This window comes from Malaclemys terrapin, chromosome 3 (genome assembly GCF_027887155.1).
Source record: "Malaclemys terrapin pileata isolate rMalTer1 chromosome 3, rMalTer1.hap1, whole genome shotgun sequence".
NCBI classification, from domain to species: domain Eukaryota; kingdom Metazoa; phylum Chordata; order Testudines; family Emydidae; genus Malaclemys; species Malaclemys terrapin.
Window position 1 is genome coordinate 68,552,526 of NC_071507.1, and position 121,896 is coordinate 68,674,421.

The 121,896-nt window shown below is 45.8% G+C and overlaps 1 protein-coding gene across 3 annotated transcripts; it reads left to right on the forward strand.

The window, feature by feature from the left end:
• Window positions 1-45,078: 45,078 nt before the first annotated feature.
• Window positions 45,079-110,492, forward strand: SRD5A2 (steroid 5 alpha-reductase 2). Of its 3 annotated transcripts, none has more exons than XM_054024181.1 (5): window positions 45,079-45,684; window positions 88,223-88,386; window positions 103,207-103,308; window positions 106,901-107,106; window positions 108,281-110,492. In XM_054024181.1, exons 1-5 carry the CDS (start codon window positions 45,401-45,403, stop codon window positions 108,326-108,328), a joined length of 804 nt encoding a protein of 267 aa, XP_053880156.1. In that variant the 5' UTR covers window positions 45,079-45,400; the 3' UTR covers window positions 108,329-110,492. The 3 variants fall into 3 exon arrangements, with proteins under 3 accessions (XP_053880156.1, XP_053880157.1, XP_053880158.1); XM_054024183.1 differs by lacking the exon at window positions 106,901-107,106 and having other exon boundaries at window positions 45,086-45,684; window positions 108,281-108,431; window positions 109,470-110,492; XM_054024182.1 differs by lacking the exon at window positions 106,901-107,106 and having other exon boundaries at window positions 45,081-45,684.
• The last annotated feature ends 11,404 nt before the right edge of the window (window positions 110,493-121,896 follow it).

Sequence of the window (121,896 nt, forward strand, 5' to 3'; positions counted from 1 at the left end):
CACAAGGTCAAAGGTGGTTGGGCCTAAAACAAAGTCCGAAGTTCTCACAGGGGTGGTGAAGGAGTCCATGTTTCCTCTCAGCAGCTTTTCCACGCTTTCGAAAACACGTGTCCTTGGTAAGAGATGGCCGCCTCCTCTGTCTGGCGCTGGGATTTATAGGGTAATGGTGCTGCACTCTGATTGGCAGAGGGCCTTGGGAGGAGTTCTTAGTGGGGTCACACGACTCACTTCCGGAGGGGTCTCCCCAACCCAGAAGTCACCCTGATTGGTCAACATCTCCTCTCAGGGCGGTCCTGTCGGCACGAAACCCCTCTGATTGGTAGAGGGTGGTGGGGAGAGTTCTTAGAGGGGTCACACGACCCACTTCCGGGCGGTTCACCCCCGCCCCGGAAGTCACCCTGATTGGTCAAAATCTTCTCTCGGGGCGGTCCTATCGGGATGAAACCCCTCCTGATTGGTAGAGGGTGGGGGGGAGTTCTTAGAGGGGTCACATGACACACCTTGCTTCCGGTCAGGTGGCACCTTGATCCCGAAATTGTCTTCCAAAGGAAGTTAATAGAAAGTTTGTAATCTCTGGCCTTGCATGAAGCCTGAAATGCAGGGAAATCTGCCACTGCAGAAGAATGTTTGACAGAGCTGGAAAAAAAAGTATGGCCCTGTTTCCAGCAGTGATGAATTGTATGCACAATTCCTAGAGACCTTTCAAAAGTTGATGGAAAAACCCTCTGAGTATTTGGCAAGACTAAACAGCCGCTAAAGAAAGGTAATGGAGAAGAAGACATAGATGCCAGAAAACCCGAATATGCAGCCAATAAAGCAATTTATTCATGGATATTGGGCCGAGTCCCTGATTACACAGCTACATCTGAGACACAATTTGGAAACTATTGCTATTTTCAAGATAGCACTCTCAAATTGGCAGATTTTGTACAGCAGTTGAAAAGCAAGAAGTGAAAGAGCAACAAAGACTTAAGCAGTTAGGAAAATCTGTCTAGGAGCTCAAGCCATACCATAGAACCTGAAAGCAGCTTGAGTTCTGCTGCAGGAGAGTCAAGGAAGGTGGAAAACCATATTGTTTAACTTGAAGGAGCCACAGCTAAGTTAATGGAAGGACCTGCCACTCCGAAGAGGCAGCACCCACCACAGCAGGATAGCTGTCTGAAATTTCAGAAAACACTCTCAGCTGCTGTGGAATGTATTGCAAACAATCCATGGTTCTTTTGTTACAATTGTGGTAAGGCGGATCATTCTAGTACTACGTGCACTGAGCCATTCAATGCTGAGTTAGTACAAGAGAAGTTAGTTTCTAGAAGGAGGTGACCATTACTGAAAAAATCTTGGAAACCAGCTGGAAATTGTAAGATTGAAGCTAAGCTTTGAGGAGTCAACAACAAGACAACTAAATGGAAGAACATGCTAAGTGAACTAGTAGGAGAACCATGTGACACTTTGAGGAAGGTATGCAAATACTTAATTGATTTAAACAAAAACCTTATCATTAACCTAGGTAGCTGTAGGAGAGAATGCAGGCAGAAGCCCAGCAGCAGAGTGGGGGCTATCCTGTTTCTTGCACTCAGTGTAGCATGTATGATTACCTGCCTTGTGAGCGGGTTGCATATGTGTGCATTCGGTGCAAGGAGCTCCTGGCCCTGAGAGACCACGTATGGGATTTGGAGGCCAGGGTGGTGGAACTGGAGGAGCTAAGGGAGGCAGAGAGGTATGTTGATGAGGCTTTCTGGGACACTGTAGATTTGTCCCACCTCCAGTCAGACAGTGCACTTGCATCTGAAGAAGTGAGGTTCTTACCCACGAAAGCTTATGCTCCCTATACTTCTGTTAGTCTCAAAGGTGTCACAGGACCCTCTGTTGCTTTTTACAGATTCAGACTAACACGGCTACCCCTCTGATACTTGATTCCCATAAAAAAGAATCTGAGACATCAGAAAAGGGCAGACAAATAAACAGTGACAAGTTTTTAAAGTGCTTGTACACAAATGCTAGAAGTCTAAATAATAAGATGGGTGAACTAGAGTGCCTCGTGTTAAAGGAGGATATTGATATAATAGGCATTACAGAAACCTGGTGGAGTGAGGACAATCAATGGGACACAATCATTCTGGGGTACAAAATATATCGGAAGGACAGAACAGGCGGGGGGAGTGGCACTATATGTGAAAGAAAATGTAGAATCAAATGAAGTAAAAATCTTAAATGAATCCACATGTTCCATAGAATCTCTATGGACAGTAATTCCATGCTCTAATAAGAATGTAACAGTAGGGATCTATTATCGACCACTTGACCAGGACAGTTATAGTGATGATGAAATGCTAAAGGAGATTAGAGAGGCTATCAAAACAAAGAACTCAGTAATAGTGGGGGATTTCAATTATCCCCATATTGACTAGGTACATGTCACCTCAGGATGAAATGCAGAGATAAAATTTCTTGATACTTTAAATGACTGCTTCTTGGAGCAGCTGGTACAGGAACCCACAAGGGAAGAGGCAATTCTTGATTTAGGCCTGAGTGGAGTGCAGGATCTGGTCCAAGAGGTAACTATAACAGGACCGCTTGGAAATAGTGACCATAGTATAATAACATTTAACATTCCTGTGATGGGAAGAACACCTCAACAGCCCAACACTGTGGCATTTAATTTCAGAAAGGGGAATTATGCAAAAATAAGGAGGTTAGTTAAACAGAAATTAAAAGGTACAGTGACTAGAGTGAAATCCCTGCAAACTGCAAGGACACTTTTCAAAGACACCATAATAGAGGCCCAACTTAAATGTATACCCCAAATTAACAAAACACAGTAAAAGAACTGAAAAAGAGCCACTGTGGCTTAACAACCACGTAAAAGAAGCAGCGAGAGATAAAAAGGCATCTTTTAAAAAGTGGAGGTCAAATCCTAGTCAGGTAAATAGAAAGGAGCATAAACACTGCCAAATTAAGTGTAAAAATGTAATAAGAAAAGCTAAAAAGGAGTTTGAAGAAAACCAAAAGGTAATAACAAAATGTTTTTTAAGTACATCAGAAGCAGGAAGCCTGCTAAACAACCAGTGGGACCCCTGGATGATCGAGATACAAAAGGAGCACTTAAAGACGATTAAGTAATTACGGAGAAACTAAATGAATTCTTTGCTTTAGTCTTCACGGCTGAGGATGTTAGGAAGATTCCCAAACCTGAGCCATCCTTTGTAGGTGACAAATCTGAGGAATTGTCACAGATTGAAGTGTCACTAGAGGAGGTTTTGGAATTAATTGATAAACTTAACAGTAACAAGTCACCGGGACCAGATGGCATTCACCCAAGAGTTCTGAAAGAACTCAAATGTGAAATTGCGGAACTATTAACTATGGTTTGTAGTTAATAGTTCCGCAATAGTTTAAATCAGCTTCTGTACCCAATGACTGGAAGATAGCTAATGTAACGCCAATATTTAAAAAGGGCTCTAGAGGTGATCCCAGCAATTACAGACCGGTAAGTCTAACGTCAGTACCAGGCAAATTAGTTGAAACAATAGTAAAGAATAAAATTGTCAGACAGATAGAAGAACATAAATTGTTGGGCAAAAGTCAACATGGTTTCTCTAAAGGGAAATCACATCTTACTAATCTATTAGAGTTCTTTGAAGGGGTCAACAAACATGTGGACAAGGGGGATCCAGTGGACATAGTGTACTTAGATTTCCAAAAAGCCTTTGACAAGGTCCCTCACCAAAGGCTCTTACGTAAATTAAGCTGTCATGGGATAAGAGGGAAGATCCTTTCATGGATCGAGAACTGGTTAAAAGACAGGGTACAAAGGGTAGGAATAAATGGTACATTTTCAGAATGGAGAGGGGTAACTAGTGGTGTTCCCCAAGGGTCAGTCCTGGGAAGAATCCTATTCAACTTATCCATAAATGATCTAGAGAAAGGGGTAAACTGTGAGGTGGCAAAGTTTGCAGATGACACTAAACTGCTCAAGATAGTTAAGACCAAAGCAGACTGTGAAGAACTTCAAAAAGATCTCATAAAACTAAGTGATTGGGCCACAAAATGGCAAATGAAATGTAATGTGGATAAATGTAAAGTAATGCTCATTGGAAGACATAACCCCAACTATACATACAATATGATGGGGGCTAATTTAGCTACAACTAATCAGGAAAGAGATCTTGGAGTCATCGTGGATGGTTCTCTGAAGACATCCACACAGTGTGCAGTGGCAGTCAAAAAAGCAATCAGGATGTTAGGAATCATTAAAAAAGAGACAGAGGATAAGATGGAGAATATCTTATTACCCTTATATAAATCCATGATACACCCACAACAGATGTTGTCTCCTCATCTCAAAAAAGATATACTGGCATTAGAAAAGGTTCAGAGAAGGGCAACTAAAATGATTAGGGGTTTGGAACGGGTCCCAGATGAGGAGAGATTAAAGAGGCTAGGACTTTTCAGCTTGGAAAAGAGGAGACTAAGCAGGGGATATGATAGAGGTATATAAAATCATGAATGGTGTGGAGAAAGTGAATAAGGAAAAGTTATTTACTTGTTCCCATAATATAAGAATGAGGGGCCACCAAATGAAATTAATAGGCAGCAGGTTTAAAACAAATAAAAGGAAGTTCTACTTCACACAGCACACAGTCAACCTGTGGAACTCCTTGCCTGAGGAGGTTGTGAAGGCTAAGTCTATAAGAGGTTTTTAAAGAGAACTAGATAAATTCATGGAGGTTAAGTCCATTAATGGCTATTAGCCAGGATGGGTAAAGAATGGTGTCCCTAGCCTCTGTTTGTCAGAGAGTGGAGATGGATGGCAGGAGAGAGATCACTACCTGTTAGGTTCACTCCCTCTGGGGCACCTGGCATTGGCCACTGTCGGTAGACAGGATACTGGACTGGATGGACCCTTGGTCTGACCCAGTATTCTTATGTTCTTAAGGATGGTGGTGGATTACAGATAACGTAATAGTAGTGTAAGCAGAGTCAGGATGAGCTCTACCCTGACATCTGGTGGTGAATTATGGCGAGTGTGGAAAAGAACTCCAGGGGCTGATCTTGTTTGCATAGGCACACCCACTCGCCTGGCATGAAACAACAGCAACTCAAAGTGGTTACTTTGGCTGGTGTGGGATCCCCAGTTTCTCTGTTATTGGGGCAGGAAGAATAAAGTTTTGTTACCCTGATTCTGTGAATCAAGGCCAGTGGAACTGTTGTATGACAGAAGGACTGAGGGAGTCCTTCACCATTACCTAAGTAGCACTTGCTTGACAAGGGGCATGGGTTACAAAACCCAATGAATGGAGAGAGGATGGGGACAGGTATTTGTACCTGATGGGATGGGCCCCCTCTCTGATGGGTTGAAACACCAATTGCACTATCCCCTCTCTCCACTGTTGAATATCAGAGCTAAATTTGATTCCATTAGAAGTCTAGTTACCGACTGCTGAGCTGAATTTACTTTGGGCCAATGGTGCACTAGCACTGGGGCTCCCCTACTACTATGAGCTGAAATTGCTAAGAGTTGAAATCACAAAAGAGCTGAGATCACTGAGGCTGTGTTAGCTAGTGGGGGAGCCTGAAGCTATATTGCTAAGCGGCTGGCGGAGCAGCGAGCAGAGTGGAGCCTTGCGAGCGGAGCGGAGCGGAGCGGAGTGGCTGGAGAAGCGGAACCCCTAGATACAGAACCCGGCCCTTGTTGCTGCCAACTTAGATGGGCAGAAGGGTTACAGTAGTATGGCCAGGGAGGATATCTATCCTTTACCAATGATAGAGGAAGCTCTATCTTTGCTTTCTAGATTCAAGTGGGTCACTGTTCCTGGTTTGAAAAGCAGGTACTACCAAATTGAGGTAGAGAAGGAGGATAGACTGAAAACATGATTCACTTTGGCAATGGGAATTTGGCAATTTTGTATGATGTCACAAGAACTGACCAATGGCCCTGCCACATTCCAACAGATGATGGACTGTCATAGCATTCCTGGATGACTTGATAATATTCTCAGCGACCCTAGAGGAAATGAAGCAAGGCTAATGAAGGTTTTTCAACATTTGGTAGAACATGGGTTGAAGCAGTCAGTTTCCAAGTGCAAGTTTTTTCAGATGTCTCTTAAGTATTTGGGGGACACAATCTCACAGGAGGGTGTACAATCTGACTCTGACAAGCTGTCTGCTTTAAAGATTGGTCAAGGCCAAGGACTGTGAGAGAAGTAAGGAATTTCATGTGATTTTCAGGATACTATAGAAGATTTGTAGAGAAGTACTCAGCTATTGCTAAGCCTTTGATATTCCTTGTGGGCAGAGTTCAAGGAGGGATGAAAGGATATCATGGTATATAGGCAAAAGCTCATAAGAGCTAATGGATCAATGGACTAGCAGTTGTCAGGAAGGCTTTGAAACCATAAAAGATCTGTTAACAACTACACCCGTCTTGGGGTTGCCAACCGGAAGCTTCCATATATAAAACATACAGATGCCAGCTTGACAGAATTGGGAGCAGCACTGTATCAAGAACAAGAAGGAATAACTGCATATGCCAGTTGAGGATTGAGTGCAAGTGAATGGAACTATCCTGTGCATAAACTTGAGTCCTTAGCTCTCAAATGAGCTGTATCCAAAAAATTCCATGGCTATTTGTATGAAGTAAAATTTGAGGTTGTGACTGATAATCCTCTAAAATACATTCTTAAAACTGCGAAGTTGGATGCCACATCTCCTCAGTGGCTGCCAGCATTAGTAATTTATGACTTCACCATCAGATACAAATCAGGCAAACAGAATGGGGATGCAGATGGTTAATCACTTAGACTGCTTGACTCTGACGTTTGCATTAAAGCTTCAAGAGAGAGTTTCAGAAATAAGAACGAGGAGTACTTGTGGCACCTTAGAGACTAACAAATTTATTTGAGCATAAGCTTTCGTGGGCTAAAACCCACTTCATCGGATGCATGCAGTGGAAAATACAGTAGGAAGATATATATACACAGAGGACATGAAAAAATGGGTGTTGCCTTATTAATTATAACGAGAGTAATCAGTTAAGGTGAGCTATTATCAGCAGGAGAAAAAATTGTTTCAGAAATGTTATCCAGACCCAAACTTATGTCTGAAGACTGAGAACAACTGTCAGCAGCTACCTATATTGCTATGTGACAAAAACAAACAGTGCATATTATGGTGCAAACACGTGGAGAAGATACTCGCCTGGACTTCATGTTGGAGATTCGAGAAAGATACAGAAGAAGATAAGTGAGTGGCAAGAATAATTCAGCTGATGGAAGAACATAAAAGGCTTAGTAGGAGAGAGGAAGGACAGGAATCTCCTGAGGTTTGTTTGCTACTAAGAGAATGGAATCTACTCCACTTAGCTGAAGGGTAACTCTATCGAAGACTGATGTGGAGAGAAGAAGTCATTAATCAGTTAGTACTCCCATATTCTCATCAGTATTCCGCTACAAGGTATCCATGATGAAATTGGACATATGGGCACAGAGTGAACGTTAGAATTACCCACAGACCACTTCTGTTGGCCTAGAATGGCAAAAAGTGCAGAACATGTGAGAGGTGTATCAGAAATACAGCTCAAGCAGAGAAGACAGTGCCTTTAATTAATATTAAGGTTTATTCACCCTTGGAGCTAATATGCATAGATTTCTTAGTAATAGAACCTGATGTCTATGATACAAGAAACATTTTGGTGGTGGCTGATTATTTTACTGGATTGTACCCAAGCATATCCTACTAAAGACCAAACAGCCAAAAATGTTGCAAGTACGCTATGGGAAAATTTCCATTATCATGATGGTTTTCTAAAAAGGATACACAGTGATCAAGGAACAAACACTGAATTGCAGATGATAGCTGACCTATGCACCTTAGGAGGGGTGAAATCAAGAACTACTGTCTATGACCCATGAGGAAACCCCATTCAGCAATTCAACAGAATGCTGTTGAGCATGGGTAGGAACCTTAGAGGATTGAAAAAAACCTCATTGGATGAAGTATGTCAAACCATTGGTTCATGTTTGCAGTTGCACCAGAAATGACAGAACTGGAGAGTCCCTGTATTTCTTAATGTTTGGCAGATAGCCATTATTGCCAATTGACTTGTAAGCTTAATTCCAAAACACAAGGCAAATCTGAAATAACTCATCAACAGTATGTGAAGAATCTTAAGAGAAAACTGAAGCATGCTTATGAGTTGGCAAGAAAAGAATTGTAGAAAAGTCAGAATGCTAACAAGAGGAGGTGGGATGCAAAAGTTAGGCTTTCACACATATCTCAGGGTGACAGGATCCTAGTTCGCAATCTCAACTTAAGAGGGAAACACAAGTTTGCGTTCAGATGGGAACTCCAGATATATGTTATGGTCTGACAACTGCAGGATGACCCTCCTGTTTACATAGTGAAACCAGAAGATAGTATTACACCTGAAAGAACACTACATCTTGATTTATTGAGGCCATGTGTTTTATTTTGACTACAGAAAAAGATGAGCTTCAACATGATAACAGTTCTGAAAAAAACTTATTGGGAGTGAGCTGATTTGACTCGCAAGGAGATAATCTCTTTGGATCAGAGGAAGCTGAAACCACTTTTGAATTGAATCCTGAAGCATCAGAATTTATACGGGAAGATTCTGCTTTTTCATATGCAGTTGTTGATACATGGCAACCAGATGCTCAAAGCACAGTATTAATGAACTCAGATGACACTGTACCATATAAGAAAGAGGATAAATTGCCAAATGTATCAGTAGAGCTCCCTTTGTACAATCAAAATGCTACTCTTCCACATACACCTGATGAAGAGCCTGATGTTTCTATCAAATTTCAAGTAAAAGAAGCATATACAGAATAAGATGTAACACAGAACTCAGACATATCAACTAAGGAAGTTGTAGCTGAGAATTTGCTTCACAGGGAACAGAGATAAAGCCATTGAAATTCCAAGGCTATGTGCATAGCCACTCCGGCACCATACTTAGAATCATGGAAGATTAGGGTTGGAAGAGACCTCAGCAGGTCATCTAGTCCAACTCCCTGCTCAAAGCAGGACCAACCCCAACTAAATCATCCCAGCCAGGGCTTTCTTCAAGCCGGGCCTTAAAAACCTCTAAGAATGGAGATTCCACCACCACCCTAGGTATCCCATTCAAGTGCTTCACCACCCTCCTAGTGAAATAGTTTTCATAATATCGAACCTAGTCGTCCCCCACTGCAACTTGAGACCATTGCTCCTTGTTCTGTCATCTGCCACCACTGAGAACAGTCTAGCTCCATCCTCTTTGGAACCCCCCTTCAGGTAGCTGAAGGCTGTTATCAAACCCCCCTCACTCTTCTCTTATGCAGACTAAATAACCCCAGTTTCCTCAGCCTCTCCTCATGAGTCATGTGCCCCAGTCCCCTAATCATTTTTGTTGCCCTCCGCTGGACTCTCTCCAGTTTGTCCACATCCTTTCTGTAGTGGGGGCCCCAAAACTGGACGCAGTACTCCAGATATGGCCTCACCGGTGCCGAATAGAGGAAAATAATCACTTCCCTAGATCTGCTGGCAATGCTCTTACTAATGCAGCCCAATCTGCCGTTAGCCTTCTTGGCAACAAGGGCACACTGTTGACTCATATCCAGCTTCTCATCCACTGTAATCCCCAGGTCCTTTTCTGCAGAACTGCCACTTAGCCAGTCGGTCCCCAGCCTGTAGCGGTGCATGGGATTCTTCCTTCTTACGGGTAGGACTCTGCACTTATCCTTGTTGAACCTCATCAGATTTCTTTTGGCCCAATTGTCCAATTTGTCTAGGTCACTCTGGACCCTATCCCTACCCTCCAGTGTATCTACCTCTCCCCCCAGCTTAGTGTCATCCACGAACTTGCTGAGAGTGCAATCCATCCCATTATCCAGATCATTAATGAAGATGTTGAACAAAACCGGCCCAGTGATGAGCTGCCAAAATCTTAGGAACCGGTTCCCTACCGGGTCTTCGGCGGCACGGCGGTGGTAGGTCCTTCAGTGCTGGAGCGAGTGAAGGACCCGCCGCCAAAGTGCTGCCGAAGACCCGGTAGGGAACCGCCCAGTGAGTACAAGTCCCACCCACCTCCCAAAACAGCCTATCCCCCCCATCCATCTGATCCCCACCCATGTCCTGCCCCCAACTGCCCTCCTCAGAATCCGCAACCCATCAACCCCCCCCGCTCCTTGTCCCCTGACCACTCCTTCCCGAGACCCCCCCACCCTAACTGCCCCCCAGGATCTCACCCCCTACCCAACTCGCCCTGCTCCCTGTTCCCTGACTGCCCTGACCCCATCCACCACCACCCCAACAGACCCCCGGAACTCCCTCCTACCCAACCCCCCCACCATTCCCCGTCCCCTGACCGCCCCCTCAGAACCTCTGCCCCATCCAACTTTCCCTGTGCCTGGGATTCCCTGTCCCTTATCCAACCTCCCCAGCCCCTTACCATGCCGCTTACCCCGCCTCCCCCCTCTCCTGGAGCCTCAGCACGTGGCGTCCAGGAGCAGACTTGGACAGCGCTGCAGCGGCGTGATGGCTCCACCGGGGCCTGAGCTCCTGCTGCTCGGCCCAGAGCTTGCAGTCCCACCCTGGCCTTACCACGCGGCTCTGAGCCTTAGGCAGGTGTGGGAGGGAGGGCAGGACTTGGACCCATTGTGGGCACCACCAAAAATTATGCCAACCTGCTGCCCCTGTCTGGTATTTCTGTGCATGGAGATGGAAAAATAGCTGAATTCTTGCAGAAATCAAGGCCAGCCACGAAGCAGCAAAAACAGGCTAAGAAAAAGTTAGGGCCTGACAGCTTCTCAGGCAGTAATGTGAGATGACCGCAATGCAGAGAGCAAATCTCAAAACCAAACCTGTGCTGGATCAAAATGTCTGAAAAAAATCTAGAAACCCAGATTTAAAATGCCCCATCGGTATCTTGATCAGTGGAACTGGAGTCAGAGGTCCCATGTTCCTTGAAGGGACTGTTATTGAGAGGATGCCAATATGTGAGGAATTGGGCTGGAAATAAGGTAGCCACATGTACAGGGTTTGATAAAGTTCCAATTGTTCAAATTAACTTACATTCTATTTCATGCTTTGCTAATGAAAGATGATGGCAGCATCTGAGCCACGAGTTCTCTGCAGTGCAGCAGCTGGCAGTGTGAGCAATGAAACCCAGTATGGAGCTCCCTGGAGCCATGGATTTTGCAGACACAAATCTACCCCAGCTAGGGACTGGCTGGAAGGAGGAGTTTGAGCTTCACCCAGATCTGGCCATGCAGGAGGGCAACAACAGTAGGCAAGCAAAACTATTATTTTACCTTATCAGAGGAACAAGACAGAGAAGTCTGAAGCATTTTGAAGCTCACCACTGCCTCAAGCCTCACAGCAGTCGTAGGAACCCTGGAGATTTATTGCTTCCCAAAGTAGAAACTGTGGAGCGGCACAGGTTTCTCACTAGAGGCCAATCCAAAGTGGGAGGGGACAGACCCCTGTGTTACAGCCTTATGCACAGGTTTCAGAGTAGCTAGGGTTACCATACGTCCGGATTTTCCCGGACATGTCCGGCTTTTTGGGCTCCAAATCCCCGTCCGGGGGGAAATCCCAAAAAGCCGGACATGTCCGGGAAAATCGGACATGCGGTCGGCGGCTCGGGTGCCGGGCCGGGGGCTCGGCCGGCAGTGCTCGGGGGGGCCCGGTGCCGGGCCGGGGGCTCGGGGGGCCTGGCCGGCAGTGCCGGGCCGGGGGCTCGGCCAGCGGTGCTCGGGGAGGCCCGGGGCGGGGGCTCGGGGGGCCTGGCCGGCAGTGCCGGGCCGGGGGCTCGGCCGGCGGTGCTCGGGGGGGCCCGGGGCCGGGCCGGGGGCTCGGGGGGCCTGGCCAGCAGTGCCGGGCCGGGGGCTCGGCCAGCGGTGCTCGGGGGGGCCCGGGGCAGGGGCTCGGGGGGCCTGGCCGGCAGTGCCGGGCCGGGGGCTCGGCCGGCGGTGCTCGGGGGGGCCCGGGGCTGGGCCGGGCCACTCGGCCGGCGGCTCGGGTGCCGGGCCGGGTGCTGGGCCGGGGGCTCGGCCGGCGGTGCTCGGGGGGGCCCGGTGCGGGGCCGGGGGCTCGGGGGGCCTGGCTGGCAGTGCCGGGCTGGGGGCTTGGCCGGCGGTGCTCGGGGGGGCCTGGGGCCGGGCCGGGGGCTCGGGGGGGCCCGGTGCGGGGCCGGGGGCTCGGGGGGCCTGGCTGGCAGTGCCGGGCTGGGGGCTTGGCCGGCGGTGCTCGGGGGGGCCTGGGGCCGGGCCGGGGGCTCGGGGGGGCCCGGGGCCGGGCCAGGGGCTCGGGGGGCCTGGCCGGCAGTGCCGGGCCGGGCCGGGGGCTCGGCCGGCGGTGCTCGGGGGGGCCCGGGGCTGGGCCGGGGGGCTCGGCCGGCGGCTCGGGTGCCAGGCCGGGTGCTGGGCCGGGGGCTCGGCCGGCGGTGCTCGGGGGGGGCCGGGTGCCGGGCCGGGGGCTCGGGTGCCGGGCCGGACCGGGGGGCTCGGCCGGCGGGTCGGGTGCCGGCGGTGCTCGGGGTGGCCGGGTGCCGGGCCGGGGGCTCGGCCGGCGGTGCTCGGGGGGGCCCGGGGCAGGGGCTCGGGGGGCCTGGCCGGCAGTGCCGGGCCGGGGGCTCGGCCGGCGGTGCTCGGGGGGGCCCGGGGCCGGGCCGGGCCACTCGGCCGGCGGCTCGGGTGCCGGGCCGGGTGCTGGGCCGGGGGCTCGGCCGGCGGTGCTCGGGGGGGCCCGGTGCGGGGCCGGGGGCTCGGGGGGCCTGGCTGGCAGTGCCGGGCTGGGGGCTTGGCCGGCGGTGCTCGGGGGGGCCTGGGGCCGGGCCGGGGGCTCGGGGGGGCCCGGTGCGGGGCCGGGGGCTCGGGGGGCCTGGCTGGCAGTGCCGGGCTGGGGGCTTGGCCGGCGGTGCTCGGGGGGGCCCGGGGCCGGGCTGGGGGCTCGGGGGGGCCCGGGGCCGGGCCGGGGGCTCGGGGGGCCTGGCCGGCAGTGCCGGGCCGGGCCGGGGGCTCGGCCGGCGGTGCTCGGGGGGGCCCGGGGCTGGGCCGGGGGGCTCGGCCGGCGGCTCGGGTGCCAGGCCGGGTGCTGGGCCGGGGGCTCGGCCGGCGGTGCTCGGGGGGGGCCGGGTGCCGGGCCGGGGGCTCGGGTGCCGGGCCGGACCGGGGGGCTCGGCCGGCGGGTCGGGTGCCGGCGGTGCTCGGGGTGGCCGGGTGCCGGGCCGGGGGCTCGGCCGGCGGTGCTCGGGGGGGCCCGGTGCCGGGCCCGGCCGGGGACTGGGTGCCGGGTCGGGGGCTCGGCCGGCGGTGCCGGGCCGGGCCGGGCCGGGGGCTCGGGGGACGGGCTGGGGACCTGCGGTGCCGGGGGTGGGCCGCGCCTCCTCCCCCCCCCACACCCCCCCTTACCTGCTTCAGGCTTCCCGCGACTCAAATGTTCGCGGGAAGCAGGGGAGGGGGCGGAGACTTTGGGGAGGGGGCGGGGTTGGGGCGGGCGCGGGGGCGGGGCTGGGGCCCCTTTAAAGTGTCCTCCTTTCGGAGGCACTAAATATGGTAACCCTAGAGTAGCAGCCGTGTTAGTCTGTAGCTGCAAAAAGAACAGGAGACTGGCTGCTACATGCAAGTTTGGAGAATTGATAGATTCCCTAATTTGGGACAGCATAGTCTGCAGCACTTGGGATCACCACCTGAGGGAGTGGCTGCTTCAGGAAAGTGATTTCACATTAGACAGATGTTTAGACCTGAGGCACGGAGCGGAAGCCTCAAGAGAAAGGATGAAAGCCCTAAGAGGCGCAGCAACTCCAGAAGTACATGCAGTGAGACAACGGCAAAGGAAAGCAAGTGGCCAGAGTTCCATATCCATAGTAAGGAGACAGCGTAAGTGGGTAAAGGAGAAGCATTCCACAAAGACAGGATTGCCAGGAATGTGGCAAGTTGAACTGTCTTAGCAGTGTGTGCAAGAGCAGAGGAAGCTCTCACATAGATTCAGTTAGCCCTGGTCTACAATATGGGGCTAGGTCGAATTTAGCCGCGTTAGGTCGATTTTAAAATGGATGCATCTACACAACCAACCCCGTTCCGTCGACCTAAAGGGCTCTTAAAATTTCTGAAGATTCTATAGGGATAAGTGCCATAGAAAAGCCCAGGAGGAAATCAATAATTCTGTCTTCAGTGCAGGGTTTGAATATTGTTTAGAAAACAAGGCATGGGGCCAACACATTGAATGATAAGGATAAAAACAAAATATTGACTAGCTGCACATTCAGTGAGCACTGTCCATTCTCTGCACTGAATGGGGCAGAGGTCCTGTAGAAAAAATAGTATGTGATCACATAATTAAAGACTGTATCATAATTCATGCACACAAGGGGGCTGAATTAAAGTTGCTCGGGCATCTTTAATTCTGGCATTTCCTAATTTTTCAGTGCTTAACTTTGCAACCTTAATAATGTTCTTTAATGTAATTGCTGTATGTGTTATATATTTTGCATACATCCACTTTTACCCCCAGCTTCTTCAGGTTCTGCACCAAGCACAGCTCAGAATTTGGGAACTATAATTCCAATGTGTTGTGTTATAGTTTAGGATACACATTGGAATTTATTTTCCAAGATGATGGGTCAAATCCTGCTCCCACTAAAGTCAGTGTTAAAACAGACTTTTTTTAACTGTGAGGAGGCTCTAGATCTCTCTATTTCTGATAGCATTAAAAATGAATAAATGTCGTGCATAAAGTAAGTGAACAGTACAGAATATTTCTTAAAATATGCATTATCCTAGAACAGGGGTCTCAAACACGTGGCCGGCCCGTGGAATTATTTGCTGCGGCCCACCTATCTCTCCGCCTACCCCTCACGAGTTATTTCCTGCGGCCGCCAAGCTCTCCTCACCCACCGCCCCACCTCCCCCCCAATGCATTCCGTCCCAGCTCCTCCGCCTTCCTCCAGGTGCTTCCTGCCACCAAACAGTTGTTTGGCAGCACTTAGCGCTTTCCAGGAGGGAGGGAGGAGGAGCGGGGAGCCACGCACTCAGGGGAGGAGGTGGAGAAGAGGCGGGGCAGGGGCGGGGATTTGGGGAAGGGTTGGAATAGGGGGCGGGGAAGGGGTGGGAAGAGGCGGGGCCTCATGGAAGGGGTGAAGTGGGGGCGGGGCTGGTGGCAGCAGGGGGGAGTTGTCAGTGATGCGGCCCTCGGGCCAATGTACTAGTCCTCATGTGGCCCTCGTGGTCATTTGAGTTTGAGATCTCTGTCCTAAAATGTGATTTTTGTGTACATTCACAAATGAACTGAACCTAGTTTCTGGTCTTTTTTGTTTGTTTTTGGCATGTTGTATTTTAAGGAGCTGAAGGTGTTTTTTATTATAAGAGTTTTGGTTCAACACAAATGAACGAGGCATTGGTTTGATCCTGTTTTTGTATCTTCTTGTAACATTCAGTATGCAACGTAGTTGTAGCTGTGACAGTCCCTGGATATTAGAGAGACAAGGTGGGCGAGATATCTTTGATTGGACCAACTTCTGTTGGTGAGAGAGACAAGCTTTCAAGTCACACACAGCTCTTCTGCGGTGACACTCAGAGTACCTTACCCAGACCTGAAGAAGAGCTCTGTGTGGCTTGAAAGCTCTTCTTTCTCACCAACAGAAGTTGGTCCACTAAAAGATAACACCTCACCCACCATGACTCTGTAACATGCCATATAAGTTTGTTTTAATGCAAAGGAAGTAAAAAAAAATACTTTTTTAATATATTTGACAACATAAAATCTTCGTCCGATGGTTGCTGAAGGAACTGCATACTTGGAGATCAAAATAACATATAGACTCATAGACTTTGAGGTCAGAAGGGACCATTATGATCATCTGGTCTGACCCCCTGCATGCTGCAGGCCATAAAACCGTCCCTACCCCTTCCCTGGACTCTGCTGTTGAAGTCCCCAATCCTGTTTTTAGTGACTTCAATCGGCAGAGACCCTCCTGCTAGAGATCCCGGCCCCATGCTGCGGAGGAAGGTGAAAAACCTCCAGAGGCTCAGCCAATCTGCCCTGGAGGAAAATTCCTTCCCGACCCCAAATATGGCGATCAGTAAGACCCCGAGCATATAGGCAAGAGTCTCCAGCCTGACCCCTGTTAGCCATTATACTATTTACCTACCATTTCTTGGTTTTCCTTGTACTATGTTTTACCATTAAACCATTCCCTCCATAAACTTATCTAACTTAATCTTAAAACCAGACAGGTCCGTCGCCCCCACCGTTTCCCTCGGAAGGCCGTTCCAATATTTGGTATGGTAAACATGAAATTAGATTATAAATTAGATCAAAATGCATCTTGACAGTTGGGAATCTTTGGGCTTGATTTTGATCTCACAGGAGTTTTGCACAGTTACTCCACTGATTACAGAGCAGTTACTCCTCATTTATACAGTGTAAGTGGTTTCAGGTCCTTTGAGAGGGAAAATAAATGTAATAAAATATTAATATTCTCTCTACACTTTTCGTTTTAGTTCATAGCCAGGAACTATCTTAAAAATGATGTTCAAAAATTATTTGCTTCAAAACTTTGTGAACAAAGTAAAAAGTCTAAAATCCCTGCTGCAGAGATATTTCTCCCTCCTCCCATGCTCCTACTTCTCAAAATTCTACCTTTTGCTAAATTTTCTGCTGTCTCCTTCTACTCTCTCCTGATCTTTTGTCACTTTCACTGTATTTCTCTAAGTGGGTTCTGGAGGCAGCTGGTCCAACCCCCTTGCCAATGATGAGTGGCCATTACAGACTGCAGTCGGCCCCAGTGAGCAGGCGCTAGATGATGACTGACAGTAGACACTGAGGCAAGGTGGATTTAGAGGGTTGGGGGTTCCCCTGGGAGGGGAGACCCAGAGTAAGGGGGTACTGCTGGAGGCAGAACCCTGAGGTAAAGAAGCACCGGGGTCTGGGAGGGACACGGGGCCAGTGGAAGGTGAGCCACCAGCCTGCAGAGGGTGCTCAGAGGCTGGAAAAGAGTTAATTCCTAGGACGACCAGCAGGACATGCCATGCCGGTGAGTCTTGTCCTTGTTACAGTCTGCATAGCACTAAGTACACTTATGGCATTTAATGAATATTATTAATAATCAACCAGTAGTGGGTCTCAGATTTTACAAAGGGATGGAGAGGGTGGGACTTGACACGCAAATGTTTTTGTTGGAAAACTTTCACACTAACACTTGCTTTTGCAGGTTCTCCAAGGGAGTTAGGTGCCTAACTCTCCATTCCTTGAAAGGAGTTTAGATGCCTCCCTCCATTCAGGATTCTCAACTGTGAACCCCCTCCAGGAGTTAGGCGCCTAAGCCAGATTTGCTCTAGCTGGATCAGAGCAACAATAATCACATTAATAGCGCAAGAGTATCCTTCTTTCAAAGCTACACCCTGCCATTCTTCCTCCCTTCTGGCAGCTTAGCAAATAAATATTGTGTATATGTATGTCTGTAGTGTGCAAATATGTCAGAAACACACTGATATTTTTCTTTTGTTTTTATATGTTTAACTTCATCCACTGGATCTACCATGTGGTGCAGAGTGACACTAATCCAGCTTTATGTTGCTAAAACAATATCCGCCAATTAGTGAAAGACTATTTGTGATAATGTGAGATGTCTGTATTGAATAATGAACTCTTTGTTGTATTATGTATGGAAATACACTATGACTGTACAAATCAGGGCTTGCCCAAGACAAACCAAAGGCCTGATCTACACTACGAAATTATGCTTCCACACCTAAATTTGTCTCCTGCTGACATAACCACCTTATTACATTGACACAATAATACCACCTCCGCAAGTGATATAGGGCTAACATCACCCTACTTCCATCAGTGTAGTGCTAATGTAAATAGTACATTATCTGTGAATGTGGCTGATCTGGTCACAATTTTGAACTCCACTGGCCAGGTGTCACAGAAGGACCTTTCTCAGTGTGTTTTGGGAATGCCTTTTTCTGATTGCCCACCTACAAGACCACATCTATGAGCATCCAACACCAACTCAGTGCAGACAGAGCACTCCACCTAGACCTCATGCTCCTGCCTGAAGCGGAACATAAGTCCTGGATCTGCTTGGCCTCTAGAGAGAAGAGGCTGCACAAGCCTGGCTAAGGAGCAACCAAAGAAATATAGATATCTATGTGCAGATTGCACAGGGGATGTTAAATCAGGGGCATGACAGGGATGAACAGCAATGCTAGGTGAAAGCCAAGGAACTTCAGCAGGCATATCAGAATGCGAGGGAGGGCAATGAGAAATCTGGGGTCACCCTGCCGCTTCTACAATGAACTTCATGCCATACTTGAGGGGACTCCCACCAGCCCTTGGAATTTAACTCTAGATGCTTAGTGAGAACTGGGTGTGGAAACACCTGCAGTGCACAGCGAGGGGGCGGGATGAGTGGAAGCGGATGCAAACCATGCAGATGCAGCACCTCTCAAGTTCTTTGATGCGCCACTGGAATCAAGCCATCCTGCCAGCCGAACACAGATGATCTTAGTGATGAAGAGGAAGGGAGCTCAAGAAAGCGTATAAATGCATTATTCCTTATAAGCTTGTTTGTTTCTCTTTAGAAGTCCAAACCCTCCCATCTACCCCCATACTCCAGAGGATGGCCCAAGCAACAGAAGGCTGTCATTCAAACAGTTTTGATTTATAATGTGGCTACAATAAGTAATGTGGCCTCGTCCTTTCCTCCTCCTCCACCCCATGCCACCCAGGCTACCTAGTTAGTTATCTCACTTTTTTTTAATTAATAAAGAAAGAATGCATGGTTTCAAAACAATCGCTACTTTATTTTGAAGGGGGGAGGGTGGTTAGCTAACAGAGAATTAAAATCAACAAAGTGGGTAGGTTTGCATCAAGGAAAAACACACACAACTGTCACACCATAGCCCGGCCAGTCATTAAACTGGTTTTCAAAGCCTCTCTGATGTGCAGCGCGCCTAGCTGTGCTCTTCTAACCGCCCTGGGGTCTGGCTGCTCAAAATCAGCCACCAGGTGATTTGCCTCGGCCTCCCACCCCACCATAAACGTCTTCCCCTTACTCTCACGGATATTATGGAGCACACAGCATGCAGCAATAACAATGGGAATGTTGGTTGCGCTGAGGTCTAACCTAGTCAGCAAACCGTGCCAGCGCGCTTTCAAACTTCCAAAGGCACATTCTACCACCATTCGGCACTTGCTCAGCCTATAGTTGAACTGCTCCTTACTGCTGTCCAGGCTGCCTGTGTACGGCTTCATGAGCAATGGGAGCAAGGGGTGGGCTGGGTCCCCAAGGATAACTATTGGCATTTTACAAATTTTACATTGGCAAAATTACAACGGTAATTTTCTGGTCTGGGAAGTAAGTCCCTTCTTGCAGCTGCTCGAACAGCCCAGAGTTCCTAAAGATGCGAGCATCATGCACCTTTCCCAGCCATCCCACGTTGATGTTGGTGAAAGGTCTCTTGTGATCCACCAGGGCTTGCAGCACCATTGAGAGGTGCGATTTACATACTGGTTGGCAAGGTGGTCCGTTGCCAAGATAGGGATGTGCGTTCCATCTATCGCCCCCACCACAGTTAGGGAATCCCATTGCAGCAAAGCCATCCCGTATGACCTGCACATTTCCCAGAGTCACTACTCTTGATAACAGAACCTCAGTGATTGCACTAGCTACTTGGATCACAGCAGCCCCCACAGTAGATCTGCCCACTCCAAATTGATTCCTGACTGACCGGTAGCAGTCAGGCATTGCAAGCTTCCACAGGGCTATCGACACTCGCTTCTCAGCTGTCTGGACAGCTCTCATCTTGGTATTCCTGCACTTCAGGGCGGGGGAAAGCAACTCACAAAGTTCCAGGAAAGTGCCCTTACGCATGCGAAAGTTTCGCAGCCACTGGGAATCATCCCATACCTGCAACACTATGCAGTCCCACCAGTCTGTGCTTGTTCCACCATATCAACCAGCCCACTGCCGCCATGATGTCCCAATTGCCATAGCCCGTGCTTTCTGGAACGTCTGTGTCCATGTCCTCATCAAAATCCTCCTTGTCCTGGCGTCCCTTAGCCCGGTTCGGCACATACTCCAGGATAATGCGCGAGGTGTTTACAATGCTCGCAACAGCAGCAGTGAGCTGAGTTGGCTCCATGCTTGCCATAGTATGGCGTCTGCAAGGGTAACCCAGGAAAAAAGGCATGAAATGATTGTCCGCCGTTGCTTTCACGGAGGGGCGACTGACGACATGTACCCAAAACCACCCACGACAATGTTTTTGCCCCATCAGGCATTGGGAGCTTAACCCAGAATTCTAATGGGCAGCGGAGACTGCGGGAACAGTGGGATAGCCACCCACAGTGCACCGCTCTGTAAGTCGATGCTAGACACGGTAGTGAGGACACACTCCACTGACTTAATGCGCTTAGTGGGGACATACGCAATCGACTGTATAAAATTGACTTCTATAAAATCGCCCTAATTTCGAAGTGTAGACATACCCTAAGTAAGTTAGTCACAGTGACTGTATAAGCTTATAAGTGCAGATGGGGAAGATACAACAACTGGGAAGTAAACGTGGTATAAAAGAGAGCAAGAACTCAATTTAAAAAAACTATTCTGCTTCTTCTGGCTTTTAGAACAGATGAATTTCTTTACCAACCTTGGCATGAAATTCAGCTGGAAACTTTAAAATATTTGAGCCCTCATTGTTTGGCAACTTCCCTTGCTCTTCTAAAGGCTGATCTCTGTTCAAGCACATTTTTTGCAAAATCTTGAAAAATCATTTTCTTATTTTGTGGCATCCCTCGTTAAGTTCTTTATTTTTTCTTCCACAAGCTAGCTGCAAAATTTTTTCTTTTACAGGAAATCGAAGAAATCTGGCATTTGAGGTGGGCTTAGGAGCCAGGGACCTATGTGCTCTCTCTAAATCAATTTTAAAATCAACCAGCAGGCTGAGCACTTCTAAAAGGAGTTGGGGAACAAATTCTAAGGTGTTGCCTTTCTCTGCTCCTTCAGGGACTCCTATAATTCTCAAAGCATTACAGCGAGACCTGCCTTGAGGTCTGCCACTTTAGATTTAAGAGAAGATAAGTTTGCGAGGCTTCTCTGCAGCTAGGTAGAGAGTCCTTGTATGTGATCTTCCAACGTTAACATTCTCCCTTCTGCTTTGTTCATCCATTCTGTCACAGCTTGCAGAGAGGAGTTAATCATGGTCATATGTATTGTGGCCATTGTGGTCTTGATACTTACTGTGTCTACAGCAACTTTATCCTGCAGGGTCATCATAGACACAGTGTTCTCGGCAGCAGCCATCTTGTTTAGGGTCACTTGACAGCCCTACTCATACCACAAGGGATTAGGGGTCACCAAATAAAATGAATAGGCCCCAGGTTTAAAACAAAAGGAAGTATTTCTTCACACAATGCACAGTCAACCTGAGGAACTCTTTGCCAGAGGATGTTGTGAAGGCCAAGACTATAACAGGGCTCAAAAAAGAACTAGATAAATTCATGGAGGATAGATCCATCAATGGCAACAGCTGTGGCCAATTCAAGGATGGGCAGGGATCGTGCCCCTAGCCTCTGTTTGCCAGACGCTGGGAATGGATGACTGGGCATGGATCACTTGATGATTACCTGTTCTGCTCATTCCCTCTGTCAGAAGACAGGATACTGGGCTAGATGGACTTTTGGTCTGACCCAGTATGGCTGTTCTTATGTTACTCATACCCAGGGGCATCTAGAATCTAAGCCACCCAGCAAGACACCCCCTCCATACTCACCATGGCTTGAACTGCACAGCAGTACTGTAACAAGCCATTCCAAAGCTAAACTGCCACTTTGCATTTTTCACTAAAGATCTTTATTAGAAAAATGTAAGAGAGTTTGGATATTTGTCTTTCCCATTCTACTGTGACTGTTAATCTAACGATGTATGTGCCTGTTTTATTCAGCATCCCCTGCTGGGATATCCTAGAGAGGTGCCCCCTCCACACCTGCTGAATGCCTGACCCATATCAGGTGAAGAAAGGGACCAGAGAGGATATGTTCTCTGAGCTTCTCCAGTCCTCTGCAGCTGCTGACCATGAACACAGTACTTGGAGGGGCCAAATGACCAAGACCAAGATGATGGACCAGGAATGGAGAGTTCAGATGCTGGGGGAGAGCCAAAGGACCGAAAAGTGCATCAGCAAGTGCACCGAGACATTATGGCTGTGCTCAGGCAAAAAATCCAGATGTTGCAGACCATTATTGAGCTAAATACCCATAGACTCTCTACACAGCATCCTTTCCATTCCATGGAAAAGTCCTTGGTTGCTGTTCCATATATCTCCCAGCATAACAAACGGCAGCATGGCATGCACCCCTTACCCCTACCATGCCATGCCAAGGGAAAAGGGACAACCATGATTACACCTGTAATGGAATGTTAAGCTGTGTTATACTTCTCAGACACTAGGTGATGCCATGTGTAACATACCTTATCTGAGCTGGTCATAGCTGGATCCAGGCAGTGCACTAAAGATGTCCTAAGAAGAACACATCATCTTGTATCTCTCTGAAGGTGGAAGCTCTGTAACCAGTCTATACCTGGTATGCAACGTGGTGTCATAAGTAAAGGCAGTCTAATTGGGGCCAGAGGAGAACAGAAACCGAGGGAAAGCAGCAATAAAGGTTGCAAACGGAAGAAGAAGAAAGCAACAAAGGTTGTAAGATCTCATCCACATGCCTTGCTTCAATGCTCCAGAGAACTTCAGCTTTGATAGACCTTCAGAATAGATAGATTGGAAGCAGCATTTTCCAAGATTTTACATTGCTACAAAACTCCATCAGGAAATTGGAGATGTTTAAGTATCATCTTTAATTTATGCTATGGGAAACAGACAGAGCATATGTTTAAATATTTTACCTTTACTGAAGACAGACGCAAAGATGACTCTGAAAGAGTTTTGGCTATGTTTGATGCACACTTTATACCTCACAGAAATGTGGTTTATGAAAAAGCACATTTTCACCAGAGAATTCAGGAACCAAAAGAAAATGTTGATTTTTTTTTTATAAGAGCTTTGCATGCATTGTCAGAAAATTGTGATTTTTGGGAATCCAAAACATGAAAATATCAGAGATAAGATAAGAATAGGTCCCACAGACACGAACCTTTCACAACAACTATAGCTGTAGACAGACACAGCTATCCAAAGAGCAGTGTAGTCTGAACTTGTGAAACAGCAAAACAAACTTGACAATCCTGAAAAACAAGAAACTAATGTAGAAGCTTTAAACAAATGCAGCATGAGTGTTAAAAGTAATTATCATATGACCCCTGAAGCTACGAGGAACAAATTCCAGGTAAGCTACAAAAGTCTTTCAGATTAAATATACAAAATGTGTAAAAATTCAGAGCCCAATGGATATATGCCCAGAAAAATATAGACATTGTTGGATCACAGAAACCCCCTTGGGAGCTGCCACCCAATGTGCAAAGACTACCCCTGCTTCTGTTTTCCCTGCCAGCTCAGGACTCCAGCTCCCTGTCTTGCTGAGCCAGACACTCCTGTTTGGCTCCAGACACAGATCCAGGGTCTGAATCACTTGTTCCAAAGCTGCAAGTTTACCTGAAAACAGCTCGCAGTAGCGTGCTTGTCTTTAGCACTCAGATGCCCAACTCCCAATGGGGTCTAAACCCAGATAAATCCGTTTTACGCTGCATAAAGCAGGGCAAACTCATAAATTGTTCGCCCTCTATAACACTGATAGAGAGATATGCACAGTTGTTTGCTCCCCCAGGTATTAATACATACTCTGAGTAAATTACTAAATAAAAAGTGATTTTATTAAATACAGACGGTAGGATTTAAGTGGTTCAAAGTAGTAACAGACAGAACAAAGTAAGTCACCAAGCAAAATAAAATAAAATGCGCGAATCTATGCCTAATCAAACTGAATACAGATAATTTCCTCACCAGTTCCAGAGTGCTCCCTTTTACAGGCTAATCTCCTTTTAGCCTGGGTCCAGCAATCACTCACACCCCCTGCAGTTACTGTCCTTTGTTTCAGTCTCCTTCAAGTATCCTGGGGGGGGGTGGAGAGGCTCCTTCTTTAGCCAGCTGAAGACAAAATGGAGGGGTCTCCCACAGGTTTAAATAGACTCTCTCTTGTGGGTGGAGACCCCCCTCCTCCCTCCTTTGCCAAGTCCAGCTCCAGGATGGAGTTTTGGAGTCACCTGGGCAAGTCACATGCCCCTGCATGACTCAGTCTTTGCAGGCCGATGCCATTGTCCACATGGCATCTTGCATGTCTCCAGGAAGACTTCTCATGTGGATTGGAGCATTCCAAGATGCATTGTTCCCTAAGTGTCTCCTGATCAGGTACTTAACCTGGCGAATTCCTTCCTAAAGAAGCTGACCAAATGCCTCACAAAGCTTACTTAGAAATCAAGCAAGCATACCGCCCATATTCTTAACCTCGAGTAGAAAATGATATATATGTACAAATTGGATGAATAGATATAATAGACCAGAACCTTTACGGAGATATGTTACATGGTACAGGCAGCACAAAACATATTCCAGCTATGTCATCCATACATTTATAAGCACCCCCTCCCCATAAAGCCTTATAGGGTACACTGTCACACACATCATCTTGTATCTCTCTGAAGGTGGAAGCTCTGTAACCAGTCTATACCTGGTATGCAACGTGGTGTCATAAGTAAAGGCAGTCTAATTGGGGCCAGAGGAGAACAGAAACCGAGGGAAAGCAGCAATAAAGGTTGCAAACGGAAGAAGAAGAAAGCAACAAAGGTTGTAAGATCTCATCCACATGCCTTGCTTCAATGCTCCAGAGAACTTCAGCTTTGATAGACCTTCAGAATAGATAGATTGGAAGCAGCATTTTCCAAGATTTTACATTGCTACAAAACTCCATCAGGAAATTGGAGATGTTTAAGTATCATCTTTAATTTATGCTATGGGAAACAGACAGAGCATATGTTTAAATATTTTACCTTTACTGAAGACAGACGCAAAGATGACTCTGAAAGAGTTTTGGCTATGTTTGATGCACACTTTATACCTCACAGAAATGTGGTTTATGAAAAAGCACATTTTCACCAGAGAATTCAGGAACCAAGAGAAAATGTTGATTTTTTTTTTATAAGAGCTTTGCATGCATTGTCAGAAAATTGTGATTTTTGGGAATCCAAAACATGAAAATATCAGAGATAAGATAAGAATAGGTCCCGCAGACACGAACCTTTCACAACAACTATAGCTGTAGACAGACACAGCTATCCAAAGAGCAGTGTAGTCTGAACTTGTGAAACAGCAAAACAAACTTGACAATCCTGAAAAACAAGAAACTAATGTAGAAGCTTTAAACAAATGCAGCATGAGTGTTAAAAGTAATTATCATATGACCCCTGAAGCTACGAGGAACAAATTCCAGGTAAGCTACAAAAGTCTTTCAGATTAAATATACAAAATGTGTAAAAATTCAGAGCCCAATGGATATATGCCCAGAAAAATATAGACATTTTGCAGCACAAAAGCAGTCAGGGAGTTGACTAATATTACAGACGACCAAGAGCAACTATTTCTGGGATCTATTATGTGTGATGTAGGGTGACCAGATCGCAAGAGTGAAATATCAGGACACATTGGGCGAGCGGGGGGAGGGGGGAGACGACGACAGACATAGGTGCACAGAGCCATGAGGGGGGCCCTAGGAAGCTGCAAGAGGGGTTGTATGGCCCCTGCTGCAGACCGCACCACAAGCCACAGGGCAAATACTCATGGCCCCAGCTCCAGCCCCCAGTAGAAGCCACAGGGCTCTGGCTCCAGCCCACAGCTGAAGCTGCAAGACGGGGCGCAGGATTCTGGTTGCAAAGTCAGATCCAGTTGCAGGGCAGGGGAGTGAAGGGTCCCAGTTCTAGCTCTGGCTTCAGCCGCAGTCACAGCAGGGAGGCCCCCAGTCCTGCCTTCAGCCCCAGCTTCAGCCACTGACAGCTGAAGCAAACTACATCACAGAGGTCTGGAATCAGTGAGTCTAAATTATAGACTTAGTCGTAATACATATTTAAACATACAGATTTATTTGTACACTAAACAAACAACAGGGGTAAAGGGCCGGGTTTTTTATTCAGTCAATAAATCAACTTCCCAATTTGCATATCTCTCAGATATGCCAGAAGTCTAGTACTTTTTGGCTGACTTTGCCATAGCCATAACTTGCTTCTGTGCAATCACAAAGCTGTAGAAGTCCATGCAACTCGTCCGGAAATTCATTTTGACAAGGGTTTCACTCCGCACCAAGTCTATGCTACTTCAGTTCCGGACATCAGTCCATGCACCTTTCATGATTGAAAATACACGTTCTGAGGATGCATTGCTTATGGGTATACTGAGCACGTAAGACACCAGCTTTGCCATGTTCAGGAATTCAGTGCTACTGTCCTTGTTTCTCAGCACTTGAGACCAGAGTTCCCCAACTGAATAGTTTCCAGGCTCCAACTTGGAGTTGATGTCTTTGATGATACAGTACTCATCATAGAGCTGATCAAGATCCACTGTTTTCTGAAGGTTTACAGCTGTCATGGCTGCAGACAGATCCTTGAATTCAAATACCCTATTAACTTTGGTGTTCAAGCACTGGGTATTGAACAAGTAGCCCGCTGTTGAAAAATCAAACCATTTCTCCAAATATAGGATCGACACATCGTAAAATTTCATGAAGTCTTTCTGGAGACATGCAGCAGTGACAGGCAGCATCTCAGTTAATGCACTTTCAACTTTGGAGCTAAAGAATATGTCATTTTTCCGTTGCTGAAGTTTAATTCTCAGAGTATTAATTATGGCATACACTTCACATGCTGTCATACTCTCATTTTCCAAACAAAGCACAGTATCATTGAAGATTTTCAGGACATTCTGGAGGAAAAACAGATGAACCTCAACTTTGCTAGGCCCCTCACCTTGTTCACCGTTTTCCCTGTCCGAGAACAGCATCCATAGAAATTTTGGACACTTCTCACTGCCCAGAGAAACAAAGTAGCACTTAACAGCCTGCCACATATTTACAAGCCTGTTTACAGCTGGGAAAAGACTCAACCAGCGCGTCGGAACATGGCGCAGTAAAGTGTCATACTCCATATCCACAAAGTCAAACATATCCTTCAATGCTGCTACTCTCTTAGTAGAATTGCTGAAATGATTGAACATCTTAATCACCAGAGTTTCAATGTCAACCTGTAGGGTATTGCTACCATGTTTCACAGCGTTGTGCACAACATGGGCAGAGCAGTTTGCTGGCAAGATATTTTGATTTTGTTTTTTTAAATTCTGGTACACTGATTGTCGCTTTCCATAAATCACTTTTGCATTATCAGCACAGTAGGAAGACACTTAGTTTCGGTCTAGTTTGTGTGTCGCAAGTTTTTCAAGTAATGTGTTGCTTATTGCCTCTGCGGTCTCTTCACTTTGCTCATAGAAGTCTAACTGTTTATCTTGGACCCCATGTTCAGGTGTCCAGTATCTCAGTGATAAGGGGAAAGTTTTCACATTGCCCTTATTAGATGTATCTGTGGCAACTGAGAAATAGGGACCATCTGGTTTGCTCAAAATTCTGTTGAGAGTGGTGACAGCACATTTTAGTCCGCTTTAGTCCGGCCACAGCTGACGTGCTTTGCAATCATTGAATCTGGATACAAGGTAAGTGCCAGTTTAAGTTCACAGTCACATGAGCGATAGGAGTGTTGATGGACTACTGTGTGGTAAACTTGAGTTAGGTCAGTAGCGATAACCTTGTTATTGAAGGATTCATTTGGTTTGCTGAAAAAATGTGAGACCAGGGTATTGCTCTTGTGAGTCTGGGTGTTTTGTCCATGATTTTTTGATTCAGCATGATGCTTAACATCAGACTCACTGCCATGGCAAATGGTAAATTCCTTCCTGCATGCTTTGCAAAAGGCTTTTGAATCACACTCATAGGATTTCCGAATCCAGGTGTAAGTGGCTTCCCATTCTGTCCTATATCTGCACTGTCTTTTTTATTTTTTGGTAGTTGGCTCCTTCCTTGCCATTGCCATTTCAGGTGGGGTTTTCGGTTGAAGACCGTTAGCTAGATAGCTAGCCACTGAAAAGAACTGTGCAGTCTCTGTGCTTCTTACGTGTTATTACGTGCCCACTGTAGTTTGTCCTACTGTATGCAGTGTGGTTCAGAACTGTACACTACCGTAAATTTGCGTTACAACAGAAAACGACCTGAAAAAACAAAAATGCCAGTAGATAACTGATCACAGTTGGGTTTAATAGGACATTCCCAATCAACTAATTTTCTATTTCACTACCAAATGCAAAATTTTACCTGAATATCGGGACAATGGTGTCCAGATTGTACATTAAGCAGATGTATGCTGTCAGGTGCAATCCCTGCTTGCTAATGTGGGTAACAGCCTAGCAGTGCTCAGCCCCAGCCTGCCCTGTGTAGAATCAGCATGTGCAGAGGCAGGTGCCTCCTTTCCTTGGCTCTGCCATGAGCAAGGTGGACCGGTCTGCACACACTCTGCTGGGGAGGAGGATGCAGCCTCTGACACTTACCTCAGGGACCTGCCAGCCGCTTCTTGGAAGCCACCTCAAGTAAGCACTGCCGGGAGTGGTGCTACAGCTATGTAGCTGCAGCTCTGCTTCTGCAGCATCATAGTGTAGACACTTGCTACATCAATGGAAGGGGGGTTTCCATCACTATAGTAAACCACCTCCCAGTGTGGTGGCAGCTAGGTTACTGGAAGAATTCTTCTGTCGACCTAGCCGTGTCTACACCAGGGTCTAGGTTGGCTTAATTACAGCACTATGTGGTGTGAAAAATTCATACCTCGAAGAGATCTAAGTCGAACTAAATTTTAAATGTAGACCAGGGCTATGCCAGAGAAAAGAACATAAGAATGACCATACTGGGTCAGACCAAAGGTCCATCTAGCCCAGTATCCTGTCTTCCAACAGTGGCCAATGCCAGGTGCTTCAGAGGGAATGAATAGAACAGATAATCATCAAGTGATCCATCCCCTGTTGGCCATTCCCAGCTTCTGGCAAACAGAGTCTAGAGACACCATCCCTGCCCATCCTGGCTAATAGCCATTGATGGACCTATACTCCATGAATTTATCTAGTTCTTTTTTGAACCCTGTTATAGTCTTGGCCTTCAAAACATCCTCTGGCAAATAGTTTCACAGGTTGACTGTGTGTTGTATGCATCAGGACAGTTTGCCATTGTGCCTTTAATACTGTCTCCTTGAGAAACCCTCAGCTCTCCTGAACTCCTACTTCTCTTAAGATTTCCTCCCACCCCATTTTCTTCCCTACAAATTCTGAGTTTGGTGAAGTCTGCTTTTTTTGAAGTTCACTGTCCTTATTCTGCTGGTCTCATTCTTTCCTTTCTTTAGTCTTCACCTTCACAACATCCTATGGCAAAGAGTTCCACAGATTGATTGTGTGAAGAAATACTTCCTTTTGTTTGTTTTAAACCTGCTGCCTATTAATTTAATTTGGTGACCTCTAGTTCTAAAAACAAACAGAATAGCTAGCTAGTCCTTTTGCCACTAAAGCCTAGAGTGACTTTCTGGAAGGCGCAGGCTTATGGCCCACTTAGGACATTATAGTGACTAAGACCTAGGGGCAGAGTGCTTAGTACCGTGAGTGGGTCCACTGACTTTCAGTGGGACTACTCACAGGAGTAAAGTTACACACATGTGCATTTGCAGGATCAGGCCTTCAACTATTACCAGTAACTGAACACAAATTTGTCCAATTAACAGCTTTGCTTAAGACCAGACTGCAACTTGCCCTTGTGGGGGGATGCTGGTGGAGGCACAAAACCTTTCCCCAATGAAGCCCTGCCAAATGGCCAGCCATAGTCACTGCATTTAAGGGACCACAGAGACTGATCCCTCTGTGCACACCCTAGGAAGATAAATCTCCTCAAAGGAAGAGAAGAAGAAGGACTAGAGCAGGCTAAGCACAGGACTAGGGGTAGCAGGCTTATCTGGAAGTTCATGGATGGATTGTGTGTCCCCATGGTGAAATCCCTTGCTGAGCTCCCATAGGGGTGTTTCAGCTCTATGTATCTACTCAGGACTGAGTTATAAAGGCACAATCTAGCCCTTCATAGCCAAATATTGTAAATTAATAGATTACATATCTGTTGCCCTTTCATCAATCTGAGCAACATTTCATTCGATGAGAAGAGTGACATGGCACCTGTAGAAATCATTAGCAGAGACTGTGTTGTTAAAAAAAGAGGTGGCAGTTACTTCAGTGCACTGTGCTACTACAATCTTGTTTAGAAGAATATTACATTAATGACAGACAATGAAAATATGGAGAGTCACACATTAAGATGAAACATAAAAGAGAGACGAGGGTGCAGTGGTTAAGGTGCTAGCATAGGACTTGGGAGACCCAGCTTCCCTGCTCCATCACAGACCTTGGGTAAGCCACTTAAGGCTCAGATCTATCAGCATTTTCTTGAGCCTGAAGTGCAGTGCATCTGTAGTCACCCACACCTATTTACATCAAAGCTAAACTATTAGTTTTAATTATTCAGATGCATTCCTTTCCCATGCTCCCTGAACAGTCACATCTTGGTGCAGTCAGTAACAAAGAAACTGCTCAGTTCCCTATTGTGATACACAGATGTTTTTGGTTTCTCTCTCCTCCTGTTATTTCCTGATGTAAGCAGAGTCAGGATGAGCTTTACCCTGATATCTGGTGGTGAATTATGGCGAGTGTGGAAAAGAACTCCAGGGGCTGATTTTGTTTGCATAGGCACACCCACTCGCCTGGCATGAAACAACAGCAACTCAAAGTGGTTACTTTGGCTGGTGTGGGATCCCCAGTTTTCTCTGTTATTGGAGCAGGAAGAATAAAGTTTTGTTACCCTGATTCTGTGACTCAAGGCCAGTGGAACTGTTGTATGACAGAAGGACTGAGTGAGTCCTTCACCATTACCTAAGTAGCACTTGCTTGACAAGGGGCATGGGTTACAAAACCCAGTGAATTGAGAGAGGATGGGCTCCCTCTGAGGGTTTGAAACATCAATTGCACTACCTCCTCTCTCCACTGTTGAATGTCAGAGCTAACTTTGATTCCATTAGGAGTCTAGTTACAGGCTGCTGAGCTGAATTCACTTTGGGCCAATGGTGCACTAGCACTGGGGCTCACCTACTATGAGCTGAAATTGCTAAGAGTTGAAATCACAAAAGAGCTGAAGTTATTAAGAGCTGAGATCACTGAGTGCTGTGTTAACTAGTCGGGGAGCCTGAAGCTATGTTGCTAAGCAGCTGGCGGAGCAATTTGTAGGGACAACTGGAGGAGCAGCGAGCGGCGCGGAGCCTTGTGGGGCCGGTTGGAGCGGCCCAAGGAACGGTGAGCGGAGCTGTTTGCGGGGATGGCTGGAGCGGCTCACAGGTCGGTGAGCGGAGCGGAGCAGCTTGTAGAGCGGAGCAGTTTGTGGGATGGCAGGAAGTGGACTGGCTCGTGGTGAAGGCTGTGGCGGAACCCCACAGAGAGACGGCCAGCCGGCCTTGGATCACGTAAGGTGCCCCTTAACACCCTGCGTCTCCCCCCCCCTTTTACTCTGGGACTGCACTGACCAGGGAAGAGACTTTGGGGTCTGTTGGACTTTTGGGACTTTGGGTGGTTGCTGGACCCAAGAGACTTTGAGGATGTTGGACTTTGGGGACTCTGGGTGATTTTTGGGTTGCTGGATTCAAGAACCAAAGGGAAAGGACACAGCCCAATTTGCTGGGGTGGGCTTTTTTGCTCATGGTTTGTGTTATGAATCCTGTTTGTGGTGTTTTTCCAATTTAATGCTGATGTTGTTTACCTCATGTTATTAAACATTTTCTGTTACACTCAGACTCCGTGCTTGCGAGAGGGGAAGTATTGCCTCTTAGAGGCACCCAGGGGGTGATATGTAATTGTCCCAGGTCACTGGGTGGGGGCTCGAGCTGGTTTTGCATTGCGTTATTGAAACGGAATCCCTAGATACAGAACCCGGCCCTTGTTGCTGCCAACTTAGATGGGCAGAAGGATTACACTTAGGAAGGATACTTTAATATTATACAGCCAGTGAATCTATGGCGCTGGACACAATTTATATGAAATAAACTCGACTCTTAATTATTATTAGTTAGACATCACCAATGCGTGCAGTACGCCAGGAAAGACTAACTGACTGAATAACATTATTTCCCAAAATCCACTGACGGGTTCCTAGCAAGAGTAAAGAATTATTGTTCTACTGGGAGCCCCATTTTCTGTTGCCAGTTCAGATTCTCTGCTGACCTGCGTCAGAACAGAAAAAAATATTTTTATTTGCCTGCTGGTTTTGGAGCCTTTAGGGATTAGATCTTAAAGGTTTTGTTTGTTTGTTTCTTGTTCTTCATCCAACAAACATATAGGCTGGAAACTTACTTTTTAAAAAAAATGCAAACTAAGATTGTCCTGTAGTCCAAGGAGGACCCTCAACAAATCAGAACTTAAGCAAAATACCAAATATCACAAGACTTATGATAAAACGGCATCTCCTGTGCTATTAGGACAATTTAAACCAGTGAGATTTGACTATTTCTAATGTAAATTTTAATACTAGGATCTTCATATTCCGATTCCTGCATTCGGTTTCAAACTTGAGAAATGGTTTTTGTTTTCACAAGCTCTAAGTGAAAGCATAAGGCAAACCCTCACCCCCAATAGTGGCTGTTGTGGTTAGAAAAGGGAAATTTGAATCAGGGCTCCACAAATCCATTTCTGGCTCTGCCATTGATTTATTATGTGGTCTTGGAGAAATTACTTTACCTTTCCCCATCTGTATAATTATGATTTATTCTTTGTAGTACAGCAGTAATACAGAGCCTCTCACTAGCCCCTTTGTGCTTGGGATACTGGATCTAAGGGTATGTCTACACTACGAGAGTAGTTCGATTTTACTTAAAACGAATTTGTGGAACCGATATTACAAAGTCGAACGTGTGTATCCACACTAAGGATAGTAAGTCGACTTTGTGAGTCCACACTAACGGGGCAAGCATTGATATTGGAAGCGGTGCACTGTGGGCAGCTATCCCACACTTCCCGCAATCCCCGCTGCCCATTGGAATTCTGGGTCGAGCCCCCAATGCCTGCTGGGGCAAAAAATGTGTCGAGGGTGGTTTTGGGTAACTGTCGGCATTCAACCGTCACTCCCGCCCTCCCTCCCTGAAAGCGCCGGCGGGCAATCAGTTCGCGCACTTTTCTGGTGATTGACAGCGCGGATGCCACAGCACTGCGAGCATAGAGCCTGCTGCGATCATCACTGCAGTTATGGCCATTTTCAACACCTCGCACCTTATCATCCACCTTTTTCAGAGGCAGATGCTGAGAAATCGGGCGAGGAGGCTACGGCAGCGCCGTGAGGACATTAAGTCTGAGAGGGGCACAGACCTCTCACAAAGCACGGGACCCCACACCGTGGACATCATGGTGGCAATGGGTCATGTTGATGCTGTGGAATGGCGATCCTTGGCCCGGGAAACAAGCACGGACTGGTGGGACCACATAGTGCTGCAGGTCTGGGATGAATCACAGTGGCTGCGAAACTTTCGTATGCAGAAGGGAACTTTCCTGGAACTTTGTGAGTTGTTGTCCCCTGCCCTGAAGCGCAAGGACACCCGGATGCGAGCAGCCCTGACTGTCCAGAAGCGAGTGGCCATAGCCCTCTGGAAGCTTGCAACGCCAGACAGCTACCGGTCAGTCGTGAATCACTTTGGAGTGGGCAAATCTACCGTGGGGGTTGCTGTGATGCAAGTAGCCAACGCAATCGTTGAGCTACTGTTCTCAAAGGTAGTGACCCTGGGAAACGTGTAGGTGATCATAGATGGCTTCGCTGCGATGGGATTCCCAAACTGCGGTGGGGCTATAGATGGAACTCACATCCCTATCCTGGGACCGGCCCACCAGGCCAGCCAGTACATTAACCAAAAGGACTACTTTTCAATGGTGCTGCAAGCACTGGTGGACCATAGGGGACATTTTACCAACATCAACTTCGGATGACCGGGCAAGGTTCATGATGCTCACGTTTTCAGGAACTCTGGTCTGTTTAGACAGCTGCAGGAAGGTATTTACTTCCCGGACCACAAAATAACTGTTGGGGATGTGGAGATGCCTATAGTCAAACTCGGGGACCCAGCCTACCCGCTAATGCCCTGGCTCATGAAACCCTATACAGGCACCCTGGACACTGAAAAAGAACTCTTCAACTACCCGTCTGAGCAAGTGCAGAATGGTGGTGGAGTGTGCTTTTGGACCTCTGAAGGGGAGAAGCTTACTGACTCGCTCTGATCTCAGCTAAACCAATATTCCCATTGTTATTGCAGCTTGCTGTGTGCTCCACAATCTCTGTGAGAGCAAGGGGGAGACATTTATGGCGGGGTGGGAGGTAGAGGCAAATCACCTGGCTGCTGATTACGCCCAGCCAGACAGCCAGGCGATTAGAAGAGCCCAGCGGGACGCGCTGTGCATCCGGGAAGCTTTGAAAGCTAGGTTCCAGAGTGAGCAGGGTAACCTGTGACTATTAAGTTTGTTAATTCAGAAGCTGAACCTGCCCCCGTTTCTTTACCCAGTTAATGTTGACTATCCTCTCCAGTTACCACCCCCTTCCTCCCCTCCAACACACCTTTAAAAATAAAATAAATGAAACTTTGTTCATTAACACTGTTTTCTTATTAAGGATTTCGTGGTAAAGTGTTGAAACTGAGACGCAGACTGTTGTGGGGAACGGGTGTAGTGATGGAAAGGACGCTTCTAAACTCGAGGAATGACAGGCTCCTGCTCCTAGAGCGGTCCGCAGTGGTGGACTGGTTGTTTCAACAGAGCCTGCCACCCCTCCTTTTCGGGACTCTGCATGTGGGGGCTATGTGACTTTTTGGCGGGGGAGGGCGGTTACAGATCCCCTGCTGCGTGGCTCTGTCATCCAGGCTAAGGACCGCTGCATAAGATCTGTAACCGCCCTCCCCCACCACAAACTCACATAGCCCCCCCCCCCCCCCCCCCCCGAACATGAAAACCACCTCCCAGACTGACCAGGGTGTCTAGTGACTGCAATGTGTGTGTGACCTTCTGCTGAACCTGTCCCTGTGTCTGTACCCTGGTAAAGGTGACTGTCCTCTCCAATTACCAACCTCCTTCCCCCCCTTCAAACACACTCTCCTCTAAAAGAACATGACGGAAACAGTAATTAACAGAAACATATTTTTTATTAACAACTACATAGTTAGGGGATGAAACTGGGATGGGGCTTGAGTGAGGTGCTTTTGGAGTGAAGGAAAGGACTTATCAAATCTTTGGGAATGAGAGCCTTCTGTTACTTGAGCAGTCTGCAGGGGTGGAATGACTGTTTTCACGGCCCCTGCCGTCCCTCCTTCTTGGGACTTTGGGTGAGGGGGGGATGGGACTTTGTGGCAGGGGAGGGCGGTTAGAGATAGAATGCAGCGGGGCTCTGTCCTCCTGCCTCCGGTCCTGCAGAACATCTACAAGGCGCCAGAGCGTGTCCGTTTGCTCCCTCATTAGTCCAAGCAGCGTTTGAGTCGCCTGCTGGTCTTCCTGCCGCCACCTGTCCTCCCGTTCGCTGTGTGATCGCTGGTATTGCAACATGTTCTCCCTCCACTGGGTCTGCTGTGCCGCCTCGGCTCGGAGGCAGCCCATAAGTTCTGAGAACATCTCATCCCATGTCCTTCTCTTTCGTCACCTGATCTGTGCCAGCCTCTGGGAGCGGGATGCCGGGGTAGCTCGGGAGACACTCGCAGCTGTGGGATGGGAAAAAGGGAGTGAATTCCTCAGAAAGATACAGTTTTGTGAACAATGAATATAGTCTTTCTCTGTGAACAAGACCATGCACAGCACCTATCACATGCGCACTCAGTACAAGGTCGAATTTTCGGCCTTCCCATTGAGTGCCTGGGGTCTTGCTGTACAGATCACACAAGCGGGGCCGGACAACGGAATTTGGCTAGCAGGCAGACATGGTAAGCCGTAGACTTTTGGCTGCTTAAAGCTTAATTTATAGCAGTGCCCTCCTTTCACGTTCCAAGCAATGCTCCTAGCATTGGCCAGTTCCTGCTGACGGCAATCTGGCCAGCATGAACTCTGCCCCTGTCCCACCCCCCTTGCGGCTGTCCCCGGGAAAGATCCCTGCATGCTGTCCCTGTCATGCCTCCACCGCATGGCTGTAAATCGCCGGTTACAGTTATGTAAAGGAACAGGCAATCAGTCCCAATACTAACATTCCCCTAATTCAAAGCAGGTCACCATGAGTGATAGTACCCTGATAAGGATTTCGGAGACAGAGAAAGACTGCATGCTGCGTGCAGGGCCGGCTTTAGGCCGATTCAGCCGACTCAGCTGAATTGGGCCCCGTGCCAAGAGGGCCCCGCGCTGCAGCTGTCCACCCCGCCCCCAGCTCACTTCCCCGGCCCCTCCTCCCCTCCCCTGAACACCCCGCCCCCTCCCCTGCTTCCCGCGAATCTCTGATTCGCGGGAAGTCTGAAAAGAAGCAGGGGCGGGCCAGCAGCACAAGGTAAGCTGGGGTGGGGGTGGGGGTGGGGGTGGTGGGGGCGCGAGAAGGGCTCCGGGGAGGCGCGGCCCGTTCCCACAGGTCCCAGCGGCTCTGGCCCGGCCCGGTCCCCGCGGCTCGGGTTGGTTCCGGCCCGGTCCCCGCGGCGCGGCCCCCGCGGCTTAGCTCGGGTCCCGTCCCCCCCCGCGGTGCGGCTCAGATCTCCCCCCCCCGCGGCTCCCCCTGTCCCCCCCGCGGCGCGGGTCCCGTCCCCCGTCCCCCCCGCGGCGCGGCTCGGGTCCCGTCCCCCCCGCGGCGCGGCTCGGGTCCCATCCCCCCTGCCCCCCGTCCCCCCCGCGGCGCGGCTCGGGTCTCTCCCTCCCTGTCCCCCCCGCGGCGCGGGTCGATTCCTGGGGGCGGGGCTTGCAGCAAGCCCCGCCCCCAGGAATCGGGCCCCGCTCTTGCTAAAGCCGGCCCTGGCTGCGTGAATGCTTTGCAAGGCAATGATCCCGGAGTACTTGCTGCTAGCCTGGCGCGGAAAAGTTTCCTACCATGGAGGACGCAATAAGGCCGCTCTCCCCAGGAACCTGATGCAAAGGCTTTCACAATACCTCCAGGAGAGCTTCGTGGAGATGTTCCAGGAGGATTTCTGCTTTATCCACGGACATATTGACAGAATTTTCCAGTAGCTGCACTGGCAAGGACTAAAAACTAAAGCGCCTAGGGCAAACTAATCATGAAAAACCAGACATGCTGACAAACTTTTCCAGTAGCTGCACTGGCAAGGACTAGAAACTAAAGTAAACTTTGCCTAGGGCAAACTAATCATGAAAAACCCATTGTTAAGATACCATTCCTATTCTGTTCAAAATAAATGTTTAGAACACTTACCTACTGATGTTTCCCCTGATTCACGGTCTGGGTTACCGCCTTGGGAGGGTTGGTAGGGGATCTCCATTAGGGTGATGAAGAGATCCTGGCTGTCGGGGAAATCTGCATTGAAAGCGCTGTCGACTGCCTCGTCCTCCTCATCTCCTTCCTCATCTTCCCCGTCCGCGAATATCTCCGAGGAAGCGGCCGTCGACCATACCCCATTGTCAGAGTCCACGGACAGTGGTGGGGTAGTGGTGGCGGCCGCGCCTAGAATGGAATGCAGTCCCTCGTAGAAACGGCATGTCTGGGGCTGGGATCCGGAGCGTCTGTTTGACTCTTTGGTCTTCTGGTACCCTTGTCTCAGCTCCTTGATTTTCATGTGGCACTGCGTTGCATCCTGGCTGTATCCTCTCTCCGTCATGGCTTTGGAGATCTTCTTGTAGATCTTCACATTCTGTTTTTTCGATTGCAGCTCTGAAAGCACGGACTCATCGCCCCACACAGCGATCAGATCCAAGACTTCCCGCTTAGTCCATGCTGGGGCCCTCTTTCTATTCTGCGATTGCATGGTCACCTCTGCTGGAGAACTCTGCATCGTTGCCAGTGCTGCTGAGCTCGCCACGATGTCCAAACAGGAAATGAGATTCAAACTGGCCAGACAGAAGAGGAATTCAAATTTTCCTGGGGCTTTTCCTGTGTGGCTGGTCAGAGCATCCGAGCTCGGACTGCTGTCCAGAGCGTCAACATAGTGGTGCACTGTGGGATAGCTCCCGGAGCTATTAGCATCGAATTACATCCACACCTACCCTAATTCGACATGGCCATGTCAAATTTAGCACTACTCCCCTCGTCGGGGAGGAGTACAGAAATCGATTTAAAGAGACCTCTATGTCGAAATAAATAGCTTCGTTGTGTGGACGGGTGCAGGGTTAATTCGAGTTAACGCTGCTAAATTCGACATAACCTCCTAGTGTAGACCAGGCCTAATAATGCTTAGCTACTTCTCAGGTGTATTGTGAGGATATAAACCTTGTAAAATGTTTTGAGATTCTTTGAAGAAAAATGCTATACATGTTTAAAGATATAGTGATGAGTGTGATGTAACTGTCTGGACATATAGTGGTGCAAACCATTATTACTGTTCCAATACATAAAGGGAAATATTTTGGAAATTAAGGTTTAATCAAAGAGCACTGGTTGAGGGATTTTATTCTCGCTCTTATAATCCAAGTGTTTTTAAATATATTTATAAAGCTAACTATGTATGTGAAGGGAGATTCTCAACCCAGGAAAGCCAAAATGGTAAGTATTGCACTAAGACGGTTAGGTGATCTTAAAAATACTTACTCAAATACAATTTGATGAATTTTATGCCACTTAACTTTTTATAAATATTTTTTAAAATATCTATGTGAAATCTTTTACAAAATGAACAGGAGTACTTGTGGCACCTTAGAGACTAACAAATTTATTAGAGCATAAGCTTTCGTGGACTACAGCCCACTTCTTCGGATGCATATCTTTGGATGCATATAGACTATATGCATCTGAAGAAGTGGGCTGTAGTCCACGAAAGCTTATGCTCTAATAAATTTGTTAGGTCTCTAAGGTGCCACAAGTACTCCTGTTCTTTTTGCGGATACAGACTAACACGGCTGCTACTCTGAAACCTTTTACAAAATGTTTACTGTAAAAATCGGATGTATTTTTGTACTTTATTTCTGAGGTGAAACAAAAATATTGCTAGAATCCAGAGACTGCATCAACATACTACTACTTGGGTGACTTTTTTGGCCATGTGGTATTTGAGAGGATTCCTGAAACCTGGAAGAATCCACCTAGCCACAAAGTGACCAACATTTTGCATTCAGAATTCTTCAAAACCACTCAGGAAGAAAAGTTTTATTCAATCTTTTTAGGTGTCATTAATATCAGAGCTATAAAGCCAAGGAAAGAATGGTAGTTATTTCTGAAGAAAAGTAATTTTGATATATTCTTGTCTAATAAATATTTATATAGCTATCCAAGGTGTTGGAACTAATCACTCTAGTTTTCCTTTAAAAGAGCAAATTTATCGTGGTTTTGTTTCAAGCTCAGAAATGTAGCATACACAGTAGTGCGATATTTCAGTTCAAGAGACAGATTCAAATAGACATTTTCATAAGGTTACAGTAAAATTTCATAGCATAGTACTACTCTAAGAAGTGATGATATAAAATTTTTCATGTTCTTACTCAGGAGTTGTGCTCACTGCAGATTGAGTTGGAGTGTGACTCGCCCCTTAATATAAAGATAAACCCAAATCTGTTGCAGACAGGGAGAAAGCCAAGTGGCTTGGAGCTGTTCTCCCCTCCCCGAGCCCGCCCCACTCCCTTCTCCGCAGCTTCGCTCCGAACCCTTACCCCCGGGAGTCACCCCCTTTGGCCGCCAGGTTTCACACCTGCTTGGTCAGGAGCCCCCCCAGAGGGACCTGCCAGAGGGGGCCAGGTGAGTCCCAGCAGTGCTTACCTGGAGCGGCTCCCAGGAAGCATCCAGCGGGCAGGTCCCTCTGGCTCCTACGGTTGTGCAGGTTGGGTTGGGTTGAGGGGGGCGGCGGGGGCAGGAGAACGGGGGCTCTCTGCCCCCCGGCACCCGCTGCCCGCTGCCGACATCTACAAGCCCCGTCCCGCTGCAGCACACAGCGGAGAGGAGACCTCCTCGCAGCCTCTGTGTGCCTGGGGCAGGGCTGCATTCTGCAGGCTCCGGCTGGCAGGCTGGCGCCGCCACGTCGGGAGCTCAGCTGCACTGTTCCAGGGCCCCCCAGGAGGAGAGGTGATGGCGCTGGCTTGCCACGGTCCCCCCGATATCGGGGCAAAGTGCGTCCGACCAATGTAAGGTCGGGACGCGGGACAAGTCCCCTAAAATCGGGACTGTCCTGATAATATCGGGACGTCTGCTCACCCTATGTATGATGACACAGAGCCTGCCTGGAGGGTGAAACTGAAGACTATTGATTTTAAAATTGACTCAGGAGCAGAAGTGACAGTCATCTTAGAAAGGATTTATAATCATCTTCCTTCTCCCAGAGCTGAAATCACCTGACATACCCTGACTAGCCCTGGAGGTATTGTGAACTGCAGGGGCCAGTTCACCACAGAAACAACTTACAAAAACAAAAGCTTTTCCAGGTATATGTGATCAAAGCATCAAAGCTGAACAACCTTCTCAGCTTCAGCATGGAAGACATGATGGGCCTAGTGAGAAAGGTGAAAGAACTTGGAGTATTTGGTGATACTGGACTTTTGGAAGGAGACCTAATATAAATAATCTTAAGAGACAATGCTGAACCATATATACATGCACCGCGCAAGATTCCTATCCCATTGCTTCATAAAGTGGAAACTGAGTTAAAGAGAATGGAACAGAGTGGTATAATTGAAAAAATCTCTGAGCCAACAGCCAGGGCCGGCTCTTGGTTTTTTGCCGCCCCAAGCAAAAAAAAAAAAGCCGGAGTGCCGCCACTGAAGCAAAGATGCCTCCCCAAAGGGCTGGAATGCCGCCCCTTGAGAAGTGCCGCCCCAAGCACATGCTTGGGACGCTGGTGCCTAGAGCCGGTCCTGCCAACAGCATGGTGGGTCCCAGTGGTACCAGTTATAAAGAAAAATGGAAAAATATGAATCTGTGTGGCTCTTAAACGACTTAATGAAGCAGTCGTGAGAGCAAAATCTATTCTCCCCAACATTGGGTGACTTCCTCCTCAAAGTGAAAGGAGCTACAATAGTCTCAAAGCTGGATGTCTGGAGTGTCAGCTCATGCTAGGCCTGAGGCCTCACTGAACACTGACAAATGCATAGCGGAAAACCAGTCTGGCTTACCTGTGTGTTAGTGCTGTTAAAATAGGTATTAGAGTTATAAGACTGCATTTAGTGTTTTGACTTTATGGAATGCTTGTAGGCTCCTTCCAAGTTGCTATGCCTTCATAAGCTTACCAACCCTTGTAGTCTTTGCCTGAGGACTGAACAATCAGATACTACTAGGACAAGCACTGGTAGATTAGGACCAGGAGTGGCTCCAAGCACCAACGCAGCAAGCGTGTGCCTGGGGCGGCAAGCCGCGGGGGGCATCCTGCCAGTCGCTGTGAGGGCAGCAGGCAGGCGGCTTTGGGTGGCATGCCTGCGGGAGGTCCACCGGTCCCGCGGTTTCGGCAGCAATTTGGCCGCGGGGACGCCGATGGCGTGGCACCAGTGGACCTCCCACAAGCATGCCGCCGAATCCGCGTGACCAGCAGACCACCCACAGGCACGCCGCCAAAAGCCGCCTGCCTGCCGTGCTTGGGGCGGCAAAAAACATAGAGCCGCCCCTGATTAGGACCAGATTTACAAAAGTTTTTAAGGTTCAGGGGCATATCAAAGAGCAATCACCCATCCTTCTGAATATCCTAACTTATACAATACCACAATGTCTCAATCCTATTGTGATGTTATTGATATAATCTGGGACCATATAGAACATGGTTGCAACCAAAGTCCTGTAGTGGCACCAAATCTTGTATAAAGAGGGGTCAAATGAGGTGTCTAAGACAAGGTTATGGTTTGCTGATTATGATTATGCTGTGTATATGTGTGTGTCAGTTCTGTAGTTGAAGTTATGAATATTGGCTCTATACTGTCTGTATTTCAAACTTATGCTCTGCTTCTTGGAAACTTCCCAGACAAGTTGGGGTGTTAGCTCTGCCTAGCCTGCTTGATGGCCCATTAAGGACCATCAGCTATACAATTGACCCATTGAGAGAAGGTAAATACACCTTGCAACTCAGCAAAGTATGCAGGGACTGGCCCATGTGACTCCAGACTCCATTTTGCTGTAATTTTCCACAGTAAGGACAAAGAGATGTTCTTACACCTGGAAAAGACTATAAAAAGGCTGATGCCTTTCCTCCATCTTGTCTTCAATCCTGCTTCTTACCTCTGGAGGGACTTTGTTACTAACTGGAGCTCTGAACAAAAGACTGAGGACCCATCTCAGCTGGGGATGTATTCCAGAGACTTGATCTGAACCTGCAGTTTATTCTATCACTGTTACAAGCCTGAACCAAGAACTTTGCCATTACTGTATGTAATTAATTCCATTTAACCAATTCTAACTCTCATATCTATCTTTTTCCTTTTATAAATAAACCTTTAGATTTTAGTTTCCATTACTTGCATCTGAAGAAGTGAGATTCTTACCCACGAAAGCTTATGCTCCCAATACTTCTGTTAGTCTTAAAGGTGCCACAGGACCCTCTGTTGCTTTTTACAGATTCAGACTAACACAGCTACCCCTCTGATACTGGAAAACTGGAATGTGTAAGGGAATTGCTTGTGAAACTTGTGGTTAGCCAGTGGGGTGAGACCAAAGTCCTCTTAGTCTGACTGGTTGGGTTTGCCTTAGAGGTGGAAAAACCCCAGCCTTGGTCTGCGACTTCCCTGTTTTAAGTGATTTATCCTGAATTGGCACTCTCAGTTGGGTCCTGCCAGAACCGCATCGTCACACCTATTGCCTCTCTTATTGACTATGCAAGTGAAACTACTAAGGAGCATCATGTGGTGCCATAGATTCCACAACATGCCGTACATATCCACCTCTACGTTATTTTCTTGGTATGTGTGGCTTGGTATGTGTGGCTAGACTCCTAAATACCCCAGGCCTAAGTTCTGAATTATGTGCAGCCCTGGGGGTAAGGAGCTTCCCCACACGATGTAAGGGCAGCTGAATGGACTTGCACTGCCCCCACTTGCAACCACCAGTGTAAGAGCATCTTGGAAGTGTGGTCAGAGGAGGAGTGGACATTTCAGGGGACACCATAATAATTTTCAAGCTCACTTGCTCTGACCCCTACTTCAGGTATCTTCCCAGCTCCATAAATTTATTTTTGCTGCTGTCAAATCTCTTTTCACTCATGTCATTGGTTCTCACACATGGGTTCTCCTAGAAGTGGAAATACCCTCCCCTGCATTCTTCCTGTTAAGACCTAGTATAAAAAAGCTGCTAGTGCATAATATTGGTCCCACAGAACCCAGGAATTAAGGTACATATTCTTGAGTACCATCTACTGGCACTTTATCTTATTAAATAACTATTTACATAGAGAGAGCACTCTGATAACACTTCCTCGACCCTCTTGTCACATTTCTTGTCCTGATACTCAGGAGAAGAAGAGGTACTCAGAAAGGAAGAAGAGGCACTGAGTGGTTAGGGCACTAGCCAAGGATTTAGGAGAATTGGGTTGAAGCCCCTGCTTCACCGCAGACTTCCTATGTGATTTTGAGCAAGTCACTTAGGCGCTCAGTTCTCACCTGTAAAATGGGGATAATGGTGAGGATAAACACATTAAAGATTCAAAGGGGTAGCCGTGTTAGTCTGGATCTGTAAAAGCAGCAAAGAGTCCTGTGGCACCTTATAGACTAACAGACGTATAAGAGCATGAGCTTTCGTGGGTGAATACCCACTTCTTCGGATGCAGGAAGAAGAAGTGGGTATTCACCCACGAAAGCTCATGCTCCTATATGTCTGTTAGTCTATAAGGTGCCACAGGACTCTTTGCTGCTTTCACATTAAAGATTGTGAAGTGGTAATATACTGAGGTAATGGGGACCATATGAGTACCATAGGGAGGATTCTCTTTATCTAGATCACAAATGATAGAGTGCATATTTTGTCTAGAGCATCTTCCACCCAAAGATCTACAAGTGGTTTACAAATATTAATGAATTAATCCTTACAACAGCCTCGTGAGTCAGGGAATAAAGAACCATTATCCCATTGTAGAGACAGAGCAACTCTTGTACAGTGGATAAGCGACTTGCTCATGGTTACATGGGTAATATGTGAAGGAGCCAGCCAGGAACAGACTACAGACCTCCTGCCATGAGCTCTGTTCTCCGAACATCCTTCCTCCTGTCACTTCTTCCACTTAGATCCTTGCCTTTCAACTGGTGGATGAGCTTTTGTGTTTCCTTAGCCTCTTCTCGGTCAGCTCATATTTTAAAACCATCCTGTTGAAGAGCAGGTTGACCCTGTGCTGCAAAGGTGCTCTGTGAAATTATGTTTTTCTGTTTAAAATTCCTATTTCTCTGCCCTTTATTGCTATAGACTAACAGACATTTTAGTATTAACCCTTGCCTGAAGCACTGCACTAAATATTCCTACTGAGCTTCTGACACCTTTATATACTTTCCCATCTCCAGTGGTAACCGGGTTTTTGGTCCAAAGATTGTCTAGGGAAAAGAAAAGATGCTGACATAGGGAGCGGGAGCGTGATCCAAAGCCCACTGAAATCAATAGGAATCTTCCCAGTGACTTCAATGGGCTGCAGCAAGCCGAGAAGAGGCCCAGAGAAGGGGCAGATGATCGGAGTGCAGGTGAGGGCAGTGCCATCCTTACCCATAGGCAAAGCACACAGCTGCGTAGGGCTCTGCTCCAGCCCCTGCTCCGGCTCTTCCCCATGCCCCCCACCCCTGCTCCGCCCCAGCCCCGCCTCTACCCGGCCCGGCCCGTCCCCGCGCCAGCCAGCATAGCCCAGCCTGCACTCCCGGCAGCGGGAAGTGCAGACCCGGCCCCAGCCGCGCCGATGGTGAGTGCTGGGGGGTGGTTCCCCCCGTCCCCCAAACCCGTCCCTCGCGCGGAGGCCTGGGACCCGCTTCCCCTCCCTCCCCCCCGCGGAGGCTTGGGCCACCCCCGCGGGGGCGTGTAGGGCCCCAGAATAGCTAGGGACGGCCCTGGGGGCGCGGATCCGGGTCTGAGGGGCCAGTCCAGTAGGGCCGCCCCTCCCTGCCCCAGCTGCAGCTCCCCCTCCCTCTAGGAGGAGCTCCGCAGTCCAGTCAGCCCAAGTGGAAGCCGCTCGGCTGGGCGGGGTGGCCGCTGCTCTATTAATGCAGGGGCTGGCGGTGGCTTGGGCTGCCCTGTCCCCATCCCTAGCATGCAGTGCTCCCCGAGCCTGGTGCTCGCCCTCAGCTCCCTCCTGGGCGCCCTGGGCTTCCTGCTGCTCTGCCTCAACCTCCGTGCCCCGGCCAGGTACGGGAAACACCAGGAGAAGCCGGGCAAGCCCTGGACCAGGGTGCCCGCCCGCGGCGCCTGGTTCCTGCAGGAGCTCCCCTCCTTCTTGGTGCCCGCGCTGCTGCTGGCGCTGCGCAGCCAGCCCCGCCTGGAGCCCCTGGGCTGCCGGCTGCTCTGCGGCATGTTCTGCGGGCACTACTTCCACAGGTAACGCGAGCCCCGGCCGCCGCAGCTTGGCGGGCGGCAGGAGGCGGGTGGGACGCGGGCTCGCTGGGCGGCGAAGGGTCGCTGGGCGTCTCGCTAGGGGAGAGCGGGCTCGCGGGGGGGGGGGGGGCGGGGCTCGCGGTGGGCTGGCGGTGCAGAGGGTGGCCCCGACCCCAATGGAAGGGGCTGGGTGCTGGCTTTCTACCTTGGCTTCCTCCTGCTCCTGCGACCGGCGAGGTGACGCTCCTGGCTCTGGTCACTGAACGACGGGACTCGGGTTAAGAGGCTGAAGTCGGTTCTTTACTCCCGGTTCCTTGTTAAGTGCTTCCTTATTCAAAGGCCAAACTTATTTCAAATGGCTACGTCCCCCTTTCAGAAATGCCATCCGTGGAATGTGGTCAAAACTTTTAATTTCTAAATCGTCTGTCAGTGTCTCAGTCATTATCGATTAATTTAAATAATCCAGAGGCTGGGTCATGACCGGCTGGCTGTGACAAAAAGAGGCTCAGGTCACCCAGCCCCCCTCAGATTGTTCTGAAGGCGCTTGGAGGTTCCACTCGCTTTGCTCCTGTGCAATGTAAGATGAGAGGTCCCCACCACAGTTGCCAACTTTCACGTGGTAAGTAAGCATCCCAACTGTCACAATAAGCCAAAAATCAAGCAAATCCCATTTCAAAACAAGCCAATCCCTAAGAACCCCAACTCTCTATGTGACTAGATCTCCCTGGCATGCAGTCTGGGACAATGGTGGACCCCCTGGCTCTGTCCCCCCATTACCCCTGCTTGCTGAGAGCTGATCAAAAATAAAGAAGCTACAAGCAACAAGATACAAGCCAAACAAGCAACAAGATACAAGCTAAAAACTCGCCAACAAGCAACTCACAAGCCAATTAAGCCAAAAACATGCCCAATTTTTGCGTTTTTTTTCTGCGGGTTTGGCATGTCTGGGCCTGACCCCGCTTCCATGTTGTAAATGGTGCATTAATAAGGAGCTGCGTTTTGCCTGGCTAGATGTCTCGGTCAGCTCAAATGACACATCCCTGTGACTGTCCTATGGTTCTGAAGGAGCTGGGACCTGCCACTCTCTGACCTGAAGCTTAGTTTTTGTGCAATACGCTGCCCCATGTCATGCCTCACCCCTCTTCCATATTGTACAGGGCTTGAATAGGGCACTGGGTTTTGACTGACAAATTGTGTCTTGGGTCACTCCCCACAACTGTCAAACTGTTCTGAAGCAGCTGGGACATGTCACTCCCTGACCCACAGGTTTGTTCTTGAGCATTATGGTGTGAGATGTGATTCCCCTTCCTCCCCCCTTGTACACCCCACCCTCCCAATTTCATTTTGTACATGGAGTTTGAATAGGAGCTGGGTTTTGACTGGCTGTACTTGATAAAATAGGTATTGGGTCACCCCAAGTGACTTGTCCCTCTGACTGTTCTTTCATTATTTGTTATCCGAGATAAGGCTATGCCACTCCCAGAAGTGAACCTTTATTTCTGATCTGACAAATTTATTACCCCAATTTTAAATATGTGCTTTCTTTGTTAGTAAACATACAATATGCATGTAAAAAATCAACAAAAAAGCAATATTTAGCCAAGTTGTTGCAAATCCAGCTGTAATGTTTTAACAAATTATGTGATAGTTACAAATGAAGAAGTCTATAGGAACTTTGTTTTGTTGTTAGATTAATTAAAAACAGGGAAATTGGCTAAAGTTACCAAAAATTGTTTGTTATAGATATAGAAACATTTGTTATGTTTAGTGTTGTCTTTTCCTTGTTATATATATATATAAAAACACTACAAGGGCACAGGTGGCTCTCAAATAATCTTGTTTATTAGCTGTATGCAAATGTACAAGACCTAGTTTAATGCACACTTCTGCTATGAGTGGTTTCTGGTGGCTTCTAAAACATAGAAAACAGTGAGCAGCACTACAGCACTCAAAAACTATGTAAAGGAATACTATCCTATATCTTTCTTTGAAGGAGTTAGCATCTGTAGTGTTGCTGTGAAACTCATATAATAGTAATGTGGTTTGGTACATTTTAATGGAATCTGGAGAACTCTTTGTGTGTGGCTGGAATATCTCCACCTCAATTCCGTTTTAATTCCAAAATTCCATCATGAAGTCCTCAGTTTTACCAAGTTTGTGGATACATACAAAATGGTTCCCAGTGTTATGTTATCCCAACAACTTTGTACCTATAATGACAATACCTTGTCTTTAATAAATTTTACTGTTAATACAAATAATTTTGATGACTTTTATTGAACTAATCAATATTTGAAAAAATATTTTAAATAGTAATGCTATTTTTAAGTTACATGGAAAAGAGCTATAGAGAGGGCAAATGAAGGATTTTTCTGGGGTAGGAACATTTCATTTTTGTCTGCATAGTCAGTAAATGGTATTTGAAAATATGCGGGCCACTACTCTGAGATGCATCCACGAAATACATCTTGTTTTCTTTTAACTTGCTATCAAGCACAGAAATCTCTGATGGAAATAGCAGAAAGTCAATTTTTTGAATCTTTCTGTGATCAGACTTAACTGTGAGTGTAATGATAAACTGCATGGCTCACCATTAATGAAATTATACGTACTTAGTTGATGTAATGCAATTGCCCTTGTTCACTTTGACTCTGAAATTGTAAAAGAAGTAAAATGTTGCTATTTATTATGATAAAATATTTTAATTATTCGTTGTTGTTGTTAGTATTGATCACTGGTTACACCTATATTTGAGCATTCCTGAGGATTTGTATTAAAAGGCCCTGTTTTGCATAAAGGGAATTTTCTTCATGAATTTCTGCATAGAATTGCTGCATAATTTAGTGCTATCTGCCTCTCCCTAAGGAGGTATTTATGGTCTGTAATCCTACCACCACCATTGACTGCTCCAAACATACACATGGAGGGGGAAACTGATAAAGGTTTGGGTGCAGAGGGGCTAGTAAAAGAGTTTAATAGATTCAGAAATTTTCTGGCCAGAGGAGACCATTAGATCATTAGTCTGTGTCTGACCTCCTGTATATTACCATAGAATTTCACCCAGTTTCTCCTGTATTGAGCCCGGTGTGATGTTGCACCCCATAATGCTTTATAGAAATATGCTTATGAATGTAAATATGACATAACTGGAATATGTTTTATGCTAGATATGCCATGTAACATATCTCTGCAAAGGTTATGATCTACTGGATATATTCATCCTATTTACATGCATGTATCATTTTTGTATTCAAAGTTATGAATATTGGCTATGTATTTGTTTGATTTTAAGTAGCCTGAGTGAAGCAGTTGATCAGCTTCTTAAGAATAGATTATTCTCAGTAAGTGCCCAATCAAGAAACACTTGAGCTAACAGAGAGCTTTGAGAGATGCCAATCCACATCTGAACTTTCCTGGGAATGTAGCTCAGCCTGTAAAGTTCTGATTCATGCATGGACATGTGACTTGTCCATGTGACTCCAAAACTCCATCTTGCAGCTGGATTATGCATAAGAGAGGGGAAGGGGTTTCCACCCCCAAGAGAGAGTCTATTTAAGCCCCTATGAACCCCTCCATTTTGTCTTCAGCTGGCTCAAGAGGTAGCCTCTCCACCTCCAAAGGATACCCGAAAGAAACTGGAACAAAGAACAGTAACCACAGGGGTGTGAGTGATTCCTGGACCCAGACTAGAAGGAGGCTAGTCTGTTTTAAAAGCTTACTGGAACATCACAGGGTGCGATTTCATCTGTAATCACTTTCTTACTGTATTAGGCTTAGAATTGCATGTTTTATTTTATTTTGCTTGGTAATTCACTTTGTTCTTGGAACCACTTAAATCCTACTTTTTGTATTTAATAAAATCACTTTTTACTTCTTAATTAACCCAGAGTATGTATTAATACCGGGGGAGGAGGGGACACCTGTGCATCTCTCTCTATCGGTGTTATAGAGGGTGAACAATTTATGAGTTTACTCTGTATAAGCTTTATATAGGGTAAAATGGATTTATTTGCGGTTTGGACCCCATTGGGAGTTGGGTATCAGAGTGCTGGAGACAGGAGCATTTCTTAAGCTTTTTTCAGTTAAGCCTGCAGCTTTTGGGGGACGTGGTTCAGATCTGGGTCTGTTTGTAGCAGGCTAGAATGTCGGGCACAACCAGGCAAGGCACTGAAGTCCCAAGCTGCCAGGAAAAATGAGCTTACAGGTAGTCTCAGCACATTAGATGGCAGTCCCAAGGGGGTTTCAGTGATCCAACCTGTCACATCTGGTAACTATTCTTTTTTTTTATTATTATTATTTTATTGATTTTCATAAAGAAGGAGGCAATGGAAAAATACAAGAAGGTAAATGACTTACAATTTGATATTTTTTTCCAAATATCAGGGTTGGGACCCACAGCTGAACCCAGACCCAGCTCATTGCTCTCAGCTGACAGCTAATGAACAAGGCCTCCTGATTGACTGAAGACCCCCTCAGTCACAGTCTTAAACCCTGCATCAGGCCTGGGTTTCTGGCTGCTCAACAGCATTCCATACCCACAGCTGTATTTGTATTCCTGCTCTCAGCTCCTTTCATGTTCCTTGACCTTGCTCTGGCACCTGCTTCTGTATCCTGCTCCCTGACCCTGGTTCCACTTCTGGTTTCCTATTACTGGTTTCCTGTTCCTGGCTCTTGCTCCTGTCCTCACCGTGGCTGATAGTCTGGCTCCAACCCCTGGCTCTCGGCTCTGGCTTGTTCCCCAGACTTGGCATTCGGTTTCTGGCCACTGCTCTGACAATTGACGCCAGGTCTCTGGCTGTCAGCTCTGGCTCACTCCCCAGACTTGATAACTCAGCTCCTGACTTGGCCACTAGGCCTGACTACCTCTGTTCCAACCAGTAGGCGAGGCAGCCGCAGCCCAGTCATTATATCAAATCACATGCTTCACTGGATCTACAATAGAAGTAAGCAATTATGTGGTTTTGTAACTCGTTAAAGCTGCAAGACCAGACAATACAAAACCAGACAACACTACATAGACCTAACATGTTAAGGAGGGCTAACAGTAATACTATAGAAGACATATATGAACAGGGAGAAGAAACAAAGAGGAGATAGGTAGACTGGAGGTTTGGCATTCTTTGAGCCATCTCAACATTTTTTATCCAAATGTATCTAGAAAGAGGATCCAAATTTCTTCAAAAATCATGTCATTGCTCTATATGGCAATACCAATAATCTGTGTTTGACTAACATGTATCTTCTAGAATGGCATCCACTCTTGATTTGAAGACATCAAGAGATGGAGAATCAATCACTTCCCTTGGTAGTTTATTCATTGGTTGATCGCCCTCACTTTTAAAAGTTTGAACATACATTTCTAATTTGATTTTGTCTGCCTTTAACTTCCAGTCATTGGTTCTTGTTCTGCATTTCTCAGATTAAAAAACCCTTTATTACCCAGGTGTACTTGTATACTATAATCTAGACATGTCTCAGTCTTCTTTTTGATAAACTAAACAAATTGATCTTTTTAAATCTCTCACTGTATGGCATTTTCTCCAGCCTTGAATAGGGTTTTTTTTGGCTCTTTTCTGTGCCTTTTCCAGGTTTTTCAACATCCTTTTAAAAACGTGGACACCAGAATTGGGTGCAGTATTCTAATATGAGTCTCGCAATACCATAAACCGAGGTAAAATTAGTTTCCTACACATATATCCAAGGATTACATTTGCTCTTTTTACCACATCATTGCACTGGGAACTCATGTTCAGTTGCTTGTCCACTTCATTAATGATTTGGATAATGGAGTGGAAACTATGCTTGTAAAATCTGTGGATGATGCCAAGCTTGGAGGGATTGCAAGGACTTTGGATAACAGGGTTAGGATTCAAAATGACCTTGACAAGTAGGAGAGTTGGTCTGAAATTAACAAAATGTCATTCAGTAAAGACAAGTGCAAAGAAATACATTCAGGAAGGAAAAATCAAATAGCTACAAAATGGGCAATAGCTGGCTACACAATACTTCAGAAAAGGATTGGGGGTTATAATTAGGATGACCAGATGTCCCGATTTTATAGGGACAGTCCTGATGTTTATATATATATACCCCTATATAGGTCTGTATATAGACCCCTATCACTCCTCCACCCCCGTCCTGATTTTTCACACTTGCTATCTGGTCACTCTAGTTATAGTGGATCACAAATCAAATATGAGCCAACGATGTGATGCTGTGACGAAAAAGGAATATTAACAGGTGTGTTGTGTGTAAGACACGGGAGGTAATTGTCCCTCTCTACATAGCACTGGTGAGGCCTCAACTGGAGTATTGTCCAGTTCTGGGTGCCATACTCTAGGAAAGGTGGAGAAACTGAAACGTGTCTAGAAGACAGCTATAAACATCATAAAGGGCTTAGAAAACCTGACAAATGAGGAAAGTTTTTAAAAAACTGGGCATGTTTAATCTGGAGAAAGAAGACTGAGTGGGGACTTGATAACATATCAAGTCATTTTGAAATATGTTATCAATTGTTCTCTGTGTCCATTGAATGCAGGACAAGAAGTAATGGGCTTAATCTGCAGCAAAGGAGACTTAGGTTAGACATTAGGAAAACCTTTCTAATTGTATGGATAGTTAAACTCTGGAACAAACTTCCAAGGGAGGTTGTGGAATCCCCATCACTGGATGTTTTTAAAAACAGGTTGGACAAACACCTGTCAAGGATGGTCTGGGCATACTTCGTCCTGGCTCTGTGTGGGGAGATAGACTTTATGGCTCTTGAGGTCCCTTACAGCTTTGTGATGCTATGATCCCTAAATACCTTTCAGAATCACTGCTTTCAAGGACACAATCCTTCCCCTGCCCCCGTTTGGTAGTTATGGCCTGCATTCCTTGTTCCTACATGTATTAAAACATATTTTGTTTGAATCGGATTGCTCTGTCCTCTTCATTATTTACCACTCTGCCAATCTTTGTATCATCTACACACTTCAACAGCAGTGATTTTATATTTATTTCCAGTTGTTGATGAAAATGTTGAGTAGTGTTGTGCCTAGTATTGATCCCTCCAAAACCACTCCAGAAACACCCACATTCTGTGATGATTCTCCACCGTCGTCTACTTTTTGAGTCCTGCCAATTAGCTATTTTGTAATCCATTTAAAGTGTGCTTTATTGGTATTGTATAGTGCTAACTTTTTAATCAGAATGTTACAGTACTAAGTATATTGTATCCTTTCTATGGCTGCCCTTATACTGCAGTGATGAGCGTGGTATCAATGCACTGCTGGAAGGTGCTCAAAGCAATGTGACTACACATCTGTTGTATGGTGTGTTTTTTCCTCTCATCCTATCCCAGGGATAGGAACAGGTGCAGGGGAATATATTGTTTTGGCAGGGTTTTAGCTTTTTTGTTTTTGTTGTTGTTTAAATATGTATTGCTTTGGGTTTGTTAGAGAAGGCAAGATCAAAGAAATGTGCCTTGCAGTTGGAGCAGAAGGCGGTGAGGTTTGTGATGGTTCCTGAGGGAGTTCATTCCACAGTTTAAGATTGACCCCAGAGAAAGTTCATATCTACTGCACAGACAAGCTTTATCCTATTGCAGAGAATTCCATTGTGACTGAGGAGTGGAATTGTTGACCATACTCTGTGTTCCTGGAGCTTAGGAAATCTTTTGGATATCCTGGGCCTTGACACCTTGAACTAGATTCAAAATCCAATAGGAAGCCACTGTAAGGAGGGAGGACAGATATATGATGTGTGCATGATAGCCTCTTTTGCTGAGGAGGTGCCTTGCAGTGTTCTATACTAGTTGGAGTTTCCTAAATGCTGATGGCTTCATGCCCAAGTATATCGCATTGCTGTAGTCCAGCCGAAAGGTAAGGAAGGCATGAATAACTGAGGCCAGGTCATTGTCTTCTAGAATGGGATGGAGTCTCCTACCCGGTCGGAGATGGCAGAAAGTATATCTCGCGCTGCAGCATGGCTGCAAATACTTTACCTTTATCAACCAAACTAGAAATGCCATCAAAAAGGAAAAATCAGGTTTGTTTGACAAGACCTATTTTCCATGAAACCATGTTGACTGGAATTAATTGTATCCCTATTCTTTAATTCTTTAGCAATTGAATCCTGTATTAGCTTTTCCATTGTTTTGCCCAAGACTGATGTCAAACTAACCTGCCTACAATTACCCAGGGCATATTGCTTGCACTTTTTGAATATTGCACAATATTAGTACTCTTTTAGTCTTCTGGAATGTCCCTGGTATTCAAACTTTTATTTAAAATTAAAATTGATGGGCCAGAGATCTTCGTAGCTCACTTTTTATAACTCTTGGGTACAAGTTATTAGGGCATTCTGATGGTCTGGAAAGTAGTTCATCAGTCTCCATGTGATACAAATACATCATCCTGTTTCTTTTTAAATACAGACCAGAAATATTTATTGAATGCTTTCTGCATCATTATTAACAATTCTACCAACTCTATCCATAGGTGCTCAACCCCCCTCTGCCCCTGTCATGCTCCCATTCCATCCCCTTCCCCAAAGGCTCCGCCCCCTCCCTGCCCCTATTTTGATTCCTTCCCCAAATCTCCACCCCGGCCACACCTCTTCCCCTCCTCCTCCCTTGAGCGAACCATGTTTCCGCTCCTCCCCCCTCCCTCCTGGAGCTTGCTACAGCTGTTTGGCAGCAGCAAGTGCTGGGAGGTAGGCGGAGGAGTAGGGACGCGGCACGCTCAGGGGAGGAGGCTGAGGGGAGGTGGGGAGGGGAGCTTGGCTGCCACAGGGTGCAGAGCACCCACTAATTTTTCCCTGTGGGTGCTCCAGCCTTGGAGCACCCACGGAGTCAGTGCCTATGACTCTATCTAGTAATATGTCTATACCCCTATACCATTGCTGGGATTTCCTTAGTTACTAATATTCTCTAAAAACTCCTTATTGTCATGAGCCCTGCCAGCAATGGATTTTTCCCTGATGTCTTTAACTTCCCCTATCAACTTTTTATAGTTTTTAACTTCTCATTTATATATATGATTTCTTATTGTTGCCTCCACTTTCTTGATTGTGGAAGCATGGCTTTTTGTTCATCTAATAAACTCTCCTTTAAGGATTCCCAACTTTCATTCATGTTTTCTTGTCTATTTTTTTCTTCCAATCAATTTCACTCATAATTTTCCTTAGCGTTGAGAGATTAACCCTCTTGCAGCACCAAGTTTATATATTACTTGTTCGGACTGTCCTCTGTTTGCCCATATTGAATGTAATCAGGTTTGATCACAGGTCCCTAGGCAACCACCAGCATCCAGTCCAGTGATTAATTCTTTTTTATCTGTCCTAATGAGGACCAAAATAGAGCTACTTTGTATTGGGTGCAGCACCTTCTGTGCTAGAAAATTATTATCTGTAATTTTGAATTACTGAAACGATGTTTTATTACTGGCTGCATGAGTTCTCCAGTATATGTCTCCAAAGTTGAACTCCCCCATAACAGCATTATTTCTGTCAACGCATTAAGCACCTGTCTGTAAAGAGTAACTCATCCTGTTCTCTGGTTTGAGTCAGTGGCCTGTAACAGATCCCCACCAGACCCCAAATTGTGCTTTGTTAGTTAGCACATTGATCCATATGCATTCAAAATTTTGTGGTTCTGAGTCACTGATAAATCTAAAAGTGGTAAGATGTCTTTAATATCGCGTGTCATTCCTCATCCTCTTACCCATTCTCTTCTTCCTAAACACAGTCTCGCCAGTCATGTGAATTGTCCCACCAAGTTTTAATAATGCCAGTTATATAATTTTTCTTCATCAATGAGAATTGCTAATTAATTGTTAGTTGTTACCCAGACTCCTACCACTGATATATAAGCAATTGAAAATTTTATTTTCTTCACATTCTTTGCCGCATCAGTGCCATTTGTTCATGACATCTTTAGTTTGAGTTTTGTACTGCATTTGCCTCCTTAGCACCCTCCCCTTGTATTGGTAGTTTAATGCCCTCCTAGCTGCTCCAGCTAGTCTCCAACAAAGCTGTACCATTGTGTGCCAAAATAATCATCAGTGAATTATTGAATCTTTGTGTGAGTCAAAATCCCCAAAGAGATTTTAACAGACCAGGGAATCAATTGAACCTCCCATATGATGTGGGAAGTCTGCAGCTTGTTGAAGATGAAGACCCTTTGGATATCTGCATATCACCCTCAGACTGATGGGCTGGTTGAGTGGTTTAATCAGACCTTAAAGAAAATGCTCCCGAAGTTATTTGCTCAGGACCTTCGACATTGGGATCAGCTACTCACAGCATTACTGTTTGCTATTTGGGAAGTACTACAGACCTCAAAGGGGTCACCTGCAATGTGATTACACCATAGTGACATTGTGGGGATCACCAAGATGGGTAAGAAATCCTGTCATCACCTGCCCTGTAACCCTGGGGGCCTTTATGCTGTGCAGAGTTGATTCAATTTCCTGACAAGTACAAGGGCTCCCCCTGGCTTCTATTAGCCTAGTTACTTTTTTGCAGGATGACACCAACAGCCCTTCCAATCCCGAGTCTCCCCAAATCCATTCTCCCCGTGATCTTAAGTACCAGGCACTCGGACTGCTTCCCTATGGTTCGTCACCCCCCAAAGGCGTGACACCAGCCCCCCCAATTAACAATTCACTTTGACACACACAAGATTTGCACACCAGACACTATCTTGGGATCAAAATAAACAAAAGGTTTATTTAATAGAAAAACCACAGATTCGAAGATGAAATATTAAGGGAGAGCAAACATATACTAGTTACACAGAAAATAAACAAAGACACAACCTCAGACTTTATACTTCCATATTAGATAAAGTCCTTTTTGTAATGCAAGTTACCTAATTCCTTTGAACAGTTTCCCAGCATACCTATGGTAGCTGGGATGTCTCAATTTTTTTCCATTAACTCTAATACTCCATCATTGTCTTTTCCTCGGCTGGACCATGGATGGTTACTTGGAGCTGGTTTTGTGTAAACATCTGGCTTGGGGCGATGCCCCTCCCTGCTATGAGGTGTAGCTGATGTTGTAGTACATGTTATGAGTACAGTTATCTATATACACAAATGCACAGATTCATAACCACAGTCTGTATACGTACATCATAAGTTCAGACGATCAAGTTCAGAACATTACTAGCTTTCAGAAAAGACCTTACTCAATACACTTATAGTACAATGATACAGGATGCAATCCGTTTGTTCAGTTGCTCACTTTGGGGGTTTAAACCTTCTGTTTTCCTCTTGGGCTGGCTAAACCCCCCACTTGTCACAGTAGGAAATTTGTTTCAGTGAGAAAAAGCATATTCTATTGTCCAGGTCAAGGGCTGACTCAGACCGCTCAAACTAGGACTGTGTACAAGATAGCATCCATCACTGCTGACACCGCCTTAAGGAGGAAACGCTTTCAGCCCCTCTCAAGGATTTGCAGATGTTTCCATGGCAGCTTAGATCACAAGAGCTTGGCACTTTTGCCCAAGATTAGGCTCAGGGTTTCATTTACAAATCATGAGACTCAAGTTGCAATATTTTGTGTATTTTAACTTAAATCATCAAAACTCAAAATTATGCTATTTTAAAATGTTAGTATTCTAAACCAATTAATTTTACAGCTGAACAACTTCACTGGGCTGGACATGTTTTTGCTGTATTCAGGCTGAAGTGGCACAGCTGATTTAGGAAAAAGAAATTGTATCTGCAAGGTGGACAATTTGGGCAAAATTCACCCCGGCCTAATTGCATTGGACCAGATTCTGACTTCAGCTACACTGGATTAAATCTGGAGTTACACCAGTGACTCCAAAAGGATTTACTCAAAACTTAAACCAGTGTAGCTGAGATTATTGGGGGAAGGAGTCTCTTATGGTTAAATCATAGAACTGTGGATGAGTACATCTGGATTCTATTCCCAATTCTAAAATAAAGCATACAAAGATTGCTGGCTGTGGCTGCTGAGTTTGTACTCCACTGCTGAAAAGAGGGCTGTAGCAGGAAGGAGTGGTGCTGCTGCTGAAGAGGCCAAAGAAAGACTGGATGCTGAAGGCTGCCTAGTTAGTGTGACTGCTGCTGTTGAAATGTGGTTGCTGAGATCATGGAGCCTAAAATAAACCCAGGAGGGCTACAGAGAAGCTCCGGAGAAAGGCGGAAGACTTGTTGGACTTTGATACCCTGGATAGGGTTGCCAGTTTTGGTTGGACGTGTTCCTGGAGATTTCATCATATGACATAATCTTTAATTAAAGATTAATCTTTAATTCTTGGAGACTCCAGGACAATCCTAGAGGATTAACAATCCTAACCCTGGAAGAGGTGGACTCATGGGTCTTTTTCTAACTTTTGTGCTTGACGTTACAATCTTAACGTTAACATGTTTTTGACGTAAAGTTATATATAGACACACTTTTGGGGGGTAAAGGAAGGTTAATATGAGCTATTAGAAATCAGCCCAAGGCAGCCCTCTTTACCTTCTTTAGAAAATAGATTAGTTTTAAAATCTGTTATATTTTTAATGGAAGTACACACTTGGCATCTAAACTCGTTATTTCAAATTATACTCTCCTTTACACCTGTGTAACCCCAGCTGCATTTCAGTGCAGTTGGACTACTACCTTTCAAATGTACGTCAGACGATTTAGCAAAGACATAAAAAAAGTGGGTTAATAAGGATTTAGAAACCTAACTTAATTTTTGCACCTAAATATTTAGGAGCCTAACTTTATTCACCCATTTTTGAACAGGAGAAGGACCCCTCAAATAAAGTTGGAGAGGCCAATTTTTGAATGGCAGCATTGTTAACTTTTCCCCTGATGATTGTTTTTACAGAACCATCTTGCTATTGTGCTTATCACACAGTCCCAAACTGCTTCCCATTTTTGGGGGGGCAGGGAGGGGGAGACTTTACTGGTGGTATTATTCATTTTCATGTGTAATTAATGAAAACAATCAGAATTTTAAAAAGTTAAATGAAGCTGTTGCAGAATTTCCAGTCAGCTGTATCAGAGTTCCACCAAATCTCAGGAATGTTGCCGCAAAATGTACATCAAGCCTTCTACAAAATATACAGGGCCCTGATTATAGGCAGCAGAGGAGCAGACCCAGTGTTGTGGGATCTGTGAATAAGCAGCATCTGCGTGCACGCACCAAACCAAACCAGGGAAGAGACGAGGCTCAAATGAAATGATCCACTAGGGAAGGAAGAGAGACCGATGTTAAGATGGAAAGAACATAGTGAAGAACTAAGGAGAACTAAGAAGAGGAAGAGGCAAAGAAACGCAGGCAAAGGAAAGGGCAATTAATGAAGAGTAAAGGACAACAGGAGCAAGAGTGGGAGGTTAGGGATGAAGGAGACCATAAGAGATGAGAAGTAGGACAGAGTAGAAGAAACAAGACCAGGGGATTTTAAGGACCATCAGATCCCCTGTCAAGCACAGTTCCACCCCAACCCACTCCCTCCAGGAACTTTCTCAATATTTGTAAGGTATAGCATAAGTCAACATGGGTACAGTCTAACTAAAGTTTGACATTGTGCAGGAAAGTTTAACATCTCTGCTTTCCCTGTGTCATTACGTGGCCTCAAGTGGGTCACTTATTGAAAGTAATTGCGCTTTCTCTTATAAATGGAATTTTCATAATAAATGTCTGCTTATCCTTGGAATTTGTACCATTTTTAATGTAGAGGAAAGTGCTTTTGTTCTGTTCTCACTTTGATCCCTCATGAACCCTTTGAACTCTCTGCTCCAATGGAGCAACTAGTTTTTTGAAGTTCATAGCACTGTGTCGCGCTAAGTTACTGACACATTTTTCATGTTTTTGGCAGACACACATTTTTAGCAATAGGAACAAAGTGATCTGTCTCCATAAATATCATATGGTTATTTTTAGAGAAGAATAATGTGGGATATATTGTTGAAATATACACTTGTCTCCCAGCTGACTATGCCTTTGATGTACTGCTATAAAGCAATGATCTCGTAATAGTTGGCTAGCGTGGCTGCACTTCAGATACAGCAAACAGGAGGTAGCAAGGGCACGCATGAAGCATTGTGATATCAGTGGGTAAGTCTTCACTGCAGAAGTAACTTGGGCTCTTGGGTAAAGCTCTAACCCCTTTCCCATCCACATACAAAAATCTCTGACCCTAGTTTAGTGGCGCTTTCAACCCAGGGTTGCTGGGCAATCCTGGAGTGTAAGCTAAAGCCTGAGTGGGGCTTTCACAGGCTGGTAAACTCCCCTCCCCCATTTTATGATGGGCACATGGGCTAAACTATTTGAATACTGATAGTCTTCTAATTTCATCCCACAATTTCCCCCCTCCTCCCCTCATGTGCCAGAAGAACAGAAAAGTTCTTCCACAATTCTCTGGGAAACAATCATAGAGCAGCTCAGCTTACTGCAGCTATGCCCCCAGAACAAGCAACACACATGCGTGAGTGTAGAACCAATGAGGCTCCAGAAACTCAGCTATGGCTTTGCAGTATGGCTGTACACACCTGGGCTAGTGCTCAGGCTTGTGTAATCCCCTTTGTTAACCCTGGAATGAAGACATACCCTGTGAAGCTCTGCAATTTTGAGGGAAGATCAAAGAACACTCTCCTCTTATTTGCAAAAGGCTGGAAGCCTGTGAGCATGTAAAAGAGAGATTAGAGGAAAACTATGTCTAACGCTCCACAACAACAAAGGTTCCTGGAGATGAGAAGGCAGCATTTCTTTCCCCTCACAAAACAAGGAACCTCCCTTCCTCCCACCCAAAAAACAAACAAAAAAACCCGAACCCACATTATTTATGAATTGATGAGTATCAGAAGGTCAATAGATGTAACTGTATAAAAATGGAGAGCTCTACAGGCCTAAGCCTGACCCCTTTGAGATCGGTGCGATTTTTATCATTAACTTCATATGTAGGATTGGGCCATAATAAAATAGGTTACTCATGATGGAAGAATATGTCCAGGCATATATCAATGTATTAAAAACGAAGACCCCTTCAAAATAATTTTGACTTCCACTTTGCAAAGACGATAATGTTTACAAATTGTGATGGGGTATATCAGTCCCACACTGGTTGGTCAACCATGGTTAACCTGAGTCCAATTAGGCTACCAGGTGGCACCTGGTATTAGACATAACTGATGATCAAACCCAGCTGGGAAGGCGCTGGGTCCTCATAAAGGAGTAGTAGGGAAAAGGCTAGGGAGGAGACTGATAGTCAGGTGTCTCTGCTCTTAGCTAAAGGCAGAGAGAAGCCTGGGAGGCAGATGTGGAACTAGAACCAGAGGATCCTGAGCTAACAGGAAGCCCGGGGCAGAGATGGGTTGTTCTGAGTGAGGGGGAACCTGGAGGTAGTGAAGCCCAAGAGGGAATGATCATATAGCCTAAGGGGAATCTGGACTGACTTTTGAGGGGCTGCAGGGAGAGAGTGAAGAAGTCTGCAGTCTCTCTTATGATAGTAGAGAGTGGGTTGATCTGTGGGAAACATGCTTCTGCAGAGAAAGAAGGAAACCTGAGGCGGTCCAAAGTTTATTTGATTTTATACTTTTCATTTGGGATTCTTGCTGAGGGATTCCATTGGACAGCCCTGTGAGCCCTAGCTCTGGACGAAGGATGCATCTAGGGAAGTTGTGGAGAGAAGGCCTGTAGAAAAGCTATAGTCGGAAGAAGTCCTTGAAGGCAGTATCAAGAAGTCTGACAGAGCAGACATTGGTTGCTGGTTATAGGGTCCCTGAGCTGTAAAACTCATTGTAATGGGAGGGCTTGGGTTCCCCTACTGGCCATGGGGAAGATGGGGTGGAACTAAAATGTGACCCAGTTGGAGGCAGCCTGAGTCATGAGAGAAGGCAGACCACTGCTGGACCGAAGCAACCATCAGCAGGGGCCACCAGACTGGAAAAAACTGCTATGCCATATCCACCCACAATGGGGGTGTGTCTGTAGTGAGTGCAAATCTACACAAGTAATAAAAATATGTATTATAGTTTTTCATTACATGGTCATATACTTTTTCCCACAGATATTTGCTGACAGCAGAGGAATGATGAGATTTGAACCTTGGGATCCAGTCCAGGCTCTGAAGGGGAGAGTGCTCTAGGGGGACAGATTCCTCTGCCCATTCCTTCAAAGTTTAACCCCGTCTGCTTCATCCCTTCCAACCTGTCTCTGTCAGTTCTGTCTTCCCTGGCTCCTCATTCAAATCTCCTCACCTACTCTTCACTCCTCAGGTATCTCCTCTCAGTTTCCTGGCCCAGCAAGTTCTAGTGACGCCCATCTGGACTCCATTCTCCATTTTCCAGTTTTCTTGCCCGCTCCCAGCGCTTGCCTCCTGGGTCCTCAATTAATCTCTCTTTGCCACCCTGGCCTCCAATTGCCCCTGTCCATATTCCCCATCCTCACTGGCTGGCAATCCCAGTCTCCCTCCTTGGGATCCTTGTCCAATCTCAGTGTTTGTCCCCTTCTTCCACAGATCCTTGTCCCAGATTCTTTGTCCCCCTGTCTTCTCCCCACCCCCACCCCACACACCAGGGTCCATGTATCAATCTGCTTCCTGTCCCAGGTCCAGCTCTTGTCCCTTATTCATTTGAATCTGGCAGCTTCCTCCTCCATGATGCCTGGGTCCAGCAGGGGGACATTGAGAGCATAGGAGGCACAGTCTCCCTGCTCTCAGTTCCACTGCCCAAAACTGATCCAGCACAACATCCCAGATCTGCAATTGCAATTGCAGGAAAAATCCTGCTTAGCTCTGGGCTGCATCATGCTCAGTATGGATGGAATCTTCAGGGAATTTCGCTCCAAAGCTGTCTACTGAGCATGTGCGAACTGTGATTTCTTCCCCCTCCCTCCCTCCAAGGCTTATAACTTGACCAAATTTGGGTGGATTTTCATAGGAATACCAAAAGGCACATGCCAAATTCTGAATCCCCAGCCCAAAAGCATGGGGCGCCCTAGAGCTTCTCAGAGAAAAGGTCACATGGGCAAAACATATTTTCCCTTAGCCTTGTTCTTGGAAACAGCTGAACCAATTTGGCTTAATTTTTTTCAATGGTTAAAGTTTGGCAAAGGTGTAAGCAACTGAAAACAGGGCTGATTTATGGGAAGTGTTGGGCAGTCTTAGAAATAAGTGGTGCTACCAGTATTGCCTGTAATGTGCATAATAGATGTAAATGGCTCCAGTAATCAAGCCAGTTTCATGATAAATATCACAAAGCTAAAGATAGAAAAGAGAGTCCATCGTCCTACAAGTGCAAGATATATTGTACTTGCAAAAGAGAGGATGTAGCAAATATTAAAGGGGGGTTGGCCTTCCAGACATCTTGGTGACAGCTGGCAGAGGGCACAAGGAGCACTTAGTTTTATAGGAATCCCCTCGGTCAGGTATAAACATAATTCACTAAAAGGTGGCATGTGAAGTTGTAACAAACACACCTCCTGGGTGTGGTGCTCTGTCCCATCTAGTGGCACTGAGACCACTTAGAGATTAATGAGTCTGCTACAGTAGCTAAGAGCTATGTGGCTTTTAGCTCATGCAGTAGAGACTCATGCATTTAGCTCCAGATGTCCCAGGTTTGATCCTGCCCACTGACAGCAAGATCTGTTGGTGTTATAAAGTCTCTACTGAGAACCAATGGCAAATCATAATCATTGCAAAATGTATGTTTGGATAATGTTTAAGGAACTATATATCAATAATGAAAATCATGTCCTTAAAGTATGTGAGTTAAGGCAGAGCAACAGAAGGTGATAGACATGCTCCTGTCCAGCAGGCAGGAAGAGATGCTTATCTTTCTCTGGCTGCTTGTGTGTATTGTGTATGTAGGGTTGCCAACCCTCCAGGATTGTCCTGGAGTCTCCAGGAATTAAAGCTCAATCTTTAATTAAAGATTATGTCATATGATGAAACCTCTAGGAACATGTCCAACCAAAATTGGCAATCCTATGTGTATTGTCCACTTCACAACAGAGGCCTATCTACAGACTGACCCAAATGCTAATCAGGAAATTGACAAGAAAGCAGCGTTCAGGAAAAAAAACAACCAGCAGGGGATGTCCTGCTTATCAGTACAGAGAATGGATTGGGGGCTGTCTAACTGGGGGTGCAGGAGGGCACCGTGAATCTTTTCCACTGAGGAGGCAAGCTGACAGCATGACTTGTCTCATGCACAGAAGATCATCGCCAAGCCTAGCTGTAATATGCTGAAAGGATTGTGGGGGTCTTGCCCCATAAGACATAAAAGTAACTAGTTAAGTAAACCCAGGTTTTAGAATGCATGTTATGTTTTTGTTTTATATGTATATTTGTTTCCAGTACTTCCACTTGCTATCATTTCAATCTATCCTCTTTGTTAATTAAACTTTTGCTTGTTTTAACTACAAACATATCTAAGTGCTGGGTGTTAAGTGGTGCAGTGATCTGAGGTGTAACTGGTAAACTGGGTTGTACTACTCCTTTGGGAGCAGTGAATCTGGGACTACAGCAAGTGTCCAGTGGAACAGGGGCTGGACACTCCAGAGGGACTTTCAGAGGGTACGGGGGTTGAGTGTATCTATCACTAACCTGAAGATGGACAGTGGAGCCTGCACAGGCTGAGAATGGAGTGCTTGTGTTGCCTGTAGCCGGTGGAATCAGGAAGTAGACACAGACAAGACTTCCTCATGCTCAGGACAGGTAGTAACAAGGTGCCCCACAACCCTGGGTACTCCTGGGAAGCATGTCAATGATGTTCCCATTGTAGAATCTTAAGATCCGGTCCTACAATATGTAGTGTGTGGGGGCTACACAGAACTATGTTGACTCCAGTAGGGGTCTGTAGAGATGTAGCAATCCTCTTGCTTACTACACATTGCAGGACCACGGCCTTTAAATTTCATATAGCCTCAATTTATTATCCCTTTCTGTTAAGGACCAAAATATCTTAGGCACAAATCCTAATCTTTTTGAGAAAGTTCTCTCCCCAGTTCAGTTGACCAGTTTGGCAAGGAGTGGTGAGAAAGAGATTAAACAGCCTGTTCTGATATCATATGTTTATCTTTTTAATTATGGGCATTCAGTCCCATTGTTCCTAACTTTTTTTTATCTTCAGATTTCATCCAAAACTTTTTTCCACATTAAGAACAAGGGGTAAGACACTAAAAGTTATCTTACAGGAAACATAAATAGAGTAGAGTCTTAAGGGTAAGGACATCCCTCGGCCTACTCTGCTTCCCGCCGCCCCCATTGGCCTGGAGCGGCGAACTGCGGCCAGTGGGAGCTGCGATCGGCAGAACCTGCAGACGCAGCAGGTAAACAAACTGGCCCAGCCCCTCCCCCCCCCATGGTGCTTACTTTGGCGAACCACGTTCCAGAGGTTGCCGACCCCGATCTAAAATAACTATCTAGGAACTGAGTCCACACAGCTGTAGTAATCCTTTGTATAGTGATTAATAACTATCCATTATTGGATCTTGTTGAGTGAATTTCTCTTTTATTGTTTCAGTTGTTGTATTTGTTTTTATTGATACAGAAAAGGTAATAATATTTATATATATCATATAGATGTCTTGCCAAAACTTTTCATGCCAAAACTTTATTTGCCCTCCTTATTTTCCTAACAGCTTCCATAAAATTTGTAATAATCACATAAACAATAACAAGGGAAATCATGGCAGTTTTGGAGGTCCCCGGTGCTAAGATAAGATAATTAGTACCTGCTCTGTCCATTCTCTTCCTGTTCAATTTGTATGTAAGGCAATTATGAGAGATGTGAGACTTTTGGAACAAAGGAGTTTCTAAACTGGATCAGACTACAGGTCTGTCTAGTCCAGTGTTCTGTCTCTGACAATAGCTAGTACCAGATGTTTCAGAGGGAAGTGCAGTAAACCCTGAGATTACCATAGAAGTGGTTGCTTCCTAAATCTGTCAGTTAGAGGGACAGCTTATCCCCTGAAGTGTGAGGATTTATGTACATTCCAAATGATTGGATATTCTTCATCTTTATTAATGTAACTCTGGATGTTCTCATTATTTATATCACTGTCTAATCCTTTTTTCAATCCTGCTAAAGTCATGGCTGCAATATCTTGTAGAAATGAGTTCCATGAGCCAACTGCGTGTTGTGATTAAAAAGTGTTCTTTTCTTCTTCGTATTAAGCTTGCTGCCTTCAGATTCATTATACTGCTCAATTTTTATTCCAAGCTTTTTGGGGCAGAGACTGTATGACTGTGTGTGTGTGTGTGTAGCATTAAGGGACTCTAGGTACTAACAATGCAAACAGTTAATAATAATAATAATAATAATAATAATAATGTACTTGCTACCCTTGTGGTTCAAAATACTCCCAATTTGTTGATCTCATGGGTATACCACAAAGCCTGTTTGCTTGAACAGACATTTGGGGAAGGCAGAGGCACTTGAGGCTGGAAATTTGGGGAAGGAGTAAAAAAGGTGCAGAGATTCTAACTTGCTGTTGTGTGATATGTTCTTGCAGACTGGTTGTTGGCATGTTGGCAGAGGGGAATATGTTGCTGTTTTGAAATAAGTTTTTGCATTTTTTAACTGATGGCGATAGTATTTAGCCATTTTCCCCTCCACAATCTTTGTTCCTTCTGGTCATGTAAGTGGATGGAGACATCCATTTCTTAGCTAGGAAACAGTCTTACATCAATTTGCTTAGGGCTTTATGTGCAGAATACATCCACAGCTCCCTGTGCCGCTCAAACCTGTAAAAGTCATTGATGCTGACTCATCCCCCTGCTTTACACGATTGACAACATCCCACAGTACTGTCTAGTAGAGATTTTCAATCCATCCGTGCATGCCCTCTCCCTCCAGCTGTTCTGACAATGGCCACACAAATCACAGGATTTACTAGGGCCCTAGGATTCAAGAAAACCCATTGTGCCATAGTGCAACATAGTATCTAAGGTGTCCATCTTGGACCCTCCCCCACCTCCCACATCAATATGTTGGCTGGCTAACAAAGATAAAATCAATTGGGAGAGAATCAGAGAAAATAGCTAAGGGATGTGATACTCCCTGGAGGTATTCGGGGTTGTGAAGCATCTTGTTACTACCTGCCCTTATCATGAAGAAGCCTCATTTGTGCCTGTCTGGGATCAACTCCCTAATGCCCCTGGCAACACAAGCATTTCCCTCCAGACCTACTCAGGCCTCGCTCTCTCTTTACTGGTTAGTGAGAGGCACGCTCCAACCCCCGAGTCCTCCAAACATCCCCTGTAATGTCCAGCCCACTTCACTGAACACTCACAGAATTACCAGGCCCACGGTTCCCATAGGAATAAAACACCACAGCTCACTAGTTACACCTCAGAGTACATCTTTCTTTGACACCCAGCACTTAGATTTGTTTATAGAGAAAACAAGTCTAAGGGCTTGGCTACACTTGCGAGTTAGAGCGCAAGAGACTTGCATCTGAAGAAGTGAGGTTCTTACCCACGAAAGCTTATGCTCCCAATACTTCTGTTAGTCTTAAAGGTGCCACAGGGCCCTCTGATGGTTTTATAAAAACATGATAATAAGTGAATATAATGTAACTGGGATATGTTTCATGCAAAAGGTCTCTTGTAAGGTATCATTACAAAGCTCATAATCTACTGAGTGTGATCATCCTATTTGTAGAAATGTACCACTCTTGTATCTAAAACTAGAAATATAAAACATAACTCTGAGGGCCTATTGTAATTATGTAAAGTGTGGGCCATTAAGGATGGTTTGGAATCTTGATGACTCCCATTGTCTGCAGATGGCTGTATTTACCTGTGAGTCTTCCTGTATATGTGTGTGCTGGCAAGTGAGTAATGAAGTCTTGCAGTGACATGTGGTCATGTCACCTGAACTGGAATCCATCTTTAACCTGGTGCTTTTCCAGTGAGGGGGGGGTGGAAACCCAGAGGGACAAAGGGTTCCCGCCTTATGCAAAAGATATATAAAGGGGTGGAAGAGAACAAGGGGGAGAGGAGCCATCATGAAGAATCCCCTAGCTACCACCTGAGCTGGAACAAGAGCTGTACCAGGGGAAAGAATTGTGCCCAGGCCTGGAAGGTGTCCAGTCTGAGAAAAACTTACTGAAGCATCTCTGAGGGTGAGATTATCTGTATTTAGCTTGATTAGACATAGATTTGCGCATTTTATTTTATTTTGCTTGGTGACTTTGTTCTGTCTGTTACTACTTGGAACCACTTAAATCCTACTGTCTGTATTTAATAAAATCACTTTTTATTTAGTAATTTACTCAGAGTATGTATTAATACCTGGGGGAGCAAATAGCTGTGCATATCTCTCTTATCAGTGTTATAGAGAGCGAACAATTTCTGGGTTTGCCCTGCATAAGCTTTATGCAGGGTAAAACGGATTTATTTGGGTTTAAACCCCATTGGGAGTTGGGCATCTGAGTGCTAAAGACAAGCACACTTCTGTGAGCTGTTTTCAGGTAAACTTGCAGCTTTGGGACAAGTGATTCAGACCCTGGGTCTGTGTTGCAGCAGATGGGAGAGTCTGGCTCAGCAAGACAGGGTGCTGGAGTCCTGAACTGGCAGGGAAAACAGGAGCAGAGGTAGTCTTGGCACATCAGGTGGCAGTTCCCAAGGGGGTTTCTGTGATCCAACCCGTCACAAGGGGCTATGACCGGGACACACTGCAGTGCAGGATTAAAGTGAAGGAGCTGCGGAATGCCTATCGCAAAGCCCACGAGGCAAACCACCGCTCCAGTGCTGCCCCCGTGACCTGCCGTTTCTACAAAGAGCTGGACGTGATACTTGAGGGCGACCCCACCTCCATTCCAAGGACCACCATGGACACTTCAGAGCTCAGTGCAACAAGGCAGGAGGAGGAAAGCGGCAGCGAGGGTGCTGAGGAGGAGGAAGACACCCCGGAATCCCTAGATGCATGCAGCCAGGAGCTGTTCTCAAGCCAGGAGGTAGGTAGCCAGTCGCGGCGGCCGGTGCTTGGGGAAGGACAAACACCAGAGGAGGTTCCCGGTAAGTGGCATTTATTTTGGGAAGGAAGTTATTCGATGCGGCTCTTGGGGCAAGGAGGGTTAGGGCTGCATGCTTGCCTAGATGCAGAATAGGGTGTTGATGTGCTCTCTCACATCGCGGTAATCGGCCTCAGTGATCTCTTCAAAGGTCTCATCCAGAACTTGGGCAAAGCACTTGCGCAGGTTTCTTGGGAGAGCCACAGTGGTCCTTGTCCCAGTAAGGCCAACTTGTCTACACCACTGTGCCATGAGGGGCGGGGGGACCATTGCTGCACACAGGCAAGCTGCATATGGGCCAGGGTGGAAGCCGCATTGTAGTAGCAGACCCTTCCTTGCTTCCCAGGTCACCCTCAGCAGCGAGATATCTTCCAGGATGAACTCCTGTGGAAAATGTGGGCACAGTGTTCAGTATAGGGGCCCCCTGCCACTGTTGTCTCTCTCCAAGGCACAGAAACCCAGAGGACAGTACAGCCATGAAAAAATCATTCCCCTGGACCCTGTGCTTACTCACCATTTTGGGGCTCCCATGGGTTATGTGCACTCACTTTGGGACGGGCAAATTATGCTATTGTGTAGACTGTGATTGCCCTTAAGTACGGGGGAATCATTGCTCTGTCTGGTGTGAACAATGCTGCCTCTGTTAAGTGTTGCATTTTACCTTTACAGATGCAACCTTGAGATCTCAGCCATCCGTGTTATCACCGGCCGAAAGACTCCAAAGAATCAGGAAGAGGCCACGTAGAAGCAAGGAAGACATGTTGCATGAAGTAATGCAGCATTCAAGTAATGAAAATCAAAAAGTGCGGGAGAGTGAAAGGAGGATCCGCCAGCAGAATGAGGAGCGCCGGCATAAAAGTGTGGTGCTCCGGCATAAAAGCACGGATTGGCTGATAAACATAATGGAGCGCCAAAGCAGACTCTATCCAGGCGCTCGTACCCATGCAGGCAGAGCACTACCGCGCTCGCCCTCCCCCTGCAGCACTTGTCCCAAAACTCTTTCCCGTGTGTCCCCATGTCACCTTCAACCCACTTTCCCCAACATCCAGGTTCCTACCGCTACCAGCTGCCTCCAACACCTGTAGCTTCACCACCCAGCCCTGAAAACTACAACCCTTACCCACCACACTCAACCCCCATCACCATGCAATATAGCCATCCTGAAGTGCAGCACTCATTGCACAGCACTCCAGACAGGAAGGCTGAGTATGATAACAGGACATATGCAAATCTGTGATTGTACCGTTTGGCACCCCACCCCCTTGCCCTTTCTGTTTCCCAAGCAGTTGTTGCTTTTCAATAAATGAATTTTTTGGCTTTGAAAACATTCTTTATTATTGCATAAAGTAAAAGATACCTTAGCCCAGGAAAGAAACAGGCACCGCAAGTCAGCATAGCAAACACTGATTCCTATTAACATTGGAACCACTGCACTTCACTCCCGTGCAGGGCACCAGACATTACTAGAGGCTTTCAGCCTCAAATTGCTCACTCAAGGCATCCCTAAATCCTTGCAGCCCCATTCTGGGCCCCTCTAATAGCCCTGCTCTCTGGCTGTTCAAATTCAGCCTCCAGGTGTTGAACCTCTGAGTTCCTTGCCTGAATGAATCTTTCATCCTTCCTTTCATAAATGTCATGGAGGGTACAGCACATGGATATAACCACGGGGATGCTGTCATTGACCAGGTCCAGCTTCCCGTACAGAGAGCGCCAGCAGCCCTTTAAATGGTCAAAAGCACACTCCACAGTCATTCTGCAGCGGCTCAGCCTGTTGTTGAACCGCTCCTTGCTGCTGTCAAGGCTCCCTGTGCAGGGTTTCATGAGCCATGGCATTAAAGGGTAAGTGGGGTCTCCAAGGATCACAATGGGCATTTCGACTTGCCCTTCAGTGATCTTCTGGTCTGGGAAAAATGTCCCAGCTTGCAGCTTTCTGAACTGGCCAGTGTTCTGAAAGATGCGTGTGTCATGAACCTTTCCGGGCCAGCCTGCATTAATGTCAATGAAATGCCCATGGTGATCCACAAGTGCCTGGAGAACCATAGAGAAATACCCCTTCCAATTAATGTACTCAGAGGCTAGGTGGGCTGATGCCAGAATTGGAATATGCGTCCCATCTATTGCCCCTCCACAGTTAGGGAAACCCATTTGTGCAAAGCCAGCCACAATGTCATGCATGTTACCCAGAGTCACGGTTCTTCTGAGCAGGATGCGATTAATGGCCCTGCAAACTTGCATCAACATGATTCCAACGGTCGACTTTCCCACTCCAAACTGTTTTGCGACCGATCGGTAGCTGTCTGGAGTTGCCAGCTTCCAGATTGCAATAGCCACCCACTTCTCCACCATCAGGGCAGCTCTCAATCTCGTGTTCTTGCGCCACAGGGTGGGGGTGAGCTCATCACACAGTCCCATGAAAGTGGCTCTGTGGGATAGCTGCCCATAATGCACCGCCCCCAATGCTGCTGCAAGTGCCGCAAATCTGGCCACACCAGTGCGCTTGCAGCTATCAGTGCACTCTCTGAAGGCAGATTTAACTCAAAGCACTCTGTAGGGTATGTCTACACTATGAAATTAGGTCGAATTTATAGAAGCCGGTTTTATAGAAATCGGTTTTATACAGTCGATTGTGTGTGTCTCCACATAAAATGCTCTAAGTGCATTAAGTCGGCAGACCGCATCCACAGTACTGAGGCTAGCATCGACTTCCGGAACATTGCACTGTGGGTAGCTATCCCACAGTTCCCACAGTCTCCGCCGCCCATTGGAATTCTGGGTTGAGATCCCAATGCCTGATGATGCAAAAACAGTGTCGCGGGGGGTTCTGGGTACATGTCGTCAGGCCCCTTCCCCTCCATCAGAGCAATGGCAGACAGTCAATTCACACCTTTTTACCTGGGTTACCTGTGCAGACAACATACCATGGCAAGCATGGAGCCCGCTCAGCTCAGCTCACCGTCACCATATGTCATCTGGGTGCCGGCAGACGTGGTACTGCATTGCTACACAGCAGCAGCTAATTGCCTTTTGGCAGTAGACGGTGCAGTATGACTGGTAGCCGTCATCGGCTATCTGGGTGCTGGCAGACGTGGGGCTGCATTGCTATACAGCAGCAGGTCCTTGTCTTTTGGCAGTGGATGGTGTATTACGACTGGTATCCATCGTTGTCGTATCCCTCAGTGAGTTCGATCAGAGGCACCTGGGCAGACATGTTTTGTCTCCTGGAGACTCAGTCCTGCCATCAGTCCTATTGAACTGTCTTGATGATGATGGCTAGCAGTTGTCATACAGCATCTTCTGCCAAGCACCCAGAAGATGCCGCTGGCTATCAGTCATGCTGCACCGTCTGCTGCCAGCCTAAGATGTAAAAGATAGATGGACCAGATTTGTTCTGTATTCATTTGCTTCCCCCTCCCTCTGTGAAATCAACGGCCTGCTAAACCAAAGGTTTTGAGTTCAATCTTTGGGGGGGCCATTCTGTGTGACAGTTGGTTGTGTTTCTCCCTGATGCACAGCCACCTTTGTTGATTTTTAATTCCCTGTAAGCCATGTCATCACTCGCCCCTCCGTCAGACAATAGTTTCGCGTCAGGTTGGAGGGAGGTCACCAGTGGAGTTCCTCAAGGTTCGGTTTTGGGACCCATTTTATTTAATCTATTTATTACTGACCTTGGAACCGATTGTAGGGGTGGGCTGATAAAGTTTGCGGATGACACAAAGCTGGGAGGTATTGCCAATTCGGAGGAGGATAGGGATATTCTGCAGGGAGACTTGAATGACCTTGTGAATTGAAGTATCAGAAATAGGATGAAATTTAATAGTAAAAAGTGTAAGGTGATGCATTTAGGGATGACTAACAACAATTTTAGTTACAAGCTGGGGACGCATTGGTTAGAAGTAACGGAGGAGGAGAAAGACCTCGGGGTCCTTGTAGACCACAGGATGACTATGAGTCGACAATGTGACGTTGCGGTGAAAAAAGCCAATGCGGCCTTGGGGTGCATTAGGCGAGGTATATCTAGTAGGGATAAGGAGGTGTTGCTTCTGTTGTACAAGGCACTGGTGAGACCTCATTTGGAGTACTGTGTGCACTTCTGGTCTCCCATGTTTAAAAAAGATGAACTCAAACTGGAATGGGTACTAGAGAAGGGCCACTAGGATGATCAGAGGAATGGAAAACCTGTCGTATGAAAGGAGACTCGAGGATCTCGGGTTGTTTAGCCTGACCAAACGAAGGCTGAGGGGGGATATGATTGCTCTCTTTAAATATATCAGAGGGATAAATACCAGGGAGGGAGAGGAATTATTCCAGCTCAGTACTAATGTGGACACGAGAACGAATGGATATAAACTGGCCGTGGGGAAGTTTAGGCTTGAAATTAGACAAAGGTTTCTGACCGTCAGAGGGGTGAAATATTGGAACAGCCTTCCAAGGGAAATGGTGGGGGCGAAGGACCTGTCTGGTTTTAAGATTAAGCTAGATAAGTTTATGGAGGGAATGGTTTAATGGGATAACATGATTTTAGTCAAAGGAACAGCATGACATGGCAGGTAAATAGTATAATGGCTAATGAGTGTCAGGCTGGAGAATCTTGCCTACATACTCGGGGTTTTACTGATCGCCATATTTGGGGTCGGGAAGGAATTTTCCTCCAGGGTAGATTGGCAGAGGCCCTGGAGGTTTTTCGCCTTCCTCCGCAGCATGGGGCAGGGATCGCTAGCAGGAGGATTCTCTGCTAATTGAAGTCTCTAAGCCACAGGATTTGGGGACTTCAACAGCAGAGTCAAGGGAAAGGGTAGGGACGGCTTTGTGGCCTGCATCATGCGGGAGGTCAGACCAGATGATCATAATGGTCCCTTCTGACCTTAAAGTCTATGAGTCTATGAGTCTTTTTTCAGCCCAGATGCCATAGCACTAGGATCATGGAGCCCGCTCAGATCACCGCGGTAATTATGAGCACTATGAACACCACGCGTCCTGGAGTATATGCAGAGGCAGAACATGCCAAAGCAAAACCAAGCAAGGAGGCGATTGCAGCGCGGCGACAAGAGTGATGAGGAAATTGACATGGACATAGACCTCTCACAAAGTACAGGCCCCAGCAACATGCAAATCATGGTGTTACTGGGGGAGGTTCATGTCGTGGAATGCCGATTCTGGGCCCGGGAAACAGCACAGACTGGTGGGACCGCATCGTGTTGCAGGTGTGGGATGATTCCCAGTGGCTGCGAAACTTTCGCATGTGTAAGGGCATTTTCATGGAACTTTGTGACTTTGTGACTTGCTTTCCCCTGCCCTGAAGCGCCAGAATACCAGGATGAGTTGAGAAGCGAGTGGCGATAACCCTGTGGAAGCTTGCAACGCCAGACAGCTACCGGTCAGTTGGGAATCAATTTGGAGTGGGCAAATCTACTGTGGGGGCTGCTGTGATCCAAGTAGCCAACGCAATCAAAGACCTGCTGATATCAAGGGTAGTGACTCTGGGAAACATGCAGGTCATAGTGGATGGCTTTGCTGCAATGGGATTCCCAAACTGCGGTGGGGCGATAGACGGAACCCATATCCCTATCTTGTCACCGGAGCACCAAGCCACCGAGTATATAAGCCGCAAGGGGTATTTTTCAATGCTGCTGCAAGCCCTGGTGGATCACAAGGGGCGTTTCACTAACATCAATGTGGGATGGCCGGGAAAGGTACACGATGCTCGCGTCTTCAGGAACTCTTGTCTGTTTCAAAAGCTGGAGGAAGGGACTTTCTTCCCGGACCAGAAAATAACCGTTGGGGATGTTGAAATGCCTATAGTTATCCTTGGGGATCCAGCCTACCCCTTAATGCCATGGCTCATGAAGCCGTACACAAGCAGCCTGGAGAGTAGTCAAGACCTGTTCAACTATAGGCTGAGCAAGTGCCGAATGGTGGTAGTTGTGCATTTGGATGTTTAAAAGCGCGCTGGCACAGTTTACTGACTCGGATAGACCTCAGCAAAACCAATATTCCAATTGTTATTGCTGCTTGCTGTGCGCTCCACAATATCTGTGAGAGTAAGGGGGAGACATTTATGGCGGGGTGGGAGGTTGAGGCAAATCGCCTGGCCGCTGATTACGCGCAGCCAGACACCAGGGCTGTTAGAAGAGTACAGCAGGGCGCAGGGCGCATCAGAGAAGCTTTGAAAACCAGTTTTGTGACTGGCCAGGTTACGGTGGGAAACTTCTGTTTGTTTCTCCTTGATGAACCCTTCCCCCACCCCTCTGGTTCACTCTACGTCCCTGTAAACTAACCACCCTCCCCTCCCCCTTCGAGCACCGCTTGCAGAGGCAATAAAGTCACTGTTACTTCACATTCATGCATTCTTTATTAATTCATCACACAACTAGGGGGATAACTGCCAAGGTAGCCCGGGAGGGGTGGGGGAAGAGGGAAGGAAAAGGACACACTGCAGTTTAAAACTTTAACACTTATTGAAGGCCAGCCTTCTGATGCTTGGGCAATCATCTGGGGTGGAGTGGCTGGGTGGCCGGAGGCCCCTCCCACCGCATTCTTGGGCATCTGGGTGAGGAGGCTATGGAACTTGGGGAGGAGGGCTGTTGGTTACACAGGGGCTGTAGCAGAGGTCTCTGCTCCTGCTGCCTTTCCTGCAGCTCAACCATACGCTGGAGCATATCAGTTTGATGCTCCAGCAGCCGGAGCATCAACTCTTGCCTTCTGTCAGCAAGCTGATGCCACCTATCCTCTTCAGCCCGCCACTTGCTCTCTTCAGCCCGCAATTCAGCCCGCCACCTCTCCTCTCGTTCATATTGTGCTTTTTTGCACTCTGACATTGACTGCCTCCACGCATTCTGCTGTGCTCTGTCAGTGTGGGAGGACATCTGGAGCTCCGAGAACATATCATCCCAAGTCCGCCGTTTTCTCCTTCTAATCTTCACTAGCCTCTGCGAAGGAGAAACATTTGCAGCTGGTGGAGAAGGGAGAGGTGGTTAAAAAAGACACATTTTAGAGAACAATGGATACACTCTTTCACATTAAATTTTGCTGTTCACATTACACAGCACATGTGCTTTCGTTACAAGGTCGCATTTTTCCTCTTATATTGAGGGCCTGCCAGTTTGGTGTGAGAGATCACTCACGCAGTGCCAGGCAACAGAATTCGGCTTGCAGGCAGCCATGGTAAGCCACAGTCTTTTGGCTTTTTTCACCTTCATAACATGTGGGAATGGTTTCAAACAGCAGCGCCCTCATTTCCCATACCAAGCACCCGTTGGGTTGGCCATTTAAAATGGGTTTGCAATGTAAAAGGAGGGGCTGCAGTTTCCGGGTTAACATGCAGCACAAACCCAAATACCTCCCACACACACACCCAATTCTCTGGGATGATCACTTCACCCCTCCCCCCACCGCGTGGCTAACAGCGGGGAACATTTTTGTTCAGCCGAGCAGGAACGGGCACCTCTGAATGTCCCCTTAATAAAATCACCCCATTTCAACCAGGTGACTGTGAATGATATCACTCTCCTGAGGATAACAAAGAGAGATACGGAATGGATGTTGTCTGCATGCCAGCAAACACCGGGACCATATGCTGCCATGCTTTGTTATGCAATGATTCCAGACTACGTGCTACTGGCCTGGCGTGGTAAAGTGTCCTACCATGGCGGATGGGATAAGGCAGCCCTCCCCAGAAACCTTTTGCAAAGGCTTTGGGAGTACATGAAGGAGAGCTTTCTGGAGATGTCCCTGGAGGATTTCCACTCCATCCCCATACACGTTAATAGACTTTTCCAGTAGCTGTGCTGGCCACGATTGCCAGGGCAAATTAATCATTAATCATTAAACACGCTTGCTTTTAAACCATGTGTAATATTTACAAGGGTATACTCACCAGAGGTCCCTTTTGTGCCCTCAGGGTCTGGGAGCACGCCTTGGGTGAGTTCGGGGGTTACTGGTTCCAGGTCCAGGGTGATAAACATATCCTGTCTGTTGGGGAAACCAGTTTCTCCGCTTCCTTGCTGTGAGCTATCTTCATTGTCTTCATCATCATCTTCCTTGTACCCCGAACCCGCTTCCCTGTTGCATGATTCTCCATTGATGGAGTCAAAGCACACGGTTGGGGTAGTGGTGGCTGCACCCCCTAGCATGGCATGCAGCACCGCGTAGAAGCAGCATGTTTGGGGCTCTGCCCCGGACCTTCCGTTTGCCTCTCTGGCTTTGTGGTAGGCTTGCCTTAGCTCCTTAATTTTCACACGGCACTGCTGTGCGTCCCTGTTATGACCTCTGTCCTTCATAGCCTTTGAGACTTTTTCTAATATTTTGCCATTTCGTTTACTGCTACCGAGTTCAGCTAGCACTGATTCGTCTCCCCATATGGCGAGCAGATCCCGTACCTCCCGTTCAGTCCATGCTGGAGCTCTTTTGCGATCCTGGGACTCCATCATGGTTACCTGTGCTGATGAGCTCTGCGTGGTCATTTGTGCTCTCCACACTGGGCAAACAGGAAATGAAATTCAAAAGTTCGCGGGGCTTTTCCTGTCTACCTGGTCAGTGCATCTGAGTTGAGAGTGCTGTCCACAGTGGTCACAATGAAGCACTGTGGGATAGCTCCCGGAGGCCAATAACGTTGAATTCCGTCCACACTACCCCAAATCCGACCCGCAAAGGCCGATTTCAGCACTAATCCCCTCGTTGGAGGTGGAGTAAAGAAACCGGTTTAAAGGGCCCTTTAAGTCGAAAAAAAGGGCTTTGTCGTGTGGACGTGTCCAGGCTTAATTCGATTTAACACTGCTAAATTTGACCTAAACTCGTAATGTAGACCAGGCCTACATCTGCAAGTGTAGTCATACCCCAAGTTTATTTAACAAAGAGATTTGTATGGTAGCAAACAAAAATATTGGATACAAAGGGTTACCTAGAAAAGAAAAACAAAAGCTTTCTATGACCGAAACTTAACTAAAACTTTATTCTTCTGTCTAAAAAAGTTTCTCTCATCCAAAGTTCTTTCCAGGGTTTTCAGCCAAGTCTGGCTGAGGTCCATTTTTCATTATGTAAGCCCACTGTCAGTTTACTTTCTCAGGAAAGAATAGCTGGGGATCCCTCTGCACCCCAGATATAGTTTCAAAAGTTCCTTGTCTGTACTTGTAAATAGGATACCCCAGCTGGTTTTGTTTTTGTCCCGCTGGACTCACAATCTATTGATTGGCATTGGCATTGGCATTGGGGGGAGGGATAGCTCAGTGGTTTGAGCATTGGCCTGCTAAATCCAGGGTTATGAGTGCAGTTCTTGAGGGGGCCACTTAGGGATCTGGGGCAAAATCAGTACTTGGTCCTGCTAGTGAAGGCAGGGGGCTGGACTCGATGACCTTTCAAGGTCCCTTCCAGTTCTAGGAGATAGGATATCTCCATTTAAAAAAAAAAAAATTTTGCTCGGACCGTAAAGGGGCATCCGTTGTGAACTGTAGTAGTAGTAGGCATCCATCAGTCTCGAGAGACCATGGGTATGTGCCTCTGAGAGGTAAAGAATTTGAATTTACTCAGCTGGTTTTATGGCAACCGCGAACGTGGCTGAAGAGACCCACTCGAGAGAGGCAATCTGTCACATTTAAAGGTGATGTTTCGACCTTTTGGCCTCTGCCTTCTGTAAGCTCTTTTCTCCTCTGTGAAGCTGGACTGCTTCCTCTCATAACTCCAGAGACCTTTGTAAAGTTCTTGGTTTCAAAAGCTGCGGTCTTGAGTGTGATTTTCCCATTTGTCCACATCTTCTCACATGCACACATCCTTGAAATGCAATTTTGGACGCCCTTTGGGTCTTTTTCCAGATGCCAATTGACCATAGAGGATGTCCTTTGGGATGCGCCCATCGTTCATTCAGCACACATGCACAAGCCAGTGGAGGCATCTCTGTTTGAGGAATGTTTGCATGCTGCGTATGCTGGCCTGCTTGAGCATCTCAGGCCTGGGCTACGCTAGTGGGGGGGTTCAAACTAGCATAGCTGAAGTCAAAGTATCTTAGTTTGACTTACCTGGCTGTCCTCATGGCGGCAAGTCGACTGCCGCGGCTCCCCCGTTGATTCCGCTTACTCCTCCTGCCGAGATGGAGTACGGGCGTCGATACAGGGATCGATCTATCACGTCTCAATCCGGCGGGTAGTATAGACGTACCCTCAGTGTTGGTGACTCTGTCCCTCCAGGAAATTCCAAAGATTTGGTGAAGGCAACGCATATGAAGGCTGAGCCTCTTTTCCTGGTGAGTATAAGGTCTATGTCTTGCTCCTGTACAAACATGTACTGATAATACATGCACGATACACACAGATCTTTGTGTGTTCTATCAGTTTGTTGTTTTGCCATACCTTCTTGCTCAGTCTAGACATTGCTGTGGTGGCTTTTCCAATGCTGATGTTGAGTTCCGTTTCAAGTGAAATGTTGACTACTGTCAAGGCTGCTTCCCCACTCTGAACTTCAGGGTACAAATGTGGGGCCTGCATGAAACTTCTAAGCTTAACTACCAGCTTAGATCTGGTCCGCTGCCACCACTCCCAAAGTGCTAATTCCCTTCTCTGGGTAGCCTTGAGAGACTCTTCACCAATTCCCTGGTGAATACAGATCCAAACCCCTTGGATCTTAAAACAAAGAGAAATTAACCATCCCCCTCCTTTCTCCCACCAACTCCTGGTGGATCAAGATCCAACCCCCTTGGATCTAAAAACATGAAAAATCAATCAGGTTCTTAAAAAGAAGGCTTTTAATTATAGAAAAAGGTAAAAATCATCTCTGTAAAATCAGGATGGAAACTAACTTTACAGGGTAATCAAACTTAAAGAGGCCAGAGGAATCCCCTCTAGCCTTAGGTTCAAAGTTACAGCAAACAGAGATAAACACTCTAGCAAAAAGGTACATTTACAAGTTGAGAAAACAAAGATAAAAACTAACACGCCTTGCCTGGCTGTTTACTTACAAGTTTGAAATATGAGAGACTTGTTCAGAAAGATTTGGAGAGCCTGGATTGATGGTCCCTCTCAGTCCCAAGAGCAAACAACCACCAAAAAAAAGAGCAAAACAAAAGCCTTCCCCCCCACCAAGATTTGAAAGTATCTTGTCCCCTTATTGGTCCTTTGGGTCAGGTGTCAGCCAGGTTACCTCAGCTTCTTAACCCTTTACAGGTAAAAGGATTTTGGAGTCTCTGGCCAGGAGGGATTTTATAGTGCTGTACACAGGAGGGCTGTTACCCTTCCCTTTATAGTTATGACAACTACGATAGTGGATGTGATCTCATTCACCACTTCAAGTTCATAATTGTTGATCTCGATGGAGGGTGCTTCCTCAACTGCTTGACATATTATGTTAGTCTTTTTTCGGCTTATAGTAAGCCTGAAGTCTTGGCAGGCTTTGGAAAAACTGTCCATTAGGCATTGAAGATGAGCTTCTATGTGGGTTGTCACTTCTGTGTCATCAGCGAAGAGGAAGTGTTGGATAAGGGCCTCCTGAGTCTTGGTTTTAGATCAAGGGGAGGAATAGCTCAGTGGTTTGAGCACTGGCTTGCTAAACCCAGCGTTGTGAGTTCAGTCCTTGAGGGGGCCATTTAGGGATCTGGGGCAACAATCTGTTTGGGGATTGGTCTTGCTTTGAGAAGGGGGTTGGACTAGATGATCTCCTGAGGTCCCTTCCAACCCTGATATTCTATGATTCTATCTGAGTCTTGCCAGATTGAACAGCTTTCCATCCAATCTTGTATGCAAGCAGATCCCCTCAGGAACCAAAAGCTTGTTTCAGTAGCAGGGAGAGGAAGATCCCAAGCAGAGTTGGGTCAAGTATACAACTTTGCTTAACCCACTACGAATCTGGAAGGCCTCAGACACTGAGTTGTCATATTGGACTGTGACGTATCATGCTTGTGGGGGACATCCAATCTTTTCTAGAAGTGCAAATAGTCCACTTTTACTGACAAAGTCAAAAGCCTTTGTGAGATCGATGAAGGCTATGTAGAGGGGCTTTTTTTGTTCTCTGCATTTCTCTTGTAGTTGTCTCAGCGAGAAGGTCATGTCAATAGTAGACCTTTCAGATCTGAAGCCACACTGTAATTCAGGATAGACTCCGTCTGCAAGGGTCTGAAGTCTGTTCAGGACAACTCAGGCAAAGGCTTTTCCCATAATACTAAGAAGGGAAATGCCACGATAGTTGTTACAGTTGCTCCTATCATCCTTATTTTTATAGAGCAGGGATAGGCAACCTATGGCAAGCTGATTTTCAGTGGCATTTTCACTGCCTGGGTCCTAGCCATCGGTCCGGGGGGCTCTGCATTTTAATTTAATTTTAAATGAAGCTTCTTAAACATTTTAAAAACCTTATTTACTTTACATACAACAATAGGTCAGTTATATATTATAGACTTATAGAAAGAGACCTTCTAAAAATGTTAAAATGTATTACCGGCATGCGAAACCTTACATTAGAGTGAATAAATGAAGACTTGGCACACCACTTCTGAAAGGCTGACGACCCCTGTTCTAGAGTGATGATGTTGGCGTCTCTCATTTCTTGTGGTACTTTGCCTTCTTTACAGCATAGGAAGAGCAACTCAAGAAGATGTTGCAGTAGAACAGGTTTTCTGCATTTTATGACCTCGGACGGTATGCAGTCTTGTCGGGGGGCCTTTCCATTGTGAACTGTATAATACCCAATTTGGACATGACCAGGCAAGGAGAGAGAAGCATCTCTTAGCCCCTGCCTGGCAGCACAGGTGCTGGAACAGGGGGAGCCAGGAGGCCAGGCCCATCCACTTTTCACCATGAGCCCCACCCCCCAGAGCCAGGTCAGGGTAAGAGCCACGCAGGCTCCCCGGCCTCACTCCGGCTTCAGGTATTTATGATAACTTTTTAAACCCTCTCTGATTCTTACATGTACCTCTACTTATTAGGAACTCGGGGGGAAGAGAAGGAGCAGGGGTGGGGCCACAGAGGAGGCAGGGGCCTCTGGCCCCCTCACTTTTGGGAAGGCTCCTCTGCCCCTGCCTGGCAGGTTTATGTGGCCTGCCTTAACTCACAGACCTACAGAATATAATTTTTAGCATATATATTAGGGTTACCATATGTCTGGTTTTTCCCGGCCATGTCCGGCTTTTTGGCAATCAAACCCCCGTCCGGGGGGAATTGCCAAAAAGCCAAACATGTCCGGGAAAAATACCAGCTGGGCACTTCCTCTCCCGCGGCTGCTCTGCTCCTCCCCTGACTCAGACTTCAGCTCTGTTTAAGAGCCAAGCTGCCTGAGCCAGCGCTACCGGCTTCGGGCAGCCGCCCCTCCCTCCGGACCCCAGCCGCTGGCCAGGCACTTCTCCTCCCCGGCTCCAGCTGCTCTGCTCCTCCCCTGACTCAGACTTTGGCTCTGTTTAAGAGCCGAGCTGCCCGAGCCAGCGCTACCGGCTTCGGGCAGCCCCCTTGCCTCCGGACCCTGAGCTGCCGGCCGGGCACTTCCCTTCCTGGGCTCCAGCTGCTCTGCTGTGGCGGCTCAGGGTCCGGAGGTATGGGGGCTGCCCGAAGCCCGGAGCGCTCGGGCAGCTCGGCTCTTAAACAAAGCCGAAGAGTCAGGGGAAGAGCAGAGCAGCTGGAGCCCGGGAGGGGAAGTGCCCGGCCGGGGGCGCAGGGTTCAGAGGCATGGGGGCTGCCCGAAGCCCGAGCGCTACCGGCTTCATGGTTTGCCGGGCAGCCTCCAGACCCTGCGCCCCCGGCTGGGCGCTTCCCCTCCCGGGCTCCAGCTGTGCTGGGGAAGCGCCGGCCGGGGGCGCAGGGTCTCGAGGCTGCCTGGCAAACCGTGAAGCCGGTAGCGCTTGGGCAGCCCTTTTCGCGTGGCTGGGAGGGACGGGAGGGAGTTAGGGCGGGGACTTTGGGGAAGAGGCAGAGTTGGGGCGGGGCCGGGGGTGGGAAATGGGCGGGGCCAGGGCCTGTGGAGTGTCCTCTTTTTTTATTTTTTAAATATGGTAACCCTAATATATATATAACTCCACCTATTTCCCATACATACATCTTGCAATGATTATGACTACTAGCGTGATACAGGCTTTCATTAGAGACCTTACATAACATTCTTTGTATGCAGCATTGTTGTAGCCATATTCGTCCTAGGATATTAGAGGGACAAGGTTGGTGAGGTAATATCTTTTATTGGAACAACTTCTGTTGGAGAGAGAGACAAGCTTTTGAGCTTGCACAAAGAGGTATGAGATAGCTGTTATAGTGTCAGTTACAATGACTTGTATGTTGTGGACACCTACCTATCTATCTTAGATTCTTATATGGAGCCCATTGCTATTGTATCTGAGCTCTTCACAATCTTTCATGGATTTATCCTTACCACTGGCCTGTGAAGTATCATTTCCACCTGTCCACGAGGAACTAGATGGAGATGACTAATTTATTTCACAAAGGGCATCTATACAGCCTGTAACAAAGTTAAAGTTACTACTGACTTATGTCTGATAACCACTTAGAGGTTAAATATTCTGTATCTCATTACCAATCTGCAGAGCCACACAGACTTCTGCCCAGTAATTTTCTAAGGAGCTAAGTGGAACTTACATGGAATCCTGTTAATGGGAAACAGCAAGTTTCTCTTTCAGTGGTCTTTCAGGTCTTTTGTACTGCAAACAGATTTGTTCTGCCTCTAGCAATCAGGTCACTGTTGTTCTGGCAGGATCCCTAGTCTCTTGGTCCAGGGACTGATTTATTTTGTCTTTGATGGACTGCCAAGTTGTTTTCCTTGCTACATATGCTGTTTCCTCCTCTGCAGTGTAAGTTGTTAACTTGGCAGTATGCAGGACTGTGATATTGGCTTGGTGCCATCCTTCTCTTAATTCATTCTAAGCAGCTATTGATGACACACTTACAGAGCTTTTGCTGTGTGTTGGCTTATTGCTTACCCCCTTTTTGGTTCATGAGTTTTCCAATTTTTTAAAGATATCATTGCCAAAAAGGCCCTGAGACTTGAGACCAGTTCATGGAAGTATAAATCCCTAAATTAAGTTTCTGTTGCTCCTGCCGATCCCACTGGAAGATTAAAGCCATAAACTGCTTGAGTTTCCAGTTGTATAGATATTTACCTTATTGCTCACATGGGGTTTGATTACACTGGATTGGCACAGTTGTATTTACTGATTATTGCTAACCTCAAGCATTCAAAAACCATAAATCAAGCTCCCAAAATCATGAGATTGGCTTAAAATTCATGGGATTTTTTTTTAAATTGGTTTCTTTTATCTGCCTTCTGGTTTCTGAGCTTTTAGCGTTCACTTGATTCATGTTTTCAAGGTTTTTTCCACAACCATGAGGACTAGAAACTTTACTTTTTTATTGTTTGTACAGTGCCTAGCACAATGGGGTCCTGGTGTATGACTGGGGCTCCTGGTAATAGTACTAAATAAATGAAAGTTGGCATTCTGGAGCCATGGGCTTATGTGAGAAGCAGGGGCTTCAAGAAGAACATCAAATACAATGAGATTTGTAATAAAATTGTGAGAGTTGGCACTTTATTGTGTTCAAATTATTTTGATTTAGAAATTGTTACCTGACTGAGGCACTCATTTCCCACTATATCTGTGCTGTATCCATGCTCTGGTTTGAACGCAGACTGTGGAGTGAAGTTTATATTATTGTGAGGTTTGCTCTACTATGCTTTGTCAAAAAACAACAGAAATATTAAATGGCTTTTGTTTCCCAAGAAGTGTACTGACTGGAGGGAGAAAGAACATTCTTGTGGTTAAGCTATTGAATTGATTGGGATAAGCCTCTCCCACTTCTTTCAGATTAAATTCACCTGAGGCCTTGGCTACACTTGAGAATTCACAGCGCTGCCGCAGCAGCGCTGTGAAGCGCAAGTGTAGTTGCGCCGCCAGCGCTGCGAGAGCTCTCTCGCAGCGCTGCAAGTACTCCACCTCTCCGAGGGGAATAGCTTGCAGCGCTGTGAGCGAGCGTGCAGCGCTGCAGGTGCTGATTACACTGCGCTTTACAGCGCTGCACTCGCTGCGCTCGGGGGTAGGGGGGGCGTTTTCACACCCCTGAGCGCAGCAAGTTGCAGCGCTGTACAGCGCCAGTTTAGCCAAGGCCTCAGTGTTGTTCCCTGCCAGCCATTTAGGGTCCTCCTCCCCACCCCAATCAGTACCATCTGCATCTAAGCCTTGCATACTTCACAAAATGTGCAGGTCCTAAAACGCTTTTTACAAAGCCTGCAGCAAACTGATGTGTGTAATGTATCAAACTGAAATCTGCATTAAATATACTTTTAAAAGATACACAAGTATATTTAGGAATGTGTCTCATTGTGATAGTATCATGGGGTCCCATTGTATAAAGCACAGTACAAACACATGACAAAAAGATGCTCCCAGTCCCAAAGGCCTGTATAATACAGTTTAAAAGATGTTTATTATATATGTGGTTTTAAAAAAGTGGTTATGTCTTTAGTTTTGGGTACTTATGATAACTTTTTAAATCCTCTCTGATTCTTACATGTACCTCTATTTATTAGGAACTCTTTGAGAAATGTTTGAAGCTCTTACAAGAGTCTATTTTGCAGATATGACGAACCAAGAAATTGTTAGTGATGTTTTTGAAAAGTTATCATAAAAGTTTCTATACATTTTCAGGTGACTTGTCCATTTCCCATATCTCAAACTCCTCATGTAATATGGCCCAAACATTCCAGATAAATCCTGACTGGATTGATTTATTTCTAGTGAAGCTGAAAGGATAATGGGTTAGCTGAAAGTTGGTCTTATTTCTAGCTAGCTTTACCTTTAACTGTGGAAGGATTGGATCCTTTCATAATATGAGCTTTCTCCTTTGTATAAATTCAATAATAGTGGAAGTCTTGTTACTTTCTTCTATTTTATTAAAAATAAATATGGCTTAAACATTTGGGAAAACCCTCTTGAGGTCATTTTCGTTACAATGGTGCAGTGAAGACAGGATCTTAAAAATACTGATAAATTCTGGTAACTTCCATAAAAGCAAATAAGTGTGTTATAGCTAGGGTGACTATATTTCCCAAAGGGAAAATGTAACACCGCATGGAGCTAGCCTCAGCCACTCAGCCAAGCCCCCTTCCCCACGCAGGGCTAGTGTCGCTGCTCACTTGAGCCCTGCCTGCCCCCCGCACAGGCTTCGCTGCTCACCCGAGCCCTGCCTGCCCTCCTGCATGGGGCTGGCATCGTCACTTCCCTCCCTGGCCCCCCACATTTTCTTCCACACCCCACTTTTTTTTTTTACAAAAGTGGGCATTTGTCCCATTTGCTTTTGCCAACTGATCAAGTTGGCAAGAGCAAACGGGACAAATGACCACTGTTGCCAAAAAAAAGTTAGGACGGCCAGGACAGGGCTTAAAAAAGGGATGTACGGTCACCCTATTATAGCCCATAAAATTGTAACAAGTGGTTTGTGAGTGTGTGGCTTATCAAAGTGAATTGGTTAGCAGTTCTCAGATTTCATTGCACCACGATCTCCTTCTGACAACAAAAATTACTACACGACCCTGAGAAGAGGGACTAAAGCCTGAGCCTAACCCCACTGCCCTGGGCAGGGGGGGCCAAAGCCTGAGGGCTTCAGCCCCGGATGTAGGGGGGGGGGGAAGGAGGGCAAAGCCTGAGCCCTGCCACCCAGGGCTGAAGCCTTCGGTCTTTGGCTTCAGTCCCGGGTGGTAGGGTTCAGGCTTCAGTTTCAGCCCAGGGCCTGAGCAAGTCTACTGCCAGCCCTGGCGACCTCATTAAAACGGGGTTGCGACCCATTTTGGGGTCCTGACCCACAGTTTGAGAATCGCTTAACCTAATCCCGCAAGTAAAGGTTTAAAACAAATGGTAAGTGGCATTAATCACCCCAACCCCTATATACAATGTATAGTTTAAAGAAAAAAATAAGCAAAGGGGTGAGGACACAAGTGAATACACAGAGAATAAACTTCCCCTTCACTGATGCAGAGTTTCTCTGTAATCCATAACAAGTAAATTCCGTAGTGAACAAATCAGTCTAAGGCATGAGTGAAAGGTTTTAATTACATGAATTTTACAAAAAAAACAATCAGACTAGGAGTCTTTCCAGGGCTCTAAATATTATTTGTATCCTAGCATAAAGATTTCTCTCCACAAATAAATAATTCTGCACAAGAATTATGTCAAGGCATAGATACCACATTTTTAAGGTCGTCTTGAATCCCAGAACAAGGGTACTGTCACAACAATGATTGGAATAAAACTATTTCCTATGCAGATGTTTCTGTGGGTGTTTAAAAGAAAGCTTTCTGTTGTAGGTAGAAGAAGTGGCTTTGGGGCATTTTTTTTAGCAGTACTTTGATGTACTCTATGTATGTAGATGCTTGGCTTTTGAGGAAGAACCTACAGATAGGGCTAGATCGGACCTCATAGGGTGGCATCCAGATGGGTAATAATGAGGACATAAAACTATCATAAGTTGATCCTTCTAGTGGAAGAAGATAATACTGCTGTGACAGGCATCCATCAAGTGCTGCTGTTACAGTCTCCCACGTAATTTTTCATAGTTTGGTTTTGGAAGAAATGTTTATGGTAGCTTTTTAGTTTTACAAGGTTCTGTGTAGATTAGAAAGTGCTGTGTGAACAATGGGAGAGTTTGTTCTCTGCCTTGGTTTCTGACTAGAGTCAACTCTTGAGGCAGAGTTGCTCCCTGCGGGTTGTTTAACCATCTGGTTTCAGGACTTTGTAAATTAAGCAAGTTATACGTAGAATATGCCCAGATTCTGTGTCTCATTTTTCATCCACTGAGGTGCCAACTTGCAAGGCCCTGAAATTCTGCTACCACTTGGGAGAGAGGGGACACTGACATTGGTGTCAGAATGGGACACTAGTGTCAGACGTCAACAATGCTTAGCATTCATATAGTGCACTATAAACACCAATCAATTTTCACAACATTTCTATGAGGACGGATAGCAAGCGTGGTCTCCATTTTATAAAGAGGGAAACCAAGGCAGAGAGGTCAATTGACTTTCTCAAGACCACAATGTGTGTAAATGAGGTGCTCCTAGCTCCCAGTCCTCTGCTCAGACAACTAGGGAATGTTCCATTTTCTAGATGAGAATACATTTCTGTAATGCTACCTGTTCTCACTGGTAGTTATTTGTATTACTTATGCTAATGTAGTCTTACTTATTTTGATCATCCAGTACATTTAGTAAAGTTTGTTTCTCTACAATACAGAAGCTATTAGTAGACATGTCATGAGTAGTGTAAAGATGCTCACACTGTAACACGGTAATATCCCGTTAAATAGAGAGATCCATTGATTATATCACCGTATAATGTTTCTCTAAACAAAAGCTCACTGTTGAAATGATCATTGTATTGTCACTAATGTTTACATGGTTAGGATTTGTAAACCTGTTATAAACTTCCTAAATAAAGACACAGTGAAAAAAAAATAGTAAAATAATTATGTTAGCGTAGTGTCAGCCCACACAAGCTGAAAATGTTATATTATTTTTTTAAACCCAGCATTTTACCAAGATCTATTTATGTATGTGTTTATATGTGGTGTTTACTTCTGGTTTGACTGTGTTTTTTATCTACCTTAGGACGTTTATTTATTCATTCTTCACGAGAGGCAGACCTTTCCCACTGCAGATACTTCTCTTTGGCACGCTATTCTGTATCTATAATGGTTTCCTTCAAGGGTACTACATGATTTACTGCGCTCAATACCCAAAAGATTGGTTCACTGACTTCAGATTTACATCAGGTAATTACAGACTACAGGATTTCCAGTATATACTCTCCAAGCAGTTTGTAAGCATTTTGAATTGTGTTCTAAACCTTATTGCACCTGTGAGTCAAAGTCAGTGGTAATGGGAATCAGCACAACACCTGCCTGCTGGCATAGACGCTGACTCCGTGGGTATTCCGGGGCTGAAGCACCCACAGCAGCCCCCCTATTAGCTCCCCTAACCCCTCCAGTGCCTCCCATCTGCCAGCAGGCCCCGCAGATCAGTGCCTCTCCACGCTTCCTGCCTGCCACAATCAGCTGTTCTGCGGCATGCAGGCAGGAGGCTGGGGGGGGGGGTGAAACTGGGTGGGAAGAGACGGGGAGGGGTGGAGTGGGGTGGGAAGAGGCGGGGCATGGGTGGGGTCTGGGGGAAGGGGTGGAGTGGTGGCGGGGCCTGGGGCGGAGCGGGAAGTCTAGCACCCCTCGGCACTTTGAAAAGTTGGTGCCAGTGCCTGCTGGCCCAGATGTAAAGACTAAAAAAAACCATTTTTACAATGAAAATAGAGGAGTTAAATGTAGTAGCTTTTTCCCAAGCAGCCACCTTTGATAACACCAGCTATTAAAGCACAGACTCAGATTATTAGCCTTGCTATAGCCTTCTTGGCACCACATTAGACCACTGCTTTGTTAAGGCCTGAGGAGTTGCAAATTCCAAATGAACTTCTCAAGCCTTGTCTACACTAGGGATTCCCCCTAATTCCAGCAGTCGATGGCCATTCACCATTGGAGTTGCACTGCTGCAGACAAGATAAAGCCACAAGCTCCGCTGGTGCAAATTGTGACTTTCCTTGCCCATATGAGGGGCTTGCACTGATGCAGCTATACTGATGGCTGGTCACTGATGGATGAGGTCAGGGCAAATCCCCTATGTAAACAAGGCCTCAGCAACTAATCTCCTTCTCCACCTGAGGCACATGCAAAGACTAAAGAACAAATTTGGTCCTGGTGTAAGTAGGTTCAACTCCACCGACTTCAGTGATGTAATATGCAGGCTGAATTTGGCTCTGGAAATTCACTGAGAGTGAGTTATTGAGCAGGTGAAGCCAGTTGATGTTACTCATGTTGTGCTCAGCTCAAGAGAAGATTTTTAAAAACGTGAATACAAGAAATGATGATAAATGGGGGGGAGGAGGGTTGGGCGAACCTTCTTTTGGGCTTTTTTTTTTTTTGCCTTATGTAAAATGCCCTTACTTATAACTAGGGCCTTATATATTCTGCAACATGCTGGGGATCTGTGTTCTGCAGAAAGATCTCATGACTTACTATTTGAATTGCAGTAATGCCTGGAGGCTTCAACTGAGGTCAGAGTCCCATTGTGCTAGACCAGGGGTCGGCAACCTTTCAGAAGTGGTGTGCCGAGTCTTCATTTATTCACTCTAATTTAAGGTTTTGCGTGCCGGTAATACATGTTAACGTTTTTTAGAAGGTTTCTCTCTATAAGTCTATATTATATAACTAAAGTATTGTTGTATGTAAAGTAAACAAGGTTTTTAAAATGTTTAAGAAGCTTCATTTAAAATTAAATTAAAATGCAGGTCTTATCAGTTTAGTGCAGTGGTTCTTAACCTAAGGTGCATGCACCCCTTGGGGGTGCAAGATGCCCTTTCTCAGGGTGTGAGACATGTGAGATTTTTTTAGAAGGTAAATCATAGAGAACACAAATTAAGCACAGGCACATAAGTACTTTGTTTCATCAGATTTATGTATTTATTAACATTATACATGTTTTAACAATTACTGTAATATACAAACAAAGTTTTTAAGTTTTCAAGTTTTTAAGCTAATTGTAGTGTAACTTTTTATAAGGGCTGCGGAGCACTGGGCCCAGGCCAGGAGCAGAGCCCTGGGCTGGCTGCCGGTACCCCAGGCCGGCAGGAGGGCTAAGCAGGGCCGGAGGCCCGGACTCCGGCTGGCAAGGGGCCGGCGGCCGGAACTCCAGACTGTCAGCGGGCTGAGCGGGGCCGGCGGACAGAACCCCAGACCGGCAGCAGGCTGAGCGGCTCAGCCCGTCTGCCAGCTCCTGCCAGCTGGGGTCCCGGCCACCATTCCGTTCATGCAGGCTGGCAGCGGGTTGAGCAGGGCCGGCGGCTGGGACCCCGGCTGGCAGCAGCGTGCCAGTAAAAATCGGCTTGTGTGCCGCCTTTGGCACGCGTGCTGCAGGTTGCCAAACCCTGTGCTAGACACTCAGAACAAACCTAGCAAAAGTTTGCCCCTGCTTACAGTCTAAATAGACAAGACAGAGTGGGGAGGCCAGAGAGGTGAAAAGACTTGCCCAGGGTCACACCACAAGTCAGCAGCAGAGCCAGCATAGAGCGAGGTCGGGGTGAATTATATACAGTTAGTATTACACTCCCCTTTCTTGCACCTCAGCTTAACCCTTTCCTAAAAGCAAGGCCAAAGTTCTGTCTTTTCTTTACACAGCGTAAAAACCTTGAATTTTGGTGTAACAGCTTCCAGTCACTTTCAGAAAAAGAAAGTACCACACAATTTGCCTGGTAAACAAATATTTATATATAATGCAAACAAAGAAAAGCAGTGTAAAGAGTAGCTGAAGTATTCAATAACTTGTAAACAAAAAGCTATTGGCTAGTAAATCTATGTGTGTGTCCTTCCATACAGACTTTCACAAACTTGCTGCTGCTATTAAAAATGCAAGGCTTTAGCATAACACCTACACTCTACTTTCACACACAAATAAACAGTCTTGTTTTCCTCCTGAGCACCTTCAGAGATGATTTTCTCAGTCTATAGTGTGGTCCAAAAGGTAGCACATGTCACCTGAATTTGTTGGACCTGGAATGAAGCTGCAGAGGCTCTCCATCCCCAAATCAAACAGAAATGGTCAATGGATTCTTCTGGCTAGCAGTTCTCAGTACTCTGTTACTAGAAGATTGGCTCTCCTAAGCTTGTGCATCAGACAGGAAGATTGTGTTTATAGTCAAGATGTTAGAGGTGCTCATGACCCAGCCCTAACAACCAACGCTGACCTGCCAACTATAATGTATCTCACGCGACACTCATGCACTTAGCAACCCAGTACACTTTCCTGCAGGACCGCTTAGATGTGGCTTATTCAGCTGAGCAGCAGTAATGTCTGTAATTGTGTCCAGCAGCCAGTAGGAGACGCTGTAATACACAATCTGCCACATACTCTTCCGCCTGATGAATTACAGGGAGAGAAGCAGCAGTGAGAGGAGCAGGCAGCAGACTCCAGGGAAAAGACACCAGTTCTGCTGCCAGGCTCCCCCAGCTTCTGACAGACAGATAGCACACTCTTGCCTCCAGCTAACTCTTCCAGATGCCAAGCCCTGCCAGACTCTCGGTTGTCCCCATCCCCCCCCCTCCCAAAACACCCCCCCCTCAATTTTCCACCCAATTACCCTCAGGCACCTGTCAGCAATTCCAGACTCCCAGCGCTCATCCAGTGTCTCCAAACACCTCTGAACACTCATTCACCACCTTCCCCCAGACTCCTAGCACTGCCCAGCACCCACCTCTACGTCCCAGATGCCCTCCAGCACTTGCCCACCCATATACCTTCTGTGACCTATCCCAACTACAGCAGCCAAGTTCTGCACAGCCCCATATCCTGCCCCTGTCACTGCTCAGGGCAAGGTCTGTTGATCATAAGATGAATTTTATAATCATATGTAAATAATTTGCAAATCCTGGATCAGACCCAAGATCTATCTGGTCCAGTGATCTGTCTCTAATAGTGGCCAGTACTAAATGCTTTAGATGAAAGTGTAAGAACCCTGCAATAAGCAGATGGATGATTTGCTCCCCACATTAGGTCTCATCTTGATCTCTGATCATTAAGAGATTGGCCTAAGCCCTGAACAAGAGGTTTAATATAAATTCCAATATTTAATTATTATTATTCATTATTATTATTATTTTTATTATGATAACTGGATATTCTTAAGTATCAGAGGGGGAGCCGTGTTAGTCTGGATCTGTAAAAGCGCAGAGTCCTGTGGCACCTTATAGACTAACAGATGTATTGGAGCATGAGCTTTCGTGGGTGAATACCCTCTTCATCGGATGCATGTAATGGAAATTTCCAGAGGCAGGTATAAATATGCAAGCAAGAGTGAGTCAGGCTAGAGATAACAAGGTTAGTTCAATCAGGGGGAATGAGGCCCTCTTCTAGCAGTTGAGGTGTGAACACCAAGGGAGGAGAAACTACTTTTGTAATTGGCTAGCCATTCACAGTCTTTGTTTAATCCTGAGCTGATGATGTCAAATTTGCAGATGAACTGAAGCTCAGCAGTTTCTCTTTGAAGTCTGGTCCTGAAGTTTTTTTGCTGCAAGATGGCTACCTTTAAATCTGCTATTGTGTGTCCAGGGAGATTGAAGTGTTCTCCTACAGGTTTTTGTATATTGCCATTCTAATATCTGATTTGTGTCCATTTATCCTTATGGATATTCTTGTTATCCATATAAATGCCCAATCCCTTTGTAAATCTTGTTACATTATTGATCCCGTGGAACTCATTGCCACAGCCTAACTACACGTTGTGTGAAAAAGTATTTACTTTAATCGATTTTGAATTTGTCGTCTTTTAATTTAATTGAATGTCCCCTTGTCCTTGTGTTACGGGACAGAAAGAATAAAAAGCTCCTGATCTACCTTAGCTAAACCATTCATTATTTTATAGACTTCTATCATATGCCCTGTTATTCAATCCCAGTCTTAAATCTTTCTTGATACGAGAATTTTTCCAGGCCCTTAATAATCTCGTTGCCCTTTTCTGGGCCCCTTCTAGTTCAGTGACAGCAATATATCCTTTTTGAGGTAGGGTGACCAGTTCTGCACACAGCATTCCAGATGAGGCCAAACCACTGGTTTATATGAAGGCATTATAATGTTCTCCATTATATTCACCATCCCATTCTTTATACATCTTAACATTTAGTTTGCTTGTTTGACCGTAGCTGCACATTGAGCAGAGGTCTTCACTGAACTGTTGACGGTGATACCAAGTCCCTGTCCTGAGTTGATGGAGTTAATTTAGAACCCTTTAAGGTGTATTAATAATTTATTTTTTTCCCTCCAACATGCATTATTTTGTATTTATCAGATCATCTGCCATCATGTTGCTCATTCACCTAGGTTATTCAGATCTCTTTGAAATTTCTCACAGTACTCTCTCTGGTCCTGACTAACCTAAATAACTTTGTGTCATATGCAAATTTTGTTACCTCACTACCTGTCCTCCTTTTCCAATTACTAACAAATGTATTAAACAATACAGGACTTGGTACAGAACCATGAGTCACATCACTGTTAAATTTTAGTCATGATGAAAAATGCCCATTTAATACTACTCTTTGATTTGTTTCCTAGCTCGTATTTGATCCATTATAATGCTTGCCTCTTATCCCATAACCTGGCTTCTTTAGTAGTCTCTTCTCTTCTCTCTTGTCAAAACCCTTTGGAAGCCTAACGACATTGTCGGGTAGTTCTCTTTTATCTGCTGTTTCAGTGAGGCATTCAAAAAATACTAAGAGTTTAGTGAGTCACGATTTTCCTTTGTAGAAACCATGCTAATTAGACCCTATCATATGATCTCCAGGTGTGCTATTATTCTGTTTTTAATTATCATTTCAACCAATTTGCCAGGTGCAGATGTAACGCTACTGGTCTATAATTCCCCTTATCATCCCTAGAGCCTTTTTAAAATATAGGCACAACGTTTGCTACAGTCCGGTCCTCTGGACAGTGACTGTTTTTAATGAATGCTTTTTGTTAGCATTTCATATTTGAGCTCCTTCAGAACTTTTGGGTGTATACCATATGGGTTTGGTGACCTATTGCTTTTTTAATTTTCAATTTGCTTCAGCACCTCCTCTTCTGATATCTAACTCTCTAGCAATATCTCATATTTATTACCAGAAAAGAGCAGATCTGGGGTAGGAATCTCCCCAATGGTTTCACCAGTGAAGACTGATGCAAATAAATCATTTAGCTTATCAGCAATGTCCTTTTCAACCTTAACTTCTCCCTTTAACCTCTGGTGCTGCACTGATTTTTTTCACAGGGTTCGTACTACTGATGTATAGAAAGATTCTGATTGTTTGTTTGTTTTCACACCTTCAGCTATTTGCTCTTCAAAATCTATTTTGTCTCTTCCAATTTCCCTCCAATTGAATGCCTGCTTTAATCTATGCCTCTGTTTATTGGCTTCATTGGGACAGATTTTCAAATGTTGAAGGATTCCTGTTTGGGCTTGAATAGCTTCTCGAACCATGCCATTTGGTTAATTCATTGCCTTCCTGGTTCCCTTTTTGTTTAGCTGTACATGTGTCTTCTGAGACCTTCCCCCTCTCCCACCCCCCACCCCCCCCAGTGGCACACATGCCACCTCTAAGGATTTTACTACTTTACTTTTAACTTTAGGGTATTAGTTCAGAATTTGCATAAAATGACACGCTTGAATAAACTTTGGCAGCTATGTGGATATACCACCCTGGGTCATCTTCAGCAAAGGGTTCTGAATAACTCCTATATTTATAGAATTTTCACCTTGAGCTCTGATTGGCTCTGCTCTCAGGCTGAAGATGTGTAGGATATACAGAACAGTTTGCCCATAATGGAAACTTTGTTTATGGCTTCAAGAAACTTTTATTGAGCAATCTCAGTAATTACAATACCCTTCTGGATGTTACTTGGCACTTCCAGCTGAGTCCCTAATTCCATTCCCTGCACAGAGACTTCAAACAAATCCATTCTGCCTTCCTGTTGCTCCTTCTCCTCTTTTTGGACTTAAACGGCTACAGTGTTGTGACAGGGGGGTACCAGTCAATATCTGCCCCCTGCCAAAAATCCTGTTGCCTTGGTGCACCCCGCCCTAGAGAAGTGGCACTTTAACAAGAGAATGGCAGCAAGTTTGGGATCTCTGTAGTTGTCTAGAAAGGCCTCCCTGGGGCAGCGGCTGGTGGAACCAGTGAGATTTGGTCCGCTAGTGGCTAAAAGGACTGAAACAGGCAGCAGCCGATCAGGGCCCAGCCGGCCAAATAAAAAGGGATGGTTGTTTCTATCAAATCAAATGGCAGTTCCTGGGAGAAGCCAGGGTAGGGAGGGAGGATGGAAGGAAGGATCAGTTGAACTTCCCTCTATCATAACCCAAGAGGCCAGGCCAGGTCAGGGCCTATTGTTGACCACACTTTGCAGTAAGGTCATGGAGAGACCTTATTATTGAAATTAGATGAGCTGACTCAGGGCCGGCTCCAGGTACCAGCCCAGCAAGTAGGTGCTTGGGGCAGCCAACGGAGAGGGGCGGCACGTCCGGCTCTTCGGCGGCAATTCAGCGGCGGGTCCCTCAGTCCCTCTCGGAGGGAAGGACCTGCTGCCAAATTGCCGCCGAAGAATGAAGTGGCGTGGTAGAGCTGCTACCGATCGCGATTGCGGCTTTTTTTTTTTTTTTTTTCCGCCGCTTGGGGCGGCAAAAACCCTGGAGCCGGCCCTGAGCTGACTTCATGAGACACTACCTGGCTCAGGCGACAAGTATATAGCATGGTTACGTTAGAAGAAAACTGAGGTCTCCTGAGTCCTATGCCAGTGTTGTATTTACTGCCTGTCACATGCACTGTTGGATTTTGTAGCAGCCCACAGTGCATGGGAAAACATTCAAATCTAAACATTTGAATTGAATTAATACTGTTATTCGTTGTGAACTCAATGTGCTGAGTGATTCCTGTGAGGTGCCAAATGCCCTCAACCCATTGCAATTGGAATCAGGTCCAAAATTAACAACATGGCCAATGATTAATTCAATACAAACATTAATGAATATTTCTTCAGTATTTGAATTGGCTGTAACAATGCTTGCTCCTGATGCATGCACAAGATGGGGCTCTGCCGCAGAATGTCAGCAGTGGCACATAGCAGCGGTTGAGCAGGGTTTGATGAGTCAAAACAGGAGTATCTGCTGCTAGGGGAGGTTGGGATTTTAGCCATTTTGCGCTGGCTGCTGAGGGATCTGTCTTCCCCCGCTCCCTTCTGCTTGATAAGAAGGGTGTGAGGGCTCAATCTATTCACTTCACTCTAGGCTGCTGGGAGCAAGAGGAGAATTCACTCCCCTTCTCATGACTGGTGGGAGGGGGCTGCCCCACCCCTCTCCACGATGTCTGGAATGGGCCCAGAGAGCTTTGGGCAGTTTTTTCTGTCTCCTGACTTGTGGACACAGAGAATTAGAAGATCTGGTCACTCCCGTTCACCCTAATCTGCTTGGGCACTGAGAAGGGGGAAAAGGCTAGGGTCACCTAGAAGCAAAAAGAGTCGGTCTGAGGATCTGCTTAGGGACATAGACAAGGACATGACTAGGAAGTGAGGTGCAAGCTACTTCCTGGTTTGAAGGAAATATCACAAAACCAGGTGCTCTTATGATATTTCTGACCCCATCTGAAGTGGAGCCAGATATTATTCTCTGGGGGGTTGGTTCTGCACTGGGACGAAAATAATAGTGACTAGTTTGGATCAGGGTCCTTGAATGTGACCTCTCCTTCATCCCAGTTCCCACCACCCTATTCCTCCTCCCTCCCCCAAAAAGCATCTGTGGTAGAGAAGTAGGGGGAGGGAACTACTTTTGAGGTTCTGGCTTTGACTCATTTCTGTTAATTATTAGAGCTGGTCATCCCTTCTCCAGACCCACCTCTGCCACAATGCCTATGAGACATTCACCAAAGTGCATTGGCAAGGCTGAAGGGCAGGTGGAGAAAGGAAGTATTATTTATATATGTAATTGCTACATTTGTTGTATAAAAGCAAATTGACATGGACACAAATAGTGACTATGTTGATTGTATCCCTCCACTCTTCCACCTGCCTCTGGGGATAATTAGTTGTCTTATTGTGTAAGCTCATCAGGGTAGGGAGCTTGTGCTATACAAACCTCTGTTTATACAGCCCCTAGCACGATGGAACTCAAACCAAAATATAAATATTTAATAATGAAAGACTGGAATTTACTAAAGCTACAATTATCAGTTTATAATGTTATCACCATACATTTGTTAGGAAAAGCTAAATGCACATTTACTCTAATGAAACTGTCACATACTACTGCATTAATAATAAACGCTTTAAAAATGTAATATATGTGTTGATATAAGAGCAGCTAATGGATGTGGAAGAGCTGATAAGCTTTATTGTATCAACTCTTCTTATACTTCTTGGGTCTCATTCTGCTCTCTACCCCAGTAAAACTTCATTGGTCTTACTCCTGGTTTACACAGGTGGGAGAGGGGAATTTGGCCCAAAATACCAAAAAAGTTATCATATTGCATAACATTGAGTTAAACTGACAGATCCAGGGAATTCAAAGTTAAGAATATTGGGCCTTAAAATCATCTGTAGCATAAATTTGATAATCAGTAGAATTACATCAGGGTTGAATTTGGCCTTCCATTCTTAAGTTGCACTATTTTTCCTCCCAGCGTATTTCTTGCTTCCCCCAGTATTCATGAACGGAGTTGTTAAATATTAGTCACAATAACGGCAACTGTAAAATTAGCATTAAAATGTTAGAGAGACAATGTGGGTATGACATTCCAGGATGCAATCCAGACTAGCGAGGGGCTGTGTCACCTCTGCCCTGAAACCCGGCTTTGCTGCTCTAGCTCCCAACCTGGGCTCCTCACAAACAGCCAGACATCATGCAGGTCACTGCCTGAGTCTCTCTCTATGCATAGCCACAGCCTGGTCCAGCAGCTTGGACCCCAGCAGCCTGTTAGCAAACACCAGCTACTCTCTGGCTTCTAGCAGCCTTGGTTACTACTTGCAGGGTGACTCCGATACACTCCCAGTCATGGACTTCCCTCAAAAAACATGTGTTCTGCACTGTCCAGCCCTCTGCTGGATAATCCAGATATATTAGGTCAGTTACCCCTTTAAAGGGATCAATATACAACAGTCTGCTACCTTAAATGGAGTTACCCAAACAATTCACAAGACTGGATCAGTTTTAATTAAAGAATGAAACAAGTTCATTTACCTGCAAAGCGGTAGATTTTAAGTGTGTACAAGTATAATGCTTTCAAGTCAGAAATAATCTTAAGAAGAATAAAGATAAAACACGTTCTAGTACTAAACTTAACACACTAGACTTGGATCAAGCTGAAGTCTCTTAACACATGTTTAAAGTAACATTGCTGACCAAACTCTCAGGCCAGTATTTGCTCCCAAAATCAATGGCTGTTTCTTTTGTCTTAGGTGAAAAAGAAAGAGATGGATAGGGAGAGAGAACTTGGGCTGTTTTTGCCCCTCACTTTTATTGTTCAGTCACCCTTTGAAATGAATTTTCCTGAGGGTTACCCCTAGATAAAGTTCATTCCCACTGGAAGGTTGAAGTCAAGGAGTCTGGGGGTGAAAGAGGTTCCTCGCAGTCAGTGGTAGTATGTACATAGCCTCAGATGCAGATCTGTTTGTTTCTGCCCCACTTCGTTGCCAAAGAATTACTGCTTGATAGGTAATAGCCCATCAGCTTTGATGACACTTGGCTAGAGGTGTGAGCTTGTCCTTTGTCTTTGAGAAACAGGTTTACCCACTCCCTAGACTTGTCTGGTAAACACACTTCAGTCATGATTTCAGCTTATGTTCATAACTTGATATATAATTTTACTACACACATTTCATCATGATATTATTGACCAGTGAAATATTAGTTTCCAAATGATGCCTCACAAGGCATATTTTGTACAAAGATTATTACAATAGTATGTAGGATGTGAATATGGGATGCATTCCATAACAGTGGGTGATGTAATAGCTTTTATTGGACCAACATCTGTTGGTGAAAGAGACAAGATTTTGAGCTACCTGAAGAAGAGCTCTGTGTAGCTCAAAAGGTTGTTTCTCTCACCAATAAAAGTTGGTCCAATAAAAGATATTACCTCATTCACCTTGTCCCTCTAATATCCTGGGACCAACATGTCTCTAAAAACACTGCAATTAATCCTGATTTTCCTTTCACTTGCCCTAATTTCACACTGGTCCAACTCCACTGATTTCTCTAGACTTACTCTCAATTTACCCTGATGTGAGAAGAGTCAGGCCCAACAAGTATATTGCTGACTGAATTAACATAGAGAGATAAGGTGGGTGAGGTAGTATCTTTGATTGGACCAACTTCTGTTGGTGAGAGAGACAAGCTATTGAGCTTACACAGAGCTCTTCTTCAGGTCTTGTGTAAGATCAAAAGCTTGTCTCTGTCACAAATGGAAGTTGATCCAATACAAGATATTAATCACCCACCTTGTCTCTCTAGCATCCTGGACCAACACAGCTACAACAACACTGCATACAACAATGAATTAATCATAGTCAGTTTGAAATCTATGAGATACATTCTGTTTTCAGACATGTGTAACTTGAAAATTGGCAGCCAGGAATGGAAGCTTTGAGCACCTTGATTTGGTTTCTTCCAGATTACTGAGGTTAACAATCTTCCGATTCATTCTACGTTCCAGACTGAGGCTTAGGGTTAGCGTATAGTCCATGTGTTTTAGCACATACCCTACTGACCCATCCATGGACACTATGCCTTCAACCTTGTTCAGATTTCTTCTGCTCCTGGAACACATCATCAATACTAGCAGCTGTGCTGAGGTTACATTATGATCCCATAACTAACACAAAATAATGCTGTTTTGTCATAATTCATTTATATGTATTGGGTCCGGTGGTAGAAATCATTTAATTTGGTAGCTTTCTCATTAGGATACCAAAAAGCATAAATTTTGAATTGACAGCATAGCTCCAGTTCAGGCCAGGTGTAAAAGGGTGAAGTCAATGGAAAGATAAATTTGCCCTAATGAATACACTTAGGATATTAGAGTAGTTATAATAGAAAATCTAAGGGATAAAGAGAGCTGGAAATTTCTCAATGAGACAGTATTAAATGCACAACTGCTAACTATTCCAATGTGATGTAAAGATAGTAAGAGGCCAATATGGTTCCATCAGGAGCTTTTAAAGCTGAAAATCAAAAAGGAATCCTACAAAAAGTGGAACCATGGTCAAATTGACAAGGAGCACTATGAAAGAAGAGCACAAGCATGTAGGGACAAAATCAGAAAGTCTAACGCAGGAGTTCTCAAACTGGGGGTTGGGACCCCTCAGGGGGTCGCGAGGTTATTACATCGGGGGGTCACGAGCTGTCAGCTTCCACCCCAAACTCCACTTTGCCTCCAGCATTTATAATGGTGTTAAATATATTAAAAAGTGGTTTTAATTTATAAGGGGAGGTCACACTCAGAGGCTTGCTATGTGAAAGGGGTCACCAGCTCAAAAGTTTGAGAACCACTGGTCTAAGGTACAAAATGAATTATACCTAGCAAGGGGCATAAAAGGCAATAAGAGATTCTTTAAATACACCAAAAGCAAGAGAAAGATGAAGGAAAGTGTAGATCCTCTACTTAGTGAGGAAGGAAAGTTAATGACTGATGTCATCCAGAAAATTGGGGTGCTTAATACCTATTTTGCTTCAGTCTTCACTAAGAAGCTAAATGGTGACCAGATACTCAACACAGTATTAACAAGGGGGAAGGGAATGCAAACCAAAATAGGAAAAGAAAAGGTTAAAGAATATTCAGATAAGCTAGATGTGTTCAAGTCATAGAGTTTAAGGCCAAAAGGGACAACCAGATCATCTAGTCTGACTTCCACTATACCACGGGCCACCAACCTCACCCAGGACCCCCACACTAAGCACAACAACTGAAATTAGACCAAAGTATTACAGTCCACAGGAGACTGGACTGTTATATGCCACATGCAGAGAATAGAAGGGATCAAGGTGCACCAGGGCCTGAGGCAATCACAGGAAAATGACTAAGTGAGATATACTCAGATAAGCTTGGCAAGTGACCCACACCCACATGCTTCAGAGGAAGGTGAAACCCCCCGACGGTCCCCGCCAATCTGACCTGGGGAGAAATTCCTTTCCAATCCCACTTATGGCAATCAAGGTATCTGCACCATAAGCTTCCTGAAACTTTGTGAGCAGCATCTAATGGGGCCACTCACCTCTGTAGGGCCTGATGAAATTCACCCTAGGTTACTTAAGGAACTATCTGAAGCCATCTCAGAACCTTTAGCAATTATCTTTGAGAACTCATGGAGGAGGGCAAGGTCCAGAGGACCGGAGCAGGGCAAACATAGTACCTGTTTTAAAAAAGGGAACAAAGAGAACCTAGGGAATTATGGACTAGTCATTCTAACTCGGATACCTGGAAAGATACTGAAACAAATTGTTAAACAATCAATTTGTATGCACCTAGAGGATAATAGGGTTATAAATAATAGTCAGTATGGATTTGTCAAGAATAAATCATGCCAAACTAACCTAATTTCATTCTTTGACATTGTTACTGGCCTAGTGGATAAGGGGAAGATGTGATATACCTTGATTTTAGTAAGGCTTTTGACACAGTTCCATATGACATTCTCACAAGCAAATTAGGGAAGTGTGGTCTAGATGAAATTACTGCATATTGGATACACAAATGGTTGAAAAACCATATATAAAGTGTAGTTATCAATAATTCACTGTCAAATTGGGAGGACATATCTAGTGGGGTCCCACAGGGGTCAGTCCTGGGTCCAGTATTATTCAATATTTTCATTAGTGACTTTGATAATGGAGTGGAGAGTGTGCTTATAAACTTTGCAGATGACATCAAGCTAAGAGGGGTTGTAAGCACTTGGAGGACAAGATTAGAATTCAAAATGACCTTGACAAATTGGAGAAATTGGTCTGAAATCGACAAGATGAATTTCAACAAAGATAAGTGCAAAGTAGTGCACTTAGGAAGGAAAACTCAAATGCACAACTACAAAATGGGGAATAACTGGGTAGGCAGTAGAAGAGAATTTGGGGGTTATAGAGGAGCACAAATTGGATATGATGCAGCTGTGAAAAAGGCTAATATCATTCTGGGGTATATTAACAGGAATGTCCTATGTAAGCATGGGAGGTAATTGTCTTGCTCTACTTGGCACTGGTGAGACCTCAGTTAGAGTACTCTTTAGGAAAGATGTGGGTAAATTGCAGAGTCCAGCAGAGAGCACAAAAATGATAAAAGGTTTAGATAACCTATTAAGGAAGGTTTAGAAACGGGGCATGTTTAATCTTCAGAAAAGAAAACTGAGGGGGGACTTGATAACAGACTTCAAATATGTTAAAGGTTGTTTTAAAGAGGACAGCGATCAATTGTTCTCCACATCAACTGAAGGTAGGACAAGAAGTAATGGACTTAATCTGCAGTAAGGGAGATTTAGATTAGATAGTAGGAAAATTTTCTAAGGGTATTTAAGCCCAGGAATAGTCTTCCAAGAGAGGTTGTGGAATGGTCATCATTGAAGGATTTTAAAAAAGATTGGACAAACACCTGGCAGGAATGGTCTAGGTCTACTTAGTGTGATGAATGTTCTGAGCCTGATGAGTCATCTGAAGTAATTTCCTGCAAATAGGCTCCAGCCAATCCACAAGCAAGGGTCTAACCAAGTAACCCCAAAGCAGATATATAGATTCCTAATGAAAGCACTCTGCTCAATGTCACTATCTTGTCAGGGTTACTTCCAGCGGCATAGACAGACTGCTCCTACTCCAGCATGTTCCTGCTCCAAACAAGGCTGGTTGCCCAGCTGACCTGACACTTGGTCCAGCCTCAGTATAGCGGGCTGGACTTGATGACCCCCTGACGTCCCTTCCAGCTGTACATTTCTATGATTCTATAATTAGCCAAACCAGGAGCTATCACACCAATCAATATCTCATTTTCATTCTGTAGGTGTTCTGTTGTTTTTGATTGGCATGGGAATCAATATTCACAGTGACATCCTGCTACGCCAGCTAAGGAAACCTGGAGACCATACTTACAAGATTCCACAAGGTACATTCTCCTTATGCCCCTCACCCAAAAAGAGTAGCACAATTGGATAAATAGTGGGGGGAAGGGGCCTAGCAAAAGTAAAATATACATCAAAACACAAAACTCTTAAAATTATTTGGAGCCATTAGTTTCACGTGGATACTTGGCCCAGATGTTCCCCTCTACAGCATGAATTAATTGCAGAGGCATGGTAATCATACATCTTTGGCCTGAATTTTGCAGATGACGGGGAGAGAGTTCAGCAGGCCACTCCTACCCTCTGAGCTCTGAAGAACACTTTCTATGTAAACTTTGCACAGCTTGGGTTTTTGGGGGATGCCCCGCTGCGGGATAGGAAGTGTCGTAGGCTATACCTCTCTAGCACCCCCTTAGGGGGAGGGCAGGTGCTGCTCCTGTCTTGGAGTTCAGGGCATCTGCCCCCTGGCAGGGGAGTTAAAGTAGTACAAACAAAAACTCAGTCTGCTTCCTCAGCCCATAAAAAGCAGAGTCCTAGGCCTTCAAGAAGCCAAAGAGAAAAGTACTGGCCCTCCTCCTTTCTGAGAGGGCCTGAGCAGCCAGGACTTTCAAGCCTGGGTCAGTAACCTCTGCTTCCGGGGGCCAGGAGTTCTGAGGTACAGTCCTGCTCCTTCAGAGTGCTGCCCTGCATTGAGCAGGGATCTTCCATATTAAGAACTTTCCAATTTCCAGGCTTGACAAGTCTCATGAGGTGCACTGTGTCGAGTCTGATTGTGCCCAGAGGATCTGCCCCAGCACATACCCTTCCCCCTTAAAATGGAGATCAGAATCCCATCATCCAAGCCTGAATCCCCCACTTCCCACAAAAGAAGTCTCCATTGCTGTGTTTCTTTCCTGCATGATGTTGTACTCTAAAAATATTGGGTTGGAGAGACAAATAGAATAGCATATACTCCTGGGGGAATTCTGCACTACAATGTGCGTGCAGAATTCATGTCCCTCTGCAGAATTTCTATGCTCCCCTGCAGAAAATGATGGGAAAGCAACGAGAAGCCCCCTGGCGGTGGGTGCGGGGTTGGGGGTGCCCATGGGTGTTGTGCCACTGTCCCCCACCATTTCAGCAAGTGGAGATCTGTCCAGCTGAATGAGGATGCTGCTTGGCTCCGCTGACTCTGGAGCTGGACGCTGCCTCCTGGGCACTAGTGCTGGTCATGCTCCCCTTCTGTGTGCTAGAGCCATCTTGTTTTCTGTACAACAGTGAGTGCCTGTGGTGCTAACGACAATCCCCCAGTTATCTCTCCTGTCTGCAACCTGAATGGCGGTCACATGGATCTTGAACCAGGTGCCAGGACTAGGTCAGAGGTCACAGTCTCAAGTTTTCCCACCTTGTGAATAATTTCCCAAAAATATGGCCAGTCCTGACCAGTAATGACAGGGTAGTGCCAATGTTGAGGAAATAGCTACCAGGAGGGCATCCATATGCTGACCAACAGTTAACTATAGTCATCTGCTGGGGAAGGCCTTCACATCTCCATGAATGCACTGGAGGAAGATTATCTCACTTGCAACCCCTTCTATCGCAGCCAGGGGAGACTGGACCAAGGTGTGGCTACATCTGGAGTCCAACAGACCATGCACTTTTGTCCCATTAATCAATCCAAGTACACCTCTACCTCGATATAACGCTGTCCTCAGGAGCCAAAAAATCTTACCACGTTATAGGTGAAACCACGTTATATCGAACTTGCTTTGATCCACTGGAGTGCGCAGCCCCACCCCCCCCGGAGCACTGCTTTACCAAGTTATATCAGAATTCGCGTTATATCGCATCGTGTTATATCAGGGTAGAGGTGTACTGTTATTTTGGCAGGCTCTTTCTTCCTTGCTCTGCTTTCTGTTGTTCACATCTGGGCATACTCGCACTCCATCATGGGGCATTCTCTTCAGATGTGTCCCAGTTGCCTACATGAGAAAAAGATCACCATGTTGTGGTCTGAGCCCATCTTCTTGTTCAGCAATGACCCTGCTTGTTGTAGGGGTCTGGCATCTAAGTCTGTAGTAACCCCCACTCATTAGCAGGGCTGTGGATCAACTGTCCTGGTTAGATTTTTGTCCGGGCTCTTCCTGGCCTGTTGCTGTGACTCACTGAGAGACTGAAGACAAGGTTATTTGTCCCTGATCAGCATGGGGTGCCTTCACCTGACCAGGCTTCACATCAGGCTGGGTCAGCTTCTAAGCCCTAGGTTGTGCCCTTCCATCTGTCTCTGGAGGTTCCATAGCAGCCAAAAAATTTCCATCAATTAAATTAATGGAGATATCCTATCTCCTAGAACTGGAAGGGACCTTGAAAGGACATTGAGTCCAGCCCCCTGCCTTCACTAGCAGGACCAAGTACTAATTTTGCCCCAGATCCCTAAGTGGCCCCCTCAAGGATTGAACTCACACCCCTGGGATTAGCAGGCCAATGCTCAAACCACTGAGCTATCCCTCCCCACCATTGTTAATGACGTTGGCTGATGCCAGTACCCACTCCCATACCTGAGTGAGGACTATTTGTATGAACTCCTCTACAAGTATTAACTTGGCAACTTGAGCTCCAGTTCTCTCCTCCAACCGTAACCACTACCAGCAATGGTCCTTCAGTTTTTGGGCCACCACCCGTGGCTGGACTCCTTGGGGACACGTTTGCATACAGAAGTGGTGGAGGAGCACCTCTTTGCTGATATAGAGAAAGTCCAGCATGGCAGACTTAATCACTGTGTAATCCCAAGCCAGAGCCTTACCCTTAGGTATGGCGAATCGGAGCGACCGCCCCAGGCCCGCGCTTTGGGAGGCCCCGCAGGAGGTGGGCAGGGAGGCAGGTGGGTGAGTGGGGTGAGAAGGCAAACGGGGAGGCGAGCAGCAGATGGGCAGGCAGGCGGGGGGCGGAGCGAGGAGGAGCCTACCTACGAGAACCTCCCCCTCCCCCCAGCGCCTCCTGCCCACCGGCGGACCCCGCTGATCAGTGCCTCCCCCTCCCTCTCAGTGCCTACTGCGGATCAGATGTTTCACTGAGTCAGGACGTGGTGGCGGGGACGGGAGAGAAGCAAGGGTGCAGCACACTCAGGGGAGGGGGCGGAACTGGGGGGGAAAGGGGCAGGGGCAGGAAGAGGCGGGGCGGGGGTAGGAAGTAGCAGGGCGGGGGTAGGGCTTTGGGGGAAGGGGTGGAGTGGGGGCAGGGCCTGGGCGGAGCTGGGGGGGAGCACCCCCTGGCATATTAGAAACTCGGCGCCTATGTCCCAGGCCCTGCACCCCCCTAGGAACGGCCCTGTCCTAAGCAGCCAAAGGGTCAAGCCCTCAGCAGGCTGTGTCAGTCAGATAGGGGATGAGCACAAGGGCCAAGTGCTCTGGAGGCTTGCATCTGGACCTGCTCGAAAGTGGTCAAGAAAACCTCAGGGTCATATTTTAAAACACAAATCAGACAAAGAATTCAGATTTAAGTCATAATTCTAACATTATAATAAGGTTTTACATTAAATGTTACTTTTGTGTTTTAAAAGATTTACACTAATCAGGTCCCATCTTAGTCAGCTTCACTGGCCGCTGGATCCCTGGCTGCCCTGGCCACCTGTTGCACCACAAGTAACTGTTGTACCAGGTTTTGTTGCAGGTCTTTCTGCTGGGTCGCCATCTCGAACAGCAGCTGCTGTTGTTGGGTTGTCTGGAGCTGTTGTTGAGTGGCCCATTGCAACAGTTGCTGCTGAAACTCCCGTTGCTGGGTTGACTGCTGTGGCTGGCTCCCTGTCAGTCAGCCACTTGCACCATTGCTCTGGATCTATGCTACTTGGGTTCTTCGTCTCTCAGGTGCATAGGATTCAAATCTCCCTCTAATTTACCCTTACGTCAGGGTTGGGACATAAGCATTCTCTACTGCTATACCTCTCTCACTACACCTACGCCTTCAGGAAAACAAAGATTAAAAAAGAAGATAGAAGAAGTATTGACACTCCTCCTTTCTGAGAGGCCCTCTGTAGCCTAGACTCTCAAGCTGTATTCTTGGTCAGCAGCCCGCTGCTTCCAAGGCTCAGGGAAACTCTGAGTTGCAGTCCTGCTCTTTCAGAGTGCCATGCTGCACTGAGCAGCAATCAAGCCTCACAGAGGTGCTGGGTGAATGCTGAGTGCCCAGACGAGTGCTTTAACTCCTTTCTGACTGGCATGTGGAAATGACCCATCACAGGGCAAAAGAGCTGAGGACTTCTTCTATGTGATGCTCCCCTGTCTAAGGCATGTTCCCCTGATGAATCTATGGCCTGTTGTGTAAAAATTGCCCTGACCAATATTCTGGATCTATGTTTTGCCATTGCCAAACCTGCTCATCAACCCCTTTCCTGCTCCATCTTCTGTCCCTTTTGGAGAGAAGTGATTTGGGAGTGTCATGTCCTTGAGAGAGAAGTGCTCTGAGCTCAAGATGGGGATCTAGGATCTTTCTGGTTCCAGTTCTGATCTTGACTCTGACTCCTTCTATTGGCTTGTTGCCTCAGGTAACCTCTTTCTGCCTCAGTTACTAATTTACCCTAACATGGGTTTGGTGAGTAGCAAAGGACTCTAGCTCCAAAATATAGATCCAGAATTTGAGCTCACTGAAGTTCATAGATTCATAGATTTTTAAGGCCAAAAGGGACCATTCAATCATTTAGATTGACCATCTGCATAACACAGGCCCTATTTCACCAAGTGTGATCTGTGAAATAGGTTCAGGCCTGTCTCTAGCTGTGAGAATTGATGTTTGTAAAGTGGTTTGAAGTCTGTGGACTTATTTCTCCTCTAACTTGTGCCAGTTTTACTTTAGTATAATTCTACTGGCTTCAGTGGAATTATTCATTGATTTACATGAGTTCAGTGGGAGGAAAATCAAGCTTTCTAAATGTTAAAAGTGTGACTTACAGTCTCCACCCTGCAAAGTTTTGTTCTTGACTTGAAATGAGGGTAATTAGTTTTCACTCTTCTTATATGCACTTGTGACTTTTTTTGAATGCAGGGGGACTGTTCACATATGTATCTGGAGCTAATTTCTTTGGTGAGATAGTGGAATGGTTTGGCTATGCCATAGCAACCTGGTCCATACCAGCCTTTGCATTTGCACTTTTTACACTGTGCTTCATTGGGCCACGTGCTTATCACCATCACAGGTATCAAAACCAAGATTGCTTCATGCTCACCTACACTTGCATAATCCAGGGATGGGGGTGGAATTCAGGATAAAGTTGAAATGTCAGTACTGTGTATTGAAGCAGAAATTCCTCCTTATTCAATGTAAAGAACATTTAATGTGGGGACATCAGGAAAAAGCATGATGTGGTGGTGTTTAGCAAGTGGAGTTTTCAGTTGATTCCCTCATTACATTTTCTAGAGCCTCCATTTTTAAAAGTGACATGGTTTCGGGTACATTGATTTTTGGGGGCCCAACTTGAAGCACCTTAATAGGACCTGATTTTTAGAAAGTATTGACCATCCATCCTCTGAAAATCAGACCCCATTAATGTGAATTATATAGTCAACACTGAAATGGAAGAAAGTGTTCCATCAGCAAAGGTAACAGCCTCTATTGCTGAGCATTCCTACAAGCCTCTAGAGCTTCCATGAGGCAAGGAAAGTGCTTTAGTCCAGGCCAGGAGCAGTTCTTGGCTACCATTAGTGATCCATACCTGGACATTTTGGGGTGAAATAAAGACAGCAGTAAACTGTAACTCCAAAAAAGTCAAAGGGGCTGACTGCCATTTACATTAAACCCCTTTACACAGCTCTGGCAATGTAAAGGGGCTTAAAGTGACTGTAAGCTACATTACATCTCCACCCATGTTAAAGGCCCCTTTTGACTGCCACAGCAGTGTAAAGGGGCTATAATGTAAATGTGAATCAGATCCTAGCAATTTACTTTGGATTTACACTGGTGTGAATAAGAGTGGGATTTTGCCCTTAGAGCTACAAAAGATACTGCAAGAATTCAGATTTCAGTCATAACTTTAACATTATATTACGTTTTGATATTTAATGTTACTTTTGTGTAAATCTTTTAAAATGTCTCTTTTATGCAGTTACTGAAATTGGTTACAAAGTGAGGCATTTGGGGGGGGGATTGCAGGATGGAGGAAGATTAAGCTTTGTTAAAGCTATAAGTGAAGTTTTCTGGCATACATGCAGTTTCACTCTCATTTATTGTCTTTCAGATACTATCTCAGGATGTTTACAGACTATCCAAAATCAAGGAAAGCCCTGATTCCTTTCATTTTTTAAAGTCTGAAAATGAGGACTCCTTTGTTTTTTAGGGGGGGTTTACATAGTCTAATTGTAAACTGAGGTTTCACTGTAAAAAATGTGTGTAAAATAATATTGTTGGTTTAAATGATCAATAATGTAATTCCAAACTAACACTCTTGTGTTTAACTACAGTAGGTACCACAGATAACTTTACTTGGAGACACTGAGGTAGCTGAATGTGCAAAGGGAGCCCTGCCAAACAATGGGCATGATTGTCAATGGAGTTACACCAATGTAAAACTGATGTAACCCTATTGATGTCAATGGAGTTACATTGGTTTAACACTGGTGTATGAGAGTAGAAAATCAGGCACAATATCTGTATTACCTCTTTGAACAATAACTTTTCTACTGCTAGACTACTACTATTTCACCATCAGGGATCATTCTGTTGTTCATTAAAGCATTCACAGCTACCTCAGGATTTTTGTCTTGCAAATCCAGATTCTCTTCAGACATGTAAAAGCTGTCCACCCTCTATTGCTATTCTTACAAAGACCGGAGGTGCTAAAAGTAGGACAAAAATAAAAACCACATAAGACATCTTCTAGTGAATGAAGACGTTCTCTGATGCCTGTACTTAATTTTGTCCAAGGAGAACATTGTCAGATATTCTCCATCTTCTGAACTGACACAGGAACATTGCTGAATTTCCACAGAAGCCCAGTGTGTCTCCTGCTACCTTCAGAAGATAGTAAGGATTTTTTCCTAAGGTTTCACCAATTCCAATAGGAACACAGTTCCCAAAAAAAACTAATATTGTTAGTTACTTATTAGAGCATAATATAGATCACAGTAATTATCCCAGTCGATGGGGAAGACAAAGGTCAGACTCCCACAAACTAAACACATTATGTGCCTCTGAAAATTGCCTTTGGATTGATTGTATGCAATTTTATATACAGTACAATAAAGTTTATGTAAAACAGTGAGCTGTCTCAGTCTGTAACTGTTTTTTATAGGAATAGTGTTGGGGGTGCCACACACAATTTCCTGTTTGCTCTCAGTTTCTTTTCCATGGCAGTCTCCCATTGTTTTGATATTATTATTTATTATGTTTACTATGATAATGCACAGGGCCAACTGAGAATGAGCACCCATTGTGCTAGGCACTATACAAACATATGAGAGACAGTCCCAGTCCCAAAGAGCTTACAATCTAAATAGACAAAATAGACAGAAGGTTGGGAGGGGGGGGGGAGAATGGGATAGCTACAACACACAAGCAGAGTGATCAGTGCAGTGGTTTTATCCAGTGTAATGTTTTGTGAATGACAAAGAAATTAGACATGTTTCAGAGTAGCAACCGTGTTAGTCTGTATCAGCAAAAAGAACAGGAGTACTTGTGGTACCTTAGAGACTAACAAATTTATTTGAGCATAAGCTTTCATGGGCTACAGCCCACTTCTTCAGATGCATAGAATGGAACATACAGTAAAAAGATATTTATACATACAGAAAACATGAAAAGGTGGAGGTACCCATACCAACTGTAAGAGGCTAATTAATTAAGAGAAGCTATTAATAGCAGGGGAGAAAAACTTTTGAAGTGATAATCAAGATGGCCCATTTCAGACAGTTGACATGAAGGTGTGAGGATACTTTAACATGGGGAAATAGATTCAATTAGTGTAATGACCGAGCCATTCCCAGTCTCTGTTCAAACCTAAGTTAATGGTATCTAGTTTGCATATTAATTCAAGTTCAGCAGCTTCTCGTTGGAGTCTGTTTTTGAAGCTTTTCTGTTGCAAAATTGCCACCTTAATGTCTGTCACTGAGTGATTAGAGAGGTTGAAGTGTTCTCCTACTGGTTTTTGAGTGTTATGATTCCTGATGTCAGATTTGTGTCCCTTTATTCTTTTGTGAAGCCCTTGAGGAATTCTACCATGATTTCAACAATTTCCATCCCACCATCAACCTCAGCCTAGACCAGTCCACACAAGCGGTCCATTTCCTAGACACTACTGTGCTAATAAGCGATGGTCACATAAACACTACCCTATACCGGAAACTTACCGACCGCTATACTTACCTACATGCCTCCAGCTTCCATCCAGGACACACTACACGATCCATTGTCTACAGCCAAGCTCTAAGATACAACTGCATTTGTTCCAATCCCTCAGACAGAGACAAACACCTACAAGATCTCTATCAAGCATTCTTAAAACTACAATACCCACCTGCCGAAGTGAAAAAACAGATTGACAGAGCCAGAAGAGTACCCAGAAGTCACCTACTACAGGACAGGCCCAACAAAGAAAATAACAGAACGCCACCATCACACAAATCTGAAAGCTTATGCTCAGAGAAATTAGAGATAGAAAAGGCCTATTAGCTCATCTAAACTACCCTTTTCTGCCAGTGCAGGATTATTCCCTTGAGTATGTTTTCTCTGAATCTGTCTAGTCAGCTTAAAATGTCTCAGAGCTTCCACGGGGAGACTATTACATGATCTTAGATACCATCAATAGAGATTTCTTTTCATCCCAGCATGATAGTAAGCCTAAATTTTACATGTTTTTAGTTTCATTGCATTTTGTCACCTTAGTTATGCCACCTCATCCCATGGAAAACAGTTCTAGGTAGACAGATCTTTGTCCATTGCCTCAAAAGTATTAGCCAACAATACCAGCTGGATTCCTGCTGCTGCCACTGCCATACCTAGGTCTGAAAATCTGCTGATGGGAATTGATGGAGAAAAAAACAGAAGCGGTGAGATGCTACTGGAGTTGGCCTTTCCATAAGCTTTCCCAAGAATGGAAGTTGAAGTAGTGGGCAATACTTGGCCAAGCTGTTCTTATCAAGCAATGATGCCCTGAATGAAAGGCACACCACAGCATATTTAAAGTTGACTGGTAGCTTCAGGGAAAGAGGACCAGGTCTGGGGAGGGAATTTGTCTCTATTCTTTCCTCCCTCACCAGTGATATTTGGGAATTGCAAGGGCAGGGGCACCATTGTCTATTTCCGTACACCCACACTCAAGCTTTGTCTAATTCTGCTGCCCTGGGCTACTTCCTGTGTGTTCCTTCAGTTTGGGGAATGGCCCCTTGTGGCAGGGTAGACTAGGTCGGGAGGCTCCCTGTTGGAGGCCTCACAGCCCTGCCTCACCCTGCCCCGGAAAAGAGCAAGGAGAAGTCCTCAAGGCAGCCTAGAGTGGTTGCAAGGGAGTAGCCAATCAGAGGGCTTGCTGGAGTGACCAATCAGGGGCCAGAAGGGCCATATAAAAGGAGGCAGCCGAGGCAGAGTAGTCAGTTGCTGCCTGGAGCTTGAAGAGGGCTGGGCAGCAGGACTGAGCCCAGGGAAGGCTGCCAAAGAGCAGGTGCCTGGCTGGCTAGAAGAGCAGCAGGACCATGGACAGGTCAATGTGGGCAGACTGAGCCCAGAACCTAGCCAGACCAGGTGAGGGTACCGTGACAGGCCCTCTGGTTGAAGGGTCTGGTTGAAAACTGAGCCCAGGGAGGGTTGCTGAAATGACACCAGCTGAGGGTGCCAAGATGGGCCCCTGTTGGGCTGTTAAAGAAGGCAGTGTCTCCAGGAAGGAAGCCTTGGTGCTATGGCCCCATACCAGGGCTGTGAGAAAGAACTAGAGACTGAATAGCCTGGAAAGGGGAGGGTAGTGTATATGTGACCCGGACGGAGGGCTGAGTCACTGAAGACCTGATGAAAGAACCATCAGCCAGGTCGGGGGGCGCTTGTGAGAGGCGGGTGCCACTCTGTTGTAAGAACTAAAAGAAAAGCAGCTCACACTACCCAGAAAGGAGGTGCTCGTGAGAGGTGTGTACCGCCCCTGTTAAAAACTGAGTGACTGCAGACACGTATTAGCCAGAGAGTGGGTGCTCATGAGAGGCAGGCACTGACACCATTATGCCCCTATATCCAAAACACTCAACAGCTTCACAAAAAGTCCAAATGACAAGGGCCCTGGAGGTCCTGCTGGTTCTCAAAGGGGATGGTGGTTTGAGAAGGACCTGCCTGTGCACCTTACCCACTCTGTGGTTCCCTCTCAGGCTCCACCTGCTGTATAGCTTGCCAAAGAAGGATTCTTCTCTCCTGCAACCTGCCCATCACACCTTGCTTGGGCTTCTGAGTTCCTTTTAATGCACTCCTCCAGCTGGAGCATGCTTGACAGGCCCAGAGGGGCAGGGCTGCCGATCGGAGCTCATTAGTGCCTTTTAACCCCTTTGGGCCCAGTGTGGGGTTTATATGCATACAGATGTGGTCGCCCATCTCAAAAAAAAGACACATTTTAATTGGAAAAGGTTCCGAAAAGGGCAACACAATGATTAGGGGTATGGAACAGCTTCCGTATGGGGAGAGATTAATAAGATTGGAACTTTTCAGCTTGAAAGAGAACTAAAGGGGGATATGATAGAGGTCTATAAAATCATGACTTGTGTGGAGAAAGTAAATAAGGAAGTGTTATTTACTTCTCATAACACAAGAACTAGGGGCCACCAAATGAAATTAATAGGCAGCAAGTTTAAAACAAACAAAAGGAAGCATTTCTTCACACAATCAGCCTATGGAACTCTTTGCCAGAGGATGTTGTGAAGGCCAAGACTATAACAGGGTTAAAAAACGAACTAGATAAATTCATGGAGGATGGGTGCATCAATGGCTATTAGCCAAGATGGGCAGGGATGGTGTCCCTAGCCTCTGTTTGCCAGAGGCTGGGAATAGGCAACAGGGGATGTATCACTTGATGATTACCTGTTCTGTTCTTGCCCTCTGGGGCACCTAGCATTGGCCACTGTCAGAAGACAGGATACTGGGCTAGATGGACCTTTGGTCTGACCTAGTATGGCCGTTATGTTCTTAACAAGGGCTCTGTGTGAGAAAAACACAGAAGAGCATCTCAGTACCACAACCCCCCCCCCCCTCAAGCTTTCACAGGTGGCAGACCATCCCTAAACAACCATAAAGATTTGAAACCAAATACCCTTCTCTCTTTGTTTTAACTTCTTTTGTTCTACCAGCTTTATTTGTAAATAGAACTAACACAAATGTCTTTTTCTGGTAAGCAATTTTAATAATTATTTTGGGGAGCCCATTGTTTTCTTCCTCTTTTTCAATAAATGTTTTATTTCGGGTTCTTCCCAACATTTACATTTTTTGCCTTCATTATCTCTGAGGAACAATTTGGCTTGGATGCTGTGTCTCTATTAGATACTCTGATTTTCCTCTGGTCATCCTCTAGCACCTCGAGCATAGGTCTTCTATTTACCTTCTGTTGAGCTGCTATCCCTCCAGCCATCCCCATGTAGAGAAAGAAACCTATCTGGGAAAATTAATCCATCATCCTAAAGCCCCTTGTTAATTTAATTACTTCTACATTGTTCAAATGGATGGTCTTCAGAATCGGACTTTCCCTACTTCTGAGCTATACCATTTTGGTGATACACAAATAGCTTAGTCATATATCTGTCAGTTCTCTTTGTAAAACTCATTTAATGCACCTAAGTGGTAAAATAAACCACTTATTGATAACAGAGTTTATTTATCTAAACTCTTGCAACAACTAAAGAATGCAATTAACTTTCTGAAGTTAAAAGGAGAACAATGGACCCTGCCTTTTCTTATTCTCATCTCTTTCCCCTGCATGCACTTCAGTCTTTGCACCGATGCTCTCAATGAGAGGTTACATAAGACAAGATAATGTCAACTATAGGCAAGGAGTACATTTGTAGTTACTATTATTTTATTTGTTTTACGAAGTATAGGCTTAATCCTGCTCCTATTGAAGTCAATGACAAAATTCTCAGAGATTCCAGTAGGACTAGACATGGTCTCTACATGATCATCTTTCAGTTGGGTGTGGAAGAAGAGGAACTGTCCCAGGAGCAGTGTTTCCCTTCCTCTTGAATTCTGGTGGCCTCCTGTAGATGGGACAGAAATTAATTGTGTTCCTGTATAAACTCCACATAACAACATATTCTGGAAGCATAGTTCTACCTATATTTTCCACTGTGAAATAAATCTATACTAAAGAGCACAATCCTGCCATAAAATAAGAAAACTAATTCATCATGTTATCTCATTGTAACCCCTATTAGTGTAAATGCTGAAGCACAAGGAACCAAAACAACTCGATGTGTTCTAATGGATAGAGCAATAGATTGGGATTCATGATATGTGGATTCTAGTCTAGGCTCTACCCCGGACCTGCTGTGTGATCTTGGGCAAGTGACTTCACCACTTTATGGCTTTGTTTGCCCTCTACCTCTTGTCTGTTTAGACTGTAAGTTCCTTAGGGCAGGGACTAGCTCTGACTGTGTGTTCATACAGCATCTGGTATCATGGGGAGAGTCTTGGTTGGGACCTGTAGGTGCTACCATAATACTAATCATATATAGACATTTTCACGCTGAGGAAATTCTAGGAGCTGTTGATGGGAAGATGAATAAATTAGTTACAAAACATCCTAAGGTCCAAGAAGTGCTCAAAGAGTGCAGTGACAAATTTTTCCAAACCGCCTAAGTTAGCGCTTTTGAAAATGTTTACCCACAAATTAAAAACAGATAAATTCAGAACACTGATTTAAACTAAGTATGAGTCAATTGTCATTTGGCTGTTTCCAGAAACTACAAATTCTTGGACAATGGCCAAGAAAGAGACTCCATTCCCTCAGGACAATACTACTGTGATGTTATCTATTTAAAATATTATCATGCAAATCATTATTGCTACCACTGCTATATAATTGCAACGAATCATGTACAAATTGACATATGGCCAGAAAGGATTAAGCAGCTTGCAGGCTAAATAACCCAGAGCCAACCATTAAAGTCATGATAGGAAAGTATGCAAATGCTAATTAGGGCCATTCAATGGTAGATAGGCTAGAACTTTGAAATACAAACCTATATTGTTAGAAGTGATGCTAATTATATGTGTGTACTCATATATGTTAGCCATGTAAACAGACAATTCCTGTCTGTCACTATAGCTATTGATTCAGAGATCAAAAGGGAATATTAACATTTAGATGAATCTTGGGTGCAATAATGTCATTGTCTATATGTCTCTTTAAAGTTTGTGATAAACTGCTTAATGGATAAATTATCTTATGTTAATCCATGTAGTTAATTACCAGTGAAGGTTAGGAAACAGAACGTTACATCAGAAGCCTATTGTTCACCCAGGTCAAGTGGCTGCTAGAAAACTGTATAAAAGACCCTTAGGTCCCAATCCTTTTTATCGCAGATCTGCTTAAGGCTTCATGAAGGGGAAATCTAAGCCATAAGGACTGAGATCCGAGTCCTGACTAGACCACCCTGAATTTAAACCTTGGACTATAACTTATGAACTATTTCTGAAAGAACTCTTTGCATCTACAAAGTTCACCATCTCTGCTATGAATCTGAATCTCCAGATTGTACTCATGTCCATACGTATACTGATCTTTTAACCAATATGCGCTCACTCTTCTTTTTAATAAATTTTAGTTTTGTTAATAAGAATCAGCTGTAAGCATGTATTTGGGTAAGATCTGGAATATTCATTAACCTGGGAGGTAATGTGTCTGATTCTTTGGGATGGGTAGAACTTTTTTATATGATGAATAAGATTTTCAGTAATCCTCATCATATTTGACTAGGGTGTCTAGGTTGAGGCCTGAGGCCGGGTTACTTTAAGAGAACTGTGTTGTTGGCTTCTGGGTAACCAGTGAGGTATTATAGAAGCTGTTTTGTGCTGGTTTGGTAAATCTAAGTATTGGAATATGCCCCAGCTTTGGGGATTGTCTGCCCCATTCTTTGCAGTTCACCCTAATTGAGTGACCTCAGTTGGCTCCCCTGGGACGCCAGTCACAACTACCCTCATTTTCATGGAAAGAATCTGGCCATTATCATATGCCAGCACACCTAGAAGCCCATACTACTCCTGTCAGCCTCTCCCTATTTTGCCTGTGCAGTAAATTTGCCTACTTTTGCTTTAGTCTATCACTGAGAGATAGAGTGCACGTTGGGTGTTTTCCATGTCTGACACAACTGCATTACAATGTACATAAACCCATTCCCATACAGACTAGAAAAACAATGTTCTGACAATATATTGGCATTTCCTGATTTTATTTCTTGGAAACTTTTACTCTATTCTGGTTGTAGGGGATGTATCTGACAGGACAATGCATAGCATGTAATTGTTGCCCCAAGTGAACAATTTTGTGAGTGATCCAGTTGGGAACAGAAATTGGGGGAAGTCAGGTATTTCTTTCACGCAGTTTTCTTTACTAAGAATATACAAAGTCCTATGTCTCTGAACACAGCAGGAAACAGTTTCATTTGCTCACAGCACCAAGAACACTCTTCATCCTGACCCAAAAACTTCTTCCTAGGTTTTTTCCAAAGTCAGCCACAGTGCTTTCAACTGCTTCTTCAGGCTGCCTTTTCCCCTTTTTTCAGTTTTCTATGTGTTCTTTTCCCGATCCCTGGTCACAATACTCAGTCGAACCCTCTGCCCACCTTGGGGTACTGGTTTGTGAGGAGAATTTATTAGGCTTTGTTTTAGGTTTGGTCCATTAAGTCTCTTACAACTGTCTTAAATGGGGGACTCATTCACATTTTTTTTTAAGTCAACCCATAACAAGTTTTCATCCAGCTAATAACATAATATTTTGCAGCACAGGCTTGTACTTTAAAATGTGCCTGCTTCACATTTTATGAAGATACTGCAATACATGTAAGGGTTATGTTTAACACAGGGATCAGCAACCTTTGGCACGCGGCCCGCCAGGGTAAGCCCCCTGGTGGGTTGGGCCGGTTTGTTTACCTGCCGCGTCTGCAGGTTCGGCTGATCACTGCTTCCACTGGCCGCGGTTCGCTGTTCCAGGCCAATGGGGGCTGTGGGAAGCGGTGGCCAGCACATTCCTTGGCCCGCACCGCTTCCTGCAGCCCTCATTGGCCTGGAGCGGCGAACTGCGGCCAGTGGAAGCCGCAATCAGCCGAACCTGCGGATTCAGCAGGTAAACAAACCGGCCCGGCCCGCCAGGGGGCTTACCCTGGCGGGCCGCGTGCCAAAGATTGCCGATCCCTGGTTTAACATATGATCTATTACATCAGACAGAGAACATTTAAACAATATTCATTAGTGGTAATGCTGAAATATTTGTATTTAGCTGAACCCACCAATTCTCTCTCCCCCAAAATGTATTTAATTTTGTCATTTTCAAATTTTCCCCTTTCAGTTGAATACACAACAGCTGAAATTTGGTTTGATTTTTGCAGATGACAATATACTATGGTTTTGCCACAAACATTAGCCAACAGACATACTGTGGAATGTTACATTTATATACTGAGAGAGCTGTGGATACTGCAGTTATTTTTATATGCCACAGTACTGTCATGAAGCTACTGACCTAAGTATGGGGTGATTTTATCCCATTACAACAAGAGGATAGAGAGGCTCAGTACTTCCTTAAGCTCCTTAGCACCTCTTGAGCCAATGCCACCCCGCAACAGAGTGCAGTATGTAGTCCCTTCTGTGACTAGCTGTTTCATTTGCCAGGTAAGACGGGGGGAGAATGCCACGTGCCTGCTTTCTTCTGTACCTTTTGGGGGTAGCTTCTGCCACAGTTGCTGGGTAGGCTGCTCCCGCTGTCCCTTCTTGTGATCTCCCTGGTTGCCCACCACACATGCGCATGTGCACACACACAGGTGTCAGGCCTTGGGCCTTTACCTCTTCTGGGGTGATATTCTGCAATTTGCCTGCTCTCAGACCTGGACCTGGATTACAGCCTCCTAACACCAACCATGACTAATTCGGCAGGTGCAACTGGGATTGGTCCCTGCAAGGGTTTCTCTTTGTGAGCCTGTGATGGGATGATTTGCCCCCTTAAGGGTAATGATGCCTAGGGTGTCAGCCCACCCCTGTCATGTTGCATAGTCCCTTTATGATTTTGGGAGGTCTGACATGCCAAGACTGAGAGCTATTGGGTGAGAGGAAATGGTCCTGGGAATAATTCAGCATTTGAGAAAAGCAACAGAGGGTCCTGTGGCACCTTTGAGACTAACAGAAGTACTGGGAGCATAAGCTTTCGTGGGTCAGAACCTCACTTCTTCAGATGCAAGCATTTGAGAGGAATTCTGTTACTGTCCCTTTAAGGGTCGGGGGCCAGGCACCTTGCAGAGTAGGTGGGACAAGGTTCCTATCTCTCCCCAACCAACTGGAATAAGCTTTAGGAAGGGAATCAGTATATATGCTGCTTTTTCCCTTGTAGTCATGCAGATGTGAAGCAGCAGAAGCCTATGCTGTTGATGCTGAGCCTTCTGGTGACTAAGTGGGAAAGGGGGGCAGCTAAATGGGAAGGTGGAGGCATCAGAGAAGCTTTGAAAACCAGTTTAATGACTGGCCGGGCTACCGTGTGAAAGTTCTGTTTTTCTCCTTGATGAAAACCCGCCCCCTTGATTGACTCATTCTCTGTAAGCAACTCACCCTCCCCCTTCGATCCCAGCTTGCTTTCAAAGAAAACAAAGTCACTATTGTTTAAAAATCATGTATTCTTTATTAATTGATGATAAAAAGAGGGAGGGAGGTTATACAGTGACTGCAGCGGCACTCTGTGATCCTGCTGCCGTTCCTGAAGCTCCACCAGACGCCAGAGCATGTCCATTTGATCACGCAGCAGCCCCAGCGTTGCAGCCTGCCACCTCTCATCTCGAGCGGCCCTCATGGCCTCATGTTCACTGGCATCTTTCCTGTACTTTGATATCATGTCCTTCCACTCATTCAGATGAGCTCTTTCATTGTGGGTGGATTCCATGATTTCCGAGAACATTTAGTCTCACGTCCTTTTTTTTCGCCGCCTTATCTGAGATAGCCTTCAGGACGGAGGAGGGAGGCTTGAAAAATTTGCAGCTGCGGGAGGGAGGGAAAAAAGGAGAGAAGGATTTTAAAAGATACATTTTACAGAACAATGCTTATACTCTTTCACAGTGAACAACACTATTCACATTACATAGCACATGTGATTTCAGTACAAGGTCGCATTTTGCATCTTAATATTGAGTGCCTGCGGCTTTGGTGTTAGAGAGCACAGACGCAGGTCCGGGCAACAGAATTCGGCTTGCATGCGGCCATGGTAAACCATTGTCTTTCGGCTTCTGCAGCTTTCCTACAAACAGCGCCCTCCTTTCCCACATACCAAGCAAAGCCCGTTGAGTGCTGCGGTTTTCCTGTTAACGTGCAGCAGCAGAAACCAAACTAACCCTCCCCATCCAATTTTCTGGGATGATCGCTTTATCCCTCCCCCCACTGCATGGCTGGTATCAGGGAAGATCCCTGCTAGCCAAACGCGAAAAGCTCAGTGCCAATAACCTCCCCCCCGTCCCCGCTTGGCTAACTGCAGGGAAGGATTTCTTTTCAGCCACAGGCAAACAGTAGGAACGGCCACCTCTGTCCCCTTAATTAAATTCCCGTATTTCAACCAGGTTACCATGAGCGATATCACTCTCCTGAGGATAACACAGCGAGATAAAGAACAGATGTTGCTTGAATGCCAGCAAACACCGGGACCATACACTGCCAGGCTTTGTCATGCAATGGAGGCCGGAATAAGGCTGCACTGCCCAGAAATCTTCTGGAAAGCCTTTTGGAGTACCTCCAGGAGAGCTTCATGGAGATGTCCCTGGAGGATTTTCGCTCCATCCCCAGACATGTTAACAGACTTTTCCAGTAGCTGTACTGGCTGTGAATGCATCCCAAATCTTCAGGGCAAATTAATCATTAAAAATGCTTGCTTTTAAACCATGTTTTATATTTACAAAGGTACACTCACCGGAGGTCCCTTCCATGGCCTCATTGTCTGGGGATTGGGAGGGTGCTTCAGTCAGGCTGAGAAAAAGATCCTGGCTGTTGGGGAGAACGGAGTGCTGTGTGCTCTCCGCAAGCTCATCGTCATCCTCCTCATCATCATCATCTTCCCCATCTGCAGAATCCTCAGGCATGGCTGAGATTACCCCCGCCTCCGAATCCACGGTCAGAGGTGGGGTAGTGGTGGCGGCCCCCCCTAGAATTGCATGCAGCTCAGCGTAGAAGCGGCACGTCTGCGGCTCTGACCCGGAGTGACCGTTTGCCTCCTTTGTTTTTTGATAGGCTTGTCTTTTTAACTTTCACACGGCACTGATATGAGTCCCTATTGTGGCCTCTCTCCATCATGACCCTGGAGATTTTTTCAAAAGTTTTGGCACTTCGTCTTTTGGAACATAGTTCTGCTAGCACTGAATCCTCTCCCCATATAGCGATCAGATCCAGTACCTCCCGTACAGTCCATGTTGGTGCTCTTTTTCAATTCTTGGACTGCATGGTTACCTGTGCTGATGAGCTCTCTGTGG

What these genes read in the sequence shown, in the direction of transcription:
- SRD5A2 (XM_054024181.1), top strand. Translation starts at nt 45,401, where the DNA reads ATGCAGTGCTCCCCGAGCCTGGTGCTCGCCCTCAGCTCCCTCCTGGGC. An exon ending in TGACTTCAGATTTACATCAG is followed by an intron (nt 88,387 to 103,206) that starts GTAATTACAGAC and finishes TTCATTCTGTAG; the next exon opens with GTGTTCTGTTGTTTTTGATT. An exon ending in TACTTACAAGATTCCACAAG is followed by an intron (nt 103,309 to 106,900) that starts GTACATTCTCCT and finishes CTGTTGTACCAG; the next exon opens with GTTTTGTTGCAGGTCTTTCT.